The 144179-nt window shown below is 41.5% G+C and overlaps 4 protein-coding genes across 7 annotated transcripts; 1 reads left to right on the forward strand and 3 right to left on the reverse strand.

Annotated features, from left to right (window-relative positions):
- Positions 1 to 2460: 2460 nt before the first annotated feature.
- RIGI (RNA sensor RIG-I) lies at positions 2461 to 63769 on the reverse strand. Of its 2 annotated transcripts, none has more exons than XM_080670848.1 (18): positions 63650 to 63769; positions 45550 to 45684; positions 39246 to 39427; positions 38137 to 38284; positions 36748 to 36867; positions 33826 to 33927; positions 33264 to 33417; positions 32520 to 32778; positions 29813 to 29975; positions 27149 to 27268; positions 24078 to 24235; positions 22596 to 22731; positions 21684 to 21832; positions 18881 to 18971; positions 16279 to 16449; positions 14711 to 14862; positions 8214 to 8357; positions 2461 to 4198 (listed from the first exon to the last, which is right to left on the reverse strand). In XM_080670848.1, the coding sequence occupies exons 2-18, from the start codon at positions 45638 to 45640 to the stop codon at positions 3902 to 3904; spliced, it is 2637 nt and encodes an 878-aa protein (XP_080526974.1). In that variant the 5' UTR covers positions 45641 to 45684; positions 63650 to 63769; the 3' UTR covers positions 2461 to 3901. The 2 variants fall into 2 exon arrangements, with proteins under 2 accessions (XP_080526974.1, XP_080526973.1); XM_080670847.1 differs by lacking the exon at positions 63650 to 63769 and adding an exon at positions 51109 to 51370.
- Positions 55177 to 65516, reverse strand: TOPORS (TOP1 binding arginine/serine rich protein, E3 ubiquitin ligase). 2 transcript variants are annotated; one of them, XM_080670845.1, is made up of 3 exons: positions 65325 to 65516; positions 63650 to 63844; positions 55177 to 60269 (listed from the first exon to the last, which is right to left on the reverse strand). In XM_080670845.1, the coding sequence occupies exons 1-3, from the start codon at positions 65325 to 65327 to the stop codon at positions 57339 to 57341; spliced, it is 3129 nt and encodes a 1042-aa protein (XP_080526971.1). In that variant the 5' UTR covers positions 65328 to 65516; the 3' UTR covers positions 55177 to 57338. The 2 variants fall into 2 exon arrangements, with proteins under 2 accessions (XP_080526971.1, XP_080526972.1); XM_080670846.1 differs by lacking the exon at positions 65325 to 65516 and adding an exon at positions 64997 to 65161.
- Positions 65236 to 66002, forward strand: SMIM27 (small integral membrane protein 27). Its single transcript, XM_080670851.1, has 2 exons — positions 65236 to 65370; positions 65738 to 66002. Exons 1-2 carry the CDS (start codon positions 65326 to 65328, stop codon positions 65849 to 65851), a joined length of 159 nt encoding a protein of 52 aa, XP_080526977.1. The 5' UTR covers positions 65236 to 65325; the 3' UTR covers positions 65852 to 66002.
- Positions 66003 to 66414: 412 nt separating this feature from the next.
- Positions 66415 to 77409, reverse strand: NDUFB6 (NADH:ubiquinone oxidoreductase subunit B6). Of its 2 annotated transcripts, XM_080670849.1 has the most exons (4): positions 77098 to 77409; positions 74703 to 74795; positions 68114 to 68158; positions 66415 to 66593 (listed from the first exon to the last, which is right to left on the reverse strand). In XM_080670849.1, the coding sequence occupies exons 1-4, from the start codon at positions 77275 to 77277 to the stop codon at positions 66525 to 66527; spliced, it is 387 nt and encodes a 128-aa protein (XP_080526975.1). In that variant the 5' UTR covers positions 77278 to 77409; the 3' UTR covers positions 66415 to 66524. The 2 variants fall into 2 exon arrangements, with proteins under 2 accessions (XP_080526975.1, XP_080526976.1); XM_080670850.1 differs by lacking the exon at positions 74703 to 74795 and having other exon boundaries at positions 77098 to 77396.
- Positions 77410 to 144179: the final 66770 nt, after the last annotated feature.

Genomic DNA, 144179 nt, shown 5'->3' on the forward strand with positions numbered 1-144179 from the left:
TTCCTCTCTCTCTGCCTTCCTGTATCTCTAAAAATCAACATTTAAAAAATATATTGATTTTTTTACAGAGAGGAAGGGAGAGGGATAGAGAGTTAGAAACATTGATGAGAGAGAAACATCGATCAGCTACCTCCTGCACACTCCCTACTGGATATGTGCCCGCAACCACGGTACATGCCCTTGACTGGAATCAAACCTGGAACCCCTGAGTCTACAGGCCGACACTCTATCCACTGAGCCAAACCGGTCAGGGCACATTTTTTAAATTAAAAAAATAATGAATTAAAGGGTTCCAGGGACAGTGTATTTGGGAACTATGGATTAAATGAGTCTTATTACCACAGAACTGACGCAGCGACACACAATCACACATTGGAGGGGAGAGGTGGCAGCATACAGAGAGAGACCTGCCTGACCGCAGAGCGCTTTCTTCGGAGCAGCTCCCAGCACCCGTGCTCCACAGGACACACTTAAGGAAATGCTGATGGTCTGATTATTTGCTTTTTAAATTCAAATAATATCAGATTTAAGGGCAAGGATCAAAATTTACTGACCTGTTTTACGAACAGGCGTTTGCTTGAAGGTGACTTTTCATTTCAGGTGAAAATATCACAATGTCAGCACTGGCAGGGACCACAGATAATAAGATCTGAGGTTGTAAAATGAATTGTGTAATAAACCACCTGAGGATTCTAATACCATAACTTTGCGAACTAATATCTAGGCCCTTTGGCAATCTGGTCTCTGACCCTGCTTGAGTAACTAGGCCATTTTTCAGTTTAACCTGTCTGCCTGACCAACTGCATTCCCTGCATTGTTCATTTCACCACAAGACTTGCTTTACCAGTTTCCTTTATAGACTCCAAGGGCAACTGAGGCACTGGCCGTATCCTGTGACTCTACCTGCTGACCATGAGTCAACTGAAACTACCCATTCATCTTATCTCACAACCCCACTTGCTGAGACCACTGGGCCAGGAGACCCTGGAGAGTCCAGCTGCCCCACCAATCAGAAAATGGATGATGTAAGTTTATGGTCTTGTTTACCTAGCAACCCTCCCTTTGATTCTTGTTTGTTTTTAAAACCCTTGCCTATTCTTCCCAACTTAGAGAGTGTCTCTGGTTCATGCTGAAGGCTATGTTCTCTGATGTGTAAATCATATCAGAATCAAACTCTCTTAATTCCTGTGGACTTTCAAGTCCTGAGGAACTTGAAGAAATACACATGGTTGGACATCCTGCCAGGATGTTCTAATGAGGGCTGGGCATATGCCCATGAAAAAGACTCCCAGTTGGTTCTGAAATGCAGCCTCTGATCCAGAAATCCAATGACCAGTATTAAGACATCAGTCGAGTTTTCATTCTTAAATCTTACTTTTTTTTTTTTATTTAATGAATATTAACCAAGTGCTTTCTCTGTTCCAGGCTCTATGCCTGGCAATGGCTTGACTCCATGCTAAAATCAAACTGTGCTGCGCCAGCACAGCCAAGGGTTCAGCGAGCCTGAGGGAGGGCCTGTGAAGGATGAAGAAAAAACAGGCAAAGAGAATAAGCTGGGTCTAGGTCAGCCGTGGGCAAACTACGGCCCGCGGGCCGGATCCAGCCCGTTCGGCTGTTCTATCCGGCCCGCGGAGCCGAAAGAGCGGAGGGTTCTCTTGCTCTCCCCTCCGCTCCTTTACTTTGAGTTTATATTAGTTCACACAAACACTCCATCCATGCTTTTGTTCCGGCCCTCCGGTCCAGTTTAAGAACCCATTGTGGCCCTCGAGTCAAAAAGTTTGCCCACCCCTGGTCTAGGTGGTTCTTCTGTGCCTGGCTGAGGCCACAGAACAGATCCAGACGGCAAGCTGAGCCTTTATCGTCAGAGGTAAACAAAGTAGTGGTCACCATAGTTACAATATTCTTGTGAGTTTCACTTGTTTTGGCAGCTCTTGCTGCACCTCCCACAGCCCATTAGCTACCCAGGAAGGATCTAGGGAGCATCACAAGATCCAGCGTAATTATGCCAAGAGGGCTGTGCCCTCTAAGCTGGGACTTGTTTGCGGCTTTGCCAGCAGGTCAGTTCGAGGCTAAACCCTATAACCACTCTCTACATCAAACAAGGAAAGTTGTTCTTGTTTCAGCTTTAGTCTGTCTTCTGTTGGCAGAAGAGAAGAGAGACTATTCACCTTCATCTTGAAAGACCATTAAAAAAAAAAAAGATATATATATTTTTTTATTTCAGAGAGGAAGGGAGAGGAAGAGAGAGATAGAAACATTAATGATGAGAATCACTGATTGGCAGCCTTCTGCATGCCCCCTACTGGGGATCAAGCCTGAAACCCAGCATGTGCCCTTGACGGGAATCGAATGTGGGGTCCTTCAGTCCACAGGCCAATGGCTCTACCCACTGAGCCAAACCATCTAGGCCTAGAAAGACCATTTAGAACCTTGAAAGAACTATTCTCAAACAGATTTCTAGCATATGTTTTATATATCCTATTGGAGTTCTTGAACAACAGCATCCAAAAAGGCAATTCCATAATAAGAGAGATACTTGTGAGATTGTGGTTTATAATAATATGTATATTTGGTCTTCACACACACAAACACACACCTTTCTGGCAGAGTTCCTAAAACACTTGGACAAAGGTGTCTCTTATTACGTTAATGAGATGACTTTTGGACCACCAACATGAATTACAAACAACTAGTCTGAATCTGTTTTAGGAAGATGCTTAAATTACTCTAGAGCCTACCCTGAATTCAACACAAAATACCCTGGCCTGGATAGAAACAGCAAAACTCAGGCAGTTGTCTCCATGTCTGAAAAACCTTAACTAAGCTCTGGAGCAACAGCAAATCTTGTTAAATGGCAGGAGTGCCATTTGGATATGCTCTCTGATTTTTTAAATAGAAAGAACAGCCAAATTAAACTGCCTCATCAGTATCAGCCAAGGGAGCTAACTGAGAACAGTCCAAGTGTTGACCATCAACTATTACTGGGAAATGGCTTGGGATGACCAATGAAAGGGAACAATAGCACAGGTTATGAAAATAATAGGGCAAGATGTACAATAAACTAAAAAAGAGAAATCAACTTTTCAGGAAATGCTATATTATTTACATGCCCCATTACTAACAGTTGCCTACTATAGAATTTTAAGGTTACATGCCATACATTGCTACATAGAGAACTTCATTATTTGTAACCATCATCAATGTACATACGTGTGTGTGTGTGTGTGTGTGTGTGTGTGTGTGTTGAACCCTTGGAATTATCAACATTTAAGGGACCAGCAAAGAGGAACCAATAGAAAAGAGTGGGATAGAGCTAGAAAAGATAGAAGCCAAGAAAGAGTTCCAAGAAAGAAATACTCAACAGGGCCCAAAGCAGCAAAGAGCTCGGAGAGAAGGACTAAGAATAAATTTGGTAACCAGAGTCTGTGGTGACCTTGAAAAGAACAATTTCAGTAGATTGTTAAAGGCAAAAGCTGGTTTATAGTAGGTTAAGGAAAGTACAGTAGGTTAAGGAAAGGGAAGTATGGAAAACATTCCATCCATTCATTCATTTATTCTAATGTGTACTGAGTGGCTACTGGGTATATACACTGACAGTTGGTTCCAAAGGGAAGAATAGAAAGAGAACAAGGTGAGGCTTTAAAATTTTTCCCAAGTACTTAGAGCTCTACTGGCCTATCAATCATTCAGGGTCTGATTCACTCCTGTGTGCTTTACGTATATAATATCATACAAGCTGTTGAAAACTATGAACAGAAGGTGAGTAAAGTGATAAATATGTAGTACAGTACAAGCCTTAGGTAAATATCTTCATGTGGTACAAGCGATTTGCCTAATAGGGATAATTTCTCCTTCACTCACAATCACCCATTCCCTGTAGTGGAAGCTTGTGGCCCTGAGGTCATTTGGACATTTCTGCAGGATCAAATGGTAGCTTCTCAAAATGAAAGTCCCTCCACTTTGCATACAGTCTCTGCTCTCCAGTTGCAATATCCTCCACCACAAAACTTTCAATTTTTATGATTGGGATCTCAAATGTCTTATACTTCACATGGATGCCCCAGTCATGGCTGCAGTTCTGTCTGGCACAGAATACCTTTGCTTTCTTCTCAAAAATCCCCACACTCTTTGGTTTGGGGTGTGATTTAGTCACGAAGCACTCCTTGAAAGCATCTCCAACCACAGTGTAATGGCATTCCTATAGATGAAGGGATCAAACATTTTAAAAAAAGAACATTAGAACCAGTTCACAATTGTGATTTAAAAAGAAAACTCCAGCCAGGCTCAGTAGTTGAGCATCGACCTATGAACCAGGAGGTCACATGGTTCAATTCCTGGTGAGGGCACAAGCCCAAGTTTCGGGCTTGATCTCCAGTAGAGGATGTGCAGGAGGCAGCTGATCAGTTATTCTCTCTCATCATTGATGTTTCTATCTCTCTCTCTCCCTCTCTAAAATCAATAAAATATATTAAGAAGAAAAAAAAAGAGAAGGGAGAAACCAAGATGGCGGCATAGGTAAGCACCTAAACTGCTGCCTCACACAACAATTTCAAAACTACAACTAAAAGACAGAACGGACACCATCCAGAACCACAGGAAAGCTGGCTGAGTGAAAATTCTACAACTAGAAGAAAAGAGAAAAGCTCACAGAGAATTGGAGGTATGGCAAAGGGTCTTTGTGCGCGCAGAGAGGAAGGGCAGCTGAGAGCCTGGCTGACTTTCTCTGGCGGGAGGGGGAAGGAAGCCCCCGACCGCACTGAACCCCAGTTCTGACTGCACTGAACCCCAGTTCCAGGCGAGCCCCTGGGGACCCACACTCTTACGGGGGGAATCTGGACTCTCAGGCGGAGACTCGAAAGCCAGGGAAGGCAGAGGTCTGAAGGCGCGCGCATGCCAGTGCGCACAAAGGCTGCGGAGGTTGCCACAGGCTTTCCCTAGTGGAAGGGAGTCAGAAGCTCCTGACTGAACTGAGCTCCAGTTCTGACTGCACTGAACCCCAGTTCCAGGTGAGCCCCTGGGGACCCACGCTCTTGTGGGGGGAATCTGGACTCTCGGGCAGAGACTCAGGAGCCAAGGAAGGCAGAGGTCTGAAGGCGCGCGCGTGTGCGCAAGGGCAAGGCTGACGGGAAGCCAAGACTGAGACTCCACTCCATCCAAGCTGAGCACAGAGGCTATTGCAATTTGGCAAGTCTAATCCTATAAGGCTGTCTCCAGCACCGAACTTCTCCCAGCATAGACACAGCTGATCCTTACAGCCAACTGGCCTGGAGGTCAATTCCTCCCAGTGATACCAACAACAATCAAGACTTAATTACAACAAGGCTGTACACACAGTCCACAAAGGGGTGCACCAAGAGTGTCCACCTCAGGTTAACTGGGGAGGCAGACCCACTGGGCCATATAGGAAACCTAGCACACAAATCTACCCTACCAACTCAGGGAAGCAGTGAAAATGCGGCGTCAAAGAAACAGATCACAAACGAAAGAAATGGAGGAAAACAAACGACTGGATATAGAATTCAAAACCACGGTTATAAGGCTTTTCAAGAATATCCTAAAAAAGGCTGATAAATATAACGAGACCCTCGAAGATATGAAAAAGGACCAACTAGAAATTAAACATACACTGACTGAAATAAAAAATATTATACAGAGACCCAGAAACAGACTAGAGGAACACAAGAATCAAGTCAAAGAATTGAAATACAAAGAAGCAAAAAACACTCAACCGAAAAAGCAAAAAGCAAAAAAAAAATCCAAAAAGTTGAAGATAGTGTAAGAAGACTCTGGGACAACTTCAAGCGTACCAACATCAGAATTATGGGGGTGCCAGAAGAAGAGAGAGAGCAAGATACTGAAAACCTATTTGAAGAAATAATGACCGAAAACTTCCCCCACCTGGTGAAAGAAATAGACTTACAAGTCCAGGAAGCGCACAGAACCCCAAACAAAAGGAATCCAAAGAGGACCACATCAAGACACATCATAATTAAAATGCCAAGAGCAAAAGACAAAGAGAGAATATTAAAAGCAGCAAGAGAAAAACAGTTAGTTACCTTCAAGGGAGCACCCATACGACTCTCAGCTGATTTCTCAACAGAAACTATGCAGGCCAGACGGGAGTGGCAAGAAATTTTCAATGTGATGAATAGCAAGAACCTACAACCAAGATTACTCTACCCAGCAAAGCTATCATTCAGAATTGAAGGGCAGATAAAGAGCTTCACAGATAAGAAAAAGCTAAAGGAGTTCCTCACCACCAAACCAGTATTATTTGAAATGCTGAAAGGTATTCTTAAAGAAGAGGAAGAAGAAAAAAGTAAAGATAAAAATTATGAACAACAAATACATATCTATCAGCAAGTGAACCTAAAAATCAAGTGAATTAAAAACCTGAGGAACAGAATAATCTGGTGAATATAATAGAATCAGGGGCATAGAAAGGGAGTGGACTGATAATTCTCAGGGGGAAAGGGGTATGGGGGGTTCATGAAGAGAATGGACAAAAATCATACACCTATGGATGAGGACAGTGGGGGGGAGGTAAGGGCAGAAGGTGGGGTGGGAACCGGGTGGAAGGGAGGTATGGGGGGAAAAAGGAGAAACAATTGTAATAATCTGAATAAAGATTTATTAAAATTAAAAAAAAGAGAGAACTCCACAATAATCTGCGATGAAGAGCAGGTGGGATCCCACTTATTTCACAGGTGGGGAAAGAAGAAAATATGGATTCACCTGAAGGCCAATCCATGCACCATGACTCCCAATCACATGGGTGGAAGTGAGGGTTGGGGTGGAGGAGCAAGTGAGTTGATAGGGGACATCTCATGATGAGAAGGACTGAGAAGTTTCCAGGCAACCTGGCTTCTTAAGTAGATACTCTTTATTAATTCAGAAACAAAAGGGGTATTTGTTGCAGATCCATGGAGCCTGAGATCACCAGTGGCCTGACAGGCATAAGCCAAAGGACACAGGGAAAAACAACAAAGGGTCAGTGTGGATCTGAACAGGGTCAGGGATTAATGTGTCCACAGCCAACTTTAGAGCAAACCTTAAAAAAACCACACAGCACAGCAAATGCAGATCCACAGGAAAATGTACAGTCTAAAAGAGCCATTTCCAATAGAAAATCACCCAGCTGAAAGGGTCTTTTACAGTTAAAGGAGACTCAGAATGATCCAGGAACTTGCCAGTATCACCCCTAATATGCTTCCTGTTCAAACAGTTGGATTAGAGACTTCAGTTTTCTGAAGACCAAACAGAACCCTAAAGTCATCACTCATCATCTGAACCAGCCCAGATACCACCTAACCCTGTATCGGCAGCAGTTGGGTTACCTCCAATGTCTGTCTTTGGAGACTTTTCTAACCTTTTATCTGAAAGTCTGTTAACTTGCAGACACTGTGTTTTAAAAATAAGGAGACATTTTGTTTATAAAAGTGAACCATATCCCAAACAGAAAGTTTGGAAAACATAAATTAGTACAAAGAGAGAAAAATATCATGGAATCTTGCTAAATATTAACACACATTAGTATATTTCCTGTAGTCTTTTTTCTGTAGTTTTTCTTTTTTGTTGACAGTAATAGCAGTTCGCTGCTATTATTTCACACATCTATAATTATAGCATATTTATAATTTTGTATCTTGATTATTTTTCCGCTTTACCATTAGTTTGTAAGGAGTTTTTCATTATACTATATAAACTTCATAATCATTTTGTTTAATAAACCTGACTTTGGAATAATTTTAGATTAACAGGTAAGTTACAAATGTAGTCCAGAGAATTCCTGAATTCACCTTTCCTGAATGCTAACTTACATCTTACATAACATAGTACATTTGTCCAAACTAAGAAGTTAATATCAGCACATTACTATTAACTAAACTATAGATTTTACCTCTTTTCCTAGTAAAACCCTTTATCTGTTCTAAGATCTAATCCAGGGAACCACACTAAATTTAGCATAGCCATATTTCTAATAGCTACATAATATTTAATTAGGTGGCTGTGCAGCAATTTTTAAAATGATTTCTTTATTGTTGAAATTAAGGTTGTTATTGTTTTTAACTTTTTAGCTTTTGTAAAATACATGGACCATGACATTGGTTATGAGGAAAGTACGGTATTCTTATAAATATCTCACCAGTAAATGAGTAAGCTTTAATTAGTGCTAAAAAATGACCCAGTGTTCTTTGGAAAAGGCTGCTCACCTCTATCACTCTTATATCCGCTGTATGACAAGCAAGGGCTTTGCACTTTCTGCAGAGCAGTTTCTTATTTTTCTTATCAAGTTCAGGTTCTGCTTTTCCTTGACTATCCCTGATGAATTTTTCATGAATCTGGATCTGGTGAATCTACATGGGGAAAAAGAAAAACCTCATAAATGTAATTAAAGTATAACTAGGATACATATGTGTATATATACACACATATATATGTATATCATTCATTCTGCATACACTTCCATGAACATGTTGTACCTGGTGACTTTGCAAAAATCCCATAGGTAATTTTATTGGTTCTCCTAACTCCTTGTTAGTCAATGTTTAACTGTGGCCTCCAATTAGTCTTTTAATTTCCTCATCAAAGTTGCCCACAGAGCACTAAAGATGTCCATAAAATAGTCATATGAACCATGCTTTCTACTTTAGTAGCTGGCAAAACTTAAAAAGTCCTTCATAAATAGACATATGATACGCATGGGCTGTTTCAGACACATTTACACCCACTTCCAAGGGATAAACACAATTGAATGAAACAGCAGGCAGAAGAGCCCTCGCCATCCAAATCGGTTTTTGTCTCTCTCCTCGTCCAACCACAGAGAGTACTGTCAAATTACAGTAAGGTTAAATGGATGTATAGTATGACTGCATTATATTTCAAAATTTAGGCCTTGGCTAAGTACAACTTACGTTTATTATTTTTTTAATTTTTAAAATATATTTTTATTGGTTTCAGAGAGGAAGGGAGAGGGAGAGAGAGAGATAGAAACATCAATGATGAGAGATAATCATTGATCGGCTGCCTCCTGCACGCCCCCTACTGGGGATCAAGCCTGCAACCTGGGCATATGCCCATGGTTGGAATTGAACCTGGGATCCTTCAGTCCGCAGGCTAATGCTATTCACTGAGCCAAAACAGCTAGGGCTATGTTTATTTAAAATAAACATAAGGAGCCCAGCTGGCATGGCTCAGTGGTTAGGCTTCGACCTAGAACCAAGAGGTCACAGTTCAATTTCCGGTCAGGGCACATTCCCAGGTTGCAGGCTTGATCCCCAATGTGGGGCATGCAGAAGGCAGCCGATCAGTGATTCTCTCTCATCACTGATGTTTCTATCTCTCTCTCCCTCTCCCTTCCTTTCTGAAATCAATAAAAATATTTAAAAAATAAATAAATAAAACAAACATAAGGAGATTCTAAAGGGTGAAGAGAGGAAGGCAGACTAGCTAGGAACCTTGGGACCCTATGGCAGTAAGTTCCCTGTTTGTTGTTGTTGTTTTTCATCTCATATATCCTAGATTGGAGCTGAAGAAACTGGCAACCAGAAATACCTATGGGCACAGATAAAAAAAAGTTTCAACAGCCAGACCAGTGTGGCTCAGTGGTTGACCTATGAACCAGGAGGTCACAGTTCGACTCCAGGTCAGGGCACATGCCCGGGTTGTGGGCTCAATCCCCAGTGGAGGTGTGCAGGAGGCAGCCGATCAAGAGTCTCTCTCATTATTGGTGTTTTCTCTCCCTCTCTGAAATCAATAAAAATATATATTTTTAAAAAGTCTCAACAAAAGCCTATTCTCTCAAGCCAAAAGGCCAGGAAAGGGGCAGCCTAGAAAGACAGAAAACTTTTAGCCAAGAAATATTCTCCTCCAGCCAAATACCAAAGAATAAAACAAAACAAGTAAAAAAAACTGTAGCCCAATTTCCACCCATGCCAGCAAAGGCTGAGTGGAGAACCTAGATTTCCACTTGATGGGGCTGTAATGAAATGCCCCAACCCACTCACCTGATGGTGTCAGAGAAGGCCAAGTAGGGAGCTAGGACTTTCATCCCTGCTTAATGGTAGCCACCCCGCCCCCTTGCCTATGGTGTCACTGGAGACCATGTGGGGAGCCAGAACTCCCACCTCCACCCAGCAGTAACAAGGAGCCTCCCCCTCATTGGTATCAACAGAAGCTGAATAGGGAACTGTAGAGAGCACTTGGGAAGGCACATGAGCTGATTGCTGGCTGAGTCCAGTGGTGTCAGCAGAGCCACATCCTGGAAATATACATTGCCAAAGGCAGGTATGTTGTCAGCCTGACCTTTAGCTCAGGTGCCAGGGAGTGGGTTTCATTATCTAAGTTTAGCCAGGCACCAGGAACTGACGCAATTATCCAGGCTCAGCCAGCAATGACAATTACAAAAAAGCCCCAAGAATGAAGAATTGCAGCTTGATCTTTAACCATGATTTCACATAATTTCCTTTGTCTTAAATTCTAGTAAAACTTCCTGGTATCATGCTGTATATAATAAATGCATTGCACTAGCCCTGGGTCACTGTTTCTCCATCCGAGGACAGCGTCCCACCTGGCCCCAGCTTTACTTGAAGTCTTTGTGTCTGTCTCTTTCTTTCCTTTTCTTAATCCCCAGCAGCCCCTACTCAGGACTTTTCCACTCTCTAGCTGTGCTGGTCTCGGCCCAAGAGAGAAAACTTATAGGGAACCTGGACTTCTATTTCCACCTAGCAGTGATGAGATAATGTCCCTGTCTACTCTGCCAGAAAGGTGCCAGAAAAATCCAGCTAACACAGAAGGTTAAGATCCCAAATCTCTTAATATGATATGAAAATGTCAGGGTTTCAATAAAAAAAATCACTCTTCATACCAAAAACCAGAAAAATCTCAAACTGAATGAAAAAAAAGTTAATCAATGGATACCACCACTGAAAAGACAGAAATTATCAGAGAAAGATAAAAGCGGCCACCATAAAAATGCTTCAATGAGTAGTCAGAAACACTCCTGAAACATGAGCAACTATAAAGGCTCAACGAAAAAATGGAAGTTATAAAAATCCAAATGGACATTTTAGAATTGAAAGATGTAATAACTAAAATAAAAAGCTCAGTGCATGGGCTCAACAGCAAAATAGAGGGGACAAAAGAAAGAATCAGTGAACTGGAACATAAAATAATAGAAATTACTCAATTGGAACAACAGAAATAATATAGAGCGCACACACAAAAAAATAATGAACAGAGCCCCAGGGACCTGTAGGAGAGTCCTGGAAGGAGAGGAGAAAGAGCAGAGCTTAAAAAGTACTGGAAGAAATAATGGCTGAATACTCCCCAATATAAACTTACAGATTCAAAAAGCTGAACAAAAACCAAACAGGATAAATCCAAAGAAATCCACACCAAAACACATTATAATTAAAGTTCTGAAGACTAAAGACATAGAAAAAAATCTTAAAAGTAGCCTGAAAAAAGTGACACCTTACTTATAGAGGAAAAACAATCTGAATGACAGCAGATTCCTCATCAGAGACCATGAAAGCCAATGTGTCCTTAAAAAATGAAGGGGAGCTCTAGCCAGTTTGGCTCAGTAAATAGAGCATCAACCTGCGGACTGAAGGGTCCCAGGTTCGATTCTGGTCAAGGGCACATGTTCAGGTTGTGGGTTCAATCTCCAGCGGGGGAGGGGGTGTGTGCAGGAGGCAGCTGATCAATGATTCTCTCTCATCATTTATGGTTCTCTCTCTCTCCTTCTCCTGAAATAAGAATTAAAAATTAAATAAAAATAAGGGGGAAATCAAGACAATCTGAGATGAAGAGAAACTAAGAGAATTTGTTTACTAGTAGAATTTCCCTAAAAGAATGGCAAAAGGAAGTTCTGTAAACAGAAGGAAATGATAAAAGAAGGAGTCTTAGAACATCATAAACAAAGAACATGGTGATTTCCACAATGTCAGCTGTAAAATTAAGCACCCAATTTTTAAAAATGTACTTATATCTAATTATATTCAATTAAATACTAAAATTCAGTTAAATAGTAATAATCCCAAATATTTTAAATGTTACTATGGGCAATAAATCCCAGTAAGTTAAAACTATTACTGCTATACTTAAAACTAACTCAACGGGTAAAGAGGCTCAACCAATGTCACAAATTAAGTCTATAGCTCACTGCCTCTCCATTCCACCCGTGGTAGAAGAAGCTTAATTCCACGGACTAAGGTGGAAAAAAGCGAAACCATAAAACCCTGATTGTGTGCTGTCATGGGTACACATCATGTTGGAAGTTCTTTTTGACATTTTATTCTCTACTCCATGAGAAAGGAAGGTGGGCTTCCTCATTTTAATTTCAAACTAGAACTGTGAAAAATGCCCTTTATACCTTATTTCTCCAGAATTACATACTCCCAAATCCTGAAGCTTCCCTCATGGAAATCAGTCCTTGGATACCTCTGGACCATCTACATGTTAAAATGGCTGCAGAGTCACCAGAGATTCCCTGGGGACCACAGTGCTCTAAGGACGGTCAGCCACATGCAGACAATGGGCAATGCAATTGTGGGATGGGGGAAGAAAGCTTAGTCTCCATCTCCATCTACCTGGTGCCGCCCTAAAGAGTTTCTTCCTTCCACTAAAGCCAATATGCAGGGACTAGAGTGCTCAGATCCCAAGCCCTTATCAAAACAACACAGAAAATCTGTAATACTGTAAATCTGTAATACTGTAAACAGTAAAATCTGTAATACTGTAAACAATAAAATAAAATAAAACAACAACACAGAAAGGGTCCTCACCCCAAGAAACATAGTTCCTTTTAGTTATAAGAATATAAGGTTGTTCCTACCTTGTTATACTTCTACTAAGCCTCTAAAGCAAAGCCTTCCTCTACGATAGGATAGGGATGATGGCAAGACTCCAGGCGCCTAGCTGCCACGTAATGACTATCAGCTACATTCGTTCTGAATTCCCTCTCGTTCTTTACCATCTCTGCCCATTCGCTCTCTGTGGGTGTTAGGGGAATCCCAAATGCTATGCAATAGCCCAATTTGACAGATATGTTGCCCGTTTTCTCCTCACTCCACTGCTTGACCTGGTGTTCTGGCTACAAAAGAATGTCCATGCCCGGTCCAGCCTTCATCTTCCTTATTAGACTTTTACTCTACTGTTTCTGCCACATATGAATCTAATAAGTAGCTTGTCACCCTGTGGAAGGGATAAAAATTATTCCAGAGGTATTACAGCTAATACGGTTTTAAGGCCTTTATTGGCAACATCCTTATGTCCTACATAGGTGGCTCAGTTAAAAACCCCTATCCTCAGTAAAATTAAGGAAAAAAAATTAAGAGGAACTAAAGAATTTCCCTGCAATTCTTCCTGAAAATATGGAAGAGGGGTTTTTAAAATATCTTCATCTCCAAACTTTAGGAAGAAATGTTTATTAAAAATGAGTAAACACTAACATAAAATTGTATTTTTGTCCTAAAATAAGTGTTAATGTGCTTTGCTTTACATCACTGATTCTTAGTACTTTTTGAGCATAGAGATTATGACTTTTTAAAAACTGTGGACACCGTGCAGTTGGCCTACTGAAGTGGAAGGTTCATCTTTATGAAGTTACAGTATGCCTTTCACCTGTGTCCAATGACTCATTTTTTAGCACTTATTTTATACTAGGCACTGTGCAAAGCAATGCATACATTTCATTTTAGCCCCAAAACTGCTGTGAGTTTAATACTTTACACATTTCCCCAACTTTACAAATGAGGAAACTGATGATTTTAAAAACAGAGTAATGACCTGAGGTTGTACATCTTGTAAATGGCAGAACTGGAACTGGCACCACTGATTCTAATGTGAAAGCTCTCCCCCGGCCCTGCAGTGCTCAATGCTTCCAGAGGTTCTGAGATGAAAATCTCTGCAGAGTCTGGAGAAAGTCTGAGTGTGCATGTGCATGTGTGTCCATTTTCCCTCCTCTGGTTCCATGCCTCTGAGTTATAAAGGAAATTACAATAAAACGAAGGTTTCTACCAAGAGGCTGAACTGAACAGGTGTGGCACTCCAAAGTATACATTATCCATATCTGCAATTAGGCACCCAACTCCTGCACAGTGCAATGGGCGCTTTTCTCTGGGGACTCCAGATGTTGGAAAGAGATCTGAGGAAAAGACCAAGAAAGACTATGTCTTGCAGTGTTAGGTTACTGTCCTCAAGATAAACTCAACGAAAGAGCGATTCTAGCTCAGTTTGCCTTAGCACAACTTCAGGCCCTGACTGGTTTGGCTCAGTGGATAGAGTGTTGGCCTGCGGACTGAAGGGTCCCAGGTTCGATTCCGGTCAAGGGCACGTACCTTGGTTGCGGGCACATCCCCAGTGGGGGGCTGTGCAGGAGGCAGCTGATCGATGTTTCTCTCTCATCAATGTTTCTAACTCTATCCCTCTCCCTTCCTCTCTGTAAAAAATCAATAAATTATATTAAATAAATAAATAAAAATAATAAAAGCACAACTTCGGGCATCAGCATTAATAAAATATATTTTAATCTCATTGAGACTTAAAAGCAGAATGAACTGGATGTTCACTGCAGGACAAATTTTTAAGATTAAACTTATTGTTCTAATGCAACACTCAGCCATCTGATAAAAGGCACCAACTTTGCTTATCTTCCCTGTCACTTATGGTCAGATTCGGAAAGAGTAGCACAGAGGAAAAGACTTACCTTTTTTTTAAATTCTGTTTCATCCCATGCCTGGAGGCTTAGAATGGAGTCATTCATCATTTTTTCTTTGTATATGTTTATTTTTTCTTTTTCAATTACATCAGCATTACTAGTCAGAAGGAAGCACTTGCTACCTCTTGCTCTTCCTCTGCCTGTCAGAAAATAAATATTTCATTCGGTGCCTTTGATTTAAAGCTCTGACAAATCTGAGCATAGGTAAGCTAAGGAAAACCATAAAACCATATTCCTAAAATTCAACTCTGGGTCACTGAATCCCGCTTTCCAGGGAAGCTGAGCCGTCAGAGCACAGACCGAGAGGCAGGTGTGCACCTGCACAGTAGGCACGCAGGTGAACTGGGAGCCCGCCGCAGACTGGCTTCCTCGCAGTCTCCACGCTGCAGTGTGATCAGACAGCCACACTATCAGAAACACTGCTTTATAGAGAGTCCAACATGAACCCTCAGGATGACACTGGGAGGGCTCTAAGGTGAATAATAACAGACCCTCCCTCAGGAGCTTTCTAGGAAATGGGGAAATAAGCTATGTTCACAACCACAAGAATATAGGTGGAAAGTGAGAAGTGCTGAAAGACATGAAGAGTTACGGATGTTCAAAAGAGAGATGACTGACAGCTGGGGGAATTTGGGACAGGTGATAGGGAGGTGGGGGAAGAGGTAAAACGATCATCAGTAGCAATACATGAGCAATTCCTTCAACAAGGAGAAAATGATGAAGTCAGGTTGGCTGAAGTGAATCATGAATAAAGGGGAAGAACTGGAAAGATAAAATGGGTGCTCGATTTGAAAACTGTTAACATCAAGCCCGGCTGGTGTGGCTCAGTGTTTGAGCATCAACCTATGAACCAGGAGGTCATGGTTTGATTTCAAGTCAGGGGGCTCCATCCCCAGTGGGGGTGTGCAGGAGGAAGCCGATCATTGATTCTCTCTCATCATTGATGTTTCCATCTCTCTCTCCCTTCTCTGAAATATAAAATATATATATATATATATATATATATATATATATATATATATATATATATATATATATCACAACTCTGTAACATCAAGAAAATTGGGGAACCACTGCAGTTTCTGTACAGAGAAGTGACACGTTCAGAGCTTTTTCCAGGAGAGGTAATGTGGCAGCTGCTGTTACAAAAACTGAAAAAGGAAGAGAGAACTAGTTAGGAGACTCTGGTGCAAGTGGGACAGAAGAGCTCCTTGGACACAGCAGGCCCAGCGGCACGACACGCACAGCCAGGAAAGGTGTGCATGCCAACTGCCACCGCCCCAAACCAATGGGAATTCGCCTTCTGAAAACATGTCAATCAGTGTTGGTCACGTACACCGTTTTCACTGTGAACAAGAATTAAAACAGTGCACAAAACTGTAGCCACCCAATCCTGGCCCAGTAAGTCACCTTTTGGGCAGTGATACCAGAGTCCACTGTGCCACTAGTCACACACACAAGCAGGACTCGGTAAAGGAGAAAGGCCAGAATGACAGGGACACTCACAAATCAGACAAATTGGCTGACATTGAAAACAGCACCAAAGCTTCTCTCACCTCTGGTTTGGATCATTTTGATGACATTGCCCACATACTCGTACAGGATGACCAGATTGCACTGAGCAATGTCGATGCCTTCATCAGCAACTGAGGTGGCGATCAGAATATTCTTATCGCCATTGGCTCGGAATGCATCCAGTACACACTTCTGTGCTGGGAGGGTCATTCCTGTGCCAGAGTCAGAGAGCATTACAACTCACCAAAAAGGAAATTTTACCCTTGAGGAAAAGCAGCTATTAACTATGGAATGCTTACTACATGCCAGGTACTGTGATTAGTGCTTTGTATTCATGATCTCCCAACAACCCCAGGCTGCAGGGCCTATCCTATCATTGCTATAGAGAGCACACGTTGGGTGGTGCAACTTGGACTCTGTCACAACACTGCCTGAGTTCAAATTCCAGCTGCGCCATTTACGAGCTGTGTGGCTTTAGTTGTGTTGTCTCAAAACAAATATTGATTTAAAAAAAACATATTAACTAATCGTAATACCTTTGCATGTGTAGAGGAGTTCACAGCTGACAAAACATTTTCATCTACTTACTCATGGGAACCTCACAAAGCTCTCTTAGGCTGATTGGCAAGTGTCACCATTCCCCTTCACAGATGAGGATCCTGAGGCTTTTGGAAGTATGATAAACTGACAGGCTAGCTTGCAGCAGAACCTGGCCTTGAATTTTTAAGTCTAGGATCCTAAGAGTGAGCAGTTCTCAGCCACTGATATAATGAGAGGAGAAAAAACTTCAGTGATCCCCACTTTAGAGTTAATAGAATTTATAAAAGTTCTATTTTTTTCCTAGTTTATCGGCTGTCAAAATCTTGAGATATACTTTGTGAAGGACAAAACAACTTCAAGGCAGACACCATACTTCATTAATTTCTGAACTTCTTCATTCATTTGTTCATCAAACATTTATTTGGCATTATGGTTTGTCTGATAAGAATACAATGGTTAAAGGTCCACGTTTATCTACAAGGACCTCATAGTTTGAGGAAGAGGGGTATAATAGGAAGCTATAGTTCCATGTGACGAGCAATGAAGTGGAGGCAGAATGGATGCTGTGGGAATGTGGAGGGGGTTGGGGAAGGCTGTCTGGCAGAAGCACAATGACTGGCACAGACTAAGTTCTAAATAAATGTGGATGGATGGATGAATAACTGAGGAAACAAATAAGAAAATGGCTTCTGAGTGTTTATTTGTGGGGAAATAACAAAGGTGGAAAATCATATTGGACTCATGTTGCAGTCAGATGGCACAGAACTTTGACCACAAGAATCTGTGGTGTTCAGTCGGAGAAAGATAAATATCACATGATCGCACTCATCTGTTGAATGTAATGAACAACATAAACTGATGAACAAAAATAGAGCCAGAGTCATAGAAGCATCCAACAGACTGTCCAACCTAAGAGGGTAGGCAGGAGAGTGGGGCGGAGGGAGAGATCAACCAAAGGACTTGTATGCATGAATATGAGCATAACCAATGGATACAGACAGTAGGGGGGCGGTGAGGGCATGTGCTGGGGGGTTGAGAGTGGCTGGGGAGAGGTCAATGGGGTGAAAAGGAGACATATGCAATACTTTAAACAATAAAGAATTTAAAAAAAAAAGAATCTGTGGTGTTGGACTTCATTTGGTAAGCCAAATCTTCAAAATCTGAATTTGCCCTTTAGAGTCATGAAATTTAAAATGTGTATAAGGGGGAAGTGCAAGGGTGATGACTGAGGACTGACAGGGTGGGAACTGCTTATCATAACACTACAGAGGAGGAACAGAGAGGATGTCATTGCTGGTCACTGAGGCGTGGGGAGCACAGCTGTGAGAATGCCAGGTGAGGGCTGGCCACCTGGCTCCTCCTGGATGATCACAGAGGCAGCCTTACATCCTCTGACCACCCTCACTAGAGTTCAGACTTGTCTACTTGGACTATTTTTTTAAACTCAAAGTATATAATACACACAAAAGCATCTACAGTTTAAAGAATAATGAAGTAGAAACAGAACATTTCTATTTCCAGTTAATCTGCTGGTTGAGCAGAAGAGTGACATGCTCAAACAATATGTAAAAAAAAGAATGGGAGGAGGCAATGTCTGCAACTTTCTAGCATGTGAGCATGTGATGGCCTTTTGATATGTCAACTTGGCTAGGCTGAACTACAGTCCCTAGTGGAATGTGCAGTTGTAATTAAAGTTCTTAATCAGTTGACATTAGGGAATCAACAGGGGCTTCACCCTAGGTGGGCCTAACCTAATAAATAATACTGATTAGGTATTAGTATTAAAAAAGGGCTTAGGTGTTTCCTGAGCTCAGGGACTTCAAACAGCTCATGGCTGTGGGGTTCCAGCCGGCTCCTGACCACCTACCCTGCAGACCTCAGATTTGTTTTGCCAGTACAATTGTGTATGCCAGTACCTTGTAATAAATCCCTGTGTGTATGTATATGTATGTATCTGTGTGTGTGTGTGTGTGTGTGTGTGTGTGTGTGTGTGTGTGTGTATAATCTACTGGTTTTGCTTCTTTAGTTGAACCCTGATACAAACATAAAAAAGATTCAATAGATTACATATATTCTTATATGTAGTATACCATATATAAATACCTAAGTTCTGATCTGTTTTGCCACGTCCAGTCAATATGTCAGGTTTTAGAAAGTTGAGATTGGAATTTTCCTCAATCCATTTCTTTAAAGCCTGAAAACAAAAAGCAATTATCAGTTAGGCCCTATTTGTATGCCATCTGTATTAATTCAATACTGAAGTATATGCAAGAAGGAAAAAAAAACATGTTAAGTTGGTATACAGACAGTATTCAGATTGATAAATCTAAGAAAACTGCTTCTTGGAATTGAATTCCATGCAATAACTAACCATAAAGGTACAAATCTTTGTCATTGAAGATATTTTTTAAGTGATAAAAGCAAAGTTTAGATTGAAAGTGGGTATGTAAAACTAAAAAGTGAGTTTAGCAAGATCTAGGACATAAGATCAATATACAGAAATCAGTTGTATTTCTATATACCACCAACAGACAAAAGTACCATTTACAATAGCATTAAAAAGTTAATACTAAGGTATAAGTCTAACAAAATACGTGCAGAATCTGTATGCTGAAAACAACAAAACACTGATAAAAGGAACCAAAGAAGATGTGGTAGGTGGCATCGAAGGTAGCCCTCAATGATCTGTTTCCCTGGTATTCAGATCCTTATGTCCCTTCCCCTCAAGTGTGAATTGAACTTATCAACTTGCTTCTAATGAACAAAATATGATGAGATTATCACTTCCCAGTTGAAGTGATAAAATGACTGTGATTTCCATATTAGGCATTCTTCCTCAAACTTTCTTGGATCACACAGAGAAAGCCAGCCACCGTGCAGCCTGTGGAGAGGCCCAAGTGAGTGAGCTTAGAAGCACATCTTCCGCCCGGCTGGTGTGGCTGGTGGTTGAGTGTCAACCTATGAACCAGGAGGTCACGGTTCGATTCCCGGTCAGGGCATATGCCTGGGTTGCAGGCTCAGTCCCCAGTGTGGGGCATACAGGAGGCAGCTGATCAATAAGTCTTACTCATCACTGATGTTTCTATCTCTCTCTCACTCTCCATTCCTCTCTGAAACCAGTAAAAATGTATTTAAAAAAAAGAAGCAGCACATCTCCGGAGGCCTGCCAATAGACACCTCAGTGAGGTGGAAGTTGATCCTCCCAATTCAAGCCTTGAGATGACTGCAGCCATGGCCAACACCCTCACTGCAGCCTCATGAGACGCTGAGCCAGAAACACCCAGTTAAGTGTATCTGCTTCCTGACCCATAGATATTGTAAGATAATAGATGTTCGTTGTTCCCAGTCACTAAGTTGTGGGGCAATTTGTTGTCGGCAATAGGTAACTAATACAGAATCCCTATATAAATGAAGAGATATACTATGGTCATGGATTGGAAGACTTGATATTATTAAGATGTCATTTCTCCCCAATATTGTTTGTAGGTTCAATGCAATCCCAAAAGAGATCCCAAGTAGCCTTTTTCATAGATGTGGACAAGCTGATTCTAAAATATAAATGGAAAGACAAAGGAAGACAGCTAAAACAATTTCAAAGAAAAGAAAAAGTTAGAGAACTCATACCAGCTGATTTCAAGACTTACTATAAAGCTATAGCAATCAAGACAATGTGGGATGTATAACAATTAAAAAAATGGACAATTTACTTCTGTCTTAACATAGATGGTCTCAAAAACATTATGCAAAAGAATTAAGTAAAATGAAAACAGTCACAAAGGTCCACCTATTTTCCAGTTTTATCTACACGAAATGTCCAGAATAGGCAAATCTATAGAGACAGAAAGTGATAAGCGATTACTTAGGACTCAGTAGAATTTTGATGAGGAGTGACTGCAAATGAGTGGGGACTTACTTTGTGGGGAGATGGAAATGTTCTAAAATTAGGTTTTGGTGATAGTTGCATTACTCTGTAAATATACTAAACAAAATGGTATTATACAATTTATACGGATGAACTCTAAGGAATAAAGATTACCTATAAATAAATCTAGTATAAAAAAAACAAACAAAACAAAAAGACAGTGTGATGGATGAAAGTACAGACATATAGATAAATGGAGCAGAATAGAGAATCCAGAAATAGATCCACATAAATACAGTCAGCTGTTTTTGTTTTTTTAAGTTACAAAGGCAATTCAATGGAGAAAGAACAGTCTCAATATACTAGTACAGTGCTGGAACAACTGCATGTCCACATATAAAAAGAAAAAAAAGCATCTCAACCCATACCTCAAAGTGGATTGGAGAGCTAACAATAAGATGTAAAAGCTTCTAGAAGATAACATAGAGAAAACCTTTGTGGTCGTGGGTGAGCAACGTGCTCTTAGATACAATACCAAAAGCACAATCCACAAAAAGAAAACATTGATTAACTGGACTTCATCAAAAGTTAAAACTTTCCATCTGTAAAAGATACTGTTAAGAGAATGAGAAGACCAGAAGAAAAAATTTCAAATCACATTCCCAACAGAGGACTTTTTGTCAGAATAAAAGATCACTCAAAAATAACATGATAAACAATCCAACTACACCAATTTTAAAATGGGCAAAAAATATGAACAGACACTTCACCAAAAAAAGATGTGTGGATGGCTAACAAGTATATGAAAAGTGTTAAATAGTATTAGTCACTAATCAAGTGCAAATTAAAACCCTAGTGAGATATCACTACATACCCATAGAATGGATAAAATTTTTTAAATCGATGAAAAGAATAAAAAACATATAAAGGTATCAAGACATCATTATAAACTAGAATAATTACAACAGTGAAGTAAAGAGAAGACAATCTTTTCAATAAAATGGTACTGCTCAATTTGTTATCCACAAGGAGGAAGAAGCTTACATCCACAAGTGCTCTGGTTTTCACGAAGAGAATGGTTCTGGTCTCTGGGTGTAAGTGGTACTCCTCTTGCAAGATGAAACAGAGGTCCTTCAGTTTAGGGTTCTCGTTGCTGGGATCCATAGAAATGCTCTCTAGTTCTTGCAACTTTTCTGCAAAAGGAGAACGTTTTGTAAATGACTTATAAATTCTAGAAATTTAGAACACACTGTGACCTTCAGCTATAGTCCAGTTAATCTCTTAATCTGACCAGAATTGTATAAGTGAAAACCACCAATTGAATGCATATATTACTAGTAAATACACCAATAAATGCATATATTTTGTTTCCCTCCAGAGAGCTGGTTGTTCAATGTGTAGCAGCACATCACTGGGTTACACATATGTGTAAGTAAATACTTCAGTATAGCACCCCCCCCCCAAATTATTCATAGCAATTACCTTTGGGAAAATTGGGCAGAAGGAGAAGGAAGCCTTACTTTTCATTTAATATCTTCCTTTATTTTTCTTAATATGAGGGATATGGGACTATGGGCCATTTTGGTTTTCCTCTTTACATAGAAGTATATATAAATTACAGTATTTTCAATATCATTAAAACACTTTTTTGTAGTTTGTAAACCTTTATAAAATTACTAAAAGTAAAATCAAAATATGCTACTATTAACTATTTCCATGAAATATATCCTTTGCAAGTTCTACTATTTTTCCTTTTTCAAAATTGGAACTAGGGTAAGCCGCAGGTTCTTTCCATTAGTACCAGATTTCACTGAAGCTCAATGGTCCCGCCATCTGTGTAAGCCCAGGACAACATTCTGCCTGAGCACCACCAAATGCTAAATACAATGCCGTACCATTATGCTATCACTGGAGTCACCAGGCTGCATGGCTTCCTCCTCCGGAACCACCACCCACCTTCAAATCTCCGAGTGAGGTCTTGCTCTATCTCATCAAATCCTGCTGCTCGGACGTTGCTGAAGAAGTCTTTCAAGTAATTCAGAGCATCTTTCGTCCGTGCATGCTCATTGATAATGAGGGCATCATTAAATTTCTGTTTAAAACGAAAACGGAGTTTCAATGTATTTCTAATGTCCAACACATCTGCTATACTTAAGTTCAACGAGCTATAACTTGGCATGAAATTAATTTTAAGAATAAACTTTCCTCAAATCTGTTCCAACTTAGTTTTTTAAAATGAAGAGTCCCCTCCTAACCGGTTTGGCTCAGTGGATAGAGCGTCAGCCTGTGGACTGAAAGGTCCCAGGTTCAATTCTGGTCAAGGGCATGTATGTTGGTTTCGGGCACATACCCAGTAGGAAGTATGCAGGAGGCAGCTGATCGATGTTTCTCTCTCATCGATGTTTCTAACCCTCTATCCCTCTCCCTTCCTCTCTGTAAAAAAAATCAATAAAATATATTTTTAAAAAAATAAAAATAAAATGAACAGTCCCTTATGGTACTTAGTAAAATCTTGGAATCAAATACTGTTTTCAAAAAATCTCAGTTAGCTAGAATCAATAATTAATTAGGATCACTCTGGATTCTAGAGGTCTACCTTGGAAGAGAAAGAGAAAATTACAAGAAAAATGCATGTCAAAGGCTAAAAAACAACAACAAAAGCAAATCAACTTCCATATCAATCTGCCTCATAATCCAGACATTCAACTCAATCTCTTTATACATCTAAAGTCATCACTGAATTGTGATTGCACCTGCTTAGAATGATGGCGCTGACCACCTACACCAAATATTATGCTCATTAAAATTCTATAAATGCATACTGGCCAAATATATCCTAAAACATCTGTATCTTCCTGTGTGCATGTGGCTCTATCCGAGGTAAGAAAACATGTTTCAGGATAGGGCAACGGGAGTCCCAGACTGAACTTTAAGGATGGCTGTCACCAGTCACCTATCTACCGTAACGCTCATCCTCACCCAACTTTTCCTAATCGTGTCAGTCATGGGAATGCTGGAGGCACAGCACAGAGCCTCCCTTTGTCCATCCTATTGCCTCCAGTGTTAAGTTCAGAAAGCAGACAAAGACGATGCTGAATGAGATAATTTTTGGAGTTTGCTTCATAAGAATCTTCTGGAAAGTTCCTAAATGAGCTGTGGGGACAGGATGAAAAGTTGATGTTCCCTCAGCTGCTACAGCACAGCTCCCAGTAGGTGCTACAACTAAAGCATGCCTGACCAGCCCTGGCCGGGTAGCTCAGTTGGTTAGAGAATTGTCCCAATAAGCCAAGGTTGTGGGTTGATCCTAGGTCAGGGCACATATAAGAATCAACCAAAGAATGCATAAATAAGTGGAACAACAACTCAATATCTCTCTCTCTCTCTCTCTCAAATCAGTAAGTATAAAATAAAATATGCCTTTCCAATGAAGCAACATACCCGCAGATGTGAAGTGTACAAAAACAGCGCTTTACAGATCCTGCTCTCCTTGTCTTTGTCTGGCAGCCGCAGCACTATGCATTTTTTCTGAACTGCAACGATCCACTGTTCATATTTCTGTGTTCCAAAATTCCTGTTTTGAATCTGAAATAAGTTTTCTGGAAAGAAAAAGTTTTTCAATGTGTCATGTGTCAGTCATTCCAGGTTCCAAGCATGCCTTACCCTCTAATTTTCTTTCTTATTCTGTACACAGAGCTCTGTGCAGGTGCTGGGGCCCCAGTAAAGGAGGAGGGAGACCCAGCCCTGCCCTCCAGCAGCTCCGTCTGCGAGTGACTCTAGGAATAGTCAGGTCCCCAGGGCTCCCCGGGAAGAGCACAGTCCAATAAAATTCACAGGACGAGCTCTATTTCTGGGCTAAAATGTTCCTCTTTTTAAATAAAAGGAACAAAGGAGGCTTCTGAGACAAGTGGCCTTGACATGCTTCTTTCCCAGGCCAACTACAAACGAGGTGGCCAGCAGTAAACTACAAGAATCAACAAGTATTTATTGAACTTGGGGAGGCATGAAAACAAGCAAGGCTGGGGCCAGGCAGGTATATGGGAAATCTCTGTACATTCTGCTCCATTATGCTATGAACCTAAAACTACTCTAAAAAAAATAAAGTCTAGTAAAAAAATTAGCTAAGCAATCCAGAAATGAACAGTTGACAGGATTTGGACTGGCAAAAAGGAGGAGGTAGGGTATTAGAGGTGGAGGGAATAAGAAGGTAGAAATTGAAGACCCCGTACCCTTCTGCCCCCTCCCCAGGTCAGACCATGTGATAACGCTCCTGGATGATATCATGGCCTCCTAACTGGTCTCCCCACTTCTCCCCGTATTTCCTCCAATACATTCCTCACTCAGAATTAAGAGGGAGTTTTCAAACTGAAGGTGAGAAACTGCTATCCCACTGCTTCCGACAGGTCCTCGGTGACCCCGCCCCGCCTGTTTCTGATCCTCATCTCTAGACACTCCCCTCCCTGCATTTACAGGACTGATGTGAGTCCGCACACTCTACTCTCCTGGCCTCAGTCCATGCTGTTCCCTTTTCCTTGAAACACCTTTATCCCACCACCCACCCACCCCATCCCCTGTTGCTTTATTTTTATTACTTCCTAATTCTGGCTTTACTGTTACACTGGAAATGCCGTGAAGGCAGGGGCTGTGTCTCAGGGTCCACAGTGTATTCTCATCACCCAGCACCTTGCCAACACTGAATGAACGAACAAACGAGTGAATGAGCATGTTCAAGGCTAAATCAAAAAATTTAGTTGGGATTTGTAATACTTCAAAAAATAAAAAAATAAATAATAAAAAAAAATTTAGTTGGGGAATGAGTGGGAGGTAAAAGTGGAAAGAAGTAGAACCAGGCTGTGCAGGCAGGATTCAGACTGTCAAGGGAGAGACCTGGAGGGCTTTGCCTGTAAGCAAAGAGATTCAAGCAGGACACTGACGAGGTAAGGCTGGTACTTCAGGAAGACTAGCCAGGCAATGGGGGAGGGAATAGATGGAAAAGAGAGTGAACGTGGGCAAACCAGCTAGAAGGCTATTAAAATAAGCCCTAAATCAAGCTGTAAAAGAAAAGGAAAGAGAAGTAGAACAAGTGTGAGAGAAGGTAACAGCACCATGAGAAATCTTGCAGACATTAGAAATTCAATTATCTCCCAAATTCCCAACTCACCCTGTACCTGCCAAAGCTGCTCCTAGTGCTAGAACCAGTACCACTCACAGACATATGCACAGCTGCCCAAGCGAGAAGCCTGCGGGGAAACCTTCCACTCCCTTCCCTCTCTCCCTCCCTCCCACCCAAATCCAGTTAGCCATTAAGTCTGAACACTTCCCGTCTGCAGTGCTTTGCACAAGCCTCCTCCCTTCACCAAGCCATCTCCACAGCCTCCGGCCCTCTTCCTTCACTGGTACCCTTATCACGTCAAAATCTTCAGTTGCTTCCCATTGCTTTTAGGATACAATTTAAACTCAGCTTGGCCTACCAGGCCCTTCCCCTTCTACCCCCTGCCTCTCCCTTTAGCCTCACTCCTTACTCACATGTTAAAATTATCATGAAAAGATATATAATATATAAAATTATCACGAAATGCTTGTACTTCCTAAAACTCACTGCACTTTCTCTTCCTTCTATGCCTAATGCCTTTCGATCTCACCTAACTGTCTCTCCTTTTTTAATTTTTTTAATTTTATTGATTTTTTACAGAAAGGAAGGGAGAGGGATAGAGAGTTAGAAACAGCGATCAGCTGCCTCCTGCACACTTCCTACTGTGTATGTGCCCCAAACCAAGGTACATGCCCTTGACCGGAATCGACCCTGGGACCCTTGAGTCAGCAGGCCGACGCTCTATCCACTGAGCCAAACCGGTCAGGGCTGTCTCTCCTTCTTAACTTGGCTAACTTCTAGTTCTGTCCCAGGAAGCCTTCCCTGCAGCCCAGTCCAGTTCCATGTGCTCCCAAGGCACCCAGTGTGTGACGCTGCCCAGTCCCATGGGAACTACTCGCATCTGATTCTCACTGCTTCACTGTGAGGGTGGGACTATGTCTTTAATCTTGCTGTTTCCCTCTCTACCACAGTCCCTGGCACAGTAACTCTCTGCTGAATGAATGAGTGGATGAAAAGGAGAACAGAACTTGGTGACTTCATGAGAGAGTCTCAAAAGAAGAAAGATCAAAGGTCACTTCTAGGCTTGAATCTCAGCCATCAGAGGAATGGTGGTTTCATTCCTATAATAGGAAGTCAGGACAGAAAGCTACTTTGGAAGGTCAAAAAAGCAATGAACTGATTTACATGTAATATATTTCAGGTGTGTGTGTCCTGCATTTACTTTGGATTTATAAAGGGGAAAAAAGGAAATAGAAAATAAAGGAGGTCTTGGAAGGTTCTTGAATAACCTATAATCAAGAAAGTCAACCTCTGGATAGGGTCTTGACATTGTCTGAACTAAGGAGACTGCAAACAAATACTAGTGAACAATATGTGGCTATTCCCAAATGGAGAGGATAGGAAATGAAATTTATCTCACCGAGACTTACGGTACCGAGTTCACCAAAGATGCTCTTTGCCAGACTCTCTGTCTCCTTCATCAGCTCAGAGATGATGCATTTAAATCTGTTGGTGGTCCGTGATTTCACTTTCCTGAAAACTAGAGCCATCAAAGGAAAGTGAGTATTTTTCAGGAAGCTTATGTCAGAGTTTAAAGAAGGCATCCCCAAACCTTTCTCTACTGTTGTTACTTCCTCTGAGGCCCCAAGCTCTCAGGCAACTCACCGAGGTGATCCAACAAACACTCAAAAACCTTGCAACAGATCCCTCCTGCTAACATGTCTGCTGTGCTGTGCTCTGGGCCTAACCCAACTTCTCACTCTGGCTTTCCTGTTACTCAACACAGAGCCCCTGCTCTGAGGAGGCTGGTGTGCAGCTTGTCTCTGCAAATGCCACACTTTTTAAGCCTGTCTCTGTTCTTTGATCCCTTTCCACGCAACCTTCAGGACTGTTTGTACTGTTCCTGACATTCACTATTGCATTGTTTCAGCAAAAAATGTGTTAACTGCCCACAATGTGCCATATTCTGGTGACAGACAATTGAAAAGAACTCACTCCATGCTCCAGAGAGGTATGTGTTCTTAGGGGACAGAAAGATACGCAGACAAATAACCACAGCTGAGTGTGGTAACATAGTATGCACACGTCATGGAGCACAGGGAAAAAAAGAACCCCAAATTCTTCCAAGGGAGGCAGTGGTGTGGGATACGCAGGGGAAGAGGAAAGGAGGAAGCAAATGCAATCATGTAAAAAATAGAGCATGGAAAAGAAACCATCAACAAAACAAGAAAGCCCACTGTATGGGAGAACATATTTGCAAATGTTATCACTGATAAAGGTTTAATCTCCAACATCTACAGGGAACTTATACAACTTAATAAAAGGAAGATAAATGATCCAGTAAGAAAATGGGCAATGGACCTAAATAGAATCTTTTCAAAAGAAGACAGAAGGAAGGCCAAGAGACATATGAAAACATGCTCAAAGTCACTAATTATCCAAGAGATGCAAATCAAAATGACAATGCAATACCATCTCACACCTGTCAGAATGGCAATCATCAACAAATCAACAAACGACAAGTGCTGGCGAGGATGCGGGGAAAAAGGAACCCTCGTGCACTGCTGGTGGGAATGCAGACTGGTGCAGCCACTGTGGAGACAGTATGGAGTTTCCTCAAAAAACTAAAAATGGAGCTCCCATTTGACCCAGTAATCCCACTTCTAGGAATATATCCCAAGAAACTAGAAACACCAATCAGAAAGGATATATGCACCTCTATGTTCATAGCAGCACAATTCACCATAGCTAAGATTTGGAAACAGCCTAAATGCCCATCAGCAGATGAGTGGATTAGAAAACTATGGTACATCTACACAATGGAATACTTCACTGCTATAAAAAAGAAGGAATTCTTACCATTTGCAGCAGCATGGATGGACCTGGAGAGCATTATGTTAAGTGAAATAAGCCAGGCAATGAAAGAAAAATACCACATGATCTCACTCGTTTATGGAAAATAAAGAACATTATAACCTGATGAATAAAGATAGATACAGAGGCAATAAAGCACCGAACAGACTGTCAAATTACAGGGGGAAGGCTGGGGAGTGTTGGGGAGGGAGGGAGGGAAATAGATGAACCAAAGGACTTGTATGCATGCATATAAGCACACCAATGGACACAAGACACTGGGGGGGTGGGATGAGGGCACATGACAGGGGGTAGGGGAGGCTGGGGGAAGGTCAATGGGGGAAAAAAAGGAGATATATATACTAATATATGTAATACTTTAAACAATAAAAAATATTAAAAAAATAAAAAACAGAGCATGGACCAAAGTTAGAAAGAAAAGGCATTTGACACATGTGAGGAGCCCACAGGAATGCAATGGCTGGGTTTATGGGAGTTGGGAGGAGAGGAAGCTCAGAGGGCAGGGGGACCAGGTTATGAATAAATATGTATTTGATACGAAAAAGTTCAGATTGTGTATCTTCTCTAAACACCTACAGGCAGCTCCCAGAAAGAAACGTAACTGCCCCCTCCCTGACTATTTCATGTCTGTCTGTTCTGCCTTGTACAGTCACATGCTGTTCAGAGAGCAAGGATGAAATCATGTGTATTTCCTCTCCCATCTCTCCCTTGCTGAATTAGTATAGCATTGGTATCCAATAAACATTTGCTAGTCCATCTTATAAAAATCATATTCTCATCTTTTGACGTAAGGTCTGATGAACTCAGATAATTTCAACCAAAATTATCAGATAAATATTGAAATGATGAATGACCACACAGTATCCTCCTCAGGCATGGACACCGGGAAGGACCGAGCCGGGTCTTGGCCATTTACATGCTTAGATTTTCTCATCACCTCTCCCTCTCATGGTTCTCTGTATAAGAGTTTTATGGAAATGAAGTCAGATTGTTTGCTTCCTACAGGCCATTCCTGAGGTTCATCCATTGCTTGGGCAGAGAGCTCCGTCGAGGAGAGAGGCCAGAAATGTGATTATTTCCCAAGTTTGGGGTTAAATAGTTTCTACCAAACAGAGAAAGTGTAAAAATTTAGTGTCCATTCAAATGGCTCTGAACTAGGAATAGCAGAGGATAACAGAGTCTAAAGGGCTTGTTACTGGATCCCACTTACACTTCTGGGGCTTATAAACAATTTCCTCCAGTTCCTCCAAGTTGTCTTTGACTGTTGCCATCACTGATGTGTCAAGAGAAGCGCACAGCTTGCAGATATACTCCATGGCTTCCGCTGTGTTTTTGGCATCTCCGACGCCAACCGAGGCAGTCAGCCCAATGACCTGTGAAGAGCGCGCCACGCCATTAGATGTCCGGGGAGAGCATGGCATTTCCTCAGCCCCTCCTGGAATGCTCTCCTGCTACCGCAAGCTTCCCCCTAACTTCAAATAAAGAGCAGGGGCATTTTTTCCCCTGAAACTCTCTATGACAGTGCAAATAGACAGGTCCTCATTAAGCAAAGCGCTGAATAAATGCGGAAGTCACAACTCATGAGTTGAACACAAATCAGCATAGACATGAAGAGAGGAAAGCCTTTCAAGCAGGGCTTCTTTCTTCTTTACCCGGGTGCCCCCCATGATGAGTAGAACAACATACTGAAGAGGAAAAGGGCTGAAATCGGACACCCTTCCATTCCAAGCCCAGCCATGTCACACTGGCTGTGTGTCCTTGGACAAGCAGCTCCCTCTCTGTAAGGCTAGGCAACAATAGCGATTTAAAACAGTAGCTGTGCGCGTTTAGTAAGATAACATTTGTAAAGAACTTAGGTTAATGGCCACCCAATAAATATTGTTTCTTCCTCTAAAAGCTTCTCAATAAATATTGAATATTTAGCTACCAATTTTTGTTTCTAGACGAAAGGGTGTAAGAAATGTGATTGCAACTGAATTTTGTCTACGGGCAGCATCCTGAATTTCTTCCAACCTGTGTTTCCTAAACAGGTAATTATTAGGGTTAGAGAACTGTACACAAATGTGAGATTACTATGCTACCAATTTGCAATTTCCAACTTCATCTGAGCCCCCAATATGACCAGTCAATTCTTCTGTGGATTAGTTCTCTCTCTTTTTCAAATCCTCTCCACGCATCTTCCATTCCCATCTTGATTCTTCTCCGCAAATGATCTATCGACCTCTCCTACGTTCAAGAGAAAAGAGGGCTTATATCCAATTTCCCTCCCTTTCCCCTCCCATCTGAGAACTACTCTCTGTGATGACTACTCTTACCGTCTCCCCTCTGACACCAAAAATGGCTTTCCATCTGGTCTCCTGTACAAATCCATCTACTTGCCTTCTTATCCCAAACCTCTGGTCTCCCCTGGCATCTTTTAAAAATAAAAAAGTTCTTATTGATTTAAGAGACAGAGGAAGGGAGAGGGGGAGAGGAATATTGATGGGGGAGAAACACTGATCAGCTGCCTCCTGCATGCCCCGGACTGGGGATCAAACCTGCAACCTGGGCATGTGCCTGACTGGGAATGGAAACAGCAACCTCTCGGCGATGGGACACACGCAACCAACTGAGCCACACCGGCCAGGGCTCTCCTGGCACCTTTTCTATCAATCATTCCCTCTCTCCCATCCTTACTCACCTACTGCTATTCACTACTTCATACTCTACACCTAAGTGATATTTAAAAGCTTCAAGATCCTTAAGCGCACCATATTCTTTCATCCCTCTGTGCCAGTGGTCGGCAAACTCATTTGTCAACAGAGCCAAATATCAACAGTACAACAACTGAAATTTCTTTTGAGAGCCAAATTTTTTAAACTTAAACTTCTTCTAACGCCACTTCTTCAAAATAGACTCGCCCAGGCCGTGGTATTTTGTGGAAGAGCCACACTCAAGTGGCCAAAGAGCCTCATGTGGCTCGCGAGCCGCGGTTTGCCGACCACTGCTCTGTGCCTCTGGACACACAGTAGCCTTTCCTGAAAACCACCCAGCTACCTACCTTGTAACTCTTGTTATTGTTTGCCCAACCTAACTTCTGTTAGGACTTGCCTTGCCTCCGTAGCACACTTCGGAGCTCTTTTACTTCTCTTCTGACTGCACCATGTACTCACCTCCACAGGGTGCCATCATGATACACTGTGACATAATTCTAACATATTTGGCTCCCCATGAAACTCCAGCCGTTGGAAGACAAGGATTATGTCTTTCTATATTTGCATCTCCAGTGCCTTGCACAGTGCGTGGAGGCACCTGATACATATTTGTTAAGTGGATAAATGAACCAATGAATCAAATTTAATCAATGAGTTATATAATGTGGACTTAGAACCTGAGAAGGACATCTTCCCTGTGGCCATAAGAGTAAGTCAAGCCTGGCCAGTGTGGCTCAGTTGTTGAGCGTCGACCTATGAACCAAGAGGTCACTGTTTCGATTCCTGGTCAGGGCACATGCCTGGGTTGCAGGCTCGATCCCCAGTAGAAGGCGTGTAGGGGACAGCCAGTCGATGATGTTTCTATCTCTCTATCCTTCTCCCTTACTCTCTAAAAGTCAATAGAAACATATTTAAAAAAAAAAAAAAAAAAAGTAAGTCAAGCCTGGTATAGGTAGCTCAGTGATTGAGCAGCCATCTATGAACCAGGAGGTCACGGTTCAATTCCTGGTCAGGGCACATGCCTGGGTTGCGTGCTCAGTCCCCAGTGTGGGGGGTGCAGGAGGCAGCTGATCAATGATTCTCTCTCATCACTTATGTTTCTCTCTCTCTCGTCCTCTCCCTTCCTCTCTGAAATCAATAAATATATATATTTTGAAAAAGAATAAGTCAATATGATTTAGGAAGGTGATAGCTCTGACAAGGAATCCATGACTTTGCAGATACCTGGGGCAATGGGTCTGAAGATCCTCCAAGTTTCTGATCTAGATAATGAAACATGATCATATTGTAAGGATGGCGTTTGCTGGTGTTGTGGCATTCATCAAATATCATCAAAGTAAAGACAGAGAGTGATGGAATAGTCCCATTTTTAAGGCTATTCACAAGAATCTGTGGAGTTAAAATGATGATGTCATTGTTCTCAACAATCTGTTCCACTGAGATATTCTCAACTGTGGCTCCAGAAATGCCTGCAATTTTGTACCTGGAAATGACAGAAACTGCCTATTACCAACCACAGTGTGAGTGAGAAACCACAAAGATATGAAACATTAGATCAGAACATTAATTGACTTGCGTTCTCCCTAAGTCAAAAAGGAGACAGGTGCTTAGCAACGTCTTCCACATAGGAAGTTATCAATAAATGCAAGCTAGTTAAAATGGCTAGGAGTATATATTAAGCCACTAAGAAACTAGTACTTAAAGAGTCATAGTAAATAAATCATAAAATCATTAAAAAGATAAATGTGCCAGTTAAATGTAAAATGTGTCTCTTAAGTCATTTACTTCGGATTTCAGGTATAGCTAACAAAACAGACTTGAATCCTGAAGGAATTACATCTAGATTTTATAAAAGCTGAATCTACTATGAATTTTTTGAATCATGGTTTTCCAAAACCAAAACAAAGCAGAAAGCGCCCCAGTTACATGAAGCTAGAGAAAAACAATTGGAACAACCGTTATACTTACCCATGTCTTTCAAAATATTTTAAGAAGACAGATTTCTGCTGTTCATACACTGGGAGTTGATTAGCAAAAAACACAACCTTCCCCTTTTGTCCTTGTAGAAATTTCTGAAGATGATGTTCACATACGAGAAGTGCAACAAAGGTTTTCCCACAACCTTTTAACATAAAGAAAAAGAAAAGGTCACTAATATCATATTAAAATATTTCTGTGGAATGGTAATTATTTTTGGCTCTCCTAAAACCACTGGATGGACTAGTAAACCGGTAATGTGAATGGGTGAACAATGGTAGAATTTACACCAGGACTAACAAATATTAACCTACTTCCTAGGACTTACTTGCCTTACTCAAACAGTCAGGGCCTGAAGTAAGCGAAAAGATGGCATTTTTCTTTCCCCTCGGGTTCCTGAAAATACCTTGAGACTATATTAATAACACGGTTTTCTCAAAAGACAAATGGAACAAGGAAAAACTAAAACTTGCCCATTTCATCCCAGTATTCAATAAAAGGGAAAAAAGGGAAGCAGAGAAACAAACCATCTAAGTTCTGGCAATCAGCTTACCAGTAGGAGCACATATTACTGTGTTTTTTCCTTCTAAAGCAGGACCAGCGAGCTCTAGTTGGTAATTTCTTGGCTTAATTGGGCTCTGAGTATAAGATGCTTCTGAAACACAAAAGGAACAAAATTACCAACGAGTTTCTGCCTGAGGGAACAAGGCAGTAGCCTTGTCAGACAGACAGGAAGCTGACTCCAGTAAGAAGGGCCTCATGTCGGAAAGTTTACAATCCTTGTTTTTAACGTTCCAGCTTCTCCACTGATTTGAAGTTCAGAATCCCCCCTCAATGACAAAGTAGTGATGGCAAAAAGGGAAGGAAAAATAAAATAACAAATGGCTTAATTCAGGGCAACACAGATGCCCACTGGTTAAAGGAAATGCTACACGGAACAAAACAGCAATAAATCTTTGAAAAACACTAAACTGTAAATCTTGAATTCTCAAAGCAATCTCTCATTGAAGAGCAGTCATGCTTTGTAATTGTGAAGGCTCTCACATGCTATTTTCTCTCAAAAGTGAAGGGGAAACTAAGACATTTGGGGGGCTAGCTATCTGAATCTGTGCCAGTAACCTGCATTCTGAGGCACACTCTTGTTTGCTGATAAACTCCATTCTATCCGTGATGCCTGTCCTGCCTTGCAGAACCTGTTTCCCGGAATACTCCCATTTTACAGAGGCCATACACCATGAACCATATACAACCCCCTGAGGGGGTTGGCAGTGCTGGACAGGCCTCTGAGTGTAATCTCACTTCCCCCATCCCAACTCACGGGGGCTGCAAAGCCAGTGAAAAGTCCCAAAGTCCGGAAGCCTGATCCATATGTGGGGGACAAAGAAACTAAAGGGCATAAAGGGAAAGCTTCGTCCATATTCATCACTCAGGTATGGAGACTGACTCCCCTGAGTCACGGCACTTGTGCATCTGGAAATAAAGGCTATTTTTCTGAATATCCCCTGAGTGCCCAGCTGATTAATTCTCCCTCACCGCCTGGCAGCTTATCTGCAACATTAATCTGGTGTGTTGGCTGGGAAAATACCAGTCGTGCTGCCTACTTAGGGCACTGCTGGTAAAGGCCGATGGCTGGTCCATTTGCCCGGGCCCCCCCTGGAGACGGGAAAGGCGTGCCTCCGGTGATTTACTGGATTCCAGTCCTCATCAGGCCTGGATGACCAGGACCACCGCCCCCCCACCCCCCGCCGCACACACCCCAGTGGACTCCCAGCAGGACAGGAAAGCCCTTTCTGGAACCAGATGTCTGACTGGTGAGTTTTCCCCAGGGGGACCAGTCCGAGTTCAGGCCTATTTTTTGGGACAGAAGAAGGGGCTGATCACCACTTAGGCAAAATATTTGCCTCAGTTCAGGGACTTTCTGCGAGTGGAAGTCAAAGCTCAGACTGACTGGTGTGTGAATGTGAATGTAAGAGTCTGTGTGAAGCGAAGTTACCTTGTGTTTATCCTGTGTCTCTGTTAACTGGGAGGGATTACACGGTTTAACTGCAAATAAGGGAAGTAGTTCCTCCAAACCCACTGTTTTAGAATGTATGTTAAAGAATTTTAAGAAAGGTTTTACTGGGGACTCTGGGGTGAACTTAGTTCCCTGGAAGTTAAGAAAGATGTGTGAAATAGACTGGCCATCTTTTGGGTCAGGATGGCCAGAGGAGAGCACATTGGATATCCCCGCAATCAGGAATGTTTACAGTTATAACAGGAGGTATTTTTTGTTGTTTTTTTAAATATAAACTTTTATTGACTTCAGAGAGGAAGGGATAGGGAGATAGAAACATCAATGATGAGAAAGAATCATTGATTGGCTGCCTCCTGCACACCCTCCACTAAGGACTGAGCCCACAACCTGGGTACGTGCCCTGACCAGAATCAAACTGTGACCTCTTGGTTCATAGGTCAACGCTCACCACTGAGCCATGCCAGTGGGCAAGAACCAGAAGTTTAAAAAAACAATCAGAGGCTTTATATCACTAATAGATAAGCAAATGGAAATATGTTAAGAGCCACAAATACCTTGAAAATCATCTATTGAGTCCCAACAATCCATTTGAAAGAAAAGGAGACTTTCTAAAAGGTTAAGAGAGTTCACTAAGGACCTTTCACATGTCAGAAAAGTTGAAAGCAACTTACATTCATTGATTTTATTTTAGAATGACCAAAAACTTGAATCATTCAGTTACAGAAGTAATCTATAAATTTGCTTCTCATGGTGTTATCCCCAAATCACATCTTTCTTCTAACACTACTCATGTATATAATAATTTTCCCTCTGATGCCCTTTGGTAAGTAACTTTTTACAATGATTTATTATGTAACTTTCTGGTCTCATGAAAATAATAAGATGGGCCTTCTACAGCCACAAGTAACTCATACCAGGCCTTTGTATGAATTAGAAAAAGCTCTCCGCTCGGAGGACATAGCCCCCTCAATGCACTGTTTGACAAACAGCACAAGCTGGATCTCAATCCCCTCTCAAACCTCAGCCGCGTACACATGGGCAGCGCACAACTGCATCAACTTACACTGCAGCCCTAGGATCTTAGAAGGAAAGGGAGCAAATGACTCTCAAATAGTAGAAATATTTCGTTAGAAAGCAGGGTTGATGTTTTAAATCCTGTCTGTGAAAGCAGGAGCTCATGGACATGGAGTTTTGGGAGGACTATTGGCATTTTCAATATAGAGATGCCTATATTTTCTTAGTGATAAAAGAAGACCAAAAAAAGAAGATAGAAGAGGAAGAAGTTGACAATTGATTTCCTAACCATAGAAAAAAGTATTTCTTGTCATGTAAGTTCTCTTTTCTTTATTACTTTCTCTTAAAAAAATTTTCATAAGGCTGTGACTTTCGGTACTGAAAACGTGTCCCCACACAAAATACTTGAAAAGCAACATATGGAAAAGAAAAAACAGTGCTGGGTACCTGAAGGTGGACATGAATTCTGACTAAGATTCTGGCATTCTGGTTCTTCCTTGTAGAAAATCTGTACGTCGGAAGTTTCTATTTCCTCATCCTCAAGCTCTTTCGTTTCCTCTTTTGCACCTTTATGAGACCAAAAAGCATCTTAGAATCTTTACATAAACCGATTCCAGTCTTGATTGTGAAAGCCTCACAATGAGGTCATAATACTAAAATTGTAAACTCCCATTAAGATTTCTCACAAACATTCCTGTCACCTTTAAAACAATTAAAAGAATCTTTTCAAGTTTGCTATTTCAATTTGGAGTTTGAACTCCGATGTCATTTCGGACTTTATTATTCAAAGTGTAGGACATAGACCAGCAATTTCAGGAACTTGTTAGAAATGCAGACTCCTGAACCCCTATGCATCAGAACCTGCATTTGAACAAGATCCCCGGTGGTTCATATGCACACTAAGGAAGATATTCATGTCTTCCTTTCCTGGCTTCCCCAAGAAATCAGATGTGTATTTATACAATTTCTGGAATAAGTTGTGATCTAAAGAAGCCAGAAAAAGCTAAGAGGGTTTACCAAACTCAGCCTTTAAAACAATGCTTTGAGCCAGAACCGGTTTGGCTCAGTGGATAGAGCGTCAGCCTGCGGACTGGGGGGTCCCGGGTTCGATTCCGGTCAGGGGCATGTAACTTGGTTGCGGGCACATCCCCGGTGGGAGGTGTGCAGGAGGCAACTGATCGATGTTTCTCTCTCATCGATGTTTCTGACTATCTATCCCTCTTCCTTCCTCTCTGTAAAAAATCAATAAAATATATTAAAAAAAAAAAGTGTGCATACATTTAAAAAAAAAACCAATGCTTTGAGGTTAGCTTCAGGAAACCAGATGATGACTCAGATACTTAATCACTATAGATTCTTTTTTTCAATCCTGCTCTGGTTCAGTTCCAGATGGCTTCCAGACAGAGAACCAAGCAATGTCTATCATGAGTCTACTGTGAAAAGGGGTGAGTCCTGGTTTGGACCTTCTTAACTCTTGAATTTTCAAGAGATTTCTCTGATAATCTAAACCCAAACAGCGAGCGCAGACCCTGCCTCCCCCAAATCCTTTGGGCCAGATGGGATATCTGGATGAGAATGGTTTGCCCTGGTCCATATTTTGGGGTTATATACACCCAAACTACTTCTGTAGGCAAGTAGCCTCTTGCCTTCCAGAATTCAATTTCATGCTGGTCTCTCATTAGAGATGTAACGATGGGTATCAGGGGAAAAATGCCTCTGACAGCGAGTGAAAAACAGGTAGGAATGAAGGAAGCCCTAAGTAGAACTATGAGGAAGGCAGAGCATGTTTTCAGACCCTTCCCTCCCCCCTTCAGAACTGTTCCTTCAAAATCCTACCTTTCTCTATAATCCACAGTTCACTAAAATTGCTCTCTTCTTTCTCCAAAGCAAGTTTCAAATATTTGGGCCAGTTCTCCTTGTCTGATCTGAGAAGGCATTCAACTATTTTCTCTGCACCTGCCATCAGCCCCTTGTTGGAACAAACCTGAGCAAGACAACTGCAGTTGACTGATCAATTATTTCAAAGTTTTCCTTTTATGAGTTTTTATTCAAGAAATACCAATTCAAGTGCTATCTGATTTTAAATCATTGTTTGGTTCAGTAGGTCTTACTCATGAACATTTTTGCCCCATCCCACACAATTTTTTAAAAACCCTTCCTTTGTCCTTGTCCTGTTCATATTGTATCACTATGTCAAGCCAAGTATTCTCACCTCCTCTGAGATCTTATATTCAATCATCAGCAGCAATATCAGGAAAACAACCCACATAATAGCCATTCAAAATATGGGTATACTGGCATAAAGAGATATTTTAAAGGACAAAACCAAATATTAACAAATGGGTTTTTCAAGGTAGTGAAACTTACATGACTTTTATTATTAATCATAATCATAATAACTAAAATTTATTGAGCATTTATTATTATGCGCCAGGCATATGTAAGCACTTTACATATATTATCTAATTTAATATTTATAAAAATATAGTAATAAGATGCTATTATTATTTCCATTTTATACATGAATAAACAGAGGCTTAGAGAAACTAAGTAACTTGCCTAAGATCATATCACTAGTAAGTGGCTGAGCTAGGATTCTAACAAAGTTTATTTGTGTCCAGAGCCTGAATACTTAACCACTAGATTATATGGCTTTCTTTTATTTGCTAAACTGGTTGATTTTATTTAAATTTGCATAAAACATTATTCAGAAAGCAATAAAAATCTTTTTAACTGAAAATAGGACAAACCTGAAAAAAATTTGTGACATAAAAATTACTCAATTCACAATTAAAAGTACTATTCTAGGTAATTATGCCTCAGATTTGAAGACTTTTGAGGATTGCAGGATCTTTCTTAGGTCTAAAGCATTATAGAAAACAGAAAACATTTTCCATGTTCAAATTATTTCCCCCAAATTCAGAATTTTATTTTAATTAAATTACCTGTCTAATTTCTTCACATTCCTGATTAATTAAACATTCAGATATTTCAGGAAGGATATCATTTGGATTAATTCTGGTTTTAAATTCTGGTTGCAAACGCCTTAAAAGCAATCTATGCTCCTCCAACTTTTCTATTTTGTGGAAATCCCAATTTTCAATGGCTTCATAAAGTCCAGAATAACCTGAAAAAGAGAGAGAGAGAGAGAGAGAGAGAGAGACAATTGGGGGCTTTTATGAGACCAACTAAAAAATACTTTGAGATTATTTAATATCAAGGAATCATGTCTGGATGTATAGTGAGAGAACTCAAAAATATCTAAATCTCCTTAGTTACTAATGATCTTTCAAAAAGAAAACTAGATATTCATTTTAGGTACCCAACATTTTAGATCTTCTAACAATATTTATCATATCTTGGGAGAAAATACAAAGGATAAATGTGAAGTTTTACACTCAATCTTAGTATAAAATCTTCCTTCCAAAGTGCATCCATAGACTCCACCTACAACCCCTGATTTATCTTTCAATGAGCCACGCCATCATGTTAAGTATCTTGTCAGTGCAAATTAGTAAAGGCAAACAGAAATATAGATTATAATTCCAGCCCCTCAGGAGCTTACCTCTGTGTTATTCCAAGAAAATAAAACTAAGTATAATAAGAAAATTTGAGGTGGAAAAAAATTATTTCCAATTGTAATAATCCAAGAATGCTTCACTCTAAAGTTCTCTAAAGAATTGCCAAAACCGGTTTGGCTCAGTGGATAGAGCGTCAGCCTGCGGACTGAAAGGTCCCAGGTTCGATTCCGGTCAAGGGCATGTAACTTGGTTGCGGGCACATCCCCAGTAGGAGGTGTGCAAGAGGCAACTGATCGATGTTTCTCTCTCATCGATGTTTCTGACTATCTATCCGTCTTCCTTCCTCTCTGTAAAAAATCAATAAAATATATTAAAAAAAAAAAAAAGAATTACCAGGCTTGTCCGACTTTAAGGCCCACAACCTTTTTATTAGGATATAAATAGCAGAACAACAAAATGAACACATGTAAATCCATTCACAACCTAAGAACTAGAATAATTCCATTATGTTTGTGGGTGTGTGCCTCTTTTCCCCCCACCTTTCTATCTCCTTGCAAATATACTCCTACCCTGTATCTGATGATCAATCCCTTAATTTTTTTGAGTAGTTGCATGACATATCTTTGATTCTCTAAACAATATATGTTTTGTTTAGCTTGCTTGGAACTTTATAATTATATTCTACTAAATGGAATTTTCTCTTATTTTTAAAACAGTTTAATATTACATTTCTAAGCTTCACCTGTGTTGTTGTCTTTAGCTTTGCTCATACCTTTTTATTGCAGTATAATCAACCATTGTGGGAATATTTTAAATTTATCCATTCTCCTCTTTTCGAGGTTGCTTCCAGTTTTGTTTGCTTGCTTGCTTTTGTTAATACAAATAATTATACTATGAACATTCATGTATGAATTTGGGAATATATGTGTAAGATTTTTTTTAGAGTAAAACTGCTCAATAGGATACATGGGAGTTGAACTATGCCAAATTGTTTTTCAAAATAGTTTTATCAAGTTATACTCTGTATGGTGATTTTTTAAAATTTAAATATGTTTTTATTGATTTTAGAGAGAGGAAGGGACAGGCAGAGAGTAAGAAACATCCATTGGCTGCCTCCTGCATGCCCCCTATTAGGGATTGAGCTCGCAACCCAGGCATGTGCCTTGACCAGAAATCAAACTGGCAAGCTTTTGGTGCATGGGACAACGTGCAACCAACTGAGCCACACTGGCCAGGGTTGTAGGGTGATATCTAAGATTACCTGTTATTAAATGTCCTCTTCAAGCCTTAACACTGTTGAACTTCTTCAGTTTGGCTATCTAGTAGTTATAAAATGTTACCTCATTATGTTCCTAATTTACAATAAGTGTTAATTAATTATTTTATGACAAATAATTATTTTTAGAGAGGAAGGGAGCATAAAGAGAGAAACATCAATGTGAGACAGAAACATTGATTGGTTGCCTCCCATACACACCACAACCGGGGATGCAACCATGGGTTTGTGCCCTGACCAGGAATTGAATCCGCGACCCTTCAGTGCATAGGACATTACAACCAACTGAGCCACACTGGCCAGGGCTGAAGTTTTCTTTCTTTTCCTAATTGATTTTAAAGCCTTTAAAAAAATACTTTATATATTGATTCTTTGGTCATAATGTATTTTGCAGATATCTTCTCCCAATCTGCTTTTTTCACTTTCTTTACAGTGTGTTTTGACAAACAAATGCTCTTACTATTAATGTCATGGAACTTATCAAATTCTTCTATGGTTAATGCTTGAATATCTTGTTTCAGAAATCTTGCCATAATCCAAGGTCATAAAAACATGATCCTATATTCTTTTGTAAAATTGTTAAAATCTTACCTTTTAGAATTAAATCTTTAATTTTTTTGAATTCATATTGTGTGTGTATATATGAATGGAATGAATTAAGGAATACAAATTTATTTGTATCCGCATGGATAGGAAAGTTAAGGTTTGTTTGGTTTTTAACCTTATCCTCTTTAAACTATCCTATCTACTAAAAGAGTAATATGCAAATTGACTGTACCTCTGCTACACCCACAAGCCACATCCACCAGCCAATCAGGAGCGAATATGCAAATAAACCCAACCAAGATGGCTGTGGCCACAGAGAGCAGGAGGGAGGCTTGGGTTTCCCTGGCAATGGAGGAAGCCAAGCTTTCTGCACACCCTGGCAGGCCCAGGCCTCCACTCCAGGCTACAAAGTTTCAATTATAGAAGATAAATAAAGCCCAACAGAAATGGCGGCAGCCACGGAGCTGGAGAGAGCAGGAGGCTAGGGTTGCCCCTGGCGATGGAGGAAGCCAAGCTTTCCCCACACCCTGGCCAGCCTTGGCCTCTGTTTAAGGCTAGAAAGTTTCAATTATAGAAGATAAATAAATCCCAACAGAAATGGCTGCCGCCATGGAGGGAGCAGAAGGCTTGGCTCTGCTCCAGGCTACAAAGTTTCAATTGTAGAAGATAAATAAATCCCAGATACCAGGGCCTCCACTTGCGTCGCCAGGGAGTGTGGCTGGCCTGCAAACCACCACAGGCCCCTCGCCCAGGCCACCCCACATCCTGATCCGGAACACTCTCAGGGCAAACCAGCTGGCCTCCACCTGTGCACCAGACCTCTATCCTATCTAATAAAAGAGTAATATGCAGATTGACCATCACTCCAACACACAAGATGGCTGCCCCCATGTGGTCAAAGATCCTGCCCCTATGTGGACACAAGATGGCCACCACAAGATGGCCAGCAGGGGAGGGCAGTTGGGAGGGACCAGGCCTGCAAGGGAGGGCAGTTGGGAGTGATCAAGCCTTCAGGGGAGGGCAGTTAGGGGTGACCAGGCTGGCAGAGGAGGGAAGTTGGGGGTGACCGGGCCTGCAGGGAAGGGCAGTTGGGTGAAACCCAGGCCTGCAGGGGAGAGCAGTTGGGGGGTACCAGGCCTGCAGGGGAGGGCAGTTAGGGGTGACCAGGCCTGCAGGGGAGGGCAGTTAGGGGCAATCAGGTTGGCAGGGGGGCAGTTAGGCATCAATCAGGCTGGCAGGAGAGTGGTTAGGGGGTGATCAGGCTGGCAGGCAAAAGCGGTTAGGGGCAATCAGGAAGGCAGACAGGTGAGCAGTTGGGAGCCAGCAGTCCTGGATTGTGAGAGGGATGTCTGACTGCCCGTTTAGGCCTGATCCCGGTGGGCAGTCGGACATCCCTCGAGGGGTCCCAGATTGGAGAGGGTGCAGGCTGGGCTGAGGGACACCCCCCACCGTGCACGAATTTTGTGCACCGGGCCTCTAGTCCTGTTTACAATGGCCCACTGCAATTAATCCAAAAGCCTCTCCTTTCCTAATGATCCTCCTTTCCCAGAGATCTACACTAATAAAAGAGAAACATGCAAATTAACCATCACTCTGCTACACCCACAAGCCACGCCCACCAGCCAATCAGGAGCGAGTAGGCAAATTAACCCAACAAAGATGGATGCGGCCATGAAGCTGCAGCAAACAGGAGGCTTGGGTTTCCCCGGCAATGGAGGAAGCCAAGCTTCCCTGCCACCCTGGCTGGCCCTTGCCTACGCTCAAGGCTACAAAGTTTCAATTATAGAAGATAAATAAATCCCAGATACCAGGGCCTCCGCTTGGGTCACCAGGGGGCATGGCCGGCGTGCAAACCACCACAGGCCCCTCGCCCAGGCCACCCCACGCCCCAAGGGAACCCCCACCCTGATCCGGGACACAGGGCAAACCAGCCAGCCCCCACCCGTGCACCAGGCCTCTATCCTATCTAATAAAAGAGTAATATGCAAATTGACTGTCACTCCAACACACAAGATGGCTGCCCCCATGTGAACACAAGATGGCCGCCACAGGATGGTCTGTGCTGCGCCAGCACAGCCAAGGGTTCGGCGAGCCTGAGGGAGAGCTAGCGAAGGATGAAGAAAAGACAGACAAAGAGAATAAACTGGGTCTAGGTGGATCTTCTGTGCATGACTGAGACCACAGAACAGATCCAGACTGCAAGCTGATGGTTTATTTTATAGTCAGAGGTAAACACGATAGTTTACAATGTTCTTGTGAGTTTCACTTGTTTTGGCAGCTCTTGCTGCACCTCCCACAGCCCATTAGCTACCCAGGAAAGATCTAGGGAGCAGTCACAAGATCAAGCTTAATTATGCTAAGAGGGCTGTGCCCTCTAAGCTGGGACTTGTTTGTGGCTTTGCCAGCAGGTCAGTCCAAGGCTTAACCCTATAACCGCTCCCTACAATGGCCAGCAGGGGAGGGCAGTTGGGGGCGATCAAGCATGCAGGGGAGGGCAGTTAGGAGTGACCAGGCCGGCAGAGGAGGGAAGTTGGGGGTGACTGGGCCTGCAGGGAAGGGCAGTTGGGTGGGGACCAGGCCTGCAGGGGAGGGCAGTTAGGGGCAATCAGGCTGGCAGGGGAGCAGTTAGGCATCAATCAGACTGGCAGGGGCATGGTTAGGGGGTGATCAGGCTGGCAGGAAGAAGCAGTTGGGGCAATCAGGAAGGCAGGCAGGCGAGCAGTTGGGAGCCAGCAGTCCTGGATTGTGAGAGGGATGTCCGACTGCCCGTTTAGGCCTGATCCTACGGGGATCGGGCCTAAACAGGCAGTCGAACATCCCTCGAGGGGTCCCAGATTGAGAGGGTGCAGGCTGGGCTGAGGGACACTCCCCCCCATGCACGAATTTCGTGCACTGGGCCTCTAGTCTATAATATAACTGGTTTCCATAAATACATGAGCCTAATTGAAGACTCTGTTCTATTTCATTGGTCAGCTGGTTGATTCTAGGAACAGAGTTACACTGTCTCAATGCCTATGAATTTACAATAAAACTTGATGTCTTGAAGGGAAAACCCCAGACTATTTTAATTCTTCTTTAGAGAGTTATTGATTGTTCTTGGGTCATAATTCTTTCAAATACATTTTAGAATCAGCTTGTCAAACTCCTGAAAAAGCATGTAAGATTTTTACTAGAACTGTATTGAATATATAGGTCAATATAGGGAGAGATGACATTTTTATAATATCAAGTCATCCTCTTCATATGCGTGGGTATGTATCTCCATTTAGATAGGACTTCTTTAATATCTTTCAATAACATTTTAACATGTTCTCCATTCAGACTTCACCCATCTTTTGCTGGGTTTGTTCCTAATTACATGACAACTTTTGTTACTGTTATAAATGATATTTCTATTTGCTTCCAGTGGGTGAAAATGCAACTAACTTTTGTATACTAATCTTCTATCCAATGAAGTTGCTAAATTCTACCATTACTTACAATACTCTGTAGACTTCTTTAGATATTTCAGGTAGACAATTATATTATCTGCCTGAAAATAGTCTTTATATTGCCTTAGATTGAAAGACATGAACTAGACTGGCCGGTGTGGCTCAGCAGTTGAGTGTCGACCCAGGGACCAAGAGGTCACCAGTTTGATTCCTAGTCAAGGCACATGCCTGGGTTGAGGGCTCAATCCCTAGGAGCGGGCATGCAGAAGGCAGCCAATCAATGATGTTTCTCGTTTATCAATGTTTCTATCGCTCTAGCCCTCTCCCTTCCTCTCTCTCTAAAAATCAATAAAAACATTTTTTAAAAAGACTAATTATATGTGGACACCACAAGATTAATAGCATTTCCCTTTTACAGCATTCTGAAACAGTCAAGTAATATACTTTGATTTGTGAGTAAAAAGAATAAACAAACCTGCATGGTGAAGAGCATCCAAAAAACCACGAAACCAGCCTTCCTCCTGAAGTTCCAATAGGAACTTGAGAAAAAGTGTGGCAGCCTCCATCACACCCTTGTTGTTTTTCTCAGCTTGAATATACTGCACCTCATCTACAGAGAGAAGCAAGAGTTGACTCATCAAACTGCAGAACCATTAATCATTGTGTTATTGGTGGGGTGCCCTCTGTGGCAGCCTCTAACCTGTGGAAATGGAGTTCCTGCGATGTTGCAAGAAAAGGAATTTTCTGAGACTCTTGAGGGAGGAGGAATGATCTTTATTTCTGTGGAATTGAACCCCTGGGTTTCCAAGGTCCCATTTCCCTCCTTCCCACCATGGAAAAAGTCCAATCTTGTCTTCAGCAGGCTAGAATTAAGGCCACTTCCCAGAGTCTCCACTTCATATTAAAACACAGTTCAATCCAGCAACTGGCTGGCTTAGTTTGTATTCCCAGCTCCAGTCCATTGCATGCTTAAGGCCATATGGTGGGCAAGTGTGGGTCAAAGAGCAAGAGAGCTCAAGAGCGAGCAAGAGCACAAGAGAGAGGAACTCTTTGGGGATTGTAACCAGGAGCTTAACCAATTAACCCTTCAAGATTTCATGCACTTGCAGTGGCTTCGCCCCCTTAGCCAATTATCTTTTCCCCAGGGTAGACTGACAAACAAGGACCTTCTCTATGACACCCAGACTTCACTGCACATGCGCTTATCTTCCTCTTTGTTTGGTTCCTTCCCCCAGTGATCTGCAGGGAATGGACCGGTGGTTCCCTGGGAAGCATGAAGTTGTAGTTTCCTGGTAAAGCTGCCCAGATGACCATGCTTATTATGTCTGGCCTCCCCTTTGCTCTCTTCATATTATTAATATTAATAACTAGCTAATTATGACAGTAATAATTGAAAGAAAAGCCTGAACAGGGTTGTCAAAGTTTATGAAGTGGAGTTGGAAACTGTAACAAAACAGCAATAGAAGGCACAGCAGGAAGGCAGCAAATTCTCTGCTCATTCTTCACCAACCCTGCCATCCTTTCTGGAAATTCTCCTAGTTTGGTATGAAGTCTAGGAGCACACTCTAGGGCAGTCCTAAAGAAAAGGAGTTTATTGGCTTCCGGTCAAGATGGTGGAATAGATAAACAATGTGCTCACCTCCTCCCTCAACCACATCAAAATTACAACTAAACTACAGAAACATCACTGAGAATCACCTGAAGTCTAGCTGAAAAGAAGTTCTATAACCAAGGATATACAGAATAAGCCACATCAAGACAGTTGAGAAACAAAAAATCATTACAAAGAAAAGAAATTTCTTAAAGATATATGAAAAAGTCTCCCACAACAAGGGTGAAGTCATGGTAGTACTGGATTAGATGGAAGAAAGGCTTCCTCCAACATTTTCATAGTCTCTTGTTCAAAAGTCTGACTTAACTGTAGGACTACGAGTGTGATGATAGGACCACTCCGTGGCATAAGTAACAATTACAGTGGACTCAGCAAGCAAAGTTAGAAATAAACAGAGATATTTTCATGGTCTTTTTTCCAGGCTCTTGCTAAGACAGTAGGCAATATGGCAGAAAAGAGAAAGCAAGAAGAGCTAAAGAGAAAAAAGTGAGGCCAGGTAGCAGAAAAGTACCCACCAACCAGCAGGTTGTCATACACACTTTGTACTCTAACTCCATGTCTGAGGTGGTAATCAAACCGTTGCCTTCATTATGACCTGACATTTGGTAATATTCCACTTTTCCCCCCATTGCCAATGGAATGTAAACCCAAGGGAGTAAGCCAGATATCTGGATGGTCAACCATCGTATTTTCAGGGATTAGAAGAGAACATAGCAGGTAACAGACATTCAACAAAGGTATGCTGAATGAAAAAAAGGGATGCCTTCCTTCTGTCTTGGCAACAATAAAATTCAATGATTTTTAAGAGTTGTGAAACTATCACTACTATCTAATTTTGATACCATTGTAATTAACCTAGCATTAATAACGGGAACAAAGGAGCAAAGAAGGCCAAATATTACAGGAGTGTCATTTGGGCAGCTTCACCAGGAATCTTCGTGCACCGGGCCCCTAGTTTAAACATATTGGTGTATTTGTGTGTGCGTACATAGAAATGTATGAGCATAAGTATAAGGATAGGCTTCCACTGCCTTTTTTTTTTTTTAATATATTTTATTGATTTTTTACAGAGAGGAAGGGAGAGGGATAGAGAGCTAGAAACATTGATGAGAGAGAAACATTGATCAGCTGCCTCCTGCACACCTCCCACTGGGGATGTGCCCGCAACCAAGGTACATGCCCTTGACCGGAATCGAACCCAGGACCTTTCAGTCCGCAGGCCGACGCTCTATCCATTGAGCCAAACCGGTTTCGGCTCCACTGCCTTTTTAATTTATTGATTGATTTTGAGAGAGAGAGAGGGAGAGAGAAACATCAATTTGCTGTTTCACTTATGTATGCATTCAGTGATTGACTCTTGTATTTGCCCTAACTAGGCATTGAACCCACAACCTTGGCACATTGGGACAATGCTCCAACCGAGCTACCTGGCCCAGGCCCGCTGCCTTTTAAGGAGGGCAAAAAAATGAGTCAGAAGGTGTCTATCCAGCCATAACACTCATTAGTGTTTCCACTCTCTGACTGAATCCTGACTGATAGAATATACTTGTCACAATTAAGGTTAACTCATAGAATCAGAGCTTCCAAGAGAAAAATAGGAGATATAGAAACTTTATCAATCTAATAGAAAACAGAAAAAGATGGGGGGAAAGCAAAAAGTTTATGCACCCATGTATATGAACTGTAGGGGTGGGGAGGTTGGGAAAGAGATTAACCGGGATCTTATATGCATAGCCCATGGACACAGACAATAGTTGATGAAGGCCTAGGAGGGGCGGGTGTGGGATGAAGGGGGCCAGTGGGGAAAAAACAAAGGAAATATCTGTAATGCTTTCAACAATGAAGATAAGTTTTTAAAAAAAAGAAATGAACAGTAAAGACATAAACCAACTAAATGATAAAAGTTGCCTCTGGACTTGAAATAAAGCCTCTCTGGTACCTTTAACATTCAAAATGAAGATAATATACATAGTGTTCTTCAGCTTGCTTTTTGTTGTTGTTTTACTTATCTTTTTAAAAAAAATTTTTTTATTGATTTCAGAGAGAAAGGGAGAGGGAGAAAGAGATAGAAACATCAATGATAAGAGAAAGTCACTGATTGGCTGCCTCCTGCAGGCCCCATACTGGGGATTGAGCTTGCAACCCAGGCATGTGCCCTGACCAGGAATAGAACCGTGCCCTCCTGGTTCCTAGGTCAACGCTCAACCACTGAGCCATACCAGCCGGGTTAGAGTTCTTAAAGACATTTTACTTACCTTTTGGTTATTTTTACTGTGGTTGCATTGTAACTATAAATGAAATCTAACATATATTTTAAAAACTATCCTACCTATGTACTCCCACAGCATACTATGGTCTTCCATCAAAGCAGTTACCACGCTTTATTATCTATTGTTTATTTAGTTACCTGCCTTCACATATGCACTCCAATCTCAATCAAGGCAGGGACCATTTCTATCTCGTTCACTAGTAATTCCTTAGTCCAGTGGTCGGCAAACTGTGGCTCGTGAGCCACATGCGGCTCTTTGGCTCCTTGAGTGTGGCTCTTCCACAAACGGCCTGGGCGAATCTATTTTGAAGAAGTGGCGTTAGAAGAAGTTTAAGTTTAAAAAATTTGGCTCTCAAAAGAAATTTCCATCGTTGTACTGTTGATATTTGGCTCTGTTGAATAATGAGTTTGCCGACCACTGCCTTAGTCCTAACATGATGCTTCCTATTAGGTAATATGCAGAAATATGGGTAAACTATCTCCAATGCTAGCATAAGGCCTGACACATGAGCTATTTGTTTATTGACACAATATGAAAGAATGGAATTCACACCAGTTAGTGTTTCACCCAATCCAGGAAATTCTAAAAGAATGTCTTGCATGGGCTTACAGTCTTCAGGGGCGGAAGCTACTCTGTGGTCACTAGGATGTTATTTTGTGACTTCACTCTGAGCACAACTGGAAAGTGGAGGTTCATTGTTGGTGGTACGCTCTCACTCCTCACTCCACAGCCTGTGGTTTGGTTTTGCAGACAATTAATTAGCAGAAAAGTTATCCAGCTGCTTTAATGCAATTTTCAAAAACTGACTCACATCAGGAAAGGCATTTAGGCACTTGGAGTCTGAAAAGAAATTGCCAGATCCCCTCTCTCATCTCAATTCCCTTCTATTTCCCAAAGTTTGTGCTTACCTCCAGCACAAAGCACTTCAATGCGGGGGCTGGGGGGGGGGGGGACAGGGAGGTTAAGGACACATATGTAATACCTTAATCAATAAAGAAAAAAAAAAGATCAGTAAAAAAAACAAACACATTATTCACTGTAAAAATAAATAAATAAAATAAAATATACCATGAAGTATAAAAAAAAAAGCATTTCAATACAAATGTAACTAATGGCCATTATCCATCATCATATGTATCAAAAGCTGAAACACATGAATTAAAGCCTAAAGCCATTCAATCCAAGTCTCCTCTCACATTTTCATATTTTGGAAGTGACCTGCAGAGTCAGCATGAACTTTCTTGCAGCTCTGACAGTGTTTTGTAATCATTTATGTACATCTGTCCTCACCCATGTCCCACCCCCAACACCGTGAGCTGTAAAGTATTTAAAGGCAGGGCCTGTATCTTATTTCTGAATCGCTGATGTCAGCACAAAACAGTAGACATAACTACTAATAGAAATAAATGGACAGGAGTTATTTCTTCAGCTTTGAATCTAAATAGATGTGTACCCCTAAGTAAGTCATTTCACCTCACTGAGATTCAGTTTCCCCAGTCGGGTCCTCAAGGTCACCCTCAAACTCTGACAATCTCTAGTCCAGTGGTTCCCAACCTTTTTTTGGCCATGCCCCACCTAAGCATCTCTAAAATCCTGATGACCACCCCCCCCCATGACATATAATTCTTATTATTCAAAAAGTGAACTCCTATTCACGTGGAGGAAGCCTAAAAAAGCCATTAACTTGGTCTAAACAAGCTTCCAAAGAACATGGCATCCATGAAACAGAAAAATAAAAGAACAAAAGAGCAGTTGAAGTACTGAGGAAGAAATTGTTTTAAAAAATAATAATATGAAGTGATATGAAAAAATAGCAAATAAAGTTTCAAAACAGAACTGGGATGCATAAATATGTCACAATATATATTTATACACTGTATATGAGGCCCTTAGAACCATAAGAAATGCAAAAACTTCACTGTTAATTCGTTCTTGAATTGCCCCCCTTAAAAATCAAATTGCCCCCCTGGGGGCGTGTGCCCCACGTTGGGAACCACTGCTCTAGTCTAAAATGCTGTGGGGATCTTGCCACAAACCGCGCGTTCCCAGCAGGCTACCGTATTGATTAAAAGAAGGGGTGAAAAAACAACGGAAAACACGTCCAGAACAGGCTTCCTGTCCTAAGGGGCGGGCGCCACTGCCGGCCACTCACCCTCCTTGAACCAGGGGGCCATGTAGCTCAGGATGTAGGTAGGGTCCAGAATCTTGGTGACATAGTCCCGGAAGGCGTGCAGATTCCGCCGCTCCTCGGCCGTCATGCCCGCAGCTCGGCTCCCGCAAAGGCCCTCCTCACCAGCACCCCACTTTTAAAGCGCACAGCGAGCAGGAAGCGCTTTTCCAGGATCCCGGGGCGGGGGAAGAGGCAGAGCTGTCGGGGAAATCTTAACTGCAGAGGGAAAACTGAAACCGCAACTAGCGGAGGAGTGGCGGGGCTGCACCAGGGCGCAGCCTCCCCGCCCCGCCTTCCCCAGCAGTTTCCTTTCCTCTCTAGCTCCCAGCTTTTCCCACCCGTGGGGATTGCGTTTTTGATTTTCATTTCATCTTATTTGTTTTGCTAGTATAGTGGTAAAGTTCAGATTAAATAAAGTACACAGATTTGAAGGGTACAATTCTGAGTTTTCAGAAACGTATACAGTGGAACCGCTCCCCCGCCCTCCGGTTGTGCGGGCGTGTGTTTAACTTGACAGGAAACTACCACCTGTTTTCCCAGATGGCCTTACCACTTGCATTCCCACCGGTAGAGCCAGTAAATGGCCAGTTTTTTTGTTTTGTTTGTTTATATAACTTGGTGTATTGTGGTTTTAATTTTTAACTCCTCGATAATTAATGATGTTGGGCACATTCTCATGTACTTATTGGCCTCTTATATCTTTTTGGTGTGAAGCATTTGCTCCTCCTTTTTGCCTGAGTGGTTTTTGTTTGTATTATGGATTTACAAGTTTATTTATTTATTCTAGAAACAAGCCCATTGTCAAATACATGTATCCTAAATGTCTTCTCCTAGTCTGTGATTTACCGTTTAATTTTCCTAAAGGTGTCTTGAGCAAGTTTATTTTAGTGAAATCCAAATTTCAGTTTTTCCTCTGTGTACTGCTTTTTGTGTCTTCTAATAAATCTTTGCCTACTCCTAGGTCATTAAGTTATTCTTTGTCTTTGTGTTTTATTTCTTTGGCATTTAGGTGTATGAGCATTTCAAATTAATTTTGTTGTGGTATGAGGTAAGGGTCAATGTTTCATTTTTTACTTCTAATTGTTAACAGCACAAAGTGTTTCATTTGTTGAAAATTTTTTCTGCTCCTATTGAATAGCTTTGGCACCTTTGTCAAAAAAATCAATTGACTGTATGTGTGCAGGTGTATTTTTAATTCTTATTAGTTCCATTTGTCTGTGTGCTGATACTGCTTTATTCTGCTTTGTAAAGATTATATTGGATCTCTGCATTTTGTTATGACATAAGAATAAATGTCAATTTCCCCTGCTTACCACATGCAAACAAGTGATTGGGATTTTGATCAGGACTGCATTGAACCTATAGATAACCTTTGGGAGAATTGACATTTTAACAACATTGAATTCTAATCCATGAATTTGTTTTTGTTTTCTATACTTTCTCTCAGTAGTATTTTAAGTTTTAACAGAACAGGTTTTTCCCTGACCAGTGTGTGCAGTTGGTTAGGGTGCTGTCCTGTATACCAAAAAGGTGGCCAGTTTGATCCTCGGTGTCAGGGCACATACTGGATTTGGGGTGCATGAGGGAGGCAGCTGATCAACGTTTCTCTCCCTTCTTTTAACTATTTTATGTTCTTTGATGCTACTCTAAATAGAATTGTTTCTAAAGTTTCATTTTCAAATTGTTTGTTGATAGTAGATAGTAATACAAGTCTTTTTGTTTTTTAACCTTGTTTTATGCAACATTGCTGAACTTATTGGATCTAGGAATTTTTCTGTAGATTCCTTAAATTTTCCTAGGTAAATAGTCATGTAATTTGTGAATACATGGTTTTTACTTCTTCCTTCCCAATCTTTTTTTTTAATTTTTAATATTTTATTGATTTCAGAGAGGAAGGGAGTGGGAGAGATAGAAACATCAACAATGAGAATCATTAATCAGCTGCCTCCTGCATGCCCTCTGGGTATTGAGTCTGCAACCCGGGCATGTGCCCTTTACCAGAATTGAAATCCCGGGACACTTCAGTCTGCAGGCCAACGCTCTATCTACTGAGCCAAACCAACTAGGCTGTTTTCCAACCTTTACGTCCTGTATTTTGTTCCCTTATTACACCACCCATGACCTCCAATAACAAGTTGAATTAAAGTTGTGAGGGGTTGACACCCTTATTACTAATTTCAGCGGGGAAATGATCTGTTTCACTTTAATTACAATGTTGGGCATAGGTTTTTCTCAGATGCCTTTATCAAATCGATGTTCTCTTTTATTCCAGGTTTACTCTGCTTTTATCATAAACTAGGGGCCTGGTGCACGAAATTCGTGCACGAGGTGGGGAGGTCCCTCAGCCCAGCCTGCACCCTCTCCAATCTGGGACCCCTCGAGGGATGTCCAACTGCCCGTTGGGCAGTCAGACATCCCTCTCACAATCCAGGACTGCTGGCTCCCAACTGCTCGCCTGCCTGCCTTCCTGATTGCCCCTAACCGCTTCTGCCTGCCAGCCTGATCACCCCCTAACCACTCCCCTGCCAGCCTGATTGATGCCTAACTGCTCCCCTGCCAGCCTGTTTTCCCCTAACTGCCCTCCCCTGCAGGCCTGGTCACCCCTAACTGCCCTCCCCTGCAGGCCTGGTCACCCCCAACTGCTCTCCCCTGCAGGCCTGAGTCCCCCCCAACTGCCCTCCCCTGCAGGCCTGGTCACCCCCAACTGCTCTCCCCTGCAGGCCTGAGTCCCCCCCAACTGCCCTCCCCTGCAGGCCTGGTCACCCCTAACTGCCCTCCCCTGCAGGCCTGGTCCCCCCCCAACTGCTCTCCCCTGCAGGCCTGGGTCCCCCCCCAACTGCCCTCCCCTGCAGGCCTGGTCACCCCTAACTGCCCTCCCCTGAAGGCCTGGTCACCCCTAACTGCCCTCCCCTGCAGGCCTGGTCCCCCCCTACTGCTCTCCCCTGCAGGCCTGGGTCCCCCCCCCTCCCCTGCAGGCCTGGTCACCCCCAACTTCCCTCCTCTGCCAGCTTGGTCACCCCTAACTGCCCTCCCCTGCAGGCTTGATCACCCTCAACTGCCCTCCCTTGCAGGCCTGGTCCCTCCCAACTGCCCTCCCTTGCTGGCCATCTTGTGTCCACATGGGGGCAGCCATCTTGCGTGTTGGAGTGATGGTCAATCTGCATATTACTCTTTTATTAGATAGGATGGGTGTTGAATTTTTCAAATGTTTTTTAAAATATATTTTTATTGATTTCAGAGCGGGAGAGGGAGAGATAGAAACATCAATGATGAGAATCATTGGTCGGCCTCCTCCTGCACACCCCTTAATGGGGGTGGAGCCTGGAACCTGGGCATGTGCCCTTGACCGGAATCAAATCCGGGACCCTTCAGTGCGCAGGCCGATGCTCTATCCACTAAGCCAAAAAACTGGCTAGGGCCAAATGCTTTTTCTGCATCAATTGAGGTGATCAGACATTAATTAACAAAGTGAATTCCATTGATTTTTTAAAAAATATTAAACCAACCTAGAATCTCTGGGATAAATCCCATTTGGTCATGATATAGCATTTTTAATATATTTTTTATTCAATTAGCTATTTTTTTGTGTGTTCGTAAGAGATACTGGTCTGTAAGTTTCTTTTCTTATAATTTAAGGATTATGCTGGTCAAGAGTTTGTGTGACATTGGTATCAATACTTCTTAAATGTTTTAAGAGAATTCACAATGAAACTATTTGGGCTTGGAGTTTTCTTTGAAGATACCTTATAATGATTCAATTTCTTTACTAGATAAATGGCAATTCTGATTTTAAATTTTATCAAGTCAGTTTTGGTTAAGTTGTGCTTTTTAAGGAATTTGACCATTTCCTCTAAATTATTAGATTTATTGGCATATTTTTATATTCCTACTGATTAAAAAATTAGTGTTGCCAAGAATTTAATAATTTTCTTTTCAAAAAATCAACTTTGACTTTGATATTTTTTAAAAAATTGTTATTTTAGTTTCTATTTAATAGATTTCTAATCATTATTCTTTTCTTCCTTTGGGTTTAATTTACTCTTTTACTAGTTTGTTAAGGTATAAGTTTAGATTACCAATTTTATACAGTTTTCTTTCCAATATAAGTATTTGAGGCTATAAATTTCCCTTCTCAGCTGAGTTCTAACATCCCCATCACTTTTGATATTACTGTTTTCAATGTCATTCCTTTTGATATATATTATTCCTGTAATTTCTTCTTTAACCTATGAGTGAATTAGAAGTGTGCTATTTTTCAAATATTGGGAATTTCCTAAATATTTGAGGGTTATTGACTTCTGATTTTAGTGTTGAGATGTTCAGTATGTTTTAAGACTTTGATCTTTTGAAATTTATTGAAACTTGTTTCATGGCCCAGCATATAGACTGGATTATCATTTAAGAATATTTATGTTGCAGTTCTTGGGTAATGCTTTATAAATGTCAATTAGGTTTAAGTTACAGTTGGCTCTAGTCTCCTACATTAATACTTATTTTCTGTCTACTTGTTTTGTCAAGTATTGACAGGGAGTGTTAAAATCTCCAACTATGGATATTTGTCCATTTGTCCCTTTCGTCCTATCGGTTTTTGCACCATAATTTGATAGCTGTTATTAGATGCATAACATTTAGGGATGTGATGGTACCATGTATTAAGATAGGGTTTCATTGTGTTTAATTGAAAACATCATGTAAAATCAGAATGTGGAATAAAACAGCATTAAGTTTGGAATACTTAAGAAAAACTACATTTTATAATTTTAAAGTATATTCATTGATCAACTAGTCTTCCCACAATGTCAATTTCTGAACTTATTAAAAATTGTCAAATCAATTTTAGATTCTTGTCATTTTAAACCAGTTTCCTACTGCCCCTAAGATAAACACAAACTCTAAACATGGCCTACAAAGCTTGGCCCTACAGTCTTTGTCCTTTAGCTAACCCTGTCTTGGACTACTTCATACTTCAGGCTTCCCTTCTGCCTTTGGACCTTTGCACCTCTTTTCCTTTCATAACAACTCCACATACCTGTTTACTGGATTTCAGTTCAACCATCACTTCCACCGGAAAGTAGACCCTTATTGTATGCTTTTATAGCAAATTATACTTTCTCACCAGAGAACTTAGTTATGATACACATGTCATCTGTTTTGTTCTATCACTGAATCCCTAGTACAGAACCCATCATCACACAGCAGGTATTCCAATTTCTGTTAACAATGACTGAACATGGTAGCAAGGTAAATTTGAAGGCTAAATTTAGATTTAATCCAAGTTCTGCTGTTCACTGGCAATCCTACATAACACTATAGATGTAGAGCAATTTTTATTTCTAAAACCGGATAAAACATAAACACAGTCACCTTGTGTAAAAGAACTGCCAATGTAAAAGTCTGGCAAGGGTTTTTTGTTTGTTTTTAGTAAGCTAAATGCCACATAACTGCATTTTTCTGTAGAAGGCAAATAATAACTTTTCACAATCAGGTTAAAGAGCTAAAATAAAATCTGAAATGCACCTCACCTGAAATTCAGAATTTATAACACAAATATATCCTTAATTATTTTTCAGTAAAATCATTTGACTTAAAAATTTATCAGCCACTCACTATATAGGAAAATTTCTAGATTTTAAAGTGTTACTGTTTATTTTTTTCTTTTGTTGATTATACATTTTTTTTACTGGCAGATCATATAATATATAAAAGAAATATTTAAACTATTCTTTTGGCAGAGGATAAACTGTGCAGATTAAATGCCTCAATTTAACCTGAAGTAACGGTATGGAATCATACAAATTTTTAAGAAGAAAAATAAAGACTATCTAAACAGATTCTCTTAGTTTATAACACATTTCCAGATTAACTCTCAAAAAAAAAAATTCAAAAATACTCTACTTTAAAAATGTCAATACCATATGGCTTTATGAAATAACTTCTAAAATTATATATTTTTATTTAAAAAGGATCCCAAGTTTTAAATAAACTACTAGCAATAACATTTTCTTCACTTAAAAGTGCATATTTGAGGTTGTGACATACTTTTTGAACAAATAATTTTTACAAATTTTTAACACATTAAAAAAAAAATCACAAAAGATTTTTAAGGGGGAAAAGTTTTCACCAAAACTCATCTTTATATAGATTGCAATAGATGACACTTTTCCTTTTTCTTTTTATAGCATCAGAATTCTCAATGAGGTGCTTTGGCAGTTTTAAGATATATCATAGTCTCCACCAAGACATACTGGCATTAATGATGTCCGTGGAGATGACAATTGCCTTGATGACTCAGTATGAATAGAGACATTTCTGGGCTGGTTCTCCAAATCAGCAGCAAAGGTGCTCTCTTCTCTTGAATTGAAAGTTTGTTCAAGTGAAGCTGGCTGGAGTGGAATATTATCTACAGTTTTGTTGGCATTATTTAAGTCGTTAAGAGTGGTAATATCACACTCTTTGTCCAGAACACTGACTTCATCTTCTATTGTAACTATATCTTCAGTTTCAAATGTTTCCAAAGGAGCCAAAAATTCACTTTGTAGAGGGTCTTGAGGACCACTATTGTCACATCCTGTATCCTCCTTTACTTCAGAATCCTTATCACTATCACTGTCAATGGTAATTACAACTGGGGAATGTGAAGCATTATCTCCATGGTGTTTCTTATGCTTCTTCTTATGTTTCTTCTTTTTCTTTTTATGATGTCTATTTGTATCAGTAGCTTTCCCTTCATAAATTATCTCTACACTTAGGCTCCGGGTTCTCCTTTTCCTCTTCTTGTGTTTTGTCTCTCTGTCTGATGATCGGCTATCTGAAAAACTATCACTCTCATTTTTATAATTTCCACCCAATTTTGATGAAGATTTTTGGCAATGACCTTCCTTTACTTTAGAAGTAAATTCACGAGATGGTTGAGCCACTTCGTTAGTACCCTCCAAATGTCGTGTTTTGTATTTTCGTTTCCCTCCAGGCTTTTCATTTCTTACCCGGTCAGGCCCTGTAGATGCAGTCTTTGATCTATTACTAGATAGGCTCCTTGACCTGTGCCTTTCATAGTAATAATATTTTCTTTCACTGTGATTATTTTTTTTCCTAGCATTTGTTCTTTCAGAAAAGGATTGAATTCTAAATTCTGGACTTGAAGATTGTCTGGAATAATGAGCTCTAGACAGAGTTCTCCTCCTATAAGATGATTCATAGCCATCTCTATCCTTGTTTCTACTATAGTAAGTATACTCCCACTTATATCTGCTTCCATAATTATTTTTTAAATAATAATGATCTCTAGTTCTGCTCTGTGATCTTCTTTTACTATGATCACTGCTACGAGATCTTGATCTGCTTGAGCTTTCACTACTTAGAGAAAGAGTTTGGCTTTTTCTCGACCAACTACTATCTCTAGTTCTTGACCTTTTTTTGTCTCTTCTACTTCTAGGTTTACTACTCTCCCTGCTTCTGGATCGTTTTCTTTTCATTCTTTTCTTCCCATGATGCCTTCTACGATTCTTCTGATCATGCCCACTTCTACTCTGGGAACGTGAATCTGAACTTCTTGATCTTCCTCTCCTTCTGTGTCTATGGTTATATGGGGAATATACTCTGTCTCCTCTAACAGATGAGCTCAGGTCTCTGGGAGAGGACAATGATGTACATTGTTTCTCTTCCTTCTTTGACTTGATCCTTGTACTGGAATCACAATGACCTTTATTTATTTGCTCATCCTTTCCAAGGACAGAGCGTGGAGATGAACATCTACTAACATCACTATCACCAGAACTGTACGACTGCTCTTGTCCTTGCGTCTTCACAGTCTCCATTTTCTCATAAGAGCCTAATTCCTCAGAATCCGAGGACAGTTCAACAAGTTCTGGAGTCCTCTCAGCTAGTGGCTTAACAAACCCAACAATGACACAATTATCTGAAGAAGAATCACTGTCGTTATTTAGGTCTTCATTGGTTTGTACTCCCTGTATCTGAGATGTGGCTCTTTCTGTTACAAGTTCTTCATCTGAACTATCAGAAGTATTTAAAAGGGAAGACATGACAGCATGTACTTGCTCTGAGCTTGAATAAGATGGCCCTGGTGTCTCGTCATCCCATGGTGCCCGACTGACAGTGGCCACATTAACATCTATCTCTTGGGTCTCAGCCTCATCTGGGGAGATTGTTATGACAGAAGAATCCGAATGGCTACCTTCTTCGTAGGAAGGAGCAGGGCAATCATAATTAGCATGCTGATCAAAGGCTGCCATGTTAAAAGGAGACCTAGCAAAACTGATGAATTCATGTATAAAATGCTCAGTCCGATTAAGTAAAAATGGCCTTAAATCAGACACAAATGCCTGACTCTCCAAGTCATAGCGAGTAACATTACTCATAATGATGTGCTGTACTATATTCACTAAAGATCCATGAGCTCCAAAAAGAACTGTAAGTTCACGTTTTAACCAGGGGACTAATCTGTGAAGACAAGCTGGATTTCTACGGAAAAATTCAGCTGAAATATCCCTGTAGCGACCACCATCTTCAATATTTCTAACACGAGCACCAGCTCGATAGAGAGTTCGCCTAAAATTAATAATATCTTGTTCTTGAATTTTCCGCAAAGATCTTTCATCTGTAGTAGTTGGCCTCCTTGGAATCTGTCTCATAAGTTGAGAAATTTCACCATCTCTGGGTCTTGTTGAAATGCCTAACCCTTCAAATAATACTCCACTATCTGGTGGAGTTGTTGTTCTTCTACTCACGGTTCTACTGGGTGAATAAAAAGAAGCACTTCGCTCTCTTGTCATAGTTGTACGATAGCGAAATCGTCGACCATCAGGGGTGGCAAAAGAACCATTATATGAAGGCCTTAGGACATACTCTTTGAAGTCATCTTCTGCCCTCACAGAATGGAAAATAGAATCAAAGGGCTGTTTACATAGTGGACATTCAGCTTTGTTTTTAGACCACTCTTGTACACAGCGAAAACAGAACTTATGTAAACAGCGATCTAAGTAAGACACATTATCAAATCTATCCAAGCAAATAGGACACTTAGAATCAGGAGATGCATCAGCTGGTATTGTCTGTTGCAATTTGCTAGTGCCAGCTTTAGGTGAAAAGCTGTCCATTTTATATTCCTTAGCTGCTGATGCCATTACCTGTAAAAGGGAAAAATTTACATCAGTAATCCTGTAAAAGCGAAACTTGAAAAAAATACAAACATACTTTGGTGAAAATAGTTCATTATCTTTAACGGGGCAGTGTCACCTACTAACATAATACTTAAGTACAAGTTCAAAAGACAAATTGTCTGGATTTGAATCCTGGTTTCATACTAGTAGTATGCCTGCACAAGTTACTATCTCTAAGGCTTTAATTTCATCTGTAGATCACTGCATCACAGGGTTTGTGAAGATGTAAAAAGCCCTTAGAAAAGGTGCCTAGTACATAATCAGCTCTAAAACATTATATAACACTCTGTTATTCTTTTAAAAAATAATTTAGCCCTAGCTGGTTTGGCTCAGTGAATAGCGTCAGCCTGCGGACTGAAAGGTGTTGGCTTCAATTCAGTCAAGGGCGCATGCCCAGGTTGCAGGCTATGTCCCCAGTAGAAGACATGCAGGAGGCAGCCAATCAATGATTCTCTTTCATCATTTATGTTTCTATCACTCTCTCCCTCTCCCTTCCTCTCTGAAATCAATAAAAATATATTTTTAAAAAATAATAAGAGAAATATTTGACATATACAAAAAAGTACAAAGAAAAATATTCCAAGTATCCATGTATCTACCGCTCAGATTTAACAACATTTTCTCTGGTTGGTCCAGATTTCTAAAAAACATGTCCCTTATCTACCCTCCTATCCTCTGTAGAAAACAAAGACCCCAAAACAGCACAGTCCTCAGTTGGTGTTATTTCTATGTATAGTTTTATGTCTTTCATATACATACCCCAAATAATATAGACTACTGATTTATTTGTGGTAAGTTTTGTATATGCACCTTTAAAAATAGCTTTAGTAATAACTTTCTATGGTGACAGGTGGTTACTAGACTTATTGTGGTAATCACATAGTAGGTATATAAATGTTGAATTATTATATGGTACACCTGAAGCATAATATTGTATGTCAACTATATTTGAACTTGTATACCAGATAATTTGTATACCAGAAAGTTCACCTGTTTAAACCAATTCTGTATTTTTTAGTGAAATATTCTTTTAAATACAAAAAGGATTTTTAGTGAAAATTAAATACTAAATGTAAAACCACTCAAGGGCACTACATAGCTCACAGCAAATGCTCACTAAATATTAGCTGCTGTGATTATTATTACTACAGCATTGTTACTATGCTATTATAGTCAGTTAATCACTGATTTCCTTTCAACCCCCTTAAGCAGCCTTTCTTAGCTTTTTTATTTAATGGAAAGTCAGCCAAAATGTATCCTGAATTATGCTTTCAGTCCCTTTCCCTTATTATTTTTTCCCACAAGGATCATTAGAATCTTAAAGATTAGTTTTGTTTATTTTAAATTCATTAGTTTATATTGCCTATAATTAAATGAATTTGCCAGAGCTGAAATCTAATTTGCATTACATTTTAGCCTTATTATCTTATAAAATTCATTTAGCTGCATTTTACACTGATCATTTTATATGTTAAATATTAGTTTCTTCCTTTATATTTTCCTGAGGCTATTATTAACCTCAAAAAAATTTTTTTTATTGATTTTAGAGAGTAAGGGAGAGGGATAGAGAGAGAAGCATCAATTATGAGAGAGAATCATTGATTGGCTGCCCCCTGCATGCCAGGAATTGAACCATAACCTAATTCATAGGTCGATGCTCAATCACTGAGACAATGGTCCTGGACTATTATTCATCTTTCTCTACCTCCTCTATCACAGGAACTCCCACCACTAGTCAACTACTGTCAAGTTAGTCAAATAACAGAACTGTCATTTTCTAAACAATAGACTCATTGGTTACACCAAGTTCTAACAAAAACAAACAAACCCCACAACAAAAATCTGAAATTGTGAAATAAGTATTTCATCATAGATTTCAAATTAAATGTGCTCATCTAGGGCATCTTAACTTTCTCAGAGCAGTAACTTAATAGGAGCTCAGTGCTGAACAAGTTTCTTCAAGGGGTCCAACTATTTCTAGTTTTCTATTTTCTACAGTGGATATGCAAAAATCACCATTGTCCTTAAGAGAATAGAATCATAAATATAGAACACCAATCGTTTTTCTGTCAACATATTTAAACCCTGAAACCTTAATATTGCATACATTTCTCAGCATTTCCTCCTATGTCTATTTTTTATTCTCTTATTCAGGAAAAAAAACAGACAACAAAACCTTTAGGATAAGACACAACTAAAAAAATTAGCCTGCTATATTTGGTCAAACACTGAATTAACATACTCCTAATGCCTTGGCAGAGACAGACCAAATGATTTTGCGGGGCTTATACCAGAGGTTCCCCAACCTTGCTCTCTATATATAATAAAGGGATTATTAGACTTTTAAATACATTGTTTCTAATTTTTTATTTATTGATTTTAGAGAGAGGAAAGAAAAGAGAATCATCTATTTGTTGTTCCACTTATTTATACATTCATTGGTTCTTTTTTTAAAAATTTTTTTTAATTGACTTTTAGAGAGAGCAAGGGAAGGAAGAAACAAACATCGATCAGCTGCCCCCTGAATGGATCGAGCCCACAACCTGAGCATGTGTCCTGACCGGGAATCCAACTAGCAACCTTTGGGTGCACGGACGATGCCCAACCAACTGAGCGACACCAGCCAGGGCCATTGGTTGACTATATAGTTTTGCATGTCACTGATTAAAAACAAACGAATCTCACCCCCAATCTTCACCACAATTAAATTACCTACCAAAACTTCCATTCACTTTTCACTTCTATTCACTAAATCACTATTTGCCTCATCTCAGTACTGCCCCCTTCCAGTGTAGGAAACCGCAGCCCACGAGGAAAGCCACACTGACTGAATGAATGAGCCCAGCCCACAGTATATAACGCTGCACGGACAACTCCATCAGTCACGGTGATAGTCCACGCTTCCTTTGGTTGAGAACTGCCACCGGCCAGGATCTAAGACAACCACCACGTGCATTACATTATCACAACGAACTAAAATACCGTTATTCCCATTTTACAGACAGGCTCAGAGAGGTTAGAAAATCCATCCGTCACACCTCTGAGAGTGGAAATGACACGATTCAGACTCGAACATTTAGTGTTCCCCCCCTCCCCGCGTCAGAGACCAAGGTCTTTCCAGTGCACGGCTAGGCTTGTCCCCCTCCCCAGCGCTTCTTGGAAACGCAGCCCTCCCCCACCCACCAGCACCAATCCACAGGTGCGCTGCAGGTGCCATCTGCCCGCCGTGCCCCGCCGAGGCCCGGACGACCTCTCAGCTGTGGAGTCTATGGCCTCCCTCTAGAAGGGAGCTCCAGCTCGCCCAGCCCTTCCGACTCCCGCGCCCCATTGTTCCCGACCTCACTTACCTCGGAGAATGTCGGCGAATGCCGGGCTGGGGCACTGGTGGCAGGCTCCCGACCGCCCAAGAAGCCAGGTCGGTGACGGCAGGATCCGCGAAGGCGTACCCGGCGACTTCTCCGCGGGCCCTCAGGAGTCGGAGCATGCGGGGGCGCTTCACCCTCCTCGCGAGACAGCGGAGACCCCGGCGGCTGTTGCGACCCCTGTGACGTAAAGCGCTCATCACCAATGGTAGCTTGGAGGCGGCGGTAACAGCAAAACCCACCCCAAGGCCCCCGGCGCGTCAAAACAAAACACCCGCCTGCGTAACGCATGCGCATTAGGAGGGCGCCGGCACTGAGGGCGGAGCCAGGTGCGCTCGCCCCCCCCCCCCCCCCGCGCTGCGTTCCTGGGATGAGCGCGCTGCCGACCCACCCAGGCAGAAATCCCAAAGATCCCTCCCCATCACCGTTCTCGTTACTAATCTCTGGAGGTTACAAAGGCAGTAACTTAATGTTCGCTCCTAACTTAACAGGAACACACGATAACTAGTTGGTCTCATTTAAACCTCACCAAACTTTGCGAGAAGTTACTAAAAGAATCTCTAGTATGTAAAGGAACTGAGTTACACGGAGGTGAAGCCACTTTACCTCCTAGGAAATAACACCGAGATATGAATAGAATCCAAAGCCAGAGCCAACCAGTATGATAGTCTTCAGACAGAAAGATCTACTCCAGTCGGAATAAACAGGAATCAGCTTGAGGACATGGCCTTGAAATCTTCGCAAAATAGACCGTTTTTCTATCAAGACTGCTTTCCCCTTTCCCACTCCCCAAGTTAGGGTTAAAACCCTATTTTTTGATGATATCTGAGATGGACCGAGAGAGAGCACTGCCCCTAACGCGGCCACTGCCCTGGTCCTACCCTCCGGCCTCAGGTGCGAGCGTCCCAAACATTCTAGGGCCAAACTCGTGCCAACGCCCGCGTGCCAAACCGCCGTCCTTTAGCTTCATATTTGACACTATATTTGACGCTCAACAAACACTTGTTGATTGGCAGGTACAGTATGCCGGAGAACGGATGCCACGTTATTTTTCTTAGAAGTTACCATTTACATTAAACAAGACTGCGTTATGAAAGACTTTGTTTCTTGAAGGGCTCAATTAACAGGGATTCCCACAACGATTTGTCACTGTTATATAAATGTGGGTGGTATTGTTTACGCCCAAGGTAAATACACGAAAGACTATCAATATGATGTGGGAACAGATGCAAGAGGAAACGTTAATTCTTCCAGAGTTAGACGCCGGTGTAATATTTAAAATACATATTAGTTTTTCAAATAAACTTTAAAATGCACAAGACGGTACATTACCTTGCATTAAAACTGCACTGCAACTGAAAGAACCCGTTGACGAGGTGCGCCTAACTCTCTAAACGGCAAAGAAAAGCCATTTAAATCATTATCTCGTTTGTCTAATCCCCTGCCTGAAAGGCGGGCAAGGCCCGCGATCCCGTAAGCCCGCCCCCAGCTCCGGGCGGAAGACGCCGCCCCGCGGTTGGGAAAGGCTCCTGGAGGCGAGTGGGCGGGCATTCGTGCCCGGATGTAAGATGGCCGCCGCCGCCCGACAGCCGCCGCCCCGCAGGTTACTCTAGGGCCTGCCGGGCCTGCCCGTTCCCGCGGATCGCCGTGGTCTCCTTACCATGAGGCCAGTGAGTCGCCGCACCCTAGACTGGATTTATTCCGTGGTAGGTCCCGGGTCTTGCGAGGCTCCACGGTGTCGACTCCCTCGTCCCCCGGGCGGAAGCCCCCGTATTTCTTCAGCTCCCAGAAACTCAAAAACCCATTCCTGAATTAAGCTTTTCACTCTCTCACCTCGACTCCGCCTCTTCCTGGAGGACACGCTCTTCCGCTTCTTACGTAAGGACAGTTGGGTGGATTCGCCTCCGGAATTCCATTTATTCGTTTGTTACTGTAATTTCCACCTTAGCAACGTACATAACAACCAATGGGGAGTGGGCAGCGAGGAAGTACTACCCACGGCGAATTTTTTTGCTTTTACTCCCCCTCTTGCATTCTTATTTAAATTTTTATTTATTCATTTATATTTTTTAGTTGCTCCTCGCGATCGTATTACTTTCCTGGGGATATGTCATCTATGCATCGACAATAGCCGCTCGACGACAACTAAGGAAGAAATACCCAGACAAAATATTCGGGAATGAATGAAATTTATAATTCCTCTAGATTTTATTCTATGCAAATACTTCACTTCATGCTTACCTGACACATGTCTGTATTTAAAGTAAAATCCATAATATAAAGTTTCCAAATTTATTATTGCATACAGCCCTTTATAATAAACCATGAATGTGCTAACTTTTCCAATTCGTGTACTTTTAAATTCTCATATAACAAAGCATCCTAGATCTGACAGCCCGAGTATCAGATCATAGATGAAATGACATGCTTTTCAATTTAGAGTTCCTAAAATACTTCTTTTAAAATGCCTCAGAAAGCCACCTTTAAAACAAGTGTGTGGAATTTCTAATCTTATATTTGTTTATTACATTTTATTCTGTTGCATACCTACACAACAGACTAGATTAAGTGTTATGTAAGAAAAAAATTATCGTGTGACTAATTTTCTATATCTTGTTTTCTGACACAGGAATGGCCAGAAAAAGGTGATTGTTCATATATTTTTAAGCAGGTCCAGTTTGTACTTATTGTTAAATAACTAAATAAAGTCTTAAATTGTACAGTGTTTGAGAAGAAATAGGCAACACATATCCGAGAGTAAACTTTATTAAAGTTACTTTTCCAGAGAATATATTCAGTAAATATGGTAATATACCAACAAAACTTAGGCTCATATGCCTTTGAAATTTTAAATTAATCTTCAATGATGTTGATCAGGAAATTCTTTCATTGGTGGGATTACTTCTCCAGTCTCCAGAATTATATCACCCTAGGAAAACAAACATGTATTAGTAGAAAGATCTTGTCTGCCAGGTATCTCCACTCAGTCAGACCTCACACTGAAAATCTAGTTCAGCTTTGGCATTCACACTATAAAGGGACTTAGACAAAGCAGTGGCTGTCTAAAGATGGGAAACCAGTATTCAAAATCTTAAGGTATAAGTGAAAGAATAGGGGAAGTTTCGCTCAAAACAAAATGACCAGAAAGAGCATGAAAGTGGTCTTCACAAAGTGATAAAGGAATAATGTTTATTTGCAAGGCCCCAAGAAATAGAAGAAGCCCTAGAAAAAAGTTACAGAGAAATACCTTCAGCTCAATATAAGGAGGTAATGTATTTCCAGCAATTAAATGTGTTCCATCACCAGTTTACCGTTTGGCCCAGGTAGTAGAGACAGAATGCAAACTTTGCCTGGAGAGCTGGTTCAGGTGTCTTTTCAAATCTAGATAGAGTGTGTGTGGTAGAAAAGGCATGGGCCTTGGAGCCAGAACCAAGTGGTGAGAATCCTGGGAACTCCATTGACAAGCTATATAATTTCAGGCAAATTACTTAGCTTTAGTTTCAGCTTTGTGCTCAAGATAGCAGATTCTGTCAACCTGACAGTCCATGAATGACTGGGTAGAGTAGAATTATCCCTCATCCCCACCCCAGCCATTTCCTGACTTGGTACTGCTCAGGTTGTTATTTAATAAATAAACTTTATGTTTAAGCCATTATACATTTTGGGGATAATTTATTACCACAGCTAACATTACCCTAACACAGACATTAATACTCTGAAGTGGTACTAACGCTGCTGTAATAAAAATTGAACCACATGGCGCTGGCTTAGCAGTCTGGAGGCAAGGACACTGGCATTGGAAGGTAAAAATAAAATGAAAGCCAGTAATAACTTGGAAGCAGACTGTCTAATGAGCTTGAGGTTCTAGAAGAGGAAGCTGGAAAAAAGTTACGAGTTTGACTATTAGTTGCCTTGGAAAAGTACTTGAGGAAACATGAGCTCAGGCAAGAAGTAGCTGATTTGAAAGCAGAAATAAAAAGAATAGGATATTCAGGACCTTTCAGGATTGGAAAAACAAATTGCTTCTGAATCTTTAAATAGTAAGGGTTAACAAAACATTCTGAGAAACAGAAGCCCAATAAAGCTCAGTAAACAGGGACGCAGGCAGCCCTTTGTCAAAGATCAGATCGAAGTGCAGAGTCTGTTTCAGATAGCCTCTGCATAGCTGCCACTGAGTTGAGAGGCAGCTGCTTGAGGACAAAGAAAGGAGAGAACTTGGTAACTATAGAAAGGTGCCCACCTCCCATTTTCAACTGTAAGGACTACCTTACACTATTACACTATTTCCTCCTCTTTTTCTTTTATTTTTGAACAAGAATATATAAAATAGACACTTGAAGTGACAGTGGGGAAAAAAAAGGAACATTTTAATCAAATACTCACTTGGGTAGGGAAAAGAGAAAGAAAAATAGTGGAAAAAAAAGAAAAATCAGATGTTTTAAGACTTACTGGGAATATTCTGAGCTTCCTTTCAACCATGCCATATGGTTTTGTCTGCAATGAAAGTAATGCTCTGTTAATTATGGTTTTAGAGTTTCTTCTAAAATTATAGATCATATACCAAATGTTAAGTTAGTCCCAGATTTCCACCAAACTCCAGACTCATACAACCGTTTACTCAATATCTCTATTTGGCTGTCAAGCAGGCACCTCAAACTTAACCATGTCCAACACTTAAGTTGCCCCAGTCCCTAACTTGCCCCTATCTTGGTACAAGACTCTTTCATTCTCCCAAATAAGTAGGACAAAAACTTTGACTTCTCAGCAGATCCTGTTGGTTTTACCTTGAGATTATTTCCTGAATGTGCTTCTCACCACCCCTAGTACTACTACCCTTGTCCAAGTCCCTATCATTTTTCACTTGCGTGCCATCCTACAGTCTAATCTCTACACTGCAGGCAGAGTCAAGTAATTCTAACATGTATCACTCCTCTGCTCAAAGTTTAATTCTTTGAGACAAAGCCAAAGTTCTTGCAGTGATCTCTAAGACCCTGCACAATCTGGCCTTTGACTACCTCTCTGAACTCCTACCTCTTTCTCCTTGCACTATAGTACTTACACTATGGTAGCTCTTTTGCTACTGATCCAATCAGTTGGGCCCACTTGAGCCTCAGAGCCATTATACTTAACTAGAGGCCCGGTGCATGAAATTCATGCACTGGAGGGGGGCGGTCCCTCAGCCCGGCCTGCGCCCTCTCGTAGTCTGGGACTCCTCGTTCCTTACCTCCTGCTTGCTTGCTGCTCCTTACCACTTAGCTTGCTGCTCCTTAGCGCTGCTGCAGAGGTGGAAGAGGCTCCCGCCACTGCCACTGCACTCGCCAGCTGTGAGCTCAGTTTCTGGCTGAGCAGCACTCCCCCTGTGGGAGCACAGTGACCACCAGGGAGCAGCTCCTGGTTGAGCGTCTGCCCCCTGGTGGTCACTGTGCATCACAGCAACTGGCTGTTCTGGTCATTCTGCCATAACAGCCGCTTAGGCTTATTATATAGATGATTCCTCTATCTGAAATGCTCTTCTCCTAGTTATTTGCTTGGTCCATGCCCTCAAGTCACTTATGTTTCTCTTCAAATAGCACTTCCTTAGAGAGGCCTAATTAAAAAAAACAGCCCCTATCATTCTCTAGTCTTTTCCCTGCTTAGTTTTTCTTCTACAGACTTATCACCACCTTTTATACCTCTTTGTTTATCTATTTTTTTTATATTTTATTGATATTTTACAGAGAGGAAGGGAGAGGGATAGAGAGCTAGAAACATCGATGAGAGAGAAACATCGATCACCTGCCTCCTGCACACCTCCCACTGGAGATGTGCCCGCAACCAAGGTACATGCCCTTGACCGGAATCGAACCCGGGACCCTTTAGTCCGCAGGCTGACACTCTACCCACTGAGCCAAACCGGTTTCGGCTTTGTTTATCTATTTATTGTGAGTTTCCAAAACCAGAATAAACATTTCACTAGGGCAGGGATTCATCTGATTTGTTCACTGCTGTATCCCTGTTTAGAACAATGCGTTGAACACAGGAAGAACTAAATAAATATTTGTAGAATAAATGTATTGATTAAGCATATACATCTTCATGAAATGCCAAACCAAAAAATGTATGGCATGATATAAAATTCAGAGAAACTGAAGCCAAAAGCAGGAAACTTAGAATAAAATTAGAGGATGTTAAAGTGTTTTGAAAAACATTTTACATAATACAATGTGGAAACATTAAAATGTCTTTAAGAATTCCAGTCTGGCTGGTGTGGCTCAGTGGTTAAGCGTGACCTATGAACCAGGAGGCCATGGTTCAATTCCCCGTCAAGGCACATGCCCTGGTTGCAGGACACATCCCCAGTAGGGGGCATGCATGAGGCAGCCGATCAATGATTCTCATCATTAATGTTTCTCCCTTCCTCTCTGAAATCAAAAATCAGAGAGAGATGGTAAAATTCAAGCAGGCAGTAAAGGTGTTAGCAAAGTGGCTGCAAGGGTTATTAAGAATGCAGTCCTGCCCAAATCAAGAGAAAATAAGATAAGAGAGAGGCCTTCAGACCTATACTGACACAAAACCTTTAACTAATTATGTCCATCTTTGACCCAGGAAAAATCACCTGGAAGTACTAATCCCTCAAATAAGCAACCATATTAATGTCTTGAATTGTTGACCCAGTAGCTGCAGCTTGTTAAATTCACTTCTTTTAGGATATAAGTGTCTTTTCAATCCTAGAAAAATTGTTAAATTTAGATATTACAAAGTAAATCAAATCCAGAGTATAAACCAGTGAATGTCAAATTTAGTAAGTTCCAAAAACAATGGACAATCCATATATTGTTTATAGTATTTGTAATGTGTAAGGTAACCTGGCTATTAGAGGTTTTAAAATACTAATTCTAGGATTCTAGTTAAAGTGCATAATTTATTTAGACTTGTGATTTTAAGTTTTAAAAGATTTTGTTTCTTAAGGTCATTAATTTGCCCTAAAAGTATTTAAAAAATAAAATGTATAAATGCAGTTTGAAACATTTAAGAGAATTTGATTATGCTTGTAGGTAAATTGTTTTAGGGGAGTTCAACTTGAATTAATCCAAAAATAATGAGAGCAAAGAAAGGAGACTCTTCATATTTTCCTAGCTATATAAGTAGTTTAACCGAATTTAAAAAACAAATTTAAAGAATTAGAAAAATGGTTTTAAATTTGAAACAAATTGAGTATTAATTTATATTCCAGATAACTGTGAACAGTTCTTTCTGCACATAAAAACCACTCTTGGATGTTAAAAACAAAACAAAACTGACAGAAAATAATATATTTTCTTTTCTAGGGTCTTGCATGTTAAACCCTAGGGAAAAAATACAGACCTATAATGATATGAAGTGGCCTGTGGACTTGTAGGTGAACATAAATACAAAAACTTTAAGCCCATCAACAATACAAATATAAAATATTCTCTGGACCTTAGACATATAAATTGTTAGCCCCCTTTAATGGTTGCAGAAAGATTTCCTGGGTGTGTGTGTGTGTGTGTGTGTGTGTGTGGTGTGTGTGGTGTGTGTGTGTGTGTGTGTGTGTGTGTTTGTGTGGTGTGTGTGTGTGTGTGTGTGTGTGTGTGTGTAGTGAAAACACTAAATCCCAACTCTAATTCCTACATTAACCTCAGATTTCTAAATGTAACACACACCCTGTCCACTGGGACATACAGAGAAACAGATGTGATAACTCATGTTCCTAAACAACTTTACTTTCTCCCCAGGACCAGAAAGCCCTCCTTTTCATAAATTACTCTGAACCTTGGTTTCATCCCTAACTTAACTTGGGCTGTTTCTTCCTTTGAAAGTATCTCCTGGTTTCACTTTTCTTTTCCATTCCTGCTCTCTTCGCCCTAACCAGATTCTCATCAACGAACACTACTAAATGGTGACAGCGCCCAGCTGATTTGCTTGATGTCAGGACTTTCCTCCCCCCAATTCACCCCACATTTTATGTTTTCCTAAATATATCACTTTTATAAAGTCACTTTCCTACTTAAAAGTGGAAAGCTTCTCACTGCCTACCACATACAGTTCAACCTCCTCTGCCTAGTTTTCAAGACCTTCATTAATTGGTCCCAGTCTACTGAGCCAAGAGTCTTGGGTAGATATGGCTATGCTCATTAGTGACTCAATATCTTTCTTTGTAACTGGAATAACTTTTCTCCAACATACTCCTACCAGAATCACCTATCTCCAACTTTACTATAGACCCCTTGAGTTCAGGAATTTTGCCTTATATATTTTCTATAGCAATAAAGGTAGAGAACATATTAAGTCCTCCATAGTTGTTGATCAATGGATATAATCTGCTTAGTTAAGAGAACAAAGATGATGTCAGCAATCAGAATTTTAAAGAGACCACACAATCAACAGAGAACAAGTCATGTTAGAAAGAATTTTTTGAGAACCCCAGTTATTTGTTTCATTCTCCTTTTAACAAGCTAACTTCAACGGGATTATCTACAATTTGTTAGGCAATCCCTAACTTGTGTTTTACCTTGAAATAATTTTAAACTTACAGAAAGTTGCAAGAATTATAAAAATAATTTTTTTACCCAGTTATTTCATAGAAAATTGCCAACTGGTTTACATTAGGTTATTTCTACAAATAAGAACCTTTTTTTAAAGGACCATACTCTTAAAATAATTGCAATAGAGTCATCAAAATCAGGAATTTAACATTGCTATATTACTACCTCCTGCCTAAAGAACCCACTCAAATTTTACCAACAGTCTCCATAATTGTTTGAAACTCTCAGAAAATCCCTTTAGATGACTTGTTCCTCATTCCAGCCGTGGGCAAACTACGGACCGCGGGCTGGATCCAGCTGTTCTATCCGGTTCTCTTGCTCTCCCCTCTGCTCTTTTACTTTGAATTTATATTAGTTCACACAAACACTCCATCCATGCTTTTGTTCCGGCCCTCCGGTCCAGTTTAAGAACCCATTGTGGCCCTCGAGTCAAAAAGTTTGCCCACCCCTGGTAGACTGTTTAAAAATCTGACTGTTAAAACCATTTTTTTTCTTTTGACTAAGCAGATTATGCCTATTAATCAAGAACTGCATTTAGTTGACATGCCTGTTTAGTTTTTTTCAATCTGGAAAGAATCTTCCATTAATCTTTAGCTTTTAAGATCTTGACACTTTTGAAGATTGAACAAGGCTGAAAAGTCCCTCAATTTGGGTTTGTCTTATGTATCCTCACAATTAGATTCAGGTTATGCATTTTGGGCAGGAATATTGCAAAATTGAGGCTGTTTTCTTTTTATTGTATCCTCTCAAATAGTACACAATTTCAGTTTGTCCCATTATTAGTCATGTTAATTTACATTTCTTAATTTAGGTGGTATCTGTCAGGTTTCTCCACCACAAAAGTACCCTTTTTCTCTTTGAAACAAATAAGTATGTTTAAGATAGGTATTTTGAGATAAATTTTAGTATCTTTTGATGTTCCCTGGATGAATAAAATATTACTATGATGATCCTAAAGTTATGACTTTTCTACCGTTCCTTGTCCATTTATTATTTAGCAACCTATTATACAAAAAAAAAAAAGCTTTCTCTTTTACCCATTTGTTCTTTACTTACCTATGAGTATGGGCTCATGGGTTTACATGTTATTTATTCAGTTGTCTATCATCTATTACCATCATTTTGATGCCCAAACTGTCCTAATGAGAGTTCTTTCAAGCTGACTCTGTCCTTTTGATATAGCTCCATCATTCTTTGAACAATTCTTTACCTTCTGGAACAACAAGCTCATCTTGTATTTTCCCTGCCTCAGTCCTGGACCTGGCCATATCTCCAAAGAGCTCTGGATCCTTTCAGTGAAGAATTTTATTTAGAAAATAAGACCAGGTTGCTAGATGTGCTAATTACCATGAGGTAGCTCTGCCACCAGGCACTGTCAGTGCACAGAGCTAGAGAATATCCACACTTACATCTATATTTACTTCTGTATTTATTAATAATTATTAAAAACCGTAAGTTCACACCTATACTCCCAATTCCATTCCAGTAGCACAGGGTTTTTCTCCCTTTCTATATATGTAGCCCCCTTTTCCAACAATGGGAATCCTGATCCCACTATCATCAATATTTGTACTTATCTAACCAATGTTCTTGTATATAACCAATCTCCTGTCACAATCACCACACTCCAATATAAATAACATCCTCACCTCATTCAGGTTCTGACATCTCACTCTGTGCTGCCACCTCCATCATTGCCCCAAACCACCCTCTTCCAATATCCTACACCAGGTTGCTGCCACTGCTTCTTTCCAAACAGGTCTACTCACCAATACGTTCCCGCTACCCCCCATGCAGCACCTACCCAGGATCTAACACTCCTCAATGGGTACAAGAATGCCCTCCTGCTCTGTTTGGGTTATAACACTCCATGCTGGGTAGCCACCACTGTTCTCCCTTCCATGCCACTCCCAAAATGCACTCCTTCCTCACCCTGCCTGGGCTCCAACACCCTACACCAGGCTATCCTTAGCCTTTAAACCACCACATGCAAGATCTTTCAGTGAAAAAGTTCAAGCTTTTGAACATCCTGGATTCTAAAGAAAAGAAGTTGTGAAAAATCAAATAGAATGAAAAAAAGGGAAATGGAATGATGACAAAGATAACCTTTGACTATTTTGAATTTTACCTTATACCAGATCTATGCTCAAAAAGAGAAATAGAAATTCCTTTCTCCCTTCCTACTCATGATCCTGAATTTACACTAGTATTATTAGGTCAATTATATTCTGATCATTTAAATACTATTTCTAGGAGGAAATGCATTTTAAGTTGTAAGCAACTAATATAAAGATTAACTTTTTGAAAAGCCATATATTACTTACATTTAATTAAACCTTTTACCTAAAAGGATTCAAAGTTGTTCACAATCAGTTACAAGAGGCGCATTATTTCCACTAAATAAAAGCAGGGTAAGGCATACCCATATAGGAAATAATTTCGTACAATATTAAAAATAAATTCTGAAAAACACATATTTAAAACATACTTACAGCCACATGATATTTTAAATGATAATGAATAATCCAGGCAGGTATAAGTACATGAGTAAAAATAAGGAAACTGTGTCGGTACGTCTTATAGACCTAGGGAGTAAAAACCATACACAAAATAAAACAGATGTCCCATCTTTTACATTTGTGGAAGAAAAAAACAAAACATCAATAATACAACGTCATGATTATTTAAAAATCTCTAAGTGCTACAAATTCCTTATAGTCTGTAGCTAACCTCACCCATTTAAATATTTTTACTAAACATAGGACCTGCTAGGGGATACCTAGAGTGCAGGGTAAGTTGCATTAAGACAAGGAGCATTTTGCAAAACTATAGTAAGGCATTTATAGATTTAAAAAAAATATTACTTCTAGCCTTGGCCAGGTAGCTCAGTTGATTACAGTGTTGTCTGGATACACCAAGATTGTGGGTTCAATCCTCAGTCAGGTCACATACAAGAATCAACCAATGAATGCATAAATAAATGGAACAACAAACAAATCGATGTTTCTCTCCCACCCCCACCCCCACTCCCTTCCTCTCTCTCTCTCTAAAAAAAAACAAATGAAAAAATTAAAAAAATACTTCCTTATTATCTTTATTATAAGTTTGTTAAAGATAAAGTATGGCATAAATAATGAAAGAATAATTTTAATCAATTTAACCAGAATGATCAAACCTACATCATTTTTCAGGTAAAGTCATCTCCCTAATTTATCCATTTCAGATATTCTAAGTGAGGTGACAATCTGAGCACACCAACACTGGAAAAAGTGTTTTACGTACTGGGATAGAAGTGTTCCAAGCTTACTTTGAGATGCCTTTATACTATTTTGAGAAAGGCAAAAGAGAACTAAAAGAAATGGAACTTTTCCAAGGCAGCCAATTTGACTGAAACATACCTATTCTTTCAGGGAAAGGATTCTAAGTGTTGTAATAGATATGACTGTGGAAGAAAAAATTCACTCAAGTAAGGTAAGATGGATTTCAACAAATGATTATTTATTTCTTTACATCATGGGAGGGATGTCTACTTTCAATCAGTGGCTGCCAAAATCAACAAGTAATGTCAAGGATACAAAGGGTGAGAGAAGAGTTGAATTAGAGTTTAATTTTACCACCATAAAAAAAGGATCAGCCGGTTTGGCTCAGTGGACAGAGTGTCGGCCTGTGGACTGAAAGGTCCTGGGTTTGATTCCTGTCAAGGGTATATGCCTGGGGTTGCCGGCTTGATCCCCAGCAGGGGGCGTGCAGGAGGCAGCCAATCAATGATTCTCTCTCATCGTTAATGTTTCTCTCTCTCCCTCTCTGATATCAATAAAAATATATTTTAAAAAAGTATCTAAGACCACTTTTTGAGAAAAATTTGCACCAGACTTTGTAGCACTGTAAGGAAGTAGATACACATAGATTTCAATGTGAACTCCTTTAATTCCTAGCTCTATGGCCAAGGGTAAACCTCTGAGTTTTTGTAGGCCTCAGTTTCCATCCATTAAGAACAGTTTTCTATCTTATAGGAGTAAAGAATTAAATAAAGTAACACATGTAAAACCATCAGCAAAGTGCCATGCACAAAGTAAGCACTCAAGTGTTACATATTAGTATTATTCCATTATTATCAGCCAATGTCATAGCTAAGTGAAAGCAATTCTGAGATATAGTGCTTATCACTCATAAGTGATGTGATTTAATTAACGACCTCAAGAAAATGTTCAGAGACCCTGAAAATAAAGACACCTCCTTGAGTGAGTGACTTTCTGCAGAGTACAGTGCAGGGATGGCATTTTTAAATGAAAAAGTGTCTTCAACACTTTTTAGTGGTAGTTTAGAAAGGTGGCTCTTGAATATGACTCACTAAGCATGGCAACAGGATTCTGTCTATTATGGTGATCACATGGGGCCTGTAACATCAGCTAGAGACTGGTTGTGCCTTGTGATAGTGGGCTGTAGTGTTAGTTGGGTTTCTATAACCTCAACCTTAAACAAGTGTTCTCAAATACTAAAATCATGGAATTTTAACCAGCGAATCCTTGACTATCAGTCTGAGGGAAGATCTGTACAATCAAAAGAGACCCAAACGTGCTGTAAAACCCAAGCAAAGATTCGCCTCCTCATCATACTAGACAGCAAAGGGGCATGACTCTCCCAAAGCCATACATGCTCTTGGCCTTCTGGCGCCCAGGCCAGGGCTCTTGGGACAAGGCAGCGTTCTGGCTAAGCCTAAGTCTCGGTAGGACCCAATTCTCCCTCTACCGGGAGGAACTATCGGACTTGCGGGCGCAGAGCGATGTCAGTGTCCTTGGTTTGGCCACAAGGAGCAGGCATTCCAGCAGACAGTCTGGGGGTCGTGGAAGGTTGTGTGTATGGCGGGAGAGGGAGGCGGTCACTCACCAGGTTCTTCCAGGGGGCCTGGTCCTGCAGAAACTTATTCCAGAATTTCTCCATAGGCCACATCCTCTGAGGGGGCAGCACCGGCTCCCGGGGGCTCAGCTCCTGGTCCTTCAGCCATCGCCTTCTCAGTTCTCGCAGCTGCTGCAGCCGCAGTTTCTCATCTGGCGTGTACCCCGTCATGTCGCCGCTGGTACCCAGGCAGAAGGAAACGGCGCGTCCCCGGACCTGGGACCGGTCACTGCCGCGCGCTCCCGCTGGGCAGAGCGACCTTGCGAGGACGCCTGGGAGCGGCGCGCCGTTATGACGCCACTCTGGTCTGCAGAGGCTCCAATCGCCGCGCTCTAGCTGGGCATGCGCAAAGCCTGCGCCCACCGCTCTTGGGGTCGGTCCTGAGTACCAGGGAGAGGGTGGGAGGAGCGCTTTAGTTACGGGAGAGACGGAGAGGTAGAAGGTGTGAGGTTAGAGGACTAGAGGTTCTGACAAGGAAGAACTGGAGAGCTGGGAGTTGGAAGGATGCGAATATGTGATTCAGTGAATGTGATGTCCAAATGTAAAATTCTTTTACTTGCCTCGTCCACCTTGGAATTCCTCTTCTTGTGACCTAGAGTCTGTGGATTCGACTCAACAATTCCACTTTTAGGACTTTGCCCCAAAAATACGGTGGTAAAAATATGAAAAGGAATATGCACGACTATTCACTGCAGCACCATTTATAATAAATACTGGAAATTACCCCCAAACTCCTCAATAGAGAACTGGTTGAAGAAATTATGGTACAACAACACAATGAAGTGTTCTATACACAACTGGATTAATCTCTAAAACAGATTGTAAAGTGAAAACAGTTAAGGGGAGAGATAATAATAATACTAAGTACATAAAATGTTTGATTAAATTAAAAAAAAATAATGGAAAGGAAACTTGATTAAAAAAAAAATATATTACCTATGGGGAAAAAAGGGAATAGGATAGAGGAGATAGAGATAGAAGCTAAACTTCTTAGAATATATCTTAGTAATAAAACTGACTCTAGAACCATGTAAACATTTCATATTATCACAAAACTAAATTTACAAAAAGCAGCCTCTGAAAATTAAAAGTAAAAACTCATGGATCTAACTTATCTGCTTAGTGGCATAATCTCAAAAGCACATACCATTTCAAGTAACTTTATTTTTTCCATTATTTTCCTTCATTCTACTAAAATTTAACACATACATAACAAAAATACAAATAAATATCAATATATATAGACTAATTATAGTAAGATATGTTTAATTTTATAGAACTTTATTACTTCAGGACCAAAAATCTTACACATTTTAAGTACCTTTAAACCATCAAATTATTGTACATCTAAAGAGAAATATACCTCAAGGACAAAAAACTCAGCTGTTTTAAGTAATCATATTGTTGGTAGTGATGGTGATGGAGGTACTGTTAATCTGACACTGAAATGAAATGGTTTTGCTGGGATTTCTGTAATGGGAAAAAGGAGATACAAACGTAAACTGTATGAGTTTAAGTAAAAACTCTATAGTCCTGAATTTGCATCAAAAGCATCATGATCAATTTTAGGCTCATTGAATGAATGGCCAACCTAGTAACCATGAACATCTCTAGTTCCTAGATTGTGACCTCTAATCATTTTTCATTCAAAGAAACTAAGACTCCTTGGAGTGGCAGTTCTCAAATATTTTGCTCCCCAAACTTCTTTAAACTCTTAAAAATTGTTGAGGACTCCAAAGAGCTTTGTTTATGTGGGTTATATATACACTGAATTAGAATAACACTAGAAATTAAAACAAATTTTAAAATAACAAACTATCCATTAACAATTATTTAGTGAGAAGAGTGCCATTGTTTTTACATTTTTATAAATTTTGTGAATGACTGGCTGAAGTAATGACAGCAGAATTCTTATAACCACTTCTGCATTCAATCATATCACACAATATCACACATCATGTAGCCTTTGAGAAACTTCAGACCCATTTGTGAGAGAATGAGAGTTTAAAAGGGCAAACAGCAATTTAGTATTATTATAAAAAGAATTTTGATCTCACAGACCCCATGAAAGGATCATAGGGCTTCCAGGGGAAGGGGATGGTCCCCAGATTACATTTTGAGAAGCATTGCCTTAGAGAAATAGCTAATTCCAGGTCTGAGTTAGGAAATGTAAAAGAAGCTTGTTTTACAAGCAAAAAGCAGGGAAGTTTTTAAAGACTAGTAGAGTCAGGTCAAAAGGATTCAGGAGCCAAGCTGAATAGACTTCCACTCGTCAAAGATTGAACAACGTGATTAAAGCATTAATAAGTATAATGACGTCAGTGGATTGAAAACTGTAAAATACATTCACATACATAAGTTTATAATGATTTTTAAAAACTCATTGGTCACTTTTAAATGGTGGTAGGGAATCAATTCCTCATTTGGAAAACTGTTAAGTAGAAGAAAAATTATGCATTTTTCTGGTCTCTATAAATTGCATCTTAGAGTAACAAGTTTATGAGAGGAAATTTCTTCAAAGAAGAAAAAAACCAATAAAAGCAGGAGGGATGGCAGAATATCACCATTTTGCAACTATTAGTTCATTAATGAATTAATGCAGTGATCAATAGCTTCTGATATCTCAAAAAGAGAGCAACTGCGCCTCCTAGTGGAAGCCTACCTCATTGCCTGTGAAGTTACCTTGCCAAACAAAAAATTGAACCTGAGTCTGATCAAATTTCTAAATCTAACTACTCATTTAATGGCAATACAGAGGAACTCCTATACAACACTGAAGGGACGTTCAGAAAAATCCAGATTGTAGAAGCTGCAGAGAAGCGACTCTGTTTCTTAAACAAACGAAGTATTGAGCCCTAGCTGGTTTGGCTCAGTGGATAGAGTGTCGTCCTTGGGACTGAAGGGCCCCAGGTTCAATTCCAGTCAAGGACATATGCCCTGGTTGCTGGCTCCATCCCCAGTAGGGGGTGTGCAGGAGGCAGCCAATCAATGATTCTCTCTCATCATTGATGTTTCTCTCTCCCTCTCTGAAATCAATAAAAATATATTTAAAAAATATATATCGAGGGGAAAAAGAGAGAGAACCCATAGATTAAAAGAGACAATGAGCCAGAACCGGTTTGGCTCAGTGGATAGAGCGTCAGCCTGCGGACTGAAGGGTCCCGGGTTCGATTCCGGTCAAGGGCATGTAACTTGGTTGTGGGCACATCCCCAGTAGGAGGTGTGCAAGAGGCAGCTGATCGATGTTTCTCTCTCATCGATGTTTCTGACTATCCCTCTTCCTTCCTCTCTGTAAAAAATCAATAAAATATATTTTAAAAAAAAAAAAGAGACAATGATAATTCAATAATAACAACCTGATTTAAAAATGGGCCAAAGGCCTTAACAGATACCTCACCAAAGGAGATATATGATGAGAAATAAGCATATGAAAAGATGCTCCACATCATATGTCTCCAGGGAAATGCAATGAGATACCCCTAGACACCTATCAGAATGCCCCAAATCTGAAACACTGACACCACCAAATGCTGCTAAGGATGTGGAGCACCAGGAATCCTCATACTGGTGGGAATGCAAAATGGTACAAATACTTTGGAATACTGTGTGGCAGTTTCTTATAAAACTAAACATTCTCTTACCTTACAATCCAGCAATTTCATTCTTTGGTATTTACCCAAGGAGCTGAAAACTTATGTTTACACACACAAAAAAAACTGCACAAAAATGTTTATAGCAACTTTATTTATAATTTCTCAAACTTGGAAACAAACAATACTTCCTTCCATAGAAGAGTGAATAAATAAACTATAATACATCCAGACAATGAAATATTATTCAATGCCAAAAAGAAATGAGCTATCAAGCCATGAAAAGACATGGAGGAATTTTAAATGCCTATTACTAAGTGAAAGAAACCAATCTGATAAGGTTATCCTATATAATCCTATATAATAAAAGAGTAATATGCAAACTGACCAAACCAGTGGAATGAACAGTTGCTATAACGCGCACTGACCACAAGGGGGGGCAGATGCTCAGTGCAGGCCCCAAGCCAGCCAAGGCAGGTGCCAGGCAGGGGCCCCCCATCACCCTGCCGGTTGCCCCACAGATCTGCCCTGATGGCCGGCCGGGCCTAGGGACCCTACCCATGCACGAATTTCGTGCATCAGGCCTCTAGTATACTATATGAATCCAGCTGCATGACATTCTGGAAAAGGCAAAACTTTGGAGACAGTGAAAGGGTCAGTGGTCGCAGGGCTGCTGGTGGAGATTAATAGGCAGAGCACAGAGGATATTTAGGGCAGTGAAAATATTCTGTATGATATTGTAATGATGGATATATGGTGTCATACATTTGTCTAAAGCCATTGAATGTGCAACACAGAGTAAATCCTTAGGTAAACTAAGAACTTTGGGTGATTATAACATGTCAGTATAGGTTCATCTTTTTTGTTTTTTTTAAGTACTATTCTGGAGAGTGATGATGATAATGGGAGGGGCTATGTATGTGTGAGAACAGCGGGCATATAGGAAATGCCTGTGCCTTCAACTCAATTTTATTATAAATCTAAAACTGCTCTAAAAAATAAAGGCTTTGAGAGAAAGAGAGAGAGAGAGAGAGAGAGAGAGAGAGAGAGAGAGAGAGAGAGAGGCAATGAGGGAATTTAAACACTACCGCAATCTTTTATGATATTAAGGGATTATTGTTCATTTTTGTATGTGATAATGTGTGATTGCATTTTTTTTAAATATATATTTTATTGATTTTTTTACAGAGAGGAAGGGAGAGAGAGATAGAGAGTCAGAAACATCAATGGGAGAGAAACATCGATCAGCCGCCTCCTGCACACCTCCTACTGGGGATGTGCCCACAACCAAGGTACATGCCCTTGACCGGAATCGAACCTGGGACCTTTCAGTCCACAGGCCGATGCTCTATCCACTGAGCCAAACCAGTTAGGGCTATAACACATTCTTATTCTACCTGTATAAACACAGGAAATTTCTGGGAGGGTACAAAGATTTATATAGTAATTGCCTCTGGGCAAGAGATCTGTGGGGTCTGGAGTTGGGAGAATGTTCTTATGTTTCTTATCTCTTCCTCCTCCTTATTAGACTTCTTCTTTTTTTTTTTTTAAATAAATCTTTATTCAGATTATTACAATTATTTCTCCTTTTTCCCCCCATAGCTCCCCTCCACCCATTTCCCACCCCACCTTCTGCCCTTACCTCCCCCCCACTGTCCTCATCCATAGGTGTATGATTTTTGTCCATTCTCTTCATGAACCCCCCATACCCCTTTCCCCCTGAGAATTATCAGTCCACTCCCTTTCTATGCCCCTGATTCTATTATATTCACCAGATTATTCTGCTCCTCAGGTTTTTAATTCACTTGATTTTTAGGTTCGCTTGTTGATAGATATGTATTTGTTGTTCATAATTTTTCTCTTTACTTTTTTCTTCTTCCTCTTCTTTAAGAATACCTTTCAGCATTTCATATAATACTGGTTTGGTGGTGATGAACTCCTTCAGCTTTTTCTTATCTGTGAAGCTCTTTATCTGCCCTTCAATTCTGAATGATAGCTTTGCTGGGTAGAGTAATCTTGGTTGTAGGTTCTTGCTATTCATCACATTGAAAATTTCTTGCCACTCCCGTCTGGCCTGCATAGTTTCTGTTGAGAAGTCAGCTGACAGTCGTATGGGTGCTCCCTTGTAGGTAATTAAGTGTTTTTCTCTTGCTGCTTTTAATATTCTCTCTTTGTCTTTTGCTCTTGGCATTTTAATTATGATGTGTCTTGGTGTGGTCCTCTTTGGATTCCTTTTGTTTGGGGTTCTGTGGGCTTCCTGGACTTGTAAGTCTATTTCTTTCACCAGGTGGGGGAAGTTTTCTGTCATTATTTCTTCAAATAGGTTTTCAGTATCTTGCTCTCTCTCTTCTTCTGGCACCCCCATAATTCTGATGTTGGTACGCTTGAAGTTGTCCCAGAGTCTTCTTACATTATCTTCAACTTTTTGGATTTTTTTTTTTTGCTTTTTGCTTTTTCAGTTGAGTGTTTTTTGCTTCTTTGTATTTCAATTCTTTGACTTGATTCTTGGGTTCCTCTATTCTGTTTCTGGGTCTCTGTATAATATTTTTTATTTCAGTCAGTGTATGTTTAATTTCTAGTTGGTCCTTTTTCATATCTTCGAGGGTCTCGTTATATTTATCGGCCTTTTCTAGGATATTCTTAAAAAGTCTTATAACCGTGGTTTTGAATTCTATATCCAGTCGTTTGTTTTCCTCCATTTCTTTCGTTTGTGATCTGATTCTTTGACCCCGCATTTTCACTGATTCCCTGAGTTGGTAAGGTAGATATTTGTGCTAGGTTTCCAATATGGCCCAGTGGGTCTGCTTCCCCAGTTAACCTGAGGTGGACACTCTTGGTGCACCCCTTTGTGGACTGTGTGTACAGCCTTGTTGTAATTAAGTCTTTATTGTTGTTGGTATCACTGGGAAGAATTGACCTCCGGGCCAGTTGGCTGTAAGGATCAGCTGTGTCTATGCTGGGAGAAGTTCGGTGCTGGAGACAGCCTTATAGGATTAGACTTGCCAAATTGCAATAGCCGCTGTGCTCAGCTTGGATGGGGTGGAGTCTCAGTTTTGGCTTCCTGTCAGCCTTGCCCTTGCGCGCATGTGCGCTTTCAGTCCTCCGCCTTCCCCAGCTCGAGTCTCCGCCTGAGAGTCCAGACTCCCCCCACAAGAGCGTGGGTCCTCAGGGGCTCGCCTGGAACTGGGGTTCACTGCGGTCAGAACTGGGGCTCAGTGCCGTCAGGAGCCTCTGACTCCCTTTCACTAGGGAAAGCCTGTGGCAACCTCCGCAGCCTTTGTGCGCACTGGCACGCGCGTGCGGGCACTTTCAGTCCTCCGCCTTCCCCGGCTCCCGAGTCTCCGCCCGAGAGTCCAGACTCCCCCCGTAAGAGGGTGGGTCCCCAGGGGTTCGCCCGGAACTGGGGTTCAGTGCTGTCAGAACTGGGGTTCAGTGCGGTCGGAAGCTTCCTTCCCCCTTCCGCCAGAGAAAGTCAGCCAGGCTCTCAGCCGCCCTTCCTCTCTGCACGCACAAAGCCCCTTTGCCGTACCTCCAATTCTCTGTGAGCTTTCCTCTTTCCTTCTAGTTGTAGAATTTTCACTCAGCCAGCTTTCCTGTGGTTCTGGATGGTGTCCGTTCTGTCTTTTAGTTGTAGTTTTGAAATTGTTGTGCGAGGCAGCAGTTTAGGTGTTTACCTATGCCGCCATCTTGGTTTCTCTGATTGCATTTTTTAAAAATATATTTTTATTGATTTCAGAGAGGGGGGAGGGAGAAGGAGAGAGAGAGAGAGAGAGAGAGAGAAACATCAATGATGAGAATCATTGATTGGTTGCCTCCTGCACACCCCACACTGGGGATCGAGCCCACAACCTGGGCATGGCCTTGACCGGGAATCGAACCATGATTTCCTGGATCATAGGTTGACACTCAACCACTGAGCCATGCCGGTCAGGCATGTGATTTTATTTTTAAAGGGAGATTTATCTCTTAGAGATACCTTCTGAAGTATTTATGGATGAAAGGATGTGATATCTGGAATTTACTTCTTAGTAACTGGAGAGGGAGAAAGCAGTATGGTGGAAATAGATTAGTAATGAATTGGTAATTGTTGAAGCTGTCTAATAGGTAAATGGAGATTAATTATACGCCTCTTATATGATTTTGTATATGTTCGAAAGTCTTCCAAATAAAAACTTTTTAAAGATCTATGCCTTGAAATAGTAAGTAAAGCATTTAAGCTATTTTTAATCTTCATTCTGTTTTATAACAGCTACATTTCCGATTAAAATTCTGCAACCTACTTAGGCTAACTCTCAACTCTGTTATGAGGAAATCCAAACAATTGATACTCAAGTGAGATTAAGTCCCTGAGTGCTTAGTCCTTCCAAAAAGGACTGTATTTAAGTTCTCAATGAGTCATTTGAAAACCCAAATAAATATTTCCTTTGTGATAGAGTTAAAGACATCTAGTAATTTCTTGAATTTAGGGCCGGCTTTCTGACTAATTCTGGAAAATTACTACTCTTTTCCCAACTCCCACCACCATCACATTTAAAAAGAAAAAGAAAGAAAATCAATATTGTTTTTGGAAAATATACTCCTATACCACTGGCTGCTGCCTACCATATTTCCACCCCTTCCCATTTATCTGTGGCTGTAAAACCATGAAGATGAGTGGAATAAAGCACAGTAGGGAGCGTGTTCAACTTAGCACCCCTGGGAAACCTGTACTCACAAAATCAGATTGTCTTGCAGTACCTGGATAACTACTGAATATTCCCGCAAGGGGGCACTCTGGCTCACTGAAAAAATAATGCTATTAAATTGGGATTTATGTAAGGTTCATTAACCAGTCCACAAAACTTGGAAAGGGCAAGGTTGGCGTGACTACAGCTATCTTAGTATTCTTTTGAGATTAATATAGCAGAATAAGTTGGCTTCTCGAGCACTTAGGAGTCGAAGGCAATGTTTATTTGCTCAAGTTTTTACTTCTAGTTGGATCCCTGCATATTCCACGGCAAGTGATGCCAATCAGACACTCTAGAAAGAGGCATTGATTAAAATCACTAACTCTAACACAGAAGGCAACTTTGCCTTGAGCTCTCTATAAGAATTTCTAAATTTTTTGTTTTCATTTCAACAATAATTTAAAACATTTAGTGTGAGCATATTCTAGATCGTTTGGATAACCACCTTATTATAACCAAGTACCCACATTTGCATGTGTATTTACTAGTACAATTGCACGGCAGCCTAGTGGAGGTCCTGTGATGATATGGCGCATGATATGAATAAAGCTTCACATCATTCAGATAGAGGGATGAAATCTTATATATATGGACTAGAAACAGTTCATTCAGTGAGATAATAAATATGCAAAATGAAAAAGTTTTCATTGTGCCTTTTTATTGTTATAATATTTTGTTACTATTGCAATTTGGAGGGTGCTATTAAGCAGATCAGCTCAATAAAACAATGAATTGGTTAACTTTAATGTCATTGCATAAAAGGAACAATATAAACAATGCTCAATGACTCAAATAATATTCCAGGTTGTTAAAATAAAGGCAATACACAACGAAGCAGAAAACCTCAAATGCATCCTTCTGCTATTCATTCTTTTTGTATTGTTAAAACAAATCCATTATGTGAATTTTATTAGTATTAGATTTTTGTTCGTATTTAATCTGAAATTTTTGATTTTGTAGTTGAAAAAAGAATATAGAAATGATATGTGCTTGTGAATATTTAAGGAAAGTTATAATGAAAATTATTTTATTCTAGGAATATGCAAGAATTTGTTTGCCATCCTTTAAAAGAGATTATTACATTCCTTAAAATTTAAAAACACTTGATATATTTCACAGAACATCAAGGCTAAGTGTTTAAACCTTAAATTTTCTGAAATTTGCCAGAAGGACAAATTTTCTTTTCTTTTCTTCCTTTTTTTCTCTTCTTTCCTTGCCCTCCCCCACCCCACCCCATGAGCAATTTCCTCTTTTTTCTTCTTAATTTTAATTGGTTTTCTTGGATGAAAGAGATGGCTTTTGGATTACAACACAAATTTACATAATCATTGATAAACTTTGCTTTCTCTTTTTACTTATTAAATCTAAGAGTCTTAAAGTCCTTAGTGCAAGTAAAAAGGAAACACATTGTTTAAAATTTTTAATTAACATCAAAACCCTTTATCATTATGAAATGCAGCTGTTTTTTGTTTGTGCTTTTGAAATAACATTTTGTTTCTTTGCTGCTCATAAGTTACCTTTGATCTCCACACACCTGCTTTGGTGTATTCATGGGTTTCTGTAATAATGAGTAATGGGAACATTTGAATGGCTTCTTTGTTCTCTTTTCTGTACTTAAGCATTTCATTAGCATGGTGATGCAGTGGCCATCATCCAGATGCATTATTGTTATTCTCCCCACTTTCTTGTTCACACACACACACACAACGCGCGCGCGCGCACACACACACACACACACACACACACACACGATAGATTCTGCCTACTTCAGATAACACCATATCTACTATCATCAATTTACTTACCTGGCAAATTTAAATTAAGAAGCAGTATGTCTATGGGCCCAATGAAATGGAGAGCTGAGACACAAAACTAGATAAAACCCTTTCCTTAATATCTATTTTAGCCAGAATTATACCAATGCTTGTTAGCATTGCTCAATTCATTGAACGTTACTTGAACTTTTTATCTGCATCTTTAGGGAAAGAACATTCCATTCATTGATTATACCAATATTTGTTCAGTGAAAACAACATGTATTTGTGGATAAATCCGAATTATAATACCTGTTATCGGCATAGAGTTTTTCCAGTTTATAAAGTACTTTCATATACTTTATAAACTGGAAGGTAGACATCACAAGGTCACACTGGGTCCCAAAGTATCATCTGAACTAGTAGGATGTACCTTCCAACAGCCCTGCCATGGCTGGCCTCAGCGCATCCATCAGATGGAGGTCCATATCCCCCAAGGCTACATCATCAGAAACAATGGCTTACTTTTTTATTGGCCTGTTTATGCAGGAGACTAACTACAATGGGCTCAATTTGGTTTGTCTTATGCAGGAAGAAAAGGTTACAATATCAAACCCCAAAACATTCCTGTGGCCAAGTACAAAGTTCTCTGTAATTTGCTTACTTCAAATAATATATCATAGTAATATTCCAAATATGCTCCACTCCCAAGTCTGTGGCTTATCATGTGTGAATATGTAAGCACTCTTCTAGCAATTATTTACTTATATCATTTTTTAAGTCAAGTTTCTTCCAAGATCCCATACCACCAAATCTTCGTAATTTGTCCGTGCTTATAGCAGGAACCATCCATGCTTCCATTCATCCCATAAACATTTTACTGTTGTTTTTTTAAATATATATGTCTTTATTGATTTCAGAGAGGAAGGGAGAGGGAGAGAGAGATAGAAACATCAATGATAGGAGAAAAGCATTGATTGGCTGCCTCCTGCACACCCCCTACTGGGCATCGAGCCTGCAACCCCGGCATGTGCCCTTGGCTGGAATCAAACCTGGGACCCTTCCGTCCGCAGGCTGATGCTCTATCCACTGAGCCAAACCCGCTAGGGCTTTACTGTGTTTTTTATACAAGCCAGACACAGAACTGTGCTGAGAATAAATTTATGAACAAGACTCAAGGAGACTTACAATCTAATAAAGGAAGACAAGTATGTAGACGAATAAGTGTACATAATGGCTGTGGTGGATGTGTGAATGAAGTCTCTGGCCTCAGGACAATAAACCCATCTACTTTCCATTCATCCATCCATCCATCTGTGCATTAATCATATATTAATCATGAGTACCTAGCAGATGGCAGTCCTTGTCATCAGTGTCAGGGATACCGAATTAAATGAGACATCGCCCCTGCCTTCAAGGAACCCACAGGTTAGTGTGAGAGCCAGATAAGTAGTAAATACTTGCAATAAGCAGGAGACAGTAGAGGCACATACCGTGCCAGGGCTGCACAAGGAAGCCATCTGGGGGAGGCTTCCGGGGAGGCATCAAGAGAGAAGGCCATAGAACTATCTAGAAGCAGGAGACACTGTCATTGGGCAGACAAGCAGGTACTCAATGAGGAAGCACAGATTGGTATGTTTCACTATCTGTGCAAGTTTAGATTGAGGAGCAGGGTGCTCAGTCAGACCCTCTCCCAGCTTGATGTGCCTATGAGTGTGCCCTGGGGGAGAGGTGAATGATGGCAGGCACCCGAACAAATGAGTGGGTAAGTCCAGCTTGTCTAGTAATCATATTCGATTGGCCTGGGAGCTCTGGCCTGCAGGTTCAAATCCAGATCCCAGTGATGATTTTTAGGCTCTAAGTAACTTGCCTTCATTTTGCCTGTGGTGCTTAATTTCACCCTTCTCTGTTACGTCAGTCACACATTATAAGACCAATCACCTTTCTACCCCTCCACAGCAGCTCCTTATTTACTCCCCTCTTTGCTTTCTGCCACCAGTCATGTCTTCTTCCTCTCTGCCAGGCGACAGTTTCGCTCAATTCCTACTTCCTCTGCAGAACATTGACCTCTGTGGTGCACTGATTTCTATTTCTTTTGCACATTTAAAGACTCCTTTTGTCTTAAAGCTGTGCTAAATACGACTTCCACAAAAGGCTCAGATGAACAATTTTGCTAGCTTCCCACTCTGCCCTGTCTGAATACACCTGGAACTGTTACAGGGAAAGGGCACATGCCTTACCATGCAGGAGGACATCTTGGAATAGAGTTAACAGAGAAGTTTAATTAGTGTGAAACAATTAGTAAACACTTCACACTGTGCTCACCACAACTGGGCTGTGGGAAGCATCTCCATCCACAGCTTGCCTGCCTCACCCCATCAGCTCAAACCTGTCAGAAAGCACTCCGTGGTTCCACTTCCCACTGTTCTGCTCAGTGTTTTCAGAATTTATCAACCATGTGCTTACTCTGAAACCCGGAGAAAAGAGTCAGAATGCTCACCAAAGTCTCTGAGGGAAACTTAGACCTGACTGCCTTTCTCTTACATCCTCTTCTCTCCTTTCTTCTGGTTGTTTCTTCTCTCCTGTTAATCATGGCAATTCCCAAACAACCCCCAAATCTCACTGGCTTAAAATGATGAAAGCACATTTCCTGTCCACGTTACAGTCCGTTGTAGGCTGTGGGGTTTGCAGGCTCCACACAGGCATGCATGGAAGAACCCAGGCTGATAAAGGCTCCTACGTCCCCAGCGTTGGCATCTACTGGATGAAGGGTGAGGAGGGGAGACGGAAAAAAGCACGGAGGGTGATGCAGGTATTGTAGGAGCCAGGACTGGAAGGGGAGTATATCTCTTCCATCCACATTCCACTTGGAACAACTCAATCACAGGGCCGCACCTAACTTCAGGGGATGCTGTGAAATGTAATTCAGCTATGTTTCCAGGAAGAGAACGAGGTGAGTTTGGTGAACAAAGCCTCCATCCCCTTGGGTTAGGGAGAAATTTTATATACCTTTCCACAGAGGACTGTTTTCTCCAACCAGTCCAAGGAAACACCCCATTTGACATGTCACACAATTCCAACAATGTGTTTGATGGGTCATGGAAAGTCTAGTTACATTTGTAACAAACATCTGGATCCTGTGTCTTACACTATCTTATATAATTCTCAGATTGCCTCACATATACATTTCTTAATTCTTCAGTGAGATTTCATGGTGTGAGAGGAGGCAGGCTAAAAGGACTGCTTTTCATAGGAAGAAGGAAAAAATAAACAACTTTAATCTTTTAGAAGCTGAATTGAATGTGTACCCACAGACTAAGGTATTGTCAAATGATTCAGTATAGAAGTCTGAGTGGAAAGGTATTTATTTTTGAGTAGACTCTTTAAAATAGGGACCGTTAATTTGGACTTAGAAGCATCACAAAGTTAAAAACTTGAATGTAAGATCTGAGATGCACTCATGGCTGCATAGGTAGGGGACTCCACTAGATGGCCCTGTTTGAAAATATTACAAAGTTGGAGATGAGATGAACAGTTTTCTGAACAATTGCAACTCTCTTACCTTTTCAAGTATGTAGGGCACTTCATTATCAGTTACAGGTTTTCTTAAAATACCATTGATGTGGCAAATTTCATCTTTTAATATGACATGAAAACTGTTTTGGTAAAAGAATTTGGTCCAAGGCTTTCTTAACGGAGAGCATTTTGTTCTGAACAGATCATTTAAAACGAACAACCGGCAACATTGAAATGACAACCTGCCCTCCAAAGTGCAGAATCAGCAGTGGTGGCTGGAGAGTCCAGAAGGCAGCTCAGGCTGTAAATTTCCCTTGCTCCAAGGGGAGTTTAAAACAAACACAGGTTCCGAACGCTCCTCCTTTTGTTCCAGCTCTATTTTGAGATACACATTTCAAAAACCCAAAGGTTATTCTGTTATGTTGTATGGATTCTGACTACCCTAAATAAGTCAAAACCACCAATTAAAATTTGCTTTGAAACTGAAATGGGATGATTATAATCAAAGGCTGCAAAACCAGTATTTAGCAACCAGAGCCTGGTAGATGGTATGATAAGGCATCTCCAGAATTGCTGACGAGGGAGAGCAGAGGACACCAATGTCTCTTTTTCCCATAGGTGCATCCGTTAATACTGGCACCTTTTGTATCAGGTGCTAGCTCTCAATGCAAGAAGGTAGCTTAGCCCTAGCTGGTTTGACTCAATGGATAGAGCGTCAGCCTGCGGACTGGAAGGTCCCAGGTTCGATGCTGGCCAAGGGCACATGCCTGGGTTGCGGGCTTGATCCCCAGTATGGGGCGTGCAGGAAGCAGCTGATCAATGATTCTCTTTCATCATTGATGTTTCTATCTCTCCCTCTCCCTTCTTCTCTAAAATCAATAAAATATATTTTTTTTTAAAAAAAGAAGGTAGCTTATCTGATTAAAAATAAAGAAAATCAAGGAAATGGATAGTGGGCCATGAATCTATCCTTCCTTCCCTTCCCTGACCCTCTGACCCTCAGACCTGCTCAAAGGAGGCCAATGGTGGGACCTCCTACCCCTTCTGCTCTCATCACCTCTCTCACAAATCTGATAATACCTACACTGGTTTATTCCTAGAAACAAAGGAAGTCAACACCGGAGCCCTCTGCCTCCACTTCTGCCGTCCTCCCAGATTCTTCCTGTATTTCAATGGGGCCCTCACACTACACTCAGCATTACTCAACCTTTCTAATACACATCCACAATTGTAGACAAGCAATCCAAGTAGTACATTCAGGCTAAAAGAATCTTCCACTGGTACTGTGGCCATCCGTGTTATCATAGATATTACATTGAAAACATTTCCCATCCTGGTTCTTCCAAACTTAGGCAGCCATATATTTCCTTATCCATTAAATTGCAGAGCACAAAAAATTGCACATCTGTGTGTCTAGGGAGTTGAGGGATTAAGTTTGGTCAAGTTAATGTGTATGTAATTCCCCCTCTGGCCATGAGAAAGTAACAGGGACCTTTTGGCCTTTAACAATTAGAAAATCAGACACACTTGCAGCATCTACCATGAGCCAGGCTGGGGTGTCAGTCCCTTTGCAAAATACAAAGATGAATAAGACAAAGCATGTGTCCTTAAAAGCAAAACCAGGATCTCAATACACAATGATCAGAGCAAAGCGATACTAAAATATAGAGCGTGATCTACCTACTCATCTTAAATACCTTATTTGGTTTCTAATTGTTTCAACTTCTTTGTAACATTCTGCTGTGTTGGTAGTGATTATTTTAAGTCTTTCTTCAATGCCAGTAATTCTTCAGTTGTGTCTAAACTGTTGTTTGATTTCTAATTTGTTTGTAGACCTATAATTGTATTATTTTCCTTAGCCTTAGGATTTTTCTTTCATCTCTTTCTGTTGTTTCAGCATTTTGTCTTTGAGCTCTTATTTTATTGACTTGAGGCCCGGTGCACGAAATTCATGCATGGGGGTGTGTGTCCCTCAGCCCAGCCTGCACCCTCTCCAATCTGGGACCCCTTGAGGGATGTCTGGCTGCCCGTTTCGGCCCGATCCAACTGAGATCAGGCCTAAATGGGCAGTCGGACATCCCTCTCATAATCCAGGATTGCTGGCTCCCAACTGCTCGCCTGCTTGCCTTCCTGATTGCCCCTAACCGCTTCTGCCTGCCAGCCTGATCACCCCCAAACCACTCCCCTGCCAGCCTGATTGATGTCTAACTGCTCCCCTGCCAGCCCGATTGCCCCTAACTGCCCTCCCCTGCAGGCCTGGTCCCCCCGGCTGCCCTTCCCTGCAGGCCCAGTCGCCCCCCAACTTCCCTCCTCTGCAGGCCTGGTCCCCCCCAGCTGCTCTCCCCTGTAGGCCTGGTCACCCCTAACTGCCCTCCCCTGCAGGCTTGATTGCCCCCAACTGCCCTCCCTTGCAGGCCTGGTCCCTCCCAACTGCCCTCCCCTGCTGGCCTGACCGCCCACAACTGCCCTCCCTTGCAGGCCTGATCCCTCCCAACTGCCTTCCCCTGCTGGCCATCTTGTGGTGGCCATCTTGTGTCCACATGGGGGCAGCCATCTTGTGTGTTGGAGTGATGGTCAATTTGCATATTACTCTTTTATTAGATAGGATAGCATATTTTTGTTGTTTTACTTTAGCACAAGGCAATCTGAGGTAGTTTTCTTCTGTTTCTCTCTCTCTCTCTCTCTCTCTCTCTCTCTCTCTCTCTCTCTCTCTCTCTCTGTTTCTCTCTCTCTACCCCCACTCTCCTCTCTGGCACATTTACAAGGTTGACATGCCATTTATTTTCATTTTCCTCACACTACAGTTGGGCAGTCCTGTGTAACTCTTCAGTTTCTTCAACTGAATGTAATTCTTCTTGACCTTCTTCTGACCTTCCCTGGAAACCATCACCCCTGTGGGCAACAACTTGGGGGCTGGATGTCATTTTCTGTTTACTGTGCTGTAGCCTGAGACTTGAGAGTGGGGAGAAGAGCGCCGCCAGAGCTGCCTGCAGTCCTGGCTGGGACCCTGGACCACATTCTCTCTTCTGAGTCCCAGCAAATGTCCTTCACCAGGTCAGTCTTCCCAGCGAGGGCAGGCATTCCCTGCTCCATGGGCTCTGGTTGTTCTTCCCACTCAGTAATAGCCTTGGAGCATAGCTGGCCGTCAAGCCCTCTTGCCTCAGTAGGATCTGCAGTGGTGCAGAGACAATGCCAGGCTCACTGTTTCCCCACCCACTCACCCTTCTGGCCACTTCTCTTCAAATCAACGTGTTTTCAGGATACCAGGATTTTGTTGACTCACCTTCCCTCAGTTTTCTTTCTGGGGAGCAGGTGTGGTAGGCAACGTTTAGAGCCAATTTTCAAACTTTATTACATGAAGTTTTATCCTTTTTCAATTTTTGATAATTACCAATGAATTCTTGGCCTTTTGAAAAATAACATTTTTTTTTGTTAGTTTCAGTGGGTACTGGGGAAGAAATTTTCTCTGATCTGAATTCCTTTACCCCAAACTTTCAGAACAACATTTAAACAAGCACTTCTGGTGATTCCAAGTGGGTGGTTCACGGAACACACTTAGGGGGAAATTAAAAAAGGGGGCAAGAAATTCAGAGGCAAGGTAAAAATAACCTTAAGGATGGGGTGGAAAGCAGAGAGCCTTATTTCATATTGGCTTTACATGTTGAAATGGTTCCTAATTTTATATTTACTTAAATATGAAATATTTACTTAAATATCACTTATGCTTCTAAGAGCTAAAAAAAGAAAAAAATGGCCAAGACACTTGTAAGTTTTTACCCTTTCCAGTGATCAAAAGCAAGGAAGGTGAATAGTTCCAGGTTAAAAAATCTCACACATTAAGTATATTTTAAAAAAGAAACCCAAAGCACCATAATCACCTAAGTGGTTCTCAACCTTCCTAATGCCGCGACCCTTTAATACAGTTCCTCATGTTGTGGTGAGCCCCAACCATAAAATTATTTTCGTGGCTACTTCATAACTGTAATTTTGCTACTGTTATGAATCGTTATGTAAATATCTTTGTTTTCCGATGGTCTTAGGCGACCCCTGACAGCGGTTCTCAACCTGTGGGTCGCAACCCCTTTCACAGGGGTAGCCTGAGACTTGAGAGTAGGTCCTAAGATATCAGAGTGGCATTGAAATGTGTCCCAAGTATACAATACCCTCCCCCAAGACGTCTACTGCTAACAGCTGCTGAGCTGAACATCTCTGACTTTCCCATGCTTTGCATTTATTTATCTTACAGAGTGAAACTAATTCTTTCATTACTTTCGGGGATTAATTCTGTGTGCTGACTTCAACAAGATTTGACGTTTTCCATTTGTGCTCAGCTACATTTTAAGCAACACCCCGGGAGACAGAGTCAGTGCTGTGTTCAGGGATTTCACACTGAGATCAGCGAAAGGGTGGATAAATCCCTACGTACAGTTTTAATTTTGTTGCGGGGGGAGGGGGGGGCGGGGGCGGGAGAAGAGAAACAACAACAACCAGTGTTCAGAGTCCATCAGGCCTGCCTTCCCTGATGTGCCTCTGTGAGGTGCAATGGGCAGGAAACAGCACATCTTGGAGCCTGATGCCCCTTGAATGACAGCTGCCAGCCAAGCCCGGGCGGCTTGGTCCCGGAGTTCTGCAATAACACTGCCCCGCATTGCAGGTCCTGGGCTCTTGAGGGCTGCTTACCTTCTTTTCAGCATTTGCCAGGTGTGTTTCACCATTAGCTGACTTCTCTCTGTTCCTTGGAGGATTCACAATGATTGCTTCACATGTCACCTTAACCTAGTGAGCAAATTTGCAAGGGTTGTTTATTCATTTTAAAGTGCGGTAATGATGCTTCCCAGTCACAACGGCTGAAGAGGCCATGAGCGAATGGCCTTTGCCATGGACTTCCTGGTATGCTTCACAATGACTAGTTAGGCACAGTAGTTATGGGGCAGGGTAAGCAGCGATTACACACCTATGTTCTGGACTCAGAAATCTAAATACTGGCTGGACCACTACCTAACTGCATGACAGGGCCAGGTACTTACCCCCACTGAATCTCAAGTTGCTTTTCTGTAAAATGGGAGTAATAATGGCACCCATTGTGAGGCATTCTTAGCCCTGTGTAAATGATGGAGCTTCTGAAGATGGTTATCATATTATTTTATTGGAGAAGGCTAGGACCAAAGGTTTGATTTTATATATTTTAAATTTTTACTGAAGTTTTTTTTTGTTGTTGTTTAACCAATGAAAGTGAACATAGTGAAGTACTTCTGAAATCAGATGCTTTTTTAATTCAAGTTTTAAAAATTTATTTTTAACTGTATAAAGCCACCTTGTTTTATGGATAAGGACAAGGAGAAATACAGAGACTTTCAGAGGTCACAAAACTGACTGGAGGTAAAGTTGATACTAAACCTCCAGTAGCCTTATTCTGGAGATACCAGATGAAAATAGTCATTCTCTGCTTGACAAATGGCTCACATCTTAGTGAATATAAAGGAAAATGTCACTGAAAGGTTATATTTTTATTTTTTGTTAATCCTCATCCAAGGTTCTTTGTCCAATTATTTTTAGAGACAGTGGAAAGGAGGGGGAGAGACAACGAGAGAAACATCAATGAGATACACTGATTGGTTGCCTCCTGCACACACCTCCAACCAGGGCTGGGGAATAAGCTTGCAACTGAGGTATGGGCCCTTGACTGGAATTTAATCTAGGACCCTTCAGTCCACAGGCTGATGCTCTATCCACAAACTGGCTAGGGTTGAAAGGAAATATTGATTGCAGATAGTGGACTGGATAAATTTAATAGACATTTAAGATTTCATGGTTTTAAATGTTCAACATACATCCCACTGACATTTATTCTCTTATTTGATAGGTTGTGATTATTTACATCTCATGTATCCATCCTCATAGTACAACTGCCTTCTAATCTGGTAACGTTACCTCAAATGGTGTCTTTTGGTTTCTGATAACCACACTCGGGCCTCTTGAAAAATACTTTTGAATGAATCTTGCTTCTGCCATCAGCTCAGCAGTGTCCTCAACCTATGAAAGAAATGAGATCAGTGTCACTAGATGTCCTATAACATCTCCTAGATGTAGCCTTTCATGAGTGTAAGTGTGCTCTTCATTTGTGGTGTAGCCTGAGAAAATCCAGAATTTGAGGACACACCTGATTAGTTGCTGGAGAAATTAAATGGTTAAAAAAGCTGTGGCTTGTGCAATACTCAGGGATGGGAAAAGGTAAACCAAGGGAGTGGCAGCAGGCAGTGGAGAAAGAGAAAGAGAAAAGCCAAGATCAATCACGCTGGACTTTTGGGTGGAGAACAGACATGATGAGTTCAGGAATATGGAGGAGAGTGAGCCAAGCATGCAACAAAAGCAGCACTCAGAGTACATCCTAAGGTCTCTGAGGGCCAGCTCAATCTCCGATCGTTTCCATGAGATCAAACCATACTGAAAACTGATGTTTCTATTCATTCCTTCACCCATCCATCCATTCACTCTAGGGAAATAACCTATTAAGGGCACAATGATCTAGGTATAAATATATTTTCTGTAGAGTGATATATAACAGAAAAATTGGTAACCGTCCAAATGCTCACCAGCATGGGAATGGTTAAATAAAATATGCACATCCCTCCAATGACATTTTATGCAGCTATTAAAAGGGATGTCTGGACGATATAAACTAAATTGGTATGGTTATGATTATCTCTGGGGCCTAGAATTATGGGGCATTTTCAATTTCTGCTTTACATTCCCCCACTGTATTTTATTTTCCCACCCTTCTGCTCTCATGAGCTCCAATATGCTTATTACTTAACTAGTGGCCCATTGCACGAAGATTCGTGCAATAGGCCTTCCTTCTCCTGGCTGCCGGCACCGGTTTTCCTCCAGCACCTGGGACCCAGGCCTTTGCTCTGGCCGTCGCCTTCTGTCTTAACTCTGGCCGGAATCTTCGCTCCAGCCAGAACCTTCATTCTTCGCTCCAGCCGGAGCACCGCTCCTGTAGCTACCTCTGCCTCCCGCCCACCCCCTCACAGCAGGCATCCCGCCTTGCCCGGCCACTCCACGCCTGCATGCGTGCTGCACAGAGGCCTGGAGTGGCTGGGGGGGCAGGGCCGCCAACATATTTGTTGGGTTAATTTGCATACTCACTCCTGATTGGCTGGTGGGTGTTGTGAAGTAATGGTCAATTTACATATTTCTTTTTTATTAGTGTAGATAAGAGTATTTAAATTAAAAGAACAAAGATACAGTATTTAAAAGGAGCCCTCCATATGGTTCAGCCTAACTGGACTTCTGCTCTGGGTGGAGCTTGGGGCCTACCTTCAGAGTAATGAAAACTCCCCATTTGCCTGGCTGGTCCTCTGTGTACATATGCTGTTTCCTCTCAGATCGTGTAAGCTAAAGGTGCTTCCATCGAGCCTAATGACTAGTAATTACTTCTTAGAGAATGAGGCTCTTGAGCTCAACTTATCTTGATTTGGAAAAATAATTAACTGAATACAAAACATTCTCCCAAATGATTCAGTCACCACTTAGCATGAATAAGTATGAACACGATTTGATTGCACATATACAAGTCTCCAAATACTGGTACTAGTAGATGTTTTAGTTCTGTTTCTTCCCACCAATAATTTATAAAAATCAGTGCCAATACCCCAAACTAACCACGAGGCTCTGTACTTGGGGGTGACGGGTCACTACAGGAAACACAAAACAAGGTCCTGCCCTCAAGTTACAAGTCTATTTCTCCCTCCTGCTCCAGGGGATGGAAAACACCAGCGGAATTAGTGAGGCAGCTGAGCCCACAGCAAATGCCCTTCCTGTGCAAACACCCTTGGCTGTCTGGCCCTATCACAGAGGCCGTGAGCCCAACCACATGCGACAGCAGGAATGATGGAAAGAGCACAAAGTCAGATGGGGAACCAAGAGAGCCAAACAGAAGGGAGACACATGAAGTGATAGGGCTGCCTGCCCTTCCCTGAGTTAAAGGATTATCACCCTTCTGCGCCCATGAGCTCCAATATGCTCCAGGGGCCATTCACAGAGGTGACTGAAATATTAGACCTGTTTGAACGGGTCAACATGGCCTTTCAAAAGCGGTTCTCCTAGCAACTGTTACCGAGTAGTATTTCACAGTATATTCAGAGCAATTTTTAAAATCCATTTACCAATTTTTTATTACTATTTATATTTTTTATTGCTTTCCTAGAGGAAGGGAGAGAGATATATATAAACATCAATGATGAGAGAGAATCATTGATTGGCTGCCTCCTGCACGCCCCATACTGGGGATCGAGACCACAACCTGAGCATGTACCCTGACCGGGAATCCCACCGTGACCTCCTGATTCATATGTTGACACTCAACCACTGAGCCACGCTGGCTGGGCCATTTACCAATTTTAAATATTTCCATTTTTAACAGTTATAAATGAAGCCACTATAAACATTTGTGGAAGAAGCTTTTGTGTGGATACATATCTTCACTTCTCTTGGATAGATATCTGGAAGTGGGATTGCTGGGTCATATGGTAAGTATATGTTTAACTTTTTAATAACTGCCAAAACGTTTTCCAAAGTGGCTGTACCACTTTACATTCCCACCAGTGATGCAGGTGAGGTGAGAGAGGGAGCTGAGGTTCAAGGACATGTAGGGCCTTGCAGGACATATTGTCTTTGGATTTTACTCTGAGTGAGATGAGGAGCCATTAAAAGTTTTGAGCAAAAGAGTGACTTGTTCTTACCTGCAATTTAAATAGATCCCTCTATGTTGAGAACAGATTGTAGAGGGGGGAAGGAAGAAGAGGGTCCAGTTGGGAAGTTATTAAAATAATTCACCTGAGGGGGTGAAATACGATAGAAGCTTGGCAAAGGAAAATAGCAGTGGAGGTAATGTAAAGTGTTCAGATTTTGGATATATAGTATTTTGAAGGTAATACCAACAGGATTTACTGATGGATGTGGGGTGTTAGAGGAAGACAGCCTTTCTTGAGATGTAGAACACTGTACAGGGAGAAGATTGTCAGTGGAGGGATGGAGCATGTTGGTGGAGAATCAGAGGTTTGATTTTGGACAGGTTAAGTTTGAGACCCCTATTAGATATTCAAGTGAAGATTTGAGTAGATGATTGAATGTGAGCCTGTAATTTAGAAAAGGGGTCAGGGCTAGAAAGGTAAATTTGAGAATCATTTGGTGTACAGATGCCTTTAAAAGCTAAGAGACTGGGTATGGTGCTACCAGGGGAATAAATAAAGACAAAGAAATAACAAGGTTGCAGGTCTAAGCCCTGAAATGTTTTAACACTTAGCAGTCAGTAGATAAAGAGGACCTGACCAGTGGAGTAGAAGGAGAACCAGAGAAAGTGATGTCTCAAGCCAAATTAAGGAAGTGTTTCAAGAAAGAAGCATAACCCACAGTCCTTAGAGATGCAAGTAAAGCCACGTCCAAGTCATTGGTAAACTTTGGCAGGGGCTGTTTCAGTAGAATAATGAGACTGACTAAGTGAAAACAATTCCTGCTTTTCTTTAAAAAAATAGCCTTTATCAAGCTAACAGAAAAGATGTTATTAATTGTACCAATATGAGATTTACTGATTTTCCTCTGAGACAGTTCATATGAATTACATCAATAAGCCAATCTTTTAAAGACACTTTACTTATTCTGAATAATCTCATCATTAGTTAAATTAGGGCTTTTCGTATTCTAGAAAGACATACCTTTACTTAAAAAGGAGAGGGAACATTTTAGAAAAGTAAATCTAAGCAATAAATGGCACTTGCTAATACTGGCATTAGAATGACATTTGTTCTTTTAAGCAAAACCCAAGAAAAACAATTCTAATAGGGCCTCCGGACAGCAGCAAATAACGGCCTCCATGGTGTCAACTTGACCTATGAAAGTGCCTCCCATTTCACCATGAAAAATATTCAGTGGTTTACCCTTTATGAAGTTGTTTCTTTGGCCTCGAAATAGCTTTATTTATTTTAATTTCTAGATTGTTTCTGATTTTTTATCTTCTCCAATCTCTCATATTTATCCAATATTATCATATTTTGTGATATGGGAGCAGATGGGTATTACATAAATTTTGAGCTCTTATAGAAAACAAAAGTAACATTTAGAATCTTAAAAGAATACAAGCAAACTTTCTTGTCTCCAAATTCTCAAACATTTTCGTGAATAATAAAACATTAATAATAAAACCTTAGGTACTACATTTTTTTCTAAATTGTGTGTATCTCTACAATTAGTTCTTTCAGACTTTAGTTTAAAGCACAATTTATTTTCTTTTTTCCATGGAGTATATTTATTCTCTAAATTTCCACACAGAATTTAAAAATCGCCCTGCTGGCGTGGCTCAGTGGCTGAACATCGACCTATGAACCAGGATGTCACTGTTCGATTCCTGGTCCGGGCACATGCCCCGATTGTGGGCTCGATCCCCAGTTGGGGGCATGCAGGAGGAAGCCGATCAATGATTCTCTCTCATCATTGATGTTTCTATCTCTCTCCCTTTCCCTTCCCCTCTGAAATCAATAAAAATATATATTTAAAAAATCAATATATTTTCATCAAGTGATTTTCTGATTGTCTTTCAATTAAAATTTTTGTTTCAATAAGATATTAACATCTTTAAACTATTAACATATTTAAAATTGGTAATGGTTCATTCTTAAAACACAGTTTTCTAAGTCTTCTGGACACAGAAAATCTTTTGGTTTGAGGAAGAATAAGGTGAACTAATAGCTTAGATACCGTATAAAATAATGGTTAAGAATTTTTGTTTTGGGGTCAGTCACCTGGGTTTAAATTTCAGGTCTTCTACTCCTAGTTTCACAACCTTGAGCAAGCCACTAATCTTTCTTAGTGTCATTCTTTATTTATAAGTGAGAAAAATAGTACCTGCCTCCCAGTGTAATTATAATGATTTTATAAGATAATACATGAAAAGCACTTAATACAGGGGTAAGCCTCGGGTAAATGTTGAATAAAATATAAGTATTCTTCTTCATCATCATCATGATTATCATCAGAATTGAACAATCTCCAAGGCCAAGTAGTTTTTTTAAAAAGAAACTAGAGTGACTAAAAGAGACTTTGCTTTGGGCGATGGGTGCACAACGCAGTGTGCAGATGATGTTTTGTTGAGTTATATACTTGAAACCTGTGTAGTTTTGTGAACCAATGTTACCCCAATAAACTCAATTAAAAAAGATGCTATTTGGTTTCACCTGGGAGATGTCTATTTATATTATGGTATTAACAATAAAATACACTAACGAGGAAAGGTCAGGATAATTCATTGCATTCCTTGTGATGGGTGCCAGGAGTTTTTACATACACATCTCAATTAAGCCTATCAACCACCCCAGAAAGGAGGTAGAATATAACCATTTTATAGATGTGGACATTGAAACTTAGAGGACTGAAGTGATTTGGCCAAGATCATGCAGCTAATAACTTGCAGAATCACTTGTCAACTGCAATTCAAAGCCCTGTTTCAACTAAACTTCCAAATTAGAGAGAGTCCCTTTGTGGACTATTGAAACTGGACCACTCACCCTCATCGAGAAATAGATCTGATATGAAAGCATGAGCTTGTGGACAGCAAAGACTTTATGAACCCTCAGCTTTTATTCTCTCTCTCATTCATAACCTAATCACACCAAAGGAACCCCAGAATTCAGAGGGCTGGTAACCATGCCTGCTGCCTGCATATAGCCTGACTCTGCCAGCTCTTCAGTGCATGGACTTGGAATGCTTCAGTACCCAGGATAGTGTCCTTCCTTACCAAGCTAATCTGATAGAGCTGGGTCTGGGCTGATTGCACCTCCTGTGGTCCCATGAACATAGTCACAATAATTACCAGTCAACTTTGGGATGAAGAAGTTGCCTTACTCAGCAAGACTGGCATTTCCTCCTACACAGTTCTTTCCAGCTCATTGGCAATGGTATCCAGGGGTGGCTGGAGAACTGTGATAACAGCTTGCTGGTTGAATTCCAGAGGAATAGCTCAGATTCTGCTGAAGACACATGGGAAAGTGGAGAAATACTGACAAAGGAAATTAATGATGACCACTCTGGAAACTTTGACCACCTCCAAGGATGTCCTCACAACTATTTAAAGCATCCCCTTAGAGTTAACTGAGACACCAGAAAATGAAACAAACTCCTTGAATGGAAATTAGCAATCAGGCTGTGACCCACTTAAGTAGGTGTTACACTTCTTGCCAAAGGCCTGCCAGAGAGTGCACCCTGGGTTAATGACTTGGTGCCTTTATTTTTACCACTTTTAGATGGAAATTACACAATTGTCTCTTTATCCCCTTGCAGAACCGTGATCTCTTCTTTCCTCTCCTCCATTCTTGGTAACTTTTTCTAACTACTTAACCATTTCATAAAACACAACAAACAAAGAACTGGAAAAGGTGACTGGCTTAAATAACTGTGGATATGATCATGTTAGTTATATTATGCAATATTAAGGCCATGACTCTTGGGTGAAGACATTGTGTATTTCTGTAAGTTGTGGGCAATATTTGGCACACTCAGAGTGATTTGTAATGTTCTTCACTGCCTCACAGAGTACATGGGATATGACAGCAGTATAGAAGAAGACAAAACAGAAGTTATATACTTGTTGCACTGCTTACCGTTTCTTTTGTTAAATTTTAACCCCAGTTCACACACTGGTTAGTTTAGGTTTGACCGGTCTGGGAGTGCCCCTGAGGCCCAGATTTAGTCTTTCTATAGCCTGTGGCAAGAACGGCCGGAAGAATTGTGGTAGCTGTGACTGGATCCCACTTCCTTCTGTTCCTGACTAACAGCAAATACATAAATAAATAAACAAGTAAACAAATACATAAATAATAAAAAATAAAAATTTTTAAAAATTTAAAAGATTCTTCCCAGAATCAACTGTTCCTCAACAGCATGGATGGGCAAGTTCTGCCTTTGCTGCTGGTGCTCCTGCGGTAACCATTCGCTTCTCGTGGCGGCAGCATGGCATAGCCATAGGATAGACCCAGGCGTCCGTTCACCTGGGCTGTCAGGTGTTAGTTACCTGACCTTGAGCATCTTCCTCTGAGCCCCAATTATTATTATTATTTAACAATAACAAAACCATAATAAACAAGTATAATACTTCAGGGCTTACTATGTGAAAAGTATTTTACAAAGCACAGAATATGAATTATCTCATTTAATTCTCACAATCACTGAATATGAGGTAGGTACTATTTTTATCCTCATTTTACAGAAGACAAAGCCTGCCCGACGTCACACAGCTTATAAGGAGCAGCAATAGGAAATGAATCCAGGTCTAGCTGGCTGCAAAGCCCATGGAGCACGAAGGCTATGTAGAAGGACCCTACGACAGGGCAGATGTGCTGAGCACCTTGAACCGTAGGGACTCCTGATGTCCAATTTCCCTGCTAGTCTGTGTCAATATTGGTCCTGAATATCTGCATTGGCCCCTGTGTTGTTCAGTTAAGTCTTCTCTGTGCGTATATACAACTTTTCAACAAGTACCACATTTATTCTGACAAAAGCATTTGGATGTGTAACTATGACTTATCACTTTCCATTTGGCCCCATATTGGGGCTGGGAGTCATGTCACTGCAAGCTCCCCCTAGATCTGGAGACAGATGCCTGCCGGTGACTGCCTGCGGCAACATACCTTAAAGCCAATGACAGCCTAGGCAGGTTCCCAGCTGCTGAAATTAGCCTGCAGGATCCTTGTAGGCAAAGGTATATTTTAGGACAGCAGTACCGATCAACATCACAGAACAGCAAGTGATCAGAACACAGCCCTTCCGCGTCTCCTCTAATGCCCAAATTGTTCCTGCTCATGTTTGACCCTTTTGCATAGATTGTATAGAGTGCAAGAATCTAATTATTGGTTAAATCATCACATATTCATGCACATACAATTCAGGAACTGATTAATAATGACTTTTAAAAATCTATATTGTTGAAAGTATTACATAAAATAACGACTTTAAAAATAAATATTAATTATAATAAAACAAATTCTCTTTTTCATAGGACTGCACCACATTTTAGTTAGCAAATCCATTTGTTGTGAATTATTTCATTAGCTGCTAAATTCTTCCACAGAAAACAGAGTTACTGGCAATAATAATGACTGCTAATAATGGTTCTTAATGAATTATCATGAGCAAAGGTATGGCTCAATAGCCCAATAGGGAAAGAACTTTATGATCTAGGTTGGGTATATTCAAGACAAAAGAAAACTTAGAATGTGTTTATTTTACACCATCATCCACCCTGTGAGCATAATTTACAAATCAGGAAGCAGGCTCAGAGAGTCAATATCATTTCAAGGTCACTCAGTGGGCGATAGGCACAGCCCGGGGTCTTGATTTCCAGGGCACTTCACCACACTTCCCTGTTCACATCCTGTCATACAACTATGGCAGTAACTGTGAACAGGTCATTCATTAATTCCCATTTGGGGGATAGAACTTAGAGGTCATTACACAGGTTATATTCATAGGAAGAATTCAAAATATTTGTTGAATAGAAAGTAGAGATATTCTAGGAACCCAAATTCGGGAGAAATTCATTGGACCTTCAACATGCCAGATACCTAGCACCCCATCTCACCTGTACAACAATCCATGAGACTGATATAATGGCCCCATTTCACAGTCAAGGAAACGGGGCTTAGTGGGGCATGAAGTGACCCCACTCACACAGTTAGTAGCGGATCTGGGATTTGATATAGAAATCTGTGACTCCAGTCCCTTTCTACTTCCTCATAGTAACAATTTATTAAAGCTTCCATAAATATCCCCAAGGGGGAGAACTAAGGATCCCCTTGGCTCTGTAAAGTCCAGATATTGCATCATGCCATATTTCCAATGCTCTTTTAAGGTAAACTCCCAGCATTAGGCTTATGACCCTTAGCCTTCAGGAATTATTCTTCCTCCTGGCTGATGAACTAAAATTATTCAGGAAGATCTTGGGTAAAGTATGATTCTTGGCTCAAAATAAAATGTTAAGTGGAGTAATAATAAATTACAAACTCAAGCATCTTCCCTTCTGTTCCAGCTTTGAGAGCTATTACCACATTGATAAATCCTCCATCTAGCTTAGGAAAAATATAAACGTCAGCTCCTGCATTTTATCCATATTGGTAGTTGGTCACTTGCCGAATGGGTTTGCAATTTAGTATATATGATATTAAAACCTCTAAATCCACCATCTTTGGGTTTTTTTGTTTGTTTGTTTTTTAAAATATATTTTATTGATTTCAGAGAGGAAGGGAGAGGGAGAGAGAAATAGAAACATCAATGATGTGAGAGAATCATTGATTGGCTGCCTCTTGCATGCCCCACACTGGGGATTGAGCCCGCATCCCAGACATGTGCCCTTGGCCAGAATCGAACCTGGGACCTTTCAGTCCACAGGCTGACGCTCTATCCATTGAGCCAAACCAGCTAGGGCCCGCCATCTTTGGCTTGCACCTGATTCCTTCCAAATGCTCAAAGGCTCCACCATTTATCTCAAGCCAGCTGAGAATTTATAACTGTTCATTAATCTCTCCTGCCTCTTACAGGTCGTCTCCTCCTCCTCCACTTCCTTCTCCTCCTCCTCTTCCTCCTCCTTCTCCTTCTTCTTTGCATTTATTGCATCAGCTTGCTATGTATGCTGAAAACCTTTAAATATTTAAAGTTGTAATTTAGCAAACTACAGAGAAGCCACAAATAGACATTTGGATATTTAACTTTCTTTTTTTAAAAGAAAAGATTAGGAAATGCACTAATCCAAAGAGGGAAAAGACTGACAGGTGTAAGAAGTTGCTAGGTAGACTGTCTTTTTAAAGTGGCACCCTGATACCCATTTCATGTAGAAGCAAAAAGCATATAATAGATATTATCTAATTCTCTTCCCATCACAGTTTTTCCTGCTGGAGCCAATGCCCTCTCTTTCTGCTTTCTCTCCCCAATATCCCATTTCCTCTGCACCCCCACTGCAGTGCAGCTACAGTATCCCCCCATCCATTGGTACAGCTCTTAGCATGATCATCAATGACCTCCCAGCTGTTAAATCTATTGAGTTTTTTCCAGTCCTTATTATATTTGGCCTCTATGCCATACTGTTGATTGTTCCCTTCTCAAAACTTTTCTTTTTTAGGTCAATAATAGTAATTGTTGTCATTATTATTATAAGTTTACATTAATAGAGTACTTAACTATATATAAGGTGGTGTGTTAAATACTTTACATGCATTTTGCTCTTGAATACTCATAACTCTATGGGGTAGATATTATTCCTATGTTACAAATGCAGAAATTGAGGCACAAAAAGTTAACTAACTTGTCCAAGACGACACAGCTTGAAAAGGGCAGAGCCAGGTTTTGAACCTGTGTTTGTAAGCAGTATTTACATTGCTTCAAAAACTTTTCAAGGGAGTGATTATGGAGACACCAGAGCCATTAAAGCTAGATCTAGATTGCAATTAGTTTTTCCATTTTTGAGCTGGAGCAATGTTTGAAATATGAAATCTTTTTTTTTATGGAAAGAAAATGGAACAATGCTGTATCAAAAACGATAAAAAGTGAGAGTGAAAATGTACCATAAAAGTACCATCAAATAAATTCTAGTCTTTTAGAAGCTAATTAAGGCAAAATGGAAAAGAGTTTGATTATCTACAAAATTCCCCCCACATCTTGTTTAAAGTAGTTTTGGTTTGTAGCCTATGGCAGAATCCGGAGGCCCCTCATGACCCCCACCTCTTGGTGTTTAGTCCCTCGGATAATCCTCTCCACTGAGTGTCGGCAGCACCTGTGACTAACTAATAGAACAAGGCAAAGGTGATGGGATGTCACTTCGTGAGTAGGTTACCTTTTTTGCATGCATATGGGCCTAATCAATGGACACAGACAGCAGGGGGGTGGGGCATGAGTGGAGGGTGGGGGGCTATGGGGGAATAAGGACACATTTGTAAAAAATAACAATTTAAAAAAATTTAAAAAAATTATAAAAAAATAAAATTAAATTAAAGTAAAATATTAAATCTAATCCATACTAGTGGTCACCATAACCCTAAGAGAAATTGTTTCATGTGACAAAGATTTTTAAATGAAACTCCCTGTAGCCTGAAAATTATTTTGGAAGGAAACAAAGAGAAGTTTCCTTCAAAAGTCGTAAGGATTGTAATTGAAAGTCAATATATTTGGCCTCTTGAACTAAAGTAAGTAATTTGTGTTTTTGCCTCCCTGACAAAGTTTATATAAAGTTACAAAAAGAAATTGACAGCCAGTTGGAAATTGAATTGCCATGGCCTAGAGCAAAGAATATCCTTACATGATATTATTCTACAATGTCATTATAATTTTAGATATTTTACAACGGCATATTGTACAATTATCCCAAACAAACTTACAAACTAATTCTTTGAATGTTTACAGCAATTAAAAAAAAAAAAAGGACATGAAAGGATTTAATCCCTTTCAGAAGGAATTAAGGCACTGGGAAGGCACCTGAGCTTTCTATATTGGCCCCTCTTGCCTTTTGTGCCAAGAGGAACCCTCTTCTCACAATCCAATTGCCCTCAGCTGTTGCCTGAGCTTTCTGTTCATGCTGAGCTTGAAGCCTCGTGGTGGCTGGTACCATGGATCTGTCTCTCGCCCAATCGTGTGAGCTGGGCCCTCCCTGAAGAAGAAACCTGAGTTCCCCGATATATGTGATCAGTGCTGGGGCCCCGCCAGCAGGCCAGGGGACCCCAAGGCAGGTGCTGGGCGTGGAGGCCATGGGGGCATAGGCTACCAAGGAGACAGAACTGAACCTCACATCACCCTGCTTGGCCCGGAGGATGACTGGTTAGCCAGAGACGGGTAAGATTCCTCAGGGAAGGAACAACCTAAGACAGGCACAGTCGCAGAGGGGCCATCAGGAGAGAACTTGGGGATCAACAGAGGTGGGGCACAGACCCTCACCCCCCCAACCTTGCAGGGGCCTGAACCCTCACCCCGTCTGAGGGAGGTCTCCTGCCCCCATGGCTGCTTCGCTTCCCACGCCCAGCTCAGTTTGGGACACAGGTGACAGACAGTGACTTGGCCGACAGCAGCTGCCCTATATCTAAATCCAGCCTAGCACCAGGAATGCTCAGGGCCTACTCAAGAATGCAAATAATCCTTTCCACTAATATTTACAGGGTAAACTAAGATTGTTGGCAGAGTATTAAATTTGACAGTAAAATAATAATCAAATTTTCAGATTAATTTCAATAGGCTAATTGAAATAAATGAATATTCAAGAAAATTTAATTGTACTGGACAAAAAGCTGTTCCTAAAGTGGTAACTAAAATTTCTATTGGTAGTTCATCTCATGGTAAAATTCCTGAACATGCAATGAAACTAAAGCAGTCATATTTTTGTGCAAAAAATTAAAATTTAAAGTTATCAAGACTACATTATAAAATTTACAAAAGCCTCCATTAATCAAAAAAGGGGGGATAGTAGAGTAATATCATGTAAGGAAAATATCCTATAAGTAAATTACATCTAGAAAATTTTTACTTTACAAAATTAATTTTCATTTGTAATGCTAACAGCGAGACACCCATGAAAAACACACATGGTGTCTAAATAAGACAAAGGAAAATCGTTTGGGCAAAAATAAAAAGGATCCCAAATCAATTATATAGAAAAGTTTCCTTTATTAACTTTTGGTCGAGAATATGTTTGTATATTTTCAGAAAACAACTCCAAGACCATATGGATTCCTGCAACAGAGAGGAATTGACAGGTCTGCTCCAACCACGAAGACAAGAGGAGAAACAGTCCAGAGATGGGAGACGCTGACGATGCCTTGCCACGCTAGCAGTCAGCAGCTGTGCGATGCAGCAGGTTGCCTAGGACCAAACCAGAGAGGGTCGGACCTGCATTGCCACCATGTGCCCACCATCCAGATATCATTGCTGACATGTACACATAAGGAACTGTTCGACATTGAAACGGGGACTCAGAAGTGTTGGACATTGAAATTGGGACTCAAACATTTTTTGTTATTATATGTTTATTTCTAGTCTGCAGAGGCAAGGTTTTTTAAAGGAAAGAAATGGGGGAAAAATAGATACAGAGGCAAAGAAGCATTGAACAGACTGTCAAACTACAGCAGGAAGGCAGGGGAGGTTGGGGGGGGAGGGTGGCAAGAGATCAACCGAAGGACTTGTACTCATGCATATAAGCATAACCAATGGATACAAGACACTGGACGGGGGGGCAGGTAAAGGCATGTACTGGGGGGAAGGGGAGGCCGGGGGAAGGTCAATGGGGAAAAAAAAAAGGAGACATATGTACTACTATTTGTAATACTTCAAACAATTAAAAAATAAATAAATAAAAAGGAGAGAAAAAAAAAAAGACCAAAAAAATTTTTTTTACAGAGAGAAAGGGAGAGGGATAGAGAGTTAGAAACATCAATGAGAGAGAAACATCTATCAGCTGCCTCCTGCACACTCCCCACTGGGTATGTGCCCGCAACCAAGGTACATGCCCTTGACCAGAATCGAACCTGTGACCCTTGAGTCTGTAGGCCAACACTCCATCCACTGAGCCAAACTGGTCAGGGCGAGTAGGTTACCTTTTATAAGGCTCTGCCTTGCTAGCACACTCGTTCTAGACTCTGCCTGCTGGAATAAGTGACTACTAGTATGCTGTAGAAGCCCCCGTGGGAAGAAATTGAGGGTGACCATTAGATACTGTATACACCCTCCAGGCAAAAGCCAACTAGAAGCTGAAGGCTTCAGTCCTACAACCACAAGGAAATAAATTCTGCCCAAAATCTGCCTGAGCCACGTGCAGTCCAAGGCTTCATCATGTAGTTGGCAGGGAGGTCTGCCAGGGCCAGGACCAGAAGACAGACACAGTGGTGACACATTTGGCCCTATGGCCAAGGACTCAGTGGGATGAAGGACGGATCTCAGCAGATGACTGTGTGGACAAATGACATAGAGGACAGATACCTCCTTTATACCCATTTCCTTGGTCCCAGGTAGGTACTCCAGTCCTAGGTAAGTGCCCCAGAATTGAGACACAACCTCCTGGGTGGACAGGGAAATAGAAAATTCTAAACATAGAGAGTAAGACTTACTCTCTCTGCCACATGAATGGGATGGGGGTGCAAAATAGAAATTAATTTGAGTTTTGGAAAAGTAAAAGAAATGTATAGTTTCCACTTGTCTCAGTTTGGGACTTAGATATGTACCCATTATAAAAGTAGGATTTTACTTATATACTTGTTTTCTATGTGCACACACTCTTTTATTTTTTATTATTTTTAAAATATTTTTATTACTTATTTGCAAGAGAGAGGAAGAGAAGAAGAGAGAGAGATAGGTAGGTAGATTAGATAGATAGATAGATAGATAGATAGATAGATAGATAGATAGATATTGTTTCATTGTTCTGTATCGAGATGATGCTCTACCCAGTTGAGCTACCCTACCCGGCCTGGGCCTGCACACACCCTTTTTTTAAAAAATATATTTTATTGACTTTTTACAGAGAGGAAGGGAGAGGGATAGAGAGTTAGAAACATCGATGAGAGAGAAACATCGATCTGCTGCCTCCTGCACACTCCCCACTGGGTATGTGCCCGCAACCAAGGTACATGCCCTTGACCGGAATCGAACCTGGGACCCTTGAGTCCGCAGGCCGACGCTCTATCCACTGAGCCAAACCGGTCAGAGCTGCACACACCCTTTTTTAAAATCACATCAGGTCAGGGTGAAAAGGGGTGGTGAGAGAAAACAATTGTGACTGAATCTTCTCTTCCAGAGTGAGATGAAAAATTGGTTCATTCTGGACAGTTTGGAAATGGATTGATCATTATACCGGGGTTGACATGTTTGGGTAACTGACTCCTTTGAGGAGCTGATAAAAAATAAAGACAATTTGTTACAAAAAAATCACAAACACAACACTTGTATGTATAATTCCAGGGGCTTCAGAACTCATCCCCCTTTGGAAGCCCATCCATGGATCCCAGGATACAAAAGCTCCCGCCTCTGCCTGCCACTCTTCCTGCCCCCATTTCTTTCCAGGGGATTTCAATGAAAAGAAGAAAATCCTCAGCCTATTTGGAATACAAATAAAACTGCCACCCACAGTCTCTCACCCCAACAGACTCGCCACCTGCAGCCTTTCAAAACGCTGCCCATTCCCATCCCCGTGGAGCTATCCAGGCCTCTTCCTGAACAGTAGGTCTGGCGAGTGCTGAGTTCTGCCCCAGCACCCCCTTAGGAACTGCCTGTCACTGAAGCATGCTATAAATAGAAGGGATGAGACCCTGAGTGCTCAGGGCACTTCTAGTCAGAGACACTTACATTTGCTTTGTGTCAGGAAATTCACTCTAGACACAGAAATATCCTGGGCAAGAGATGCTCAACCAGAAAGGGTGCAGAAGTGTGTGGCTGAAGGTGAGGCAGAAAGCACGCCCTGCCAACTGGAAGACACAGCACACTGTTCAGTAGCTTCAGCTAAAGCAGGAGTCCATCCAGCCGCCAGCCACATGATGGCGCTTCCTCTGTGTGGAGAACCGCTTTGGCTTGATGGCACCACAGAGAAAAATAATGGAGGCTGGCAACATGAATCTGGTCATGGAGGACCCATTCACCCATCACACCTGCAAAGAACCTTCACGGGGGTCTAGTGGTTAGGATTTAGCTCTCTCACGTGCATTGGGCTCTAGTGTACATCAGGCTCTGTGCCAGGCACTGTGGAGTCCCAGGTGCTCCCAACACCTCTCTGCCCTCCAGGAGCATATGTCCTGCAAGAAAGTGGGACCAGGCAATGCCCACCTGGTATTCAGAGTAGTGAAGAGTGCTTCTGGCTCCATGACCTACTGTGAGGCTTTCAGCAAGTCGCTTTCCCCATCTGGAGTCTCATTTGTAATGTGAGGGTGTTGGGCATGAAGATCCAGGAGTTTCTCTTCCAGGCCGTAAACAATGTCTGATTCCTTTGACCTACATACAAAACTTTTGCAGGAAATTTTATTGCTGTCTTTGAGCCACTAGATGGAGATTGTATCTAGTTTAGGAGAAATGCTGACTTAGAAGAATTGCTGGTAAAAAAAAAAAAAAAAAAAAAGAAATAAAATAAAATAAATGGGTTGCTCAAGGCAGTGAGAAATTATGTAGAGTTAAGTGGACAAAACTGAAATGCAAAGCAGCTAATGGTGTCTGCTAAAGCCGGTTTGATAAAATATGTCCGAACAGTTGTCAAACCAACACATCTAACCCATCTGTGCTGACTCAGCAGGCGCTTGGCTGGTGGTTGTGGTTGGGAGCAGGCAGCAGGGTGCTCTGCACTGAGGTCAGACCTACTAGTCCCAGCTCTGCCTCTAAGAGGCTGCTTGCTGCACGTTGGTGAATCATCCGCCCTCCGCCTGCCTCAGTTTTACATCTTTAAAACGAAGAGGGGCTCTACTGTAGTCTGTGGATTAGCCCTAAGTCTAGCATTCTACGATTCTCTGTCCAAGATTGCCAACTGCCAGTTAATAAAGATTTCCAGCACTACATATGGGTGAGAAATTCCACTATTGTTGACTTCTAGGACAAGAGATAGAAGACCTATTGCCACATCCACATTTACAACACATCATGCTGCTGCCATTATTTGAAGTTGCCTGAGGGAATCTCTGCCCTTTGCCAAAGTAGCCTTTGCCAAATCAAAGTAAACATGTTTCTAAACCTGAAATCAGCTTCTGTGCAAGTGAGTGTGGCAACAGGACCAACTTGTCATGCAGACCAAACTGTCTCACCAGACAGACGGCCAGAACCAGACCCTCAGACAGACAGCTTGAGTTCCTGTGAAAAGTCTCGAGGTCATTCCAGGACTACCACCAGTTCTTCCTGTCCTTTGTTACTCCACACGGGCTTCAGAGCCGCCACTTCCCTTCCTTGGGGTGCATCAGACTTCACTCTCAGAAACAGAAAAGGTCCCTTGCTAGAGCCCATAGTCAGAGAGGAGCCTGCACCCCAAGCTACAGCCATTTTTCAAAGTGTGGTGTTGACTATATGTATGGGAATCAGTTATGCTAAGAGTGCAGATTCTGGGTCCCACCTGGGTCTACTGAGGCAGGATCTCTATGGGGAAGCCTGGAATATGCATTTTCACAAGCACTCCCGATGAGACTGAGGTTTGATCCCCATTTCCTTACAATGAAGCTCCTCATCAAGGTCAAGGTTATTTTAGTTTACAGGCAATTTTGTGGAATTCTAGGCACTGACACTGGAAAGAAGCCATACATGGCATTTGTTGAACAGAAAGTGTCAAAGAGAGAGGTTTACAGTTCACGTGGGGCTCCTCTGAGTGACAGTGTTTTGTAGAATCCAGATCTGTTCATCTCCTTTAAAGGTAGAGAAATTTACATTTTCTTTCCCAAATTCATCAGAACCAGGGGCAGCAACTTGCCCTAATTAGCCATTTCACAATATGTAAATAAATTAGAATATTATTTCATTAATTACTAGGAAAGATAAAACTGCCAAGCAAACTGGAATATTCATGTCAGCATGCCAGGGGAGCTGACAGGGGTGGTAAATTGCCCTTAGCAGGTGGTTTGATGAACACAGACTAAGAGCATGGAAAATAGATGATGTTAATGTCATGAGATACAACAACCAGTGACACAATCTCCACAGTTTGTCTGGTTTGTGTTGACAACTACCGTACTACCGTACCATATACAGGTAATAAATTTCCTTTATTTTCATTTAACAATAAATGTGTACCGTATTCTTCTTCATGGAAAAATAAGACATCCCCTGAAAATAAGACCTAGCGTGTCTTTGGGGGCAAAAATTAATATAAGACACTGTCTTATTTTCGGAGAATAGACCTGCCATTTAACTAAGCACTGACTATGGACCAGATACTGTCCCTATTTTTAATTCTGTAGGAATATACTCAGCAAGAAATGAGAAACTTCTTGATAGCTTGTCTGAGCACCCTGTGTGTAGAGACCCAGTGACAAATCTTTGCCCTTTTTTTCTTTTGCTATTTTTTTTCTGTACACCCTGGTGGCCATTACACATGGCCAACTCTATCGTTATTCTGTCCACTTATAAGACAATTAAATAGGATTCTAGAGAAGCACCCTAGTCCTATTGACTAATAACATCTCTTAAGTTTTTTTCCTCTGCAAATGAGATTCCAATCCATTACCCATAATTCTGTTTGCATTTTCACCTAATCTGCATACTTGCTAAACACATACTTTAACAGGATGAGGCATACCAAATGAAATATTTGTGTTCCTACTGAAGCATTTTCAAATTAAATACACATTTAATTGTTCACTTCTCTTCCGAAAGGACAGCTGAAGCAGCCCTAAAGAGATTTGAGGGGTCCAGTACCTTATTTATGTGCAATGCACATCTAACCTGCATGAATCTAACTGGCTTTCAGGCTTAGCTTTCAATCTAGGTCACAGTGGTGTGAACTGCCTCATCGACATTCCCTATCATCCCATGGGTCCACTTTGTTACCATTAGTCACTTGTCATGTGGACTCTATTGATGTGATCTGTCCTCTTGAGATTTACAGGTTAAATTTTTCCTAAAACCAACTTAAATTTTGGGGAAAGGACAAAGCAGAGAAGGCTGGCTTAAGCTTATAATGCTGCTGGAACTGTTGAAATAGAAAACACTGGCTTCTTTCCCAAGAGCTTATATTTAACATAAAAATGTAATAATAATAAAATATCACCATACAATATACAGATGATGTATTATATAATTGTTCACCTGAAACTTATATAATTGTATTAACCATTGTTACCCCAACAAATTCACTAAAAAAGAAAAAATAATAATACCATCATATTTAAAAAATGGTCAATGCATTAGCGAAATAATGCTCTTAAGATTTGGTCCACATTTTCTTATTTCAATGAAAATAGAATGGAATTGTCACATGGAAGAGAGCCAAAGGCATAGATAATACAAAATAACAAATAATTTACCAGACATTTATCCTTTCATTTGTAATGCACTTTTAGATTTTATAGTACAATGTGGAAATGGAGGCAAAATGCTTTGGAAAACACATTTTAGTGTAGGCATTTTCTGACCACACTAGCCTGTCTTTCCAGACCTTCCCAGCCCTCCTTTGAACTTGCCTGTTCTTTGATCTTTACAAGATCTTCAGCAACTTGAGCACTCCATTCTATCTCAGTCTTTCACTTGGCATCAACCTTTTCCTGCTTCTTTTTTCCTCTCCCATGGTTCATCACTTCAACTACTCTACCTAGAAAACCCAGCTTCCTCATCCCTTTGTCCTGCTATTATTCCTAACTTATAAATCCCCATCCCTAGATTAACCCAAACATATCTATCTTCTCCAGCTCTACACACTGGTAGCCAAGCATTAGAGAAATACACACAACTGGGTGTATTAGTGCTACCGCCCACTTAGGATTTCCAGTCTCCCTTGGGCCCTTAGTGCTTCTTAGCTAACCTCATCTGTTTCCCTGTCCGTTTCCTTTCCCCTCTTCCCCATGGTAGATCCAAACTTTTGCCACTTTTCTCATGTTCCTTAGCCTACCTCAACTATCCCTGCTTTCCTTAACTGATAAAATTGAGATGACCAGGTATGAACACCCTCAGTTCCTCACATCTCATTCACAAGTTTATCTGCATCCATATCCTTCCTTCCTTGATGTCTTGGAAAGGGCTTCAAGGCCAGTCTCACCATAGTGCTCTTGATTTACTCTTCTTCATTTCCACCCAGGAACTTGTTCTATCAATGATTCATTTGTTCTCCTGATTCTTCAACTTCTCCCTCCTTCTCATCACCACGGAATCATCTTCAAGTCTCTTCAAACCTAAAAAAAATAATAAACAGAGAAAACCAAGATGGTGGCATAAGTAAACACCTGAACTTGCCGCCTTGCACAACCACTTCAAAACTACAACTAAAAGACAAAACGGACATCATCCAGAACCACAGGAAGGCTGGCTGAGTGGAAATTCTACAACTAGAAGGAAAGAGAAAAGCACACTGAGACTCAGAGGAGCTGTGGAAGTAAAGTGCAGAGGGTACGGAGGCGCGCGCACTGAAAGGGCTTGCAATTGAGTATGCGGCTGACTTTTTCAATCCGCAGGGAGACACAAGCTCCTGACTGCTCTGAACTCCAGTTCTGGGTGAGACTCTGGGGACCCAGACTCATACGGGGAGAAATTGGACAGTCTGGCAGTGGGTGGAACTCGAGGGCAGCTTTCTCTCAGAAGTGCTTGCAGTGATTACCACGGGACACTGAGACCTGGGGGCCTCTTAGGGCAGGGCTGACGGGAAGCCATTGCTGTTTGTTCTGCCCTGAGACTCTGCCCCATCCAAGCCACGGCAGAGGCTTTTGCATATGAAAGGCCTGGTCCTTTAAAATCTAAACTTACCTATCAAAGTGCAGCTCAGTCAGTGAGACCCAGAACATCCAAAAGAAGGCTCAAGGCCCCACAGCAGCTTGCATTGCTTCACAGCTGGGCCTCATCTGGGCACCTCCAAAACCCAAACAAAGAAGAGGAATCTGCTGATTTCTCTGCAGCTTCTGCTGGGTGGCCTCAGGCAGAGGCTAAATTTGCACCTCCTTGGAGATCCAAGAGCCAGTGTACCCAGGGGTCAGAGTGAGACCATCCAGACTACAACTCCTCAAATCCACAAGGGACACACTCGGGGGCAGACTCAATGAGCACCAAAGTCCCACTGAAGCAAGTCTTGTCTCATAAGGGTGTCTCCAGCACAGAAGTTCTCCCAGCGTAGACACAGCTGATCCTCACAGCCCATTGGCCTGGAGATCAATTCCTCCCAGTGATACCAACAACAATCAAGGCTTAACTACAACAAGACTGTGCACACAGCCCACAAAGGGGTGCACCAAGAGTGTCCACCTCAGGTAACTGGGGAGGCTGAGCCACTGGGCCCTATAGACACCTAGCACACAAAGCCACTCTATCAATTCAGGGAAGCAGCCAAAATTTGGAGACAAAGAAACAGGTCACAAATGAAAGAAATGGAGGAAAGCAAATGACTGGATATAGAGTTCAAAACCACGGTTATAAGGTTTTTCAATAATTTTCTAGAAAATGCCAATAAATTTAGTGAGACCCTCGAGGATATGAAAAAGAACCAACTAGAAATCAGGCATACACTGACTGAAATAAAGAATAATATACAGAGATCCAACAGCAGACTAGAGGATCGCAAGAATCAAGTCAAAGATTTGAAATACAAAGAAGCAAAAAACACTCAACCGAAAAAGCAAAAAGAAAAAAGAATCCAAAAATATGGAGATAGTGTAAGGAGCCTCTGGGGCAACTTCAAGTGTACCAACATCCAAATTATGAGGGTGCCAGAAGAGAGAGAGCAAGATATTGAAAACCTATTTGAAGAAACAATGACAGAATACTTCCCCCACCTGGTGAAAGAAATAGACTTACAACTCCAGGAAGCACACAGAACCCCAAACAAAAGGAATCCAAAGAGGACCACACCAAGACACATCATAATTAAAATGCTAAGAGCAAAAGACAAAGAGAGAATATTAAAAGCAGCAAGAGAAAAACAGTTAGTTACCTACAAGGGAGCACCCATACGATTGTCAGCTGATTTCTCAACAGAAACTATGCAGGCCAGACGGGAGTGGCAAGAAATATTCAAAGTGATGAATAGCAAGAACCTACAACCAAGATTACTCTACCCAGCAAAGCTATCATTCAGAATTGAAGGGCAGATAAAGAGCTTCACAGATAAGAAAAAGCTAAAGGAGTTCATCACCACCAAACCAGTATTATATGAAACGCTGAAAGGTATTCTTTAAGAAGAGGAAGAAGAAGAAAAAGGTAAAGATAAAAATTATGAACAACAAATACATATCTATCAACAAGTGAATCTAAAAATCAAGTGAATAAAAAATCTGATGAACAGAATAAACTGGTGAATAGAATCAGGGGCGTAGAAAGGGAGTGGACTGACAATTCTCGGGGGGAAAGGGTGTGGGGGGTGCGGGAAGAGACTGGATAAAATCATACACCTATGGATGAAGACAGTGTGTGGGGGGGGGGGGTAAGGGCAGAAGGTGGGGTGGGAACCAGGTGGAGGGGAGCTATGGCGGGGAAAAAAGAGGAACAACTGTAATAATCTGAACAATAAAGATTGAAATAATTTTAAAAAATAATAATAGCCGGAACTGGTTTGGCTCAGTGGATAGAGCGTCGGCCTGCGGACTGAAGGGTCCCGGGTTCGATTCCGGTCAAGGGCATGTACCTTGGTTGCGGGCACATCCCCAGTGGGTGGTGTGCAGGAGGCAGCTGATCGATGTTTCTCTCTCATCGATGTTTCTAGCTCTCTATCCCTCTCCCTTCCTCTCTGTAAAATATTAATAAAAATATATTTTAAAAAAATAAAAAAATAAAAAATAATAATAATAAACAAAACTCCCACTATACTGCATGCCTCCTCCAGTTATCACTCTATTTTTTTTTCTTTTATCCAGGCTTCTGGAATCATTCTCATTCAGCTTTGCCATTTCTTTGCTGTTCATTCAATCCTCCATCAAATATGATTTGGCTTCTGCTCCTACAAATCCACAGAAACTGCTTATCCTAAAGTCATCAATGACCTCCTCAATGCTAAAGCCAGAGAGAAGTTGGTTCTTTCTTACTCAACTTCTCTGAAATATTGTCTGCTCTCCTTTTTGAAATCCTCTTCTTAACTTTCTATAGGTGACTAGGCTGTAGATATTCTGATGGCTTTCAAATTGTATCTCTTGCCCAAGCCTCTGCTTGTAGCTTCAGATCTTCATATTGCACTGAACACCAAATTCTTCACCTGGATCCAAATGTAACATAGCCAAAATGTGTCTCATTTATTTCTCCCCATAGCTCTTCCTTCTGTTGTGTTCCAACAGCCAAGTCAGAAGTCTGGGAGTCATCCTTAACTTCTTCCTGATTCCCGCCCTTACAGATCATGGTTGCCAAGTTTATTCTACTCTACCTCTTAATAAGAAAGCCTCATTTCTGACCTACCTATGAAAAGATCAACTGACTTTTCTCCTGTTTTCCATCTCAACCCAGAGAACTCTTATGTAGAAACTAGAGGCCCAGTGCATAAATTCGTGCACGCATGGGGTCCCTTGACCTGGCCAGCGATTGGGGCTGATGGGGGAGGGGGGGCAGAGGGGGATCGCCAGCTGAGGGGAGGGATCGCGGGAGGTTGGCTGTGGGAGCACACTGGCCAACAGGGGGCAGCTCCTGCATTGAGCTTCTGCCCCTGGTGGTCAGTGTGTGTCATAACAACCAGTCGACTGGTCGTTTGGTCGTTCAGTCACTTAGGCTTTTATATATATAGAAGATTAGAATTCTGTAGTTTTCTCACCCTGCTCTTCATATATAATTTCCATTCCCTGAATGAAAACATTGGACTTGGGAAGAGTGAACCCAGCTGCCATGAAGGGTGTCCAGTGTCCAGCAGATTTATTTTTTTTAATATTTGTGTTGAACAAATGAGATTTTTTTCAAACTATAATAATTTTGAATGATATAAACTTGGGCTGCTTCAAACAGAAAAATAAAAGAAATAAATGTGTAAATGTTCAGAGCAATATTGGTCCATGAAAATCATCACAGTGAAGTCATTTGGTGGGACCATGCCAGATTCTTCTAATAAGAATGGATCCCATCAGTTCCCTCTGAAAGGAAGGATGTGAGAGGACAGATGTGTGCCTGCTACCCCTTCACCTTCTGACACATCTGGGAGGATAATCATACCATCACTCCAGCCCTATTCTGGATGATCGTGATGCCCTTTCCATGAGCCATCTGGAAGGTGTTTGGGAAGAGAAAGGTCTAGAGGATTTCGATGTTTAGGAAATATTTCAGGCTAATCAGACTTAACATTTTATATCAGAAAAATTAAAATTCCTTTCAGTTCAAAATTCTATGATCTCTTTAAGTCACTGTTTTTTAACTTTGGTGACAGTGGGGCTGGGATAGGTGTTGCAGAGTCCTTTAAGAATCCAAAGTAAGCCCTAGCCGGTTTGGCTCAGTGGATAGAGTGTCGGTCTGTGGAATGAAGGGTCCCAGGTTCAATTCTGGTCAAGGGCATGTACCTCAGTTGCAAGCTCTTGGCCCTGGTTGGGGGCATGCAGGATGCAACCAACTGATGTGTCTCACATCGGTGTTTCTCTCTCTCTCCCTCTCCTTCCATTCTCTTTAAAAATCAATGGAAAAAAATATTCTTGGGTGAGGATTAAAAAAAAAAAAAAAAGAATCCAGTGGAAAAGATGGATGCTCTTTTCATGAAAAATTTTTAAACAAACAAACCACACACACACACACACACACACACACACACACAGAGGGCTTTATGTATAATTTCAGAGACTTCATGCATCCCAGTTTAAGACTGGGCATGACAAAAGCCTTTGGAGGACTTGATCCTTTTCTGATCTTTATTCCCACATCTGCAGGAGCGGCTGCACCAGGAAGGCCAGACCAGATTTTAGCTCTCCCAGTGGGCTTTCCTCTCTAACTGAACCCTCAGATTATTTTCAAAGTGAACCCAGATGTATAAGCTGGTTTAGAGGTAGGATAGAGATGAGGAGGATGGTTCAAGCTGCTCCTTTCCTGGGGAGACAAGAGAAAATTGGTCTGGCTCCACCAGAGATCTGAGTAAGGGATGGATGCCAGGTAAGGAGAGAATTGGTGCCATTAAGACAAAGAAGCTTTGGAGGTGCTGGTAGTTGGGCCGAGTGGGACATATAGAACTGGAGCTTGTATTAGGAAGCTAATGCTGCAGTTAAACATTTCTCACTCTTAAATGTTCCCAGTGCTCAGATCACTCCCTATCTCTGAACACGTGGGAGAGTGTTGGAGGAAGCATTATTCTCTTTTATTACCACCATTGGCATATGGGCTCCAAACTCTCTGTTGCTAATAACCACTCCAGTTTCCCCATGTCCTTCAATTTCTGCGTCCTCTCTACATGATGTTCTAATGGCTATTCATTTGCTACCTGCATTCCCTACAATTCAAGGGCTTTTTCAATGATTACCCAACAAGTAGTCAAAATTTCTTCCTACTCCCTTATAATTCCAAGCCATGAGAAAATATTTTGCAGGTCATCACAACTAGATAAACACAAGTTGCAATTTCTCCAACTGATGAGAAAGTCCAATCTTGTTTCACGTTATTTCTGCAGAATTGTAGAAAATAAAATGTTGGCAGAATTCCATGGGGAAAATGAGGATTTCAGCAATTTCACCTAATCCCATTAAATCATTATTTCCCAGACTCACCAGTTGTCATACCATATTGCAAAATGTCACCAGCAATTTCCCTATTTTATGTGCTATGGAGAAAAGAGAATTTTGTTGGATGCCTGGAGAGAAAGCAGAAGAGGAACTTGTACAAGAGAAGTGTCACATACAGTCACTGTGTGCATTTGCCTCCTACAAATTCTGATAGGTGCAGAGAAAAGATTTTGACAGTATTTTCATTCATGATGTTTATTTTTTTAAAGAACAGAACTGCCAACTTTAGTTTGCATCATTGAGCTACCACAGAGTGTTCAGCACAAATGATTGTAAGCCCTATGTGGGTGGAGAAGAGACTCCACAACTGAGGACCTGGTGCCAAACTGCCTGTGAAAAAGGGAGGGATGGTGGGGAATTAGTGAGCATAAGTTTTCTTTCTTTTTCAAAAAAATATATTTTTATTGATTTCAGAGAGGAAGGGAGAGGGAGAGAGAGACAGAGACAGCAATGATGAGAGAGGATTATTGATTGGCTGCCTCCTGCACGCCCCCCACTGCAACCTGGGCACATGCCCTGACCGGGAATTGAACCGGTGACTTCTTGGTTCCTGGGTCGACACTCAACCGCTGAGCTACACCTGAGCGAGCGTAAGTTTTCAGTGGAAACTGTCATTCTTCCAGCTCCATCCCCAGGGCACTGCAAAAGTGAACTCAGCCTCAGCCCCAGGCCCGGGGAAGACTAAATCATCATTCACGTATGTAAGCAGTGAAGCCGTACAGTTGTTAAGAGTACAGAATGTTGGATTTTACTCCTAACTCCGACAGTTACTATCTATTTCATGTCACAGATTTCAGATAAATTGTTGAATCTCTTTTTGTCTCAGTTTCCTCACTGATAAAGGGAGATTAATCATCATCATCATCTCTGAGGAATAAATAGGATGCATAGGAAATAAATGAGTTGCTATATGAGTGGCAGCTTGAGCCTAGCACACAGGATGCACTATTTAAGTACTTGCTATTGTTGTCCCAATTGTTTAAACCAGTGGTCGGCAAACTCATTAGTCAACAGAGCAGCAAACCGCGCGGCTCGCGAGCCGCAGTTTGCCGACCACTGGTTTAAACTATTTTACTGGACAGAATAATTTTTTGAATTACAATCACTGTCTTTTAGCAGCCCCACAACTACACTTCATTCTAATCTGCGACCCTTTCCCCTTTCACTCACTGGGCAACCATTGTCAAGAGGGGACGTTACATTGGGCATGATCCCTTGGGAAGAACATTTGCAGAATCAGCTTTCTCCCCCTGATACTTGGGAGAAGGTTAAAAAGTTTCTCTGAGCTTAGAGGGGACAGTTAGAAGAGAAGAGGCTGGTGATGGTGTCTGAGGAGCATCCTTGAGCTCTGACATGATCCTACCACCCAAGACTTGGTACACATGAAGAAACAGTAAGACCTCCAAATGAAAGAGGGGAGCTGAGAGGAGAAGAAATCTCTGCCCCACGTCCCAGCCTGACTTGAGTAGTGTCAGCCTCACAGAAAGTCTTGCCCCACTGCAGAATGGCAGTAGTTGGGCACAGATGGTGTTGAAGCAGAGAAGACCTAAAACCCCCATGGGGTTTGCCACTGATCCAAAAGGTGAGGGAGCAATAAACCTTCCCTGTTCCCTGGAGGAGGATGGGAAAATTTCACTGGGGAAAGGAGAAAGCCAGCCTATAGGGATATTACAGTCCTGATGCACGGACACCCCACTAGAAGGGAGGAATTACATGGCTAGAGGCCAGTTGGGAACCTGGTGCTTCAGTAGATGTCAGTGTGGCTGGATAGCAGGGCCTGGACACACAGAGAAGTTCTGTACATCTCAGTAGATACCAGTATGGAAAGGTGCCAACAACCAGGGGCCCAATCCCCTTCCTATTGATGCTCTGATGCTACATAAGGCCCCTGAGTCCTAGGTGCCAACTCTGGGTGTGTGGGTATCAAATCAGAGATCAGGGAGGACAAACTCCTGGATCAACTCAAGTACAGAAGTATATAAGCCTGCAATGAATGCCTTTCCCTGAAAGTAAACAAAATTATTTTTTCTGCCAGGAAACAAAATGGGGTTTGAAAGAGAGAATAACTTGATTCACAGAAAAACAAAAGAGCACAAGGACTAAAAAATCATACTTGCTAACTTCTCAGAGAGTGGAAGTGGCTGGGACCCATGTTCAAGAGTACTCTGTGAACTGAGTCGCCAGTGCCCCTCAGAACCTCAGCTGCCTCCTCTAAAAGTGATCTCGCCAGATTAACATTAAATGAGAGTAAGTCTCATGTGGCCAGACCTGTGGTAGATGCTCAGTGAGTATCTGCTGAAGAAAAAAGTTCTTTCTCTATCTCTTTTACTTCCAAACCTGGACTGGCTTCTTCCCCTCCGCCCACCCCCCCCCCCCCCCCCCCACCTAGTTAACCATCCTGTTTACCACACATACTTCCATCTCTGGCTGGGGTCTTACCCTGAATGGACGGATGACCCAAAACCATGATGCTGCTCCCAACTAATTCAAGTGTTATTTGATCTTTGGATTCTGGCAGAACCTGCTGGCTGGCTGCCCTGACCTCTGACCCACCAACCCCAACACCACCAACCCCCCCCCCCCCCCACACACACACACACACACTCCTCCCTTACCAACCTGTGCCAGGTACCAGCACACTGGGGACAAAACCTGCCCTATGTAGCTGGAGCGACTACATCTGTCTCACCTCAGCCATGTCTTAAAATAGCTCGTTAAAACAGACAGATGGCTCTGGCTTTGTAATTAAACCAGAGCAAAATTGTGAAGCAATATCCCAGTGTCCGATTTAAGCCGTGTTCAGGCCCAGGTGGCTTAAGGGGCTCTTTGTGAATGAAGCAGAGATGAACTCAGCCCCCATAATGAAAGGAGCGAAATCTTAAAAATGAAGCAGCGGTTTAAAAGGAGTGACTCTTTACAGACTTCCTGGGGGTTGGCAGAAAGGAAAGGGGGTGCACAGAGAAAGAGATGGAGAGGGGCCCTAAGGGCTTTCCCAGTTGGAAGTCTGCGTGCCTCCCTGACAGCCTGATGTATTTCAGTGCCAGAAACTGCTGACCATGCCCTTTCTGTGTAAATTAGCACATTTTGTTGGCTACTTGTTGTAGGCGTTGAGTTATTCTTTCCTAGCTTCCTGTCTATATTCACTTTTTCCCTGTAGCACACTTACACCTGGGTCCACATTCTTAACAATGAAGTCAAAATGTCCCGTTGTCAAAGCTCCCAGAAAGAAATAAGAACCCTAAAAAACAAAACAAAACAAACAAACAAACAAAAAAACAACCAATGGACTAGAAGGAAACAGTAAAGGCAGCTGCATTTGCACCCAGAGGGAGGGATAAATAAACGCGAGCTGCACTCGATGAAACCTGAAAACTCCACCAGCTTTTCCAGTCTCTCCAGCCTGCCCATCCCCAAGGACATCATCGTCCCTAAAGAAGCTGTTAGTGTGCACAGGCTAATGAGACCCTCCAGTCACCGGAACCAGAGACTCAACAGGACGTCTGTTTCTACCCACTTGGCAATTGTCTGCTGGAGACACCTGGTCCTCTTATCCTGCTGGGCCCCCTACATTGCCTTGAGCTTTTTTCTCTTCTCCACTCACCCAGTGCCCTTCCTCTGGGGCCAAGGAAAAAAGCTCTCTCTGCTGGCATCTGATGTTGACATCATCTTCCCACACCAGGTTCTTCCATTCCAGAAGGCTTTAGTGCTCCTCCCCACCCCAACCCCGCTTCCCCTCTGTCCCCACCCCCCCACACACCCCCACCCCCGCTCACACACACAAAAGGGGTCTGAATGTAGCCATTCAGGGTTCTATGACACTTCATTCATTCCTGCATCTGTTCATTCATTCATTCATCAAATGTTATGGGGTTCTGATACTTAGAAGCAGAGCAGTCTTAGTAGAAATTAGATCACAGACTCAGAAATGCTTGACACTGGCCGAAACCGGTTTGGCTCAGTGGATAGAGCGTCGGCCTGCGGACTGAAGGGTCCTGGGTTCGATTCCGGTCAAGGGCATGTACCTTGGTTGCGGGCACATCCCCAGTGGGTGGTGTGCAGGAGGCAGCTGATCGATGTTTCTCTCTCATCGATGTTTCTAGCTCTCTATCCCTCTCCCTTCCTCTCTGTAAAATATCAATAAAATATATTAAAAAAAAAAAAAAAGAAATGCTTGACACTGGCTTTTGACTGAAATTGCATGCTAAAAGAAGTGAGAGGAGCTTGTGCAAGCCCGAAGCTGGTTGACTGCTTCACCTCAGTTCAGTTCTGAACATCTCAGTTCTCTGGGTCCTCTTCTGATATTGTGCATTATCCCCAATCCACCCCTTCTCCTTTCCAGAAATGGTTTGGGGACCCACAGGAGAGAGGGGCCCGGTATTCACAAGTAAACAAACTTAGATGTTGCATTTGAGAAGGGATTCAAGGGTACATTTTGAAAACCAGGGAATTAACAGGAAAAAAAGATAAAATATACATCTGAAAAGAGAGTCAGATACACATTTGGAAAGAAAGGCAGTAAAACACTACAGATATTTGAGTGTTTAACCTTGAGTGACATGGAGTTCTTCCGAATTCAGGAGTGTTGGGCTGTCACAGCGTGGGAGGCACCCTAGGAAGAGACACAGCCCTGGACTTGGGGTCAGGCTCCACGCGGCTGCAATAATGACGCTGAGCGTAAAGAGCGAGCGAGACCCTACCATCAAGGGACTCACAGCCCAGAAGGGAAAACACTCTAACATAGAAGCACAAATGTCTGCCGGGAGACTCAACCCTGGCTGTGCATCAGAATCTCTGCAGACGTAGAAAAACAGTCAAACCCAAGTCCCAGCCAGCCTTCTGAATCCGAATCTCTAGCTCAGATACCACCTTTACTGTCAAGCTTTTCTGAAGGCCCTAGACATCATGACTCACTCACCTGGGTACCTGTACAGACGTCCATGCTGGGTTTTTATCCACCACCTCCTTCCTTATGTGTCCAGCTGCCCTCCGGGCCCCACTGGACTCTGAGTCTGGTGAGTCAGAGAAAGACCCATCATACAGCTAAAAGGCTCCCTCTCCCCCCAGAAAGTGGCTGGATTTTCTAAATTAAAGTTCACAGTTCAGTGTTTACATTAATGATTAGGATTGTATGTGGAATTTCCTCTTTAATTGGGATCTGACATCCTATATAGCATCCTAGGACTTAGAAGTAAATTTCCTCTGACTGCTGTTATATACCCCAAGATGGACTCGTTAGTCTAGGCTGTGACCATGGCCTAATTCTTTTTCAGCAGCAGGACCGAAAGGTGAGCCTGGGGAAAGGGACAGCTGCCAGGCTCTGACTTTCTCTCCGTGCCAGTGACTCACCTGCAGCTGCCGTGTGACAGGAGGGCCCAGGCAGTAGGAGGGACACTGTGTCACCCCATTGCCAATTTTCACATTTCAGAAAGACCAAGACAGGAGGAAACAGACTCCGATAAGTCCTAAAACCATATCACATCTCCTCTCTCCATACAGTTTATTTTCATTTGCTAGTGTCATCAGCTGTGTCAACCCGTAGTGAACATATATACTGTTTCTCCTCAAAACCCCTCCAGTAGAATACTGCTACTCAAGATCCAAACCAAGATGGCGGCGTAGGTAAACACCTAAACTGCAACCTCGCACAACAATTTCAAAACTACAACTAAAAGACAAAACGTCTGTCACCCAGAACCATGGGAAAGCTGGCTGAGTGGAAGTTCTACAACTAGAAGGAAAGAGAAAAGAGCATGGAGATGTGCACAAGCACTGAAAAGCTGAGGTACGGAGGCACGTGAATCGGGCTGGCGGCAGGCGTTGCTTTTTTCAACCCGAAGGGAGACAAGCTCCCAATTACTCTGAAATACAGTTTATGGGGAGACGCGGGGGACCCAAACTCCTACAGGGAGAAGCTGGACTGTCTGCCATTGGGTCGGAAAGTGAGGGTGGCTTGCTTGCAGGGCTGCGCACAGAAATAATTGTTTACTGCGCTGGGGCATGGGACACGGGGATGCGGTTGGAGACACAGAGCTGGCTTACTGGCAGCCATCACTGTTTGCCACGCCCTAGCCTAGTGATGCCCTGAGACCCTGCCCCACACAACCTACAAACCCACCCAAGCTCCAAGCAGAGGCTTTAGCATATGAATGGCCTGCCCTATCGCAGCTTAACCTAGCAAACTTGCAGCCCGGGTCAGATAGCTCCAAAACCTCCAAACCCCAAGCAAAGAGGAGAAAACTGTAATTCTCGCTGTAGCTCCTGCTGGGTGGCCTCAGACAGTAGCTGACCTGCACCCTATTGGAGATCCAGAAGCCAGTGTACCTAGTGGTCAGTGTGACACCAGATTTCAACTCCTCACATCCATAAGTGACACATTCAAGAGGCAGACTCAGTGAGCACCAAAGCCCCACTGAAGCAAGTCCTGCACCATAAGCGTGTCTCCAGTGCAGCAGTTCTTCCATTATAGACACAGAGGGTCCTCACAGCCAATTGGCCTGGAGGTCAATTCCTCCCAGTGTACCAACAGCAATCAAGGCTTAACTACACCAAGACTTTGCACTCTGCCCACAAAGAGGTGTACCAAGAGCGTCCACCTCAGGTGATTGGGGAGGCTGAGCTACTGGCCCCTATAGGACACCTACCACACAAAGCCACTCCATCAACACAGGGAAGCAGCCAAAATGCGGAGACAAAGAAACATGTCACGAATGGAAGAAATGGAGGAAAGCAAACTACTGGACGACATAGAGTTCAGAACCACATTTATAAGGTTACTCAAGAATCTTCTAAAAACCTATGAGGAACTTAGTGAGACCTTTAAGGATCTTAATGAGAATGCCCAAAAAAAAAAAAAATGGAAAAGGACCAGTCATAAATTAAGCATACACTGTCTAAAATAAAGAATATACAGAAACTCAACTGTAGATCAATGTACCCCAAGAATCAAACCAAAAATCTGAAATATGAGGAAACAAAAAACACCCAACCAGAAAAACAAAAAGAAAAAAGAATCCAAAAATATGAAGATAGTGTAAGGAGCCTCTGGGACAACTTTAAGTGTACCAACATCTGAATTTTTGGGGTGCCAGAAGAAGAGAGAAAGCAAAATATTGAAAACCTATTAGAAGAAATAATGACAGAAAACTTTCCCTACCTGGTGAAAGAAATAGACTTACAAGTTCAGGAAGCGCACAGAACCCCATACAAGAGGAATCCAAAGAGGACCACACCAAGACACATCATAATTAAAATGCCAAGGGAAAAAGACAAAGAGAGAATCTTGAAAGCAGCAAGAGAAAAACGGTTAGTTACCTACAAGGGAGCACCCATAAGACTGTCAGCTGATTTCTCGGCAGAAACTATGCAGGCCAGAAGGGAGTGGCAAGAAATATTCAAAGTGATGAAGAGCAAGAACCTACAACCAAGATTACTCTACCCAGCAAAGCTATCATTCAGAGTTGAAGGTCAGATAAAGAGCTTCACAGACAAGAAAAAGCTAAAGGAGTTCATCACCACCAAACCAGGATTACATGAAATGCTGAAGGGTATTCTTTAAGAAGAGGAAGAAGAAGAAAAAGGTAAAGATAAAAATTATGAACAACAAAATGACATCAAATACATACCTACCAACAAGTGAATCTAAAAATCAAGTGAATAAAAAATCTGAAGAACAGAATGGGCTGGTAAATATAGTAGAATCAGGGACATAGAAAGGGAGCGGACTGACAATTCTCAGGGGGAAGGGGGTGTGAGGGGTGCGGGAAGAGATTGGACAAAAATCTTATACCTATGGATGAAGACAGTGGCGGGGGGGTAAGGGCATGGGGTGGGGTGGGGAATCAGGTGGAGGGGAGCTATGGGGGAAAAAAAAGAGGAACACCTGTAATAATCTGTACAATAAAGATTTATTTAAAAAAAAAAAGAATTACAGTTCATATACCATGTTTAACTGAAATTTAAACCAGTGATGTACTTGGGTTGTTTAAGTAACCATAGCAACTGAATTTGTGCCTGTTGAAATATTGGTACATGTGAATTGCCTTTGTGAGTTTCTGCTGTAAACATACCATAATGCCACCATTGTCTCTCACACATGCCACACCATTCATTTAAGTAACTCCTAGGGCCCTGGCCAGTGTGGCTCAGGTGGCTGAGCGTTGTCCCATGGCCCAAAAGGTGGCCAGTTTAATTACCAGTCAGGACATGTGCCCAGGTTACAGTTTCAATCCCAGATTGTAGCATGTATAGGAGGCAACCAAATGATGTCTCTCTCTGTCTGTCTGTCTGTCTCTCTCTCTCTCTCTCTCTCTTTCCCTCCACTCCTTTCCCCACACTCTAAAATCAATAAAAAACATTTTTTAAAAAAAATCTGATGAACAGAATAAACTGGTGAATATAATAGAATCAGGGGCACAGAAAGGGAGTGGACTGACAGTTCTCAGGGGGAAGGGGGTGTGGGGGGTGCAGGAAGAGACTGGACAAAAATCGTACACCTATGGATGAGGACAGTGTGTGTGTGGAGGGGGTAAGGGCAGAGGGTGGAGTGGGAACCGGGTGGAGGGGAGCTATGGGGGGGAAAAGAGGAACAATTGTAATAATCTGAACAATGAAGATTAAAAAATAAAATAAAATAAAATAAAATAAAATAAAATAAAATAAAATAAAATAAAATAAAATAAAATGGATTTTACACATAACACTAAATTGCCCGAGGAAGCAGTGGCCAGTTTCACAAAGCAATTGTGACCTCGCTATGTCTCTCCCTTGTCTGAAGAAGTTCTGGCTATGGCAGCTCTCTTTGTAAAGATCCATCTCTGTCTGTTGGGAGGACTCTGAGCTAGAAAAGGTATTTGGCATTACCAGTCTCTAGCAATGAAGCCATTTAAAATCAGAAATGCAGCCCTAGTTGATTTGGCTCAGTGGATAGAGTGTTGGTCTGTGGACTGAAGGGTCCTGGGTTCGATTCTGGTCAAGGGCACATGCCTGGGTTTTGGGTTCAGTCCTCAGTGGGAAGGGGGGCGTGTAGGAGGCAGCTAATCGATGATTCTCTCATCATTGATGTTTCTCTCTCTCTCTCTCTCTCTCTCTCTCTCTCTCTCTGAAGTCAATAAACATATAAAACATTAAAAAATAAAATCAGAAATGCTGTGACATCATGGAATGCCAGGTCAGGTATTTCAGAGGCTGGAAAACTCCCATCTGGCCTGGAAATGCCACAGGAAGGACCTCTCCAGTCTTTGATCTCCAAAGCCCCTGGGGCTGAGCTAGAGGGCAATGGCATATTTTCGTGACATCAAGTCCCTGTGAGTGGAAATGTTATTCTATTTTATCCTGTAGGTCTTGCCAGGAATTCTAGGATACTGATTTGGTTAAATTACAAAAGAACAATGTTTCTATGGGATACTAGGGGCATTTGAGATTGTTGGGATCAGTGTATAGAAATGATGAAAAGTGGGTCTTGGTCTTTGTCAAGAGACCCAGATAGTGGCCGTGCCTTATTCTTTTTCTCATCAAAAAATAAATGCATACCTTACTATCACCGCTATCCCTTCCTTCACATCATCAAGGTCATCTTTTCACTATTTGAAATGGATGAAGTGATGTCCTTGCTGCTTAATTGCAAGGCCTCATGGGAGCAAACATTCTTCCTTGGAGATTTATAACCTTCTGGGTGGTGCTACCCCCACCTTGTTGCTATGGTTAGAGTAGGTGCTGCTCTTCTCTTTTCAGCTTCTGTTGCAGCATGGCAATCATTAACTCTTGTTTGTGCTATTCACCCTCATGCAAATCAAAGCAGAGGTATTGTCCTACTCTCACAGTGCTGACTGTGCGACAGTAAAATAAATATTCACCCTCATGCATTCAAAAAATAGTTATTGAGCACTAACATGTGCTTGCTTGGTCTCTCAGGTTGATTTTACCATCCTGTTTGCAGATGGATTGCCTTTCTGTTATATTTACCAAATATTCCTAGAAAACATAGAGGAAGAGACTTCATAAGAATCATAAAAATGGAGTGATAAAACCCAGAACTCTACAATCAACCTAAATTCTACATCATCAGTCCATGTATCACTGTTGGATTTCAGACCTGTATGTCCAACCACTAACCAGTCATCTTCAGAAGTCTGGCAAGAAGCCAGATTCATGATGTGCCCAGACCGGCACTCATCATTTGACACCCCTGACCCTTTTTCGTGGCTGCCTCCCAACCCCTTCCCCAAACAGCAAACCAGTTTTCCTCCATGTACTCCCAGACTTAGCTGGTGGCACCATCTGCCCGTCAGAAACACTGCTGTCCCACGGGACTCCTTTTCTTTCACCCTCCACATTAATTCATAGAACAGATCCCATTGATTGAACGAAACTCCCACAGAGGCCTCTCAACTCTTTTTCCCTGTAATTCTCACAGCCACCACCATGGGTCTCAGCTCCTCTCATCTGGACCATTTCTCTGATTGGTATCTTGGCTTCCAGCTAAACTCGGTGTGATCTTCCTAAAACACCAATCTGATTGTGTCACCTTCCACCCACCCCTATCCCCACCTCCCCTACACGCTTCCAGCTTTCCTCCTCGCCTGTGGAGTAAAACTCAAGAGGTCTGACCCCCGGGACTTTCTCCCACTCTCCCTGCATTTAATCTGTGCTTCAGGTTTGCCCATCTGTAATAACCCCCATATGGCACCCTTGTTCTTGTTGCCATATCTTTGCCCTTGTTTCCGCTGCTTGAAATCTTTCCCCACTTCATCCATCTGGTAAATTCTTATTTGTGCTTCAAAACCCACTACCGTGCAGCCTCTTCCTGGGAGCCTTTCCTGACTCTGCCGCTCCTTTCTGCCTCTGCATCTCTCTGCCTCCGGGTTCTGGGTACTGTGCCGCCTGGCACACAGACAGAGCAGATGACTTACAAAGTGTAGAGGGGATGCTCTCGACTAGACTCCAAAAGGGGGGAAAGGAAAGAAGCAAGACACTTCTTTTTTGTTAACCTTCAATTATTTCTCTAGTCCTTTACAGATGGAGGCTTGGGTTCACCTGTGAGCGCACACTTTGTTCCTTTGTTTCTGGAACACTTTAATGATCCTTTCTGTAAAGGTGAGGTTCTGATCCCCAGTTGCGATGGAGAGCTTCTAGAGACAGTGGAGAGTGACACTGTTTCACACAAAAATATAGAAGGTAGTTTTTATTGACTGAGAGCCAGGCCCAGGATTATGATGCTATTGAGAGACTGGTTATAGACTAGCAGTGAGGAGGAAATGGGTGCTTCCCTGGGTGCTGGTGGAGTAGGGGTCTGGATCAGACAGGCAGAAACTCAGCAAAAGCACTCATTTACAGGGATGCAAACTAGCCCTGCAGAGGCCATGGGCTGCAGTAAGGGTGGGATAGCCGGGGGGGATCCCTGGGGAAGAACATGAGAAAAGACACATTTGATGTCCAGCTGTGAGGCCCCTGAGTCCCCATGCCATCCCCTCCATGACCCTGTCCTTCAGTAAAGCTTATGAAATGCCACAGCCCCATCTTATTTGAACTCTGGGGAATAATACAGCAGCCGGCGTGCACTGTCACAGAATCAGCACAAAGACCACCAAAACCATCTAAAAAAGGAAGCAGTTTTTACCCCCAGGCGAAGGAGAACCATGCTCCTTAAGAAAAATCAGCTCCCCTAAGCTGAAAGTGAAGGGGCAGATATACTATAAAGAAGGGGACGTTTTCCCATACTTCTCACTGCTTCAAAAGTGGATTGTAAAGTCTCCTTGAGACTGCTTACTTTTCCGATTTAGAATCACTGAGGCGCAGATGCAGTTTGCCAACAGGTATGGAGTGGGCATTAGGCTGGCGAGGTCTGTGTCAGTGGGCGAATTCGAATGGGCTTGCTCAAGACTTGGTTGAATTTTTTGTTAACATTTTTGTTGGAATAAAACAGTACAGAGGAGCTTGTCACAGTCTGCGTGTTGCTACAATAGACAGTGGCCACGGTTCGAGGCCAAGGTGACAAGCAGCAACCAGGGTGGATTTTGAAATACGTCCGTGTTCCTGAGAGATTCCTGGGGCACCTGGTAGAATGTTAGGGCTTAGATGACAGATATTTGGCTATAAAAGAAGGACTCCTGAACCTGGAACAACGAAGGCCACCAGGGTTATGTGAGTGTCACCACAAACCCTAAAATAAAATTACCTTTCAACCCAGTCCTCCCTACAGTTAGTAATAACTTTTACCTTCATATGAATTGAACTCAAGGAAAACATCACATCAGAGTTAGAGGCGGGAAATTGGGTCTATTCTGCATAAAGACTATCATGCCCTGTGTTACACAGATGCTGGTTTTGTCTAGTTAAGCAATGCAAGGCTTCCATGTTTTTTTTTAGAAATCATTACCATTTCCTTTATATGAAAAATTACCACAGAGGCATGTGTTCATTTTTTTTTCAATGCATTTGAAATTGTACATGGTAGGGAAGTTTTTAATTAGTTCATTCCAAGCAGGAACTCTGTGTGCTCTGTAGTAAGAGCCTAATAAATTACTTCATCGTCGCAACCGGAGGCTTTGTGTCAGAAAATACTCATTAGTTTGCACCCGCAGCCAGCGGCTTCCCGAGAGCGGTCTTAGAAGCAGGCTGCAGGAGGTGTAGACCAAGTTGCTGGCGGGGGAACTTCTGGGGCAGTGGAGATAAACAGACCTGGGTGGTGAAGGAAGCCACGTGGATCTGAGTGTCGGTGTCTCAGGACAAAGGACTCTTGGAAACTCCATGCCAGCCCCTTCTGTCCAGTCCACTTTCCTGATTATAAAGCTCTTCTCCCACCCCTACCTCCCAATAAAGCTCCCCGCCCCCATCATCCCAATGTCATTTTTTTAAGTGTGAAGCAATCAAATGCTTGGAAATACTTGTCCCAGACTAGTAAGAAAATGTTTACATGTTTTATTTAGATGGATAGTGTAAGGTTCGAGGCACAGGAAACGAAGTCGGAGACACAGACAAGTTAAAAGAGGAAGTTTATTCCGCACTAATGAGTGAGATTCATTACAAAAGAGGGTAGAAAAACCAGGATTAGAGGAGAAGGAGGACCCAGCTGGGCTGTCTCAAAAGGGGAGAACAGCAACACCTGCAGAGGTGAACATGCCTTTTGAGGGCAGGAACCGGAAAGGGTGGGGCCCAGGGCACTCAGCACGGGCTGATTGGTGGTTCAATGTCTCGGGAATGTCTGGGCTGCAGACGCCGGTTACGTCATACTCCGCCCGCCAGTTGGGGGAAGGGAGGATCTATCAGATAGATACATACAAATACATACAGGTAGATATATGAAATGTGTGGGCTAAATGTTATTAGCTCAATGCTAAGGTAGTTCTTCTGAGAGGAGGCATAGGATTTGATATGTAGGTAAGTCATTTGGAGTAAAGGGTGAGATCCCCACGAGGCATGCTCAATTGCTTTCTAAGGAGACAGCGTCTTGCTGACTCCGGGGTTCTAATATTGTTGCACCCTGATGGTTTGGTAAATAAGTTTGGGTGATGGATGAGGTAGAATTGTTCTGCAAAATAAAGAGACAAGAATTTGAAATGGGGGATGGAAGATCCAGGAAGAAAGGTCTGAACCAATAAAGCCAGGCTTTGTGTACAAGAGAGGAAAAAAGGAAAAACATACTTCTTAATGGAGCCAGAGAGGTGAGATGTCTAAGGGGGATTTTGAAATTATTTGCTGTAGGATGAACGTGGTAAATATCTCCCTCCATCTGCTCTAGAAAACTGTTTCCCAGAAGCAGACCCTGAGGCTAGGTTCCTGTGCAAGGGACTTATTAAGGAGGTACTCTCATGGGAGACCAGTAAGGGAGTGGGAGGAAATGAGACAGAGATGAGGAAAAGTCATAGCTAAAGTCCTTCAGTCTGACACCACAACGGGACAGTCCTTCAGTCTGACACCACAACGGACCCTGGAGTATAAATAAGTACAGCTCAGAGTTGTCTCCATCAGAGGCAAGGGGGCTGGGTTTCCACACTCCTGGACTAGTCAGTCATTGGTCACAGGCGGGGTGACAGAAGGGGATACATTCCCAAGCATTTCCAGCTCTGTTCTGCAGGTAAAGAGGTCCAGTGGCCTGAGGGAAGTCCCTTAGAGAACTTACAGTGTTCTCTGAAGAGGAGCTGCACAAGGTGCCAAGTATTAGAAGCCAAAGAGTTGGAGGGCAGGGCAGAGCACAACACGGTAAAGGGGATCCAAGGAGACCTGAGGTTGCACTGATATTGTCCACCACAAAAATCTCTACTAACGCCCACCTCTGCTCACCAGAGCTTCATGGTATGAGTCAATTCTTCATGGTAGTAAAAGGAAAAACTGGCTTATGCATCCAAGTCAGATCTTTAGGGAGTAGAAGCTGATACTATACTTGTAGGTGAAGAGAATGGGGACCACCTGACACCTGGGTCCATACGTCTTTGCAATCAATCGCATAATTACATCTAAATATTTTGTATAGTCTCATGAAGCTATACTGCGGATGCCATATTAAAATGAAATTCCTGTTATCAAAATACAATTTAAATATGGGAGCTATGTGTTCACATCTCTGACCATTTATGTTAGGAAAATGGTCAGGATTCTGCCTTGCTCACCTATCACAGGCAGTCATTCCAGGCTTGCCACAACCCAGCTCAGCTCCTTGTTCCAGCTTCATCTCAGCTGAACTCCTGCCACACGTTGCTCCCCATCCACACTCCTTACTGTCCTTACACATTAGCCACAACTAAACCCAACATTCATCAGGCCCCAGGCTAATATAGGTTATGATTTCACTCAATTTAATAGTAACTCCACACCTTAGGTGCTATGGTCTTTACTGAGGTGAAAAAGGGGCAACTTGATGAGGTAAAGTCCAAGTTCTCTGTCTAAGGGCGGAGGCGCATGTGGACCCAGGACTGGGTGGCTGGAGAGTGCTTCCAGCGGCTGTGCTCCTCCTCTCCACAGATGCTTATTCTAAAGCCCCATCTGCACTTCATAATGTCAATACCCTCTCAACTTCCTCCCCAGAGCCTTTTAAATCAGGAGAGCCCTTGGAGGAAAGGAAGAGGAATTCAATATACAAGAAAGGCAAGTTATTGGTTTGAGTGTTGGAAAGAGTACTGGGGTGGCCTATATGTTCAAAGGGATTATATTACCACAGGAACTAAGGCTATAAAAGGGACCATCTTTCATCGTACACCTTCCTCCCAGCCCAATAACCTCAGCAGTACGAGACACCTCTCCCTTTCTCTTTGTCCATTTCTCAATCCCTGATTGGCCCTATTTGGGTCATGTGCTTACCCCTGCCTTAATCTCAGAATCCAAGGGAATGGAGTATTGGATCAACCAGACCAAGGAGTCTGGCTTGCTACATATGGAAGGGTGTGGGAGAAAAACACTCTGGGCTGTTCACAGCAGTAGCTCCTACAGTTCCTTATACCATCTATGTAGACCCAGACAGAATTACTCTGTTCCAGTTTCTCTGGCATAAACAACCATGTATCATGCTCACAGATTCTGTGGGTCAGTGATTTGGATGGACGCAGTGGGGAGGGCATGTCTCTGCTCCACAGTGTCTGGGGCTTGAAATGAAAGACTCTAAGCCAGGGGCTAGAATCTAGCCGCTAGATTCATCTGAAGGCTCATTCATGCCCATGTCTGGCAGTTGATGTTGGCTATCAGTGTGAGGGCTCAGTTGCTTTCCATGTGGCCTCTCCATGGGTCTCTCTGTGTGAGATCTTTTAGGCTTTCTCACAGCAACATGGCTGGATTCCAAAGCTGAACATCTTGAGAGCTAGGTGGGAATGCATTGCCTTTTCTAACCTAGCTTCAAAGTTCTGCCGACTTAATTGTCAGAGCCTCATATGCCAAGTTCAAGGAAATAGGAGATAGACTCCATTTCTTGATGGGATGAATCTCAATCCTGTCAGTGTTGACCACTATAGTGCCGGGAACCAATTCCAGCATGTAATAATTACAAGGGTTTCACCAAAAGGTTGGTGGAGCTTGGGCGGCTCAATAAGGGTGAGCCACATATGTAGTTTACCTGTTGGAAATGGCTAAATGGCACTTCCCCCAAACCTGAATAGGATTGTCCGCAGCCAGACAGCTCAGGGCATTTTATTGCCTCCTGTTGGCCAAACACCTGAACAGCTGTAGGCTATTCCCCAAACTGACAATGCTTCTGTTACCCTACCCTTTGAAATGTATATCTCCACCTTGCCTTAGGACAAATTGTGTTTAATAAATACCACGGGGTCCTAGACAAGGAGAGTCTTCAGTTCCTTTTAGCTGAAGATCCTCTGACCTCCAATGCCTTTCAAAATTATCTTTTGTCTTTAATCATCTACACGCAGCCCCTTTCTCCAGAATGCTGAACACTTTGTAAGGCTGGGAAAAGAACCCCGGCATGTAGGATCTGATGTCTTTGACAAAGGATGTTATTCCAACATCTCAGGAACCAGAGGAGTCTTGGAGCTGAGTCACCAGCTGGTAAAGCTGGATCTTTGCCTCTGCATGATGCCATCTCTACTCATTTTCCTGTACTTATTTCAGAGAGATTTCATAAGAGAGGAAGATTACCACCAGAGATGATTTTTTAAATGATATTTGAATAGGAACCCCTGCTCTTTTCCTGTGCTTTTCATAAGTTATCTTTGTGCCCTTTCTATTTGCAAACGATATCACTGCAATATTTGTTTTTTAAATGGAGTTCCTACCATTTGCAGGAATTCCTCTCTTCTTTTTTCCTGCTGCTTCGTCCTGCTTGGAGTCAGACTCTGTTATGTCATAGTCACTTTCAGGAACACAGACGCTGCTGCCAGGGGCCCATGATCATGATTGTCTCATACAAAACAAGATTGCTTGCCGGGCAATTGTTCATAGAAGTATACACCCCAAAGTGATATGAGGAGGTGATAAGGAGTCAAAGAAGGGATCCAGAGGCTCAGCTTCAAGGGTATGGTGTACAGGCTCCTCTCACTCATGAAAGGGGACTAGGCAGGGCCCAGCACATGGTAGAAATGAATGAATGAATGACCCAAAGGGTGACATGAAATATACAATTTCATTTCATTTCAGTGAATTCACATAACAGTCCAATAGTAGAAGAAGAAATATTATTTGACTGCTGTTGCTGTGGGATACACTTGAGGATTCAAAAATAATTTACTGCCTGGCTAGTATGGCTCAGTAGTTGAGTTTCAACCTATGAACCAGGAGGTCATGGTTCAATTCCCAGTCAGAGAGCATGTCCGGGTTGTGGGCTTGATCCCCAGTAGGGGGTGTGAAGGAGGCAGGCAATCAATGATTCTCATCATTGATGTTTCTATCTCTCTTTCCCTCTCCCTTCCTCTCTGAAAGCAATAAAAATATATTAAATTAAAAAAAAATTATTTAATAAAGATTATTTTCCTAGATCCATACCTGATGTATAGAATCAAAGCACTGGAAAGAAACTTACATGCAGAAAATTTCTTCTAAATATCTACAATTGGCCCTGAAGTTCTCCAAACTGAGTTTTTCTGAGTGTATTGTGGAATATTAAGAAGTATTATTTGAAGAAAGGATTCCATGTTGAAACAAGTTTGGGAAGCAACATGGTAAACAGAAGTAAACAGGCATCTTATTGGAGGACTTCTCATAGTCTTTATTGGCTATTGTTCATTGTAAATCTCCAAAGAGAAATACAGTGGACAATGTTTATAAAATATTTTTACCAGAATCCCCCCCCCCCGACCTTTTTTTAGTTTCTTCTATTACCATTCCAAGGATCTTTGATGCACACTTTTAGAAAGGCTGCCTTAAAACAAAGTCCTGATTGTATTTATTTTTATTTCTCCTATGGATATATTTAGAACAAGGGAGAATCTACTCTTTCCCTATTTTATCAAGTTCTTTCCTTGCTTAATAATATAGTCCTAAGGCTGTATTAAAATATTCTGGTTCTAAACAAAGCAAACAAACTCACAGACAGAGATAACTGGTTACCAGAGTGGAAAAGGGGTTGAGGGGAGAATGAACAGGGTAAAGGGGCTCAAATTTATGGTGACAGAGGAGACTTGACTTTGGGTGGTGAGTACACAATGCAATATATATATATATATATATATATATATATATATATATATATATATATGATGTATTGTAGAATTATACACTTGAAGTTTATATAAATTATTAACCAATGCCACCTCAATAAATTTAATAAATAATGTCAATTCTCCCTAAGTTATTTAATGAAATGTGAATAAAAATACCTATACAATTTTTTAACTAGTCAAGATTATTCTAATGTTTAGATGGAAGGACAAGCAAAAATAATGATGAGATTTAAAAATGGATAGAAGTTGTCACCATCAGATGTCAAAACATAAAAATATAATCGTTAATATTGTATAATACTGGCACTTGACCGCATCAACAGACCAATGGGACAGAATAGAAAGTCCAAAAATGGACCCAATGTGTACAGGCACCTGAGATCAGTGGGGGAAAAGGTGAGTCATGCAATATACAGAATTAGGACACTAGCTAGCCATTGAGACAAAAATAAAACGGGATCCATACTTAACATCCTATGCTAGAATAAATTCCAATTGTTTTTAATGGACAAAAGATTTAAGTGTAACAACTGAAATCATAAAAGTGTTAGGGCGTCAACCCACGCACCAAAAGGTCTTGGGTTCAATTCCCAGTCAAGGGCATGTACTTGGGTTGTGGGTTCTCTCCTCACCCCTGGTTAGGGCAAGTGCAGGAGGCAACCAGTCAATGTGTCTCTCCCATATCCTCTCCCCCTACCTCCCTCCCTTTCACTCTCTCTGAAAAGCAATGGAAAAAATATTTTCAGGTGAATATCATTAACAAAATAAAACAAAAATTATGGAAGAATTGTTTTATAATCTTAGAGTGGGGAAGATTTATAATTAAAAAAAAAACACACAAAAGAGAATAAAAGAGATACGAATCATAAATTTGACTACCAAAAAAAAAAAGAAAAAAAACCTCAAAGGTTCTACATGGCAAAACCCAATATGAATAAAGCCAACAAACTGGGGGGAGGGTTGAATGTTGCAATTCATGTCACAAAGGAAGGGTCAATTCCCTAAAGGAGCTCCTGCCTGTCAATAAGGAAAAAAAGACTAAAAATGCAATAGAAAAAAATGAACTAAGGATATGATCATTCCACAGAAAAGAAAATACTTGTCTTAAAATATCAGAAATCATAATCACAGCTCTCATTCATAATAGGAGAGCTACATTTAAAACTATACTGAGCTATCAGTTACCATAGTTTATATAGTAAATTCTATATATAGAAAGAAGCATAGTAAGTGCTGATATGCATTAAATACACCTGCAGGTTTGCCCAAGAAAAGGCTAACACTGTTGCTTGTGGGGAAATGGGGTGGTTGAGGGACTAGAAAGGAAGGAAAACTTCACTGTTTTTTCTTTTGTACCTTCAGAATTTTGAATCATGTAAATAAATAAATAAATAAATAAATAAATAAATAAATAAATAAAATTAAATCTAAAAAGTACATTTTTATTCATTTTTCACTACTCCATTTGGTTCAGCTAAGGCTGGCCTCTGCCACTGCCCTCCCCATAGCTGCCCTGGCTCCTTCAAGAACTTCAGGTGCCGCTCATGATGCCCAGAGCTGGTTTTTTAGCTCATGAAATGCAAGTCGTCCTCAGAACATCGCTAAATGGTTTCTGAACACATTTTAATGTGCTGTTTCTGACAGAGCAGCTGTGGCTTCATTTAGCAGAATATCTGAGTATTTTAGACTAAATACAGCAGTTGGGTTCTTAGAACAAAAGATGGTGAAGGAATGAAAGTGTGCAAAATGTAGAAAGAGACTGATTTTCTATGTGGCACATATTAAATTTCAGAACTGGAATTTTATTTTTATGTTATTCTGCTGATTGAATTTTACATTATAAGTCATATTTATATTTGATTCCAACTCTAAATATATAGATGAATGTTTTGCTTTTTTATCTCATAATTGTTATCTAATATTTCTGATTATTCTCCTCACAGCACTAGGTCAAGTAGTCGTTAGATCTGGAAGGGACCAGAACGATGACTTAATGGTGTTATGTGGCATAAAAAATCTGCTGGGTATCAAGGGAACACCAGGTGATCTCTTTCTTTCCTTCTGTATTTGGACCCATTGCCTATTTCTGGTAGGATTCAATACAATAATCCATTTCAGACTCTGAAAACATGTGGTGTCATGATGGTTTCTATTAACATATGTTCTGGGAGCATGGCAGGAGAACTAAGGGGAGACCCCCAACAGGATTAGATATAATACCAGTCAGGGACCCAGCAGGAAAAACAGACATGGACACTAGGCACTCAAATGAGGATAATTTGACAAAGATTTAATAAAGGACTATTAACTGATGGGTGAGCAGTTTTAGGAAGAATACAAGGGCTAGCACAGTATCCAGTACTAAGAACAGGGCTGTCATCGCCAGAGGCCTGGCAGGTGAAGGGATGAGTAGTTGTTGCAACTGGCAGGAAAGACTTGAGGAGAGGGCCACCTCGAAGGGAACTGTGACTGTTGTTGGAGAGATGCAGCCAGCCAAGGCCACAGTGCAAGGAGGAAGCCAAGGCAACAGATACCCCACTCACTCCTTCCTCCACCCCCACCACAGCAGAAGAAATCATCACAGTCACTCCCCACCACACTGTGGGCTCCCTAAGGGCCCGTACCATATCCTATTCATTTCTGCAATCACAAAACCAAGCAAACATAGATTCCCTAAAAAATATTTGTTGAGTTTCAATTTGAGGCATCAGTTTTGAAAAACATGTGCCATATGGCCAGCATAGTGTGGCATCTGCTGATACTGCTGGGTGTTCCTAGGACCCATGGGTCCTGGAATACATCTCCTTTCCCAGAGCACCACATGAGATGAATGGAGGAAATCACACCATTCATGTGTTTGCAAAAATGAGGCCAATGAAGGAATATGTCAAACAAACCTCTAAATGGAAGTTTAGGGTTGTAATAATGTGATTAAATATCTAAACTCATGGAATGGATCTTAATCTTCTGAAAGTTTCTGAAGGGCAAGTTTCCTTTTCTTATTTCAAAGTGTCTCCTACTGTGGGGGTGGGTGATGAGGGGAGGTATAGGATGGTATTGGGGGGGATAATTGGTGATGATGGAAGGAGACTTGACTTGGGGTGGTGAACACACAATACATTGTATATATGGTGTATCATAAAATTGTATAATTCTGTTAACCGGTGTCACCCCAATAAATTCAGTTTTAAAAAGTGTCTCCTATTAAATTGCCTTCTCTTGTTCTCAGAGTCACAGAACATTGAAGGGGTTGGGGACAGTGCATGTAAGAAAGCCTTTGCACAGAGGTCTCTCAGATTCTGGAATAAGAAGTCCTACTCTGAGAACTATGACCACAAAATCTAATGCTGCAGAACCTCTGAGAGGTTACAGGATGATGGGGTTCTCTGGACAGAGCTCTGCCCATTGCAGGTCTATTCACACCGACTTATGGGTCTTCTCTTCCTAAACCCTTTTCCTCAGCATTAGGTTGAGACACTTTGCAAATGGATGTAGATTTCCAGTACGACGACCTTTCCCTGGTTTCTGGCTAGGAATGTAAGCTGAGAGAAATGTGACAGTGCTATCAAGTAACCCAGGCCCCAGCGTGGGCACAAGCTCCACACATACATTCTAAGAGTAAAACTATACAATGCTTTAAATTCTCAAGACTAATTTTTGGTCAACTGGCAGGAAGTATGGTAGGACGGTGAGAAGGTCTCCATAATCATTCTGTGATTCTTTGAGAAGGCAAAGGAAAAATGTTTGGTGTGGGTGGTTCACATGATCCCTATGAATATTAAGCCCCAGAGTTTAACTAAGTCCCTTCATGGAGTGAAGGGTGGAGTGCAGAGCTGCTCAACCTTTCCTTTTGTAGGTCACATCTAAGGCCTTCTTCTCTAGTCTACTGGGCAGTGGAGTAATTGTTACAGTGATAGATTAGCAATCCTTTGACCAAAGTACATTCTGATCAATTGCTGAAATGCAAAGAAGCTGAAAGCGAGAGAGTTGTGTCTATATAAGATGAAGAGATAGTAGACTCCAAATGAAAATGTTTTTCCCAAGTGGGTGC

The sequence above is a fragment of the Plecotus auritus genome, assembly GCF_963455305.1.
Source record: "Plecotus auritus genome assembly, chromosome: 5".
Taxonomy (NCBI): domain Eukaryota; kingdom Metazoa; phylum Chordata; class Mammalia; order Chiroptera; family Vespertilionidae; genus Plecotus; species Plecotus auritus.

Bases quoted from the DNA above. Each gene is read 5' to 3' on its own strand.
- TOPORS (XM_080670845.1), bottom strand. The intron at 60,270-63,649 runs GTAAGTGAGGTC...TCCCTTTTACAG, and splicing joins ATTCGCCGACATTCTCCGAG to GTAATGGCATCAGCAGCTAA.
- SMIM27 (XM_080670851.1), top strand. From the start codon at position 65,326: ATGAGGCCAGTGAGTCGCCGCACCCTAGACTGGATTTATTCCGTG. The intron at 65,371-65,737 runs GTAGGTCCCGGG...TATATTTTTTAG, and splicing joins TAGACTGGATTTATTCCGTG to TTGCTCCTCGCGATCGTATT.
- RIGI (XM_080670847.1), bottom strand. From the start codon at position 51,214: ATGACGGCCGAGGAGCGGCGGAATCTGCACGCCTTCCGGGACTATGTC. The intron at 33,418-33,825 runs GTAAGCTGATTG...TTATGTTAAAAG, and splicing joins AGTAATATGTGCTCCTACTG to GTTGTGGGAAAACCTTTGTT. The intron at 21,833-22,595 runs GTGGGTGGTGGT...CTCCTTTTGCAG, and splicing joins CCTCACTCGGAGATTTGAAG to AAAAGTTGCAAGAACTAGAG.
- NDUFB6 (XM_080670849.1), bottom strand. From the start codon at position 77,277: ATGACGGGGTACACGCCAGATGAGAAACTGCGGCTGCAGCAGCTGCGA. The intron at 74,796-77,097 runs GTGAGTGACCGC...TTTACTCCCTAG, and splicing joins AGGCCCCCTGGAAGAACCTG to GTCTATAAGACGTACCGACA. The intron at 66,594-68,113 runs GTAAGTCTTAAA...TTGTTTTCCTAG, and splicing joins GGAAGCTCAGAATATTCCCA to GGTGATATAATTCTGGAGAC.